The sequence below is a fragment of the Squalius cephalus genome (assembly GCF_949319135.1).
Source record: "Squalius cephalus genome assembly, chromosome: 8".
NCBI classification, from domain to species: Eukaryota; Metazoa; Chordata; class Actinopteri; order Cypriniformes; family Leuciscidae; genus Squalius; species Squalius cephalus.
The window spans coordinates 5760297-5882192 of NC_137129.1; the positions used below are offsets into that span (position 1 = coordinate 5760297).

The following is a 121896-nucleotide window of genomic DNA, read 5'->3' on the forward strand; positions in this document are numbered from 1 at the left end:
TTATATTTTCTATCCTGTTCTTTAACAACCCATAAAGCACAAATTAATATTTGTATTTTCCACACATCCCACAATAAGCTGATTTTTATAATGCTGATTATTCTGAAAAAATATTACATGACAATTTTTTTTATTATTATTTTTTAAGAATTTTCTGTTTCCTCAAGAAAATGATTCTTGGGAATTTATACCTTTAGTTATCTGTAAACAGATCTTTCAGACAAGTCATTAAATAATCTACAAGTATATTGTCTCTATTATTAATTCAGGTAAACCGGATTACATTACTGTCAAAATTGACAATTACTTTTTTATGGAATAATGCAGTTTATTATAAACATATTATCTGTGCACAGCCTTATTTCTTTAAAATTCATGTGCCCTTGTAAACTTTAATCAAAATAACTTCTCCCTCTTGCAGCGTCATCTCTTCTCTTCTCTGATGATGTGTTTACTGGCGTGAGGGCGGGGCAACCTGTCACTCACATGAGATTGACCAATAGCAAACCACAACCATCCAATCAATTCCCCATGGACAAAATCAAACCCCGCCCTACATTTTTACCTGTTCGAGAAGCCGTTTCACTTAGATATAAGTCACAATAGAGAAGAAAAGACTGTCTTAACTTCCTTTTAATGTCGATTTAATGTCACAACGAGAGCAGAACATCCGGTCTGGTGTATGTAAAGAGTTTACTCAATTTATGCTGTGACAGATATGTTGAGTAAATGTCCTAAAAGCAAGGGATGCTTTCTCTTTAGTATTTGTGTAGTTTGCTAGGTTTACTAATAATATGTGCAGCACAAAATAGTTTACAATTCCACAACTGTCACTTTTTCATCTGTAAGACAAACAATATGTCCTATGGATAAAAAATAATCCTCACATAATAGTGTCTTATAGCTGTGTAATGCGAATGGCCAAAGAAGAGCCGTACATTGTTCTGTGAATGTTTACCAGACTTAGGCAGCGAAATAACGGATTAGAGATTGTGATGGTGAATACTAATGAGACAGCTTCTGTTTAGCTGTGACTCATAGCTGAGATTATATAGCTGGAATTATGTCAGGATGATTGTCAGGAATTAAATAGATTCCAAACTCAGTGTATGTTGTCAGCTTTTGAGCTGTCTGTCACATTCCACAGAGACGACAAGAGTGATATCAGCAATTTGAGCTTTTAAGTGTCACATATTTTTGAAATCATCTCTAAATGACAAGAATGCATGGTGAATGAAAGAATGATGATAATGAAAGGAAATTAAAGGGATTTGGGGTTTCAGAATACAAGAAGACACTGTAGATTCATTGATTCTTTGACATGCACAAGTTTGTGCTTCAAGTATCCGAGAGTACATTTCAGAGAGAGATATTTTTTATAATCTTTTTTTAGTCTTTTTTTAGTGTGTGTGTACAAAAAGTCAACTATAATCTTGATTCTATTTTGTGCTATTTCAAACAATATATTCAAACAATTTGGTATTTTTATTATGAACGTCTGAATCAAAACATGAACTTTGGCATTTACAGACATGGATTATTGTGATAATCAGGAACACTGAAAGTGCTCTTTGAGGGGTTCTTTCTGAAGCTTGCTTTGTCGAGTGCTTTGTGAAATTGCAGGGTGATGCACATGAAAAACAGTGGACGGACACAGTGATGTGCTGTGGGTTCAGGACAAGCCAGACCTTATAATGGCACTTAAGTTGGTGGCTATTTCAGTCATGACAAATCTTGGAGTGTTTGGCATGGTAAGGGACATGACAAAGTTGATATGTTTGGTCTTGGTGGAATAAATCTGCTACACCGCCCCTGCTGCTGATGCAGAGAAAGAACGGGACTTGCTACTGCCAATATCATGAGCATTTACACTAAAAGCAATCCGGTCTAATGTGTTTGAAAGTGATTTGAAAGTGATTGAAAGTGAACAAGCTCAAAACATTTTAGACCCTGTTTACACCTGTATTTAATGCCGTCCACTTGTGATCTGATCGACCAAAACACATCTAAAAGCAGCTTAGTCCTCTAGAAGTAAAAAAAAACAAAAAAAAAAACAACTGCTTGCATTTTTGCAGAAGAACATTGTTTTGGCTGTGCCTCGACTCGGATGATTATGTCCCTTCACAATAGAAAATGATTTACAATGAACTCTGTTAGAGAGCTACATATGGTCATTTATCTGTTTAATAAAATACCTTACCGTAGTAAAAACGCCATAATTTCTTGTGCATAGCCGTATTCAGAGTGAATCACAAAATGGTCTCCCACAATTTGCCAAAGAACAATTTTCATTACTGGTTTTTGAGTAAATTGGTACGAATTTTTAAAGAAATGGAGGAAATTAGCCATTCTACACCTAAAAAAAATGCTTTTCAAGTTCTAACTCAAAGCAGAAAAAGCTAATGTCCATATTATCTATCAACGACCCTCATACACAGTGGATCTCATGTGAGTAACAGGTTGCCCCGCCTTCGCGAGAAGAGATGTCGCTGTTATGTTGATAAAATATTACAAGGGCACATTAATTAAAAAAAAAACATTTATAATAAACACTGCAATATTCCACAAAACATAAGAAGTGTCCATGTTGATTTCAACCTGTCTGCAAACAAAACTCGCTGTATAAACTTCACTACCCACTCACCCTTTCGCGTGTGGCTGGCTTCATCCTTCGCGGCTTCCGTAGGGTGTCGTGGCGCTTGTTGAGTTGGAAGGGGAAAGTACAGCGGCTTTAAATAGCAAGACAAGCTAATATCTGTTACAATACTTTCAAACTGTGTTAATCGTATATCATACCATAAAGATTCCCGGGCTATAATGAGGCGTGCAGGTTTGGGTAAGTCTTTTTCTCTCTGTTGTTATGTTTGAAGCTCATGCTAAGCTAAGTCAATCACAGTTTCCGAGATTAAACACACATTGTATGACAAAATCATGCTAAATATCACAGTTTCCAGATCTGGAGAAGCACTTGCCTAAATAACGGTACCAGACCTGACAATAATTGACTAGTTTTCTCTATATTAGACCAGTTGCTACATAGCTCAGGTTAACAGAGAGATGTTTACATTAGAAAATGAATGAGTGTCTGTTAGTGTTTCTGCGTGTATGACAAAATAAATGACACATCGAAGCTTAACTTTAGATTCCTTCGATATTGATTAAACAGTTTGAAATATAATCTAAAAGTCAGTTCTCAAAGGGGCTCATTTTAACTGATAAATAAAACTGGGCAGCAAGTAAATTAGATTTATGAACAAAACAGATTGTTTCAAAGCAGCTTTACGGTGATAGTAATTATTTTCAAATTATTTAGAATATCTAATTTAGATTTTTGTATCAATATGTCATTCATAACTAGTCCCTCACTTTTAGACGTTCAGTAGTTTCTGATGATTGATGCACATCTATTTGATTTTGCAGTCAGCATGTCAAGGAACTGGAAGTTTTTCCCAGCCAGCCTCAGTAAAATGATTGGCCCTGCCCATCTTAGACTTTGAAGTCAAATAAATTCATACATGTTAATTAATACGTGGCAAATAGTTTGCTGTGATTGGATGTTGAATTTTAAAGTACTGAGAAACACTAGTGTCATCTAATGAATTGTTACTTGTTCTTTAGGTGAGGGAGGCCCTCAAGGGAATTATGTAGCGAGTGGATACAGCGTGTATGAGGAGGAGAACGAACATCTACAGGAGGGGCTGAAAGCTAAAGTAAATGCACTTAAACATGTGAGTGGGCTTATTTCATTTTATATTTGGGGCTTATATATATTTTTAGTTTTCACTCATTACAATATATCTAATGAAAAAAATTATTTACTTATCTTTTTCAGCTATCGATTGACATTGGAAATGAAGTCAAGTACCAGAATAAAATGTTGGGAGAAATGGTAAGCGATGGGAAATGATTAATGAAAATCTAGTTTATACATCAAAACACTGATCTGAATGACTTTAACATCTCGCGTTTGTTTCTCCGCAAGGACTCGGACTTCGACTCGACTGGAGGTCTGTTGGGATCCACCATGGGTAGACTGAAGCATCTCGCCAGGGGGAGCCAGTCCAAGGTGTTCTGCTACATGCTGCTGTTCGCCCTGTTTGTCTTCATTGTCCTGTACTGGGTGATCAAACTGAGGTGATCGCAGGACCGATGAGATCCAGGACATTTCTTATGTGCCATGCTCACACGGGGGACAGGATCAGAATCCTCACAGTGACGACGAGGAGTGTTTGACTGCTTGCTTTCCATTGGACAGGAAACTGAACCATTGAGTGACAATGTGCAATCTGAAAAATCTGTATAAATATAAAATATATCTGTCCCAACCCACCAAAATTAATGTCGTCTCAGTGCAGGGATAATGCTACTCGTTTAATACTGGTCATGAAAAAAGATGAACATGCATCTGTCTGTCTTTTATTCAATAATAATGACCTTTGCTTGATGATATTGTTCTTTTAGGAGAACTTTAGTGCTATAAATGTGTGCTAACCTCTATATGGATACTGATGAAATCCTTTTAAGAGAGTTCGACATCACAGTAATCCTTTTAATTGTATCAACGTCTTTCAACGTCTTTTGAAAGTGTTGCCACAGAAATTTTGCTTATTGAATATAGTGTTTAAAGGGCTGATCTTGAGACTGTGAAAACCATACTGAGATATGTGAAGTTATGTGAAATTCAGTTTTGTATAATAATCATATATCAGAAACCACCCCAGAATTCTGTGTACTTCAGAAATGTCTTGCATTAATTTTTTGAGGTTCTTGCTCAAACCCTTCTGCTCTCTATGGTTAACATAATGCATGGTTAATTTTAGTTTTTCAGAGACTAATATGTAAATAAATGTCATTTTTGAGAGAATTATTACATAAACATTTCCTTTATGTTGTCAAAAGCTTGAGTCCCGTTTTCATGTATTCCGTTTGTGGTTCTCAAGAATCTTAAGAGCTTCTTAAGAATTGTGAAAACTTTATTTCTTCTCATGCATATTAAAAAACTAAGTCATATACAACTATAATCAGAATTTACATATGTTACATACAATTTTGTCAGGTTTTCATCAGCCAAGTCTTCATTAAGGCAACAATATCTGACTGCAAGTCATCTTAAAGTTGATGTAACTGCTACTATAACTTAATTGACTAATCCATATTCATTTAGAGTTAGATTCTCCAGTTCATTGTAAGTGCACTATTTTTCACTTTGAATACATATCAGTGATGTCACTTCCTGGGCAGCGTGTCCATGTACTTGCATATGATTGACAGCATCACCTCATCAGCTCCTGCACCAATAGACATTAATCTGGAGTCCCTGTTAAGACAAAAAAAAAAAAAAAAAAAGACAACCCAGATTTGATTTATTTGTGACCTGACATGATGACTAGGCTTACCAATATTTTACACTTTTAACAATCAGTTGGGCGTTCGATTCACTGCATTGACAGCTCTTTCCACACACTCAAAAGCACATTATGCATTCACATGTATCAATTGCTTCATTGGAACCACAAGTGCCCTTATTCAAGAGTGAATAACATGCAATCCAAAGCTGTTGCTCTTAAATGTCACTAGATGTCACTGCAGCTCTGGGAGCACATGCACGTTCTCCTCAGTTCAGATGAGAGAAACTGACCTGTAGAACCGGCTGACCAGGACATCACTGGTAAAGCCCATGCCACCCCAGTACTGGAGGCAGCTGTCGCCGACCTCTCGGGCCAGTCGTCCCGCCTTCAGCTTGGCCATCGACGCCAACTTTGTCACGTCGTTCCCCTTTATGTACAGAGCTAATGACAGTGCACAGAAAACATCATATAAATTCTAAACTATGCTGAGATTCAGCTCCATTTTTTTAATTTCACAACACGAGGGAGAAGAAACATGTCAAATGATTGGCGATTTTTTGATTAAAATAGAGATCACGATTATCCTACGATCTGAATAGACATCGAAACAAAAACATGATTTACTAGAGGTTCTGACATAATGTTAACAGTTGGAGTCTTTAAAAAAAATATTTAATCAATTTGAATGAAAAAATTTTGTTATCGTTTTGAATGAATGATTCAATGACTCACTCAAAGACTTCACTTGTTTCATTACTGGATGAATCAGCGTTTTTGAACGAATCTCTTGAATGTATGTATTCAACGACATACATTTTTTAGCAGTCACTTGTCGCCACCTACTGGTGTAACAATGTAATCGATACAATTTTTATTTGAAGCATTAATGGCGCTTTTCCACTACACAGTACCAGCTCGCCTCGACTCGGCTTTGTTTGGTTTTCAACTGTGTAAAAGTTGTACCTGTACCTGCTTCCAGGTACTTTTTTTCGTACCACCTCCGGCGAGGTTCTAAGCGAGAAAATGTGACGTGAAAACACGGCAGACTGCTGTCTGGTCAGAGAGAATCGTCACTATTCACTGCGTCATCATTGCACGCGTCAGACAGAATATCCTGAATAAAAAACAAAAACAAAAATATCCAAAAACAGCATACACTCGATTTCCTCCATTGTCCTGTGTGTGTGGGTAGCGGGTGTGTCTCGTGCATAGACAGTAAAATAAAGGTCTCGCGTAGAAGATTAAGTCACGGCAGTTTCCTGCGGCGTCGTTATGACGACCAGGTACTATTGTGGAGGTAAGTTACTATCTGCAATGGAAAATGGAGCGAAAAGCGAGCCGAGCCGAGACGAGGCGAGTCGAGTTGAGCTGGTACTGGTAATGGAAAAGCGCCATAAGTTACTTTCAAAAGGTGATTTGTGACCCTGGATCACAAAACCAGTCATATGTCGCACGGGTATATTTGTGGCAATAGCCAATAACACATTGTATGGGTCAAAATGTTCAACTTTTCTTTTATGCCAAAAATCATTAGGATATTAAGTAAAGATCATGTTCCATGACGATATTTTGTATATAAAACATTTATTTTTGTGAGTGAATGCAGCACAAGCACGAACATAAATGGAAAACTTTAAAGGAGATTTTCTCAATGTTTCGATTTTTTGCACCCTCAGATTCCAGATGTTCATATAGTTGTATCTCGGCCAAATATTGTCCTATCACAACAAACCATTCATCAATGCAAAGCTTATTTATTCAGCTTTCAGTTGATGTTTAAATCTCAATTTCAGGAAATTGACCCATGTGACTGGTTTTGTGGTCCAGGGTCACATTTACTCTATTTTGATTGCTACCGTAGACAGTAGCTATCAGTTTATATCCGAACTATACATTTTTATCCCTGTGCTTATGTGATAATTTTAATTACTGTAATTATATCAAGTATAATGATACGGTGTATTAGAAAAGATGTTTGTGGAGCCATTTCATACTTCTACATGACAACTGCTCTCTCTGGGGCAGCGCCAACACAGATTTAAATGTTCGCTGTGATCGTACTTGTCAAAGGATTTTAACGTGCAGCTCTAGTGCACAGCATTTCATTCCATTATTAATTTGGAAATGGTGGCCCTGTAGACCTACCAGACACAAACCCATGAAATTGCAAAGCTGCCTCGGCCAATCATTCTAAAATAATTTCAGAAACAGTCTGGACTCGCCTGTGGCGCGATGCAAAAGGGAGCGCAACAGCTCGATTTCTGTCTGCAGCTCAGCCAGCCTGAAGTGAACGACCTGGTGAGACAGAACCGGCTGGTTGAAGATCTTCCTCTGTCTGGTGTAATTAATGGTCTCTTGGACAACTTTCTCCATCGTCGTCAGGACTTGAAAAACAAGAAGTACGACACAATCGGGTCATGTCTCCGGACTAACATACCAAAGGGAAAAAATTCCAATGTGTTTTTCAACAAATTATATGATAGAGGGAATAGTTGTAGACAATATCTCGACAGGAAGTAGGCAGCTGATGATTTAAAACAAAGTTTGACTCATCTGTAAACACGTTTGGGCCTGAGAGGAGAGTGTTCTGGATTTATTGCCACTGTCATTAACACACGGACGTCATTGCCCGTGCCAATCCCAACAGTGAAGAGAAATGTTTGACGTGCAGCGGGATGTGTGGGAGTCGAAAAGGATTACTTACTATTGGCCACTCCCCAGAGTCGCTCCTCCTGGAATTGTAGCATCTGGTAAGTGAAGCCCATTCCCTCCTGCCCTATGACATTTTTGCAGGGCACGCGCACGTCATCGAAAAACACCTCCGCTGTGTCCGATGACCACATGCCTATTTTACCGATCTTGCGTGCGATTTGAACGCCTGCGGACGTACGGTAAAACATTAGCATGTTTACTCTGGCAGACAAACGACTCTTTTCCATAAATTTTGTGCTTTTGCCTCCAGTCTCACCAGGCAGATTCATGGGTAAGCAGATTAGGGATTTGTTCTTGTGAGAAGGGTCATCGCTGGTGTTGGCCAGAAGGCACATCCAGTCTGCTTGAGTGCCATTAGTGGTCCACATCTTTCCACCGTTAATGACAAACTCGTCTCCTTTGCGCACAGCTTTAGTCTTGATGCCTGGAGGAGATAGTATTTATAGACTCTTTAGATAAGTGGTTCTCAACCAGGAGGCCGGGGCCCACTAGGGGGCCTCATTAAACTTCCAAGGGGGCCAAAGGGTGACTTAAAATGATTTAAATGAATAATAATAATATTTACCAATTTCTATTCATATTAATCTAACATTGTTATTAATATATTAAACACTCTAACTTGATTAAACATCATAAAGTTTTTGAGACAGTGCTATTTTAATATTATTTATATACGGTTATACTATTTTTAGTATTTTGAATTTGCTCTTATTTTTTATTTTTTTGTTTTAATTTTAATTTTAGTTTAAGTTTTAGTAATATTTTGATAGATTTTTTATATTTTTATATTGCTTTGATTCAGTTTTAGTCATTTTAGTACTTCAACTTGTTTATTTTAGTTAGTTGCGAAGGCAACATTTATCTTGAGTTTAAGTTTTTTATATCTAACATTTATATTCAATCTTATTTCACTTTTATTTCAATGACCGAAAACAAGTTCTTGAACAGTTATTTTAGTATTATTTATATACAATTGTAAAAAAAAAAAAGAAAGTATTTTGAATTAGCTTTTATTTTTATGTTTTCAGTTTTCATTTTAATTTCAGTTTGTTTTAGTAATATTGTATTAGTTTAAATTTTTTTATTTTTTAAAAATGTAACATTTATTTTAGTTTTAGTCATTTTAATATTTAACTTATTTTAGTTAGTTACATTTATCTTAAGTTTAAGTTTTACATCTAATATTTATATACAAATTAATTTCATTTTCTTTTCAATTCCCGAAAACTATTTTTTAATTGCTTTAGTTCTAGTTAACTATAACAACACTGGAATCACAAAATGAATGAATTGAACTGTATCACCACTCCCAGTTTCTGTAAATAAATAAGTTGAAATCAAGCAGCTTTGTCATAATTACAGTAGAAATATCATATAGCAAAAATTTTAGCTGTTGAATTTTATGTTGGACAATAAAGGTCCTTTGAGTCAAACACCTGCTTTAGATCATACTTGGCTTAAATTGTGAAATAAAGTATTGCAGCACTCTTATTTCACCATAAAACAAGTTCAGATTTCTTTGCAACTCATTAATAATTTGTGACTAGTGCCGGCTTTACTTCAAATACAAAATTGAATACATTTATGAAAAATAGCTCAGCATACCCCTGTGTGGTATTCCCATGTAGGCTAGTCTTTTAATCTCCCTGGCCTGAAATGCTTTGATATCTTCATTTGATAAAGTAATTAATTTTAGATTTGCGTCTGGTGTGTGTTTACATCTTGTTTAAAACACCCCCTTGGCAATATAAAGAACATGTCTTTCTTGTTTGGTACATTATCTCCAGCAAAATACTTACTTGCTACATCAGAGCCGGCCCCTGTTTCGCTCACCCCGAGGCAGGCCACTATGTCTCCCATTATGCTGGGCAGCAAAAACTCTCTCTTGAGCTCTGCAGAACCAAACCTACAACGGCACAGAAGTCACAGTCACATCCTCACAGGTATCAGTGTCATAGCAGCTGTGATTTACTGTAAAGCTTGTGAGGTTACACAAGAGATTTACATTTTACTAGCAGCAAATGCAATTTCAGAAGCTGTTCCCTATGGCAGAATCACAAAGGACACTAATCAAAATCCCCGATTTTCTGAAACCAAATAGCCAAAGTGGATGTGCACAGAAAAACAAGTTTCCAGAGAGTGAGCACAGTGCAGTAATATCCCCTCAGTGACAGTGTACAACCGACTGCAGTCAGAATATGGCAATTACTAATAGGAGGAAAGGAACCATTGTTGTGAATTTGGCCCTTTTCTTTAATTTTACTTCTTTTTTTCCCCACATATATATATATATATATATATATATATATATATATATATATATATATATACTACATATCCCACAATTCCAAGCAAACTACACTACTAAATCTAGTACACTACATTACCCATACACTCCCTGGTTAAGGTCTATAAGTAGGCCTCACTTCCTTCCTTCCTTTGTTTCTTTTGTATTGGTGAGGTGTGGGTGTTTGAATGGACACCCAACCATGTCCGTTGAGTCCTTTCCTTAGGATGCGTTAAGTTTGTTTTGCTAATTGTATTGTTTGAATTTGTTTATTTGAATAGTTTGGATTGAGTATACACAGTGAGGAAAATAAGTATTTGAACACCCTGCTATTTTGCAAGTTCTCCCACTTAGAAATCATGGAGGGGTCTGAAATTGTCATCGTAGGTGCATGTCCACTGTGAGAGACATAATCTAAAAACAATATCCAGAAATCACAATATATGATTTTTCAACTATTTATTTGTATGATACAGCTGCAAATAAGTATTTGAACACCTGTCTATCAGCTAGAATTCTGACCCTCAAAGACCTGTTAGTCTGCCTTTAAAATGTCCACCTCCACTCCATTTATTATCCTAAATTAGATGCACCTGTTTGAGGTCGTTAACTGCATAAAGACACCTGTCCACCCCATACAATCAGTAAGAATCCAACTACTAACATGGCCAAGACCAAAGAGCTGTCCAAAGACACTAGAGACAAAATTGTACACCTCCACAAGGCTGGAAAGGGCTACGGGGAAATTGCCAAGCAGCTTGGTGAAAAAAGGTCCACTGTTGGAGCAATCATTAGAAAATGGAAGAAGCTAAACATGACTGTCAATCTCCCTCGGACTGGGGCTCCATGCAAGATCTCACCTCGTGGGGTCTCAATGATCCTAAGAAAGGTGAGAAATCAGCCCAGAACTACACGGGAGGAGCTGGTCAATGACCTGAAAAGAGCTGGGACCACCGTTTCCAAGGTTACTGTTGGTAATACACTAAGACGTCATGGTTTGAAATCATGCATGGCACGGAAGGTTCCCCTGCTTAAACCAGCACATGTCAAGGCCCGTCTTAAGTTTGCCAATGACCATTTGGATGATCCAGAGGAGTCATGGGAGAAAGTCATGTGGTCAGATGAGACCAAAATAGAACTTTTTGGTCATAATTCCACTAAACGTGTTTGGAGGAAGAAGAATGATGAGTACCATCCCAAGAACACCATCCCTACTGTGAAGCATGGGGGTGGTAGCATCATGCTTTGGGGGTGTTTTTCTGCACATGGGACAGGGCGACTGCACTGTATTAAGGAGAGGATGACCAGGGCCATGTATTGCGAGATTTTGGGGAACAACCTCCTTCCCTCAGTTAGAGCATTGAAGATGGGTCGAGGCTGGGTCTTCCAACATGACAATTACCCGAAGCACACAGCCAGGATAACCAAGGAGTGGCTCTGTAAGAAGCATATCAAGGTTCTGGCGTGGCCTAGCCAGTCTCCAGACCTAAACCCAATAGAGAATCTTTGGAGGGAGCTCAAACTCCGTGTTTCTCAGCGACAGCCCAGAAACCTGACTGATCTAGAGAAGATCTGTGTGGAGGAGTGGGCCAAAATCCCTCCTGCAGTGTGTGCAAACCTGGTGAAAAACTACAGGAAACGTTTGACCTCTGTAACTGCAAACAAAGGCTACTGTACCAAATATTAACATTGATTTTCTCAGGTGTTCAAATACTTATTTGCAGCTGTATCATACAAATAAATAGTTAAAAAATCATACATTGTGATTTCTGGATTTTTTTTTTAGATTATGTCTCTCACAGTGGACATGCACCTACGATGACAATTTCAGACCCCTCCATGATTTCTAAGTGGGAGAGCTTGCAAAATAGCAGGGTGTTCAAATACTTATTTTCCTCACTGTATATGTTATGTTTATTGATGAATTATATGAGTCTGATTTACTTTACTGTATTGTTTGTAGTGACTTAAGACCATCTTGTACATCCTGTTCATCCATTAACTCCTGTCCATTTACATCGTGTGAATCTGCTCCATGTGAATCCATGAACTTCAAGTCATGTGAATTACCCAAGATTTTAATCACCCTGAACTTAAAATAAAAGAGAGCAAAGGACTGGTATTTTTCATGCGTTTTAATCAGACACGCCATCATGTTTCTGCAACTCCAATGAACTTGGGATTTAATTAACAGCTGATATCAAACAACCATCCTGATGACTACAGTATTTATTTATAATAAATGATACTGTAGGTGGTTTAAACTGTTATAAGTCTGTTATAAACTGTTATAAACTGTTATTTGTCTTTTTTCACAGTAAAAAACATCAAAACTTAAAACAAGATCAATTTACTTGAGAAGCAAAACTGCATAATATAATTTGTTATCATAGAACATAGTAAATAAATAAAGTTAATACACTATTTTTTCACAAACCTAAAGTAGATATGAAACTTAAGTTGCAATAATCTTTTCTTCCATAGTGTGATGCATATCTGAGTGAAGAGGCTTCTCGAAAAAGATACAGTTATTTAGTCTATGGAGAATTGATTGGATGGTTGTGGTTTGCTATTGGTGGATCTCATGTGAGTGACAGGTCGCCCCGCCCTCATGCCAGTAAACACGACATCAGAGAAAATATGACCAATGCAATATATTAAAAAACACAATTCTGATTATAATATGTACAAAACGTAGAAAATTAACTGAACAGCGCTCATCACTGTCGCTTTTTAACCAGCCGTCCAATCACAGTGGAGGAGGGGCGGGACAAACACCACACCGACCAACCATCCCATTCTACTTGTACAACCATAACAAATGACAACAGACACTTTGTATCTGCCAAAATGCAAACCTTCCTCCTGGTCAGCATCGATTTAAACAGGATGCTCGCCTGTGCGTAATTAAACGTATCAAGGGCATTTCTCATTAGATTGTGTGTCTTTGCCTCAGACAGACAACTTCTCGTGGCAGTTTTAGGCTGTGTCCGAAATTGCCCCCTATACCCTCATTCACTACTACCTACATTAGTCCACTAATATAGGGAGTGAATGAAAACGAGTGAGTGAATTCGGACTCTGTGTGCGCTGGAAGGGCTGCCGCTTTTGCATAGTTTGTGCTTACTGTTTAATAATCATTTGAAACTTAGCAAACTGGCAGCTCCAGTAGTAATGAAAAGATTTATCTTGAACTCTGTCATGAAAACTAGCAAAATTAAACAATTGAATTATCAATTAAAAAGGAATTTACACCTGAATGATATTACGCTGTAGCCACATTGGACCAGCGGTTTGGAAAAAGGATGGATGGATGATTCAGGTACGGCGCCATCTTCTGGTCAGACGAGGGAATTCCTTCAGCACGCAACTCTCACAGTGCATTATGGGTATTTTCTAGCTGTTGAGTGTACATCGGTTGTACAATTGTTATTGCGCTGCAATATTAAATGAGTGCACTCGATCACATCCACTATGGTTTCGGACACTAGTACTAATTGGTGTCCCCTCAAATAGTGCCCTATTTAAGGCGATTTCGAACACAGCCATAATGGGCTTTATGCACAGCTGCACTACTTCCTGAACTTCAGGCAGGTCCTTTGTTTCCTGTCTGCCATTATTGGACAAACTGATTAATCCAGGTATGCCTGACCACCTGGATTAATCAGTTTGTCCAATAATGTCAGACAGGAAACAAAGGACCTGCCTGAAGTTCAGGAAGTAGTGCAGCTGTGCATAAAGTCCATTTAGTTCTGGAGACTGAACCTGCGCTCTACAGCCACACTGAGCGCACTCGCCACCAACTGGACAGGGGTGGGAATTACAGTTCCAAGCTATAATAGATCACCCTCAGTGTAATCCGTCAAAATGATGGACAGCCTTCATATTTTTCTGTCACAGCTAAAAAAAAAAAGGTCATTGACAGAAAATATTTGTTTAACACAACCTCTGATTCTGTGTAGTATTCCATTCTGAGTACAGGACCTGTTTGATGTGTACTTACTCAAAGGATAACAATATTTCAGTTTTAGAAATCACCTCGCCAGTGCAGGTGTAGCCATGTCACTCTGAACGCCAATGGCCATGGGAATCCCTCCACAGTTGATGTTCCCCAGTTCTTCAGCCACAGCCACACTGTAGCTGAAGTCCAATCCCAGACCGCCATACTCTGCAAACAATGAAAACAAACAATATTTGCCCAATTTCCTGAACATTTTGATCACAAAGCAAATGAAATTTAGAGTGTTTCTATCCGGTCTCTTTGTTCTTGGGCCTAAATAAGCTAAACTTGCTTACTTTAGTATTGAAGACAAATATGCATCATGCAAAAGTCATCTACATATTTGTACCATGCAGTAATCTAAAACTTGACATGCCCTTTTCACACCCCTACGGTCCATTTCATCATAACATACTACGATGTCTTGGGCAAATGGCGTACAGGCAATTACATGTGATTGTAATAACAGCATTACTGTTTCCCACGATACTTTCCTTGTCATGCATTTATTCATGTCATTTCATGTTCCATTTCATTTAGCATTTTCCTTCAGGAAACAAATATTACGACATTAAGGAAATGATTGTAATCTGTGCAGGCAATAAGGGCAACAATAATGTTGAAAAGCAAATCCTTTGTGGTGTGAATGTGGTGAACTCTACAATCATTTCCCCCAGTACTACAGGACGCTGTATTCTGTCATCATCAGGTCCCGTGATGGTTGTGGACAACATTTGGCGTGGCAAAATAAGGAAAAGTGAAGCCAGAGAGCAAAGGAAACAGATACAGCTGCACAGGAACAGTCACAGTCAAATAATTCAGTATCCAAACAGACTATCTGTTAGTGTTCAGTACCGAGTGAGATGCATCTGAAAGGAAGGTTTGTTTATCCTGACCACAAACTAGTTTAACAAACCTAAAAGGGGACCTATTATTCCCTTTTGTTTTTGAGGTCTACTAGAATAGACCTGAATGTTCAAAAAACACATTATTTTTCACATATTTTACAATGTTGCAGCTCCTCTTTTCCCAGTCTGTCAGTAACGCTCTGTTTAGTTCTTGTCTCTATGAAGCCCCTCCTTCTGAAAAGCACAATGTGCTCTGATTGGTTGGCTAGATCAGTGTGTTGTGATTCGAGCGTGTTTTGTAAATGACACACCCTTTACCATAGCAGCGAGTTTTAATGAACTACTAACTAGCTAACTCAACCAGGCCTCGACCCTTTATTTTACACTGTAATTTTGATGTAATAGCTTGTAAAAAACAAGAAGTAAACAGTCAGCAATAAAAAAAAACTATTTGCAAATGATAGCACAAATAAATACTATAGAATAAAGTGACAAAATAAATAAAAATGTTTTTTTCAGGTGGGTCTAACAGTAGTATTCAGGTAAGAAACACTACAGAAATTAATCAAATGTAAGAAATGAAACAGATTAATGCTTAAAATTAAAGTTACAAAAGTTATTTAGTCAAGAGCAGTGAGTAATTTTCTCTTTGTCTTTTGCTCTTTGATTAACATGACAGAAAGCAGCAGGTTTATTAGGCTACTGTCACTTTAAGAGATTATGCACAGATCCAATATACTTTCACACAACATGTGATTTATTTTTCAGCTATTTACGTTCCAAAACGGACTGTATTTACCTGAATATTTGGCAAATCTGGCATTTTGACATCATTTTGAAATCATTTTATTACTCGCAAGCTGTTTGAGAGGCATCTTTATGAGAGCGCTTTTGGTGTGAGCGCGATACGTGCGGGAATGACTAAAATTATGCGCAATACAAGCACAATTCAATTGTAGCGAATGAGACGAGTGAGTGAGAGGAGGCGGGTGTGTTTTCATGTTGGAGAGAAGTGAGAATATGCAGTTTGGTATCGACGATTCAGAAAACGAGTATTGGAAACGTTTCAGATATTTCAGCATCGATACATATCGATATTTTTGACAACACTAATATAGAAAATAACTCTTTTTGCAGTGACTTTGTGCTTCTTAACTTTGCAGAGTTTTTTTATTCTCAAACAGCAATATTACACACTAAAGAAAGTTGGAAATGTTAAAAAAAGCAAATATTGTATAATAGTCTGATATGGGTTTGTATAGTATGAAATAACAGGATATAAAGTTGGAACAAAAATGGAAAAATGAAGTCATATGCCATCAAGCAGGTCTAATCTTTACGAAGGTCAGATATTGGAAGCTGGTCAACACTTCTGTTATTGCGTACATGTAAAAACAGTGGAGAGTGATTCTCCTGTTTGGTGGGGTAACCTCGCACAGTACATTTAATCACTGCATAGATGTGAAATGAGAAGTATTTCAAGAGACACAAGAGGCCTTGCACCCCCACATATTTTGGGTCTTGAGTAAACGTCAGAAGACTGGATGGTTCGGATAAGAAAGTTTTAGTGCCTTATCTGAGGCTGCCAGGGTTGGAAAAACAGACAATCTGGATTTACGCCAGTGTTTTGTAAGATGGAGTTGTTTTAGCCAGGTTGTGAAAGCTGTGATTTCATGAGGAAGATGGTGTTATGGGAACCAGCAAAACTCTAAAACGAGGACTCAAAATACCTTCCATCATGCGAAATAATCAAAATTGCTAGCCTGTAAGATCATGTAGCATTGTGCACAGGCATTAGTATAGAGGGCTCATGATGGTTATACATATGGGAGACCAGGGCTAGTATTTTAACAAAGGCCATTTCTTAGTAACTGTAAGGTTGAGTCAGAAGTTCATGACACAAATGTGCTTTATACAAACATATACACTTAATACAAAAATATTTTTATATTCTTATGACCTCCAAAATAAAATAGCAATACCATCATATTTTTGCTGTCGCTGTTAAGTAGATAAGTGAACACAATAAAACCACACTGAAATATTTATAATACCGTAAATATATACAGTATATATACTTACTCAGTATTTTTGTCGGTTTATGTATCTTAAATCAAGATACATTTGAGTAGCAAAATGCCTAAATCTTCTTTACTGAAAAAATGAACAATATTATGCAAGTTTAAAACAAGAAAAATATCTGTCAGTGAGGTAAAAAAAAAAATCTTGTTTTCCCTTTTAATTTAGTTCATTTTTCTGACCCCACTGACAGGTATTTTGTACACTTAATTTTGATGATTTTCTTTTCAGAAAACAAGACTTAAGTCATTTTGCTTCTCAAGTAAATGTCTTAAAGGGGTGGTATAATGCCTTTTTCACAAGTTGTAAAATAAGTCTCTGATGTCCTCAGAGTGTGTGTGTGAAGTTTCAGCTCAAAATACCCCACAGATATTTTTATATAGCATGTTAAAATTGTCACTTTTTGAGGGTGTCTGTCCCTTTAAATGCAAAATCCCGGCACAGTGGGCGGAGCTTCAACAGCTTGCACTCACACAGACATGCACTGAAAATTTCAAAAGCTTTTAGCCTTTTACGTTCAAACCGGACTCAGACAATGATGGAGAGACTCAAGAAGAAGTGACAACATGTAGACAACATTTCTGAATGGTTAGTTGGTGAATTTATGTAGCTTATGTGTAGTTATCTTCTAGTCATTAATTAGCATATTCTGTCATGATAATCTATAAATTGTGTTCCCGGGGGCGGGGTTTATGTAAATTTTAGGGTTAGTGATGTCACTAACCCGAGAGGAATGTGGTGTAGTCCCTACCAGCCGTTTGTTGTAGTCCTTAAAAAGCAATTTCTTTAAAAGCAAATATCTCCCTTTGCTTTGAACTTTGAGCGTTGTAACTTTACAGATGTTGTTTATGCTCAAACAGCAACATTACACACTAACTAAAGTTAGAAAAGTGAAATCATAATCAACCACCCCTTTAATTTAAGAATTTTTAGATATTTGTAATGGAAAACGAGACAAAAGTATTGATTAAGAATTTTGGTTTTTGCAGTGCAATATAATGGTTGATATTTTAAATGGTTTGACGCATTTTTGCTGTTTCATGATTGTTTTACTGTTTAAATTTGCTGCAAAATTGATAACAGGCAGATTAAAGGCAGGTTACATTGTGTAAAATTACCTCAAATAATGTGACGACAAGCCCTGCTGCTGAGTAATGTGTGTTCATTGAACTATATCCTTTTTCCTGTGCAATGAAAATGTTTTTGTAGGCAAGATTTTCAAATACGTGTCTGTACAGAAACTGACTTTTAGAAAAGAAAGCTAGCCTGAGAAATATTCATCCAGTTTCCCTTACATCTTGATTGATAATTTCAGAAAATTATAACCTATCACTAAAAATGTTCTGCTTTCTATAAACGTGAAAATGCTAAATTTGTAGTCACTGACGATGGTGGATTCTGCTTATAAAAATAGCCACAAAACCCACCCAAATCTCAACAGGGAGTGCGCAGAAAAGAGATGAAAAATAGAGCGTATAGCCTACAGCAGTCAAGTCACAATTCACCTGAACAGATTCTACGTTATTGTTCAGAGATTTGCTGGTGTATCTGCGCTGCACATATCAAAATGAGGTGAGGCAACGCTATGAGTACTAATCCTCTGTCTAAGAAGATGCTGTAAATCCAGCCGGCTAATGCAGAAGTGTCACAGTGTCAGCACTTCTTAATGCAAGTGCTGTTCTCCTCTTACCTACAGATTTATGAAGCCAGATTTAAGTTTCTCCCGAGCCTCCAGCCATCTAGTAATTATACTGCATTATATTCTTGGTTTCTAAAACTTTAAATATATCATATGAATTTTTTTTTTTTTTAAATGATGTGGATATTATACGCATGTTATTTAAGAATGAGACTCAACAGTCATTGATTGTTTGAATAATTTCAGTATAATAACAGATAATCTGTTGTACATGAACTGTATGACTTTTGGTTCTCCTATGATTCTTCTCATGTTTTGGGAATCTTTAGCAACACCTTTGAACTGCATGGCAAAAACTTGTGCACTGACATATTGATACCTGAGATAATACCACAAATTGGTTTTGTGTTTTCCACTGTTCTCGTAATTGCTTCTTGCAGCAATGTTGATATTTTCTCATGAATCCATCTGCACTCACATAAAAAAACCTAAGACTGTTTAAGGGCACTCTACAAACTTCTTTGTCCTCTACGTTTCTCAAAAAGGATCCTTAGAACTGTAATTCTGCCATTACCAAAGACAAAATGATCTAGTTTGTATTTAAAATGCATATTTTCATTTTTACAAATGTCTTTTTCAACCAGCTGCTTTCAAGGTGATACTTCAAGAAGAATCAAATTGTCTTGTGCAATAGAAAAGCTATGAAAACATACTGCAAAAACTGCTTGTTCTGAAATGTTTGATGTAAAAAAAAAAGGAAAATGGTTATGACCCCATGGAGGAAAAAATAATAAAAACCAAAGATCCCTTTCTGAGGGTCACTTGTGTGCTTGATTAAGGTACATCTGAAGTAGCAAACGTCTGCTTACCCACAGGTTTGTTGACTCCCAGAAATCCTGCACTTCCCAGAATTTTGAAGATCTTATGAGCAGGAAACTGCCCTTCTTCCTCCCATTTGTCTACATAAGGGTTGATCTCTTGATCAATGATCTGTAACACATTCAAACAAAGATCTATACTTAAACTGAGTCCTGTAACTAAATTTGAACTTGACCAGACCTGAATATGATCTGATTTATAGTTCACAAGGCAATCGTGTATTACAGAAACATTTTGTATGCAATTAAACACGTTATTATTCCAGTGATGCAGGATATCACTCACTTCTTCTCATCACTTCCAGCCCTCTATATAAAAGTGGCAAAAGACCAAAAATTAAAAATAGTTTTCAAGTTCCTTCAAACTTTATAGAGTATAATAGTCAGAAAATAGGTTTCTTCCTTGAAAGCGGGAATATGCTATCTTACTTCTGAGTCACTTCAAGACGTCTGGTTTTGTAACAACATAACCGTTGTGAAATATAGTGAGCATTTGCAGCAGTACTCCATGTAGATTTGACCAATACAAGCGCTGCCAAAACAAGCATTCCTGACAGAAGAGTGACATTCATAATCACTATGAAGTTTAGCCCTGTCAACATCTGGATTTCTAGTTCAAGTAAACTAGATTTTTAGTTTCTAAACTGAACATGCTTTTAAAAAAAGACACCATATAACCAAATCTACGGAAGCATATTGCATTCACTTGAGGAAAAAAAATCTACTCTGTTTTTCTGAATTAATGACTTAATTATCTCAGAATTACGAGATAATTTTCATGAAAAATTTTTTTTTGCTCTGTTTTTCTGAATTAATGACTTAATTATCTCAGAATTCTGAGATAATTTTTTCTTGAAATAAAAATATTTGCTCTGTTTTTCTGAATTAATGACTTAATTATCTCAGAATTATGAGAACATTTTTCATAAAAAAATATTTTGTTCTGATTTTCTGAATTAACGACTTAATTATCTCAGAATTATGAGATAATTTTTCATTTAAAAAAATTGCTCTGTTTTTCTGAATTAATGACTTAATTATCTCAGAATTCTGAGAAAATTAAGTCATTAATTCAGAAAAACAGAGCAAATATTATTATTTCAAGAAAAAATTATCTCAGAATTCTGAGATAATTAAGTCATTAATTCAGAAAAACAGAGCAAAAACTTTTTATTCATGAAAAATTATCTCGTAATTCTGAGATAATTAAGTCATTAATTCAGAAAAACAGAGTAGATTTTTTTTCCTCAAGTGAATGCAATACGCTTCCGTACAAATCTGATCACCACATTCATTTGCATTTTTACCACATGTGCTATTTTTTATTTTTTACAATACCTACAGTTTGGGGTAAGTAAAAGTTTTTTTTATTATTAATATTTTATTCAGGAAGTATGCATTCAATTGATCCAAAATGACAGTAAAGATATGTATAATGTTATAAAAAAATGCATGTTGTTACTCTGAACTTTGAAAAATAAAAAATAAATGAAATAAAAAAATCCTGAAAAAATGCGCAATAAAGAGCAAGGCAATTAATTAAAATCTACTTAATTCATGCAGAAAAGGAACTGAATTATTTTCCCAATAATGCATTATGTGAACAATAGCTTTTTTTCAACATTAATAATAATAAGAAATGTTTCTTGAGCAAATCAGCATATTAGGATAATTTCTGAAGGATCACGTGCCATTGAAGACAGGAGAAATGATGCTGAAAATTCAGCTTTTTTTTTTTTTGAAATAATGTGTAAATATTAGCGTTTTGCTGTCTTTTCGATGAAATAAATGCAGCCTTGGTGAGCATAAGAGACTTCTTTCAGAAACATAAAAAAAATGTACTGAACCCGAACTTTTGAACTGCAGTGTATATTTCATAAATCATGCACAATTTTGTTGGCAATATCTTTGCATTGTTCTGGCCATAACTTTTTGCTTATATTCTTTTCGAGTTTTGAGTATTTTTTTGTAACTGTTAAGTTATAAAGCAGAAGTCTTTAAAATAAATGCAATTAAAAGTCAACAGACCTTGTAATGCTCATTGTCTGAACTGTTTTAGTGTCTGATCACAAGAACACTAAATGTTGTAATGGGGGAGTCAAAGGAAAGCAAGGCAATTCATTAAAATCTACTTACACAAATGAAGCAGAAAAGGAACTGAATTCATTTTCCAATAATGCATTATGTGTACAACAAAACAAAGTTGATTCAAGCATGATGAACCAGTTATGTTAATTCAATTAAGGCTGTAAAGTTTTTTCAGCTGTGGTAATGACTCCTCTTCAGCTAATATGTCATGCTTATATGTTTAATGGGTACAGACTGAGCTTTCAGTATGAGCTGTGAAAAGTTAAAGAAAATATAAATACTGCAGAGGGATGAGCACCACATTTCCCCCAAAACACGCGGACATGCTGCTTCACCGGCCAACAAAAACGTCCTGCCTCAAAAGCAGTGTGAACAGAACAAACAGCATTTAATAACGAAAGGAAGCCAGGGGTCAAGAACACGATAAAGTCAGAATGAACTAGTTTCTGACTTTCTTCAGCAGAAAGAATTTGTGGGGAACAACTGGCATAGAATATATAATGGAAGTGTCTTATTTAGTATTAGATTCACTCAAAACCCAGAGGACTGTGACTGGATAATACAGTCAGAAAGGAAGGGTGGTCCACCCTGTCCGAACCTACAGTACAAGGTTCCTTGTTCTTAATAAAGGTTCGTGATACATTCCACAATACTTTTGTCGGTTAGAGCTGTGAATTGTTTGGTGGGGTCCAAAACTCTGACTTATGGTTTGTCAACACTTTATGCACCCAGAAGACCATTGAACTGAACTGAATAACACAATAGGTGATGTTTCCTGGAAGTACTAACCCTAATAGGTGCATTAAACATTTTGATTTAAAAAAAAAAAGAAAAGAAATTATATTTCAATCTGAACATAGCCTAACTGACATGCCTTACGCATTACGTAAGATACTGTGAAAAATGTCATCTTGAGTCATGAGATGACCTTGAGAAGGAATGCATTTTATTGTAAAATACATGAGTAAAGGCTGAAAAAAAGAACTGAGCTTGCAAATATTAAGCCCTATTGAATCTTTCCTTCCATTTAGATGCATATAACTATTACATGCTTCTAAGGCAAGGACTTTTCTAATTTGTTTTCAGTGTTTCACTGTCCCTGGTGAGTTCTTTTAATAAACGCCGTCCCTGAGCTTCACGCTATACAGCATTGTTCTCATTATCCGCTGCTTTTTCTGTTTTCCACTAATATCCTTTCTCATAGCAGTCTATTCCGATACACTTAAAGCCACTGGGAACTGGATAAAGCAACTTCCTTCCCAAGCCCTGTAACCAGTTCAGTCTAGCCAGTTGATATTAAAGTATAATTACAGTGACTTTCACTCAATTAAATTTTATTCATTCGAATTCAGTTTCAAGTTAAAATATTTACCGCATGCCTTGGAGATGGTAATGACGTAATGGCAATGACTTTTTTTTCACTTTTTGGAGAAGAGCCTTGAACTTTCTAACACAAAAGATTAGCTATTAGTAAAATGCAAATGACTGCAGAACAGGTTGTATAAATTACAATTAATAAGTCAATGTTTTTTCTTATATAAAATGGAATGTAAATAATCTGTTTTTTAAAAGTGTATATATTTGGTATAGGGGGGAAGTTTATTTTTAATAAAAAAAACTTGTAGCCTATTCCGGACTTGACAGCTGGCTGTACAATAGACTTTCGCGTCACGTGACAATCCTGGAAGCATCAAAACAAAACGTCGAATCTTGACATTTCATCTGTTAATCTAGAAAATTCTTCTTTATATCAAACAAATCCTTCCTAAAAATCCTTTAATTGTCTCTGGCATAAAGAACAAATCCCCAAGTTATTCATATAACCCGAAACAGATACAACTAGCTGTCCAAGCTATCTACAAAGTGACCTCTTACCTACATTCACTTGCTGAAAAATATTCGACCTGTACATTCACATGTGTGATATTCAGGTAGCAAGAAACTTAATCAAAATTCATCTCGACAGAGAATTATACATTTGTTATGGATACAAAATAGCACGCTGTCATATCTACCTTTCTCAAAGATGACTTTAATGCAAAATGTTCCTCTGTGTAGAGAACATGATCGATATTTTCGGTAGAAACCGATGCTTTCGGATTGGAGGACGATTTGTCTGAGAAGTGCCGATTGTTGCAGACAACAGTTTTGGGCAAATTACGATTTACAGCTAAACTGAATCTCAAAACCTTAGCACGCAGTGCCATTCTTACAAACTACACACAAAAGTGTTGACCTGCGCATGCGCATTAGGCCTCACGTAGAACTCGGAAGTCGAATGTACAGTATTTCAGCTTACTGGTCTGCTGTCAGCGCTTTACCAAGATAACTACCTATAGATATAGTTAACTAGGCTAGGCTATAGTAATATAGTTATAGTTATAGTTATATAGTAAAACGGTGATAAATGGGTATTAGCCAAAAATTAGAATAATTCTGAAACAATGTTTGCAGAAGATCCATATTTACTAAATGGTAGCCTATTAGCTAAGCTATACCATTATATAATACCGTTTATTATTATGGTATTTTGTCAGTTACATCTATGGTTACCATAGCATTTTATTTCGATAGTCCACATTACATTAGACATTCTACTAACTATAGGGGTGAATTCAGGTTGATTTGGACATTTCCCAATCATTTCAATGGCAAAAGTGTCTCAATCAACCTAAATCCACTCCAAGTAACTTTGCCTATATGTCAACTAAATCTCATTAGAGTATTAATAGACTGTTAGGTTAGGGTTAGGGCTAGTAGAATAGCCTTACTGTAGTTAGAAAGTTACTTACAGTCAGAATGTCTGTCGGGGAGCCTCAAAATAAAGTGTTAGCAAATATTAAGCACACAGTCTACTAATACTCTGATGACTGCTAGTTGCAAAGTTACTTATAGTTAGTAGAATGTCTAAAGTTGACTATCGAAATTACCACATTTTGTAATTAACAAGTGTAGCCTTTATTATTATGGCAAAGACTTGATGTAAAGTTTTCTGTAAAATACTGTTTGCTTTACAATACTGTACACTTTAAACCAAACTCATAATGGCTCTTGGGGATGTTCAGGTGACACAAATTTCAGTCAGAAACTGTAGTGGCCTTTTGCCATGTAACTTTGGTTTTATTGAATAGCTAAATTATTCTACCGATTAAGCCTTGATTTATCATGTTAATTACAAGCTCAAAAATTCACTTTCACCCAGTTTTACACAGATGTTCCCCTCTGGCTGGCTGCCTTAGAAAGAAATACACGTATTAGCCCATCAAGCAAGTCTCTGGTGAGCAGTGCACAATGGTAGTCAGATTTATTACACCACTTCAAAGATGAATACACAACATATGAGGGTCCAGATCCTGAGGACTCATTTACAAGGGAGAAAGAGCCATTTAGAGTTATTCGAACATCTATCCGTGTTTGTGATTGTCCTTTTTCGGGGAGCAGAGTGGATTCCAGCTATGATTACATTTTAGCAGGTGTCCATGGGCTGCATTGAACACTAAACTGCGGGGCTTCTCTGTCCACATTAGCAAATGACACATCCACCTTTCTCCTTGAATGGGTTCTTCTCCTCTGGAATGCCTTTGACCAAAGGATCCTCCTCTGCTCCGCTCTGAATGTACTCCGTAATCTCTTCACAGCATTTGGAGGTCTGACAGAAAAAAGTGATTGAAGTGACAATCAAACAAAAAAGAGCATACCAACAATGCCTATACACGCTTTAGAAAGCCATCCAGGCCATCCAACTTTGATGTTGTCCATTTTGTGTATAATCTGGCCATGAGTAGATTTTAACGCTTACCTTCTCCCTTTCCAGCGTCACCTCTTTTTTGAGCTGGTCTACTTCCATTTTAGCCTTATCCAGGTCTGTAAGTTCATCTATATTTATGACCGGCATTGTCTGTGAGAAATCAAATCATACAATTACATCACAAGTGGTAGGGTATTTATGAGATGATAAAGATTTGCAATTATTCAAAAAAAATTCAGATGACCAAACTTACTGCCGCTTACGATGAGGTCTCCTCCACCCTTGAAAATGGAAAGAGATTCCTCACCTCTCCCTCAATCCGGTTTATAAAGTAATCTGCATAAACATTGTAATCTCTTAATCTCATTAAAACAAGCATACTATATTTTATCTTTCCATAGTCTTCTTCTCCAAATTTGTGGTCAGGTGTCCTTGTGGATTACCATACACACAGAAGTAATACATATTTACTTAACAAATGAATTACATCCCAAACATAGTGAAATTTATATAAAGGGTTTCTAATGACCTTCAGATTGCAATATAGGTCAAGGGGACATAGAAAGTATTACAGGCTACTGTGATAAACATGCTAATCCATGTTTACCCCTAACCTGTCACATTAGATAATTCATTATCATCAAAGATATGACAAATGCATTCTCTTAAAATATTTCCTATGTGTTTTTCCCTGGTCACACATGAATAAAAAGGGGTTTTCATTATTATATTGTTAATAATAATATAAATGTGATTGTTCCAATTTTTATTTATTATTATTCTATAGTAGGCTAATTATAATGATTATACATTATATTTTTATTATATTTTTACTATATTATATATATGTTAATATTACTATAGAATAGTTAGTAGTAGGCTAGTTAGTAAATTTGGCTTTGTTATAATTCTATGGTCATTTGTTATAATTCATATAATTCAACACGTCATTATTTATTTCCTACTTCGGGAATAGACGTAATTCGCTCTAATACTGTGTGGATACTGTGGAATTGTCATGGAAATGACTAAGTTTAGCCCGCCCTTCCAATTCCCCCCTGACAAATTTCTCCATTTATAAGGCAACGATTGGGATGAGTCAAGTTAGTAACATATCAGGCGAGTAACATAGCAGTTAGTATATCAGACTACACGCGACCTTAGAATCCATAATCTCTCACAATGGTGTGTGATTTGCTTGGAGGACTTTTGCTTATTGTTGTTCTGCTGCAAAGCGCCGTCGGACAACAACCCAAAGGTAAATGTAACATTGTGCTCTTTTAATGGTTAGTAAAATGGCGAAACAGAGGCATTATGTTGTTGAAACGTGACACTTAAAAGTTGCAAGTGAATTTGAGCTTGAGGTTTATTAACATTTTACCGCGTTATTTATTCCCTCACAGAAGTTTGTCTGTTGCAAGTTGAAGAAGGAACGTGCAATGACGACATCCAGCGCTATTACTACAATACAATCACCCAACAGTGTGAGGAGTTCAGCTATAGCGGTTGTGGAGGAAACGCAAACAACTTCAAGTCATTTATGGAATGTCAGAAAACTTGCTTCAGGATTCCAAGTACGTTTTATTATAAATAAATGCTCTGTAAACAATACACATGGCATCCCTTACGAAAAAGAAGTTTATTCAAGTGTGCTATTTAGGCTACTTCTTTTAAACTAAACATAAGAAGGTATACTTTGTCTACTTTTTATGTCCTTTTCAAGAATATACTTTATGTACTTCTCAGAATTATACTTAAAATTGCACTTAAGTAGGCTATAGTTTGACTTATACTGACAGAAAAGTCTAAGTAGCCTGTTTGGCCTATAGCCTACTTGTACAAATCTTTTGATCGAGATATACTTAAAAGTATAATTAAGTATTCTATGTATACTTGGTTTGTTGTTGTGTTTACTCTTTTGATTGAGTATAGTGGCCTATTAACTCTTTCACTGCCAGCGTTTAAAAAAAAAAAGTTGCCAGCCACCACCAGTGTTTTTGATCATTTTCACAAAAGTTTCATGGCGCCCAGAATATTTGGTTCTATGCAAATCTGAACATGCAGTATATCAAAAGAAAGAACAGAGCCTCTGCTTTAAAAAAAGTTTTATTCTAGCCTCATTTATTCTAGCTATTACGCATCTTCTGAGAGACTTCAGAATCTCCAGATCAAAATTAACAGATGAAGAAGAAGCAGAAACAAGTGATAGAAGATAAACAGCATGAAGATCAAAACTGCCTAACATTACTGAATGAAATGTCGACTCAGGAAGTGTTAACGACTGTGAAGCTTTGTAGGTGTGTTGATGGACACGATCTACTCCATCTATGTTTTGATCATCGCTCTGAATCCGATCCAGACGTAGTCTTTAAAAAGAAAAGCGATTTTCTCAGCTTTTTGCGCAAAAAGTTGCTTTTTTTTTTTTTTTAATAAAACGTACCCAGATTCAAGTGTTGATAAAAAAGGTTGCATGTTGCTTTAAATGTTTTTACAACAAAGTCAAAGTACAGTTAAAAGGTATTTGTCAAGTATAAAACTGGAACGTAGTATAGGCTTTTGGAAAATAGTTTGAAACTTTTTAATTAAAATGCAAAAATAATATATAAATTGTAAACAAAAGTATGATGTGTTCACTTCAAGAACACTTACAAGCATACTTGCAGTATAAACTACTAAACTAGTAGAGAGTACACTTCAAAGTGTACTTTTATAAACTAAAAAGTGTGCTACAATTATTTGACTAGTAAACTATCAGTATACCTTTAAGTTCACTTGTAGTATAGTTGCAGTATGAACGAAAAAACAGTTGTAAACTAGTTGTGTACTCAAAGTTTACTACTGTTACACTTAAAGTATACTTATAGGTATACTTTTATATGCTGAAAGTGGGCCAATTTAGTCTCAAGTAGTATTAAAAACAGTACACTTACAAGTATACATCTAGTACATTGATATTAGTATACTTATACATGAAGTATACTTCAAAATATACTTGAACTTAAAGCTGCAGTCTGTAACTTTTGGCGCTCTAGCGGTTAATAAGCAGAACTGCATGTGTCTTGTGGAAGAACATTGTAGCCGGAGCTACTTATCTCTGTTTATGTCTATGACGAGTCACGCATGCATACTCCACAGCGTTGCCGACACAAACCAGTCTAAAATAGTCTGATTATAAACACTTAAGATGGGTGAACCGTAGTGATTCAGGATAAGACAAAAAAATGGTTCGGAAAATGTATTCATGATGTACTCGCTTATTATATAAATTTTGTCAATTTTGAACACAAAAAAAGTTACAGACTGCAGCTTTAAGTACACTTATTTTTCGTAAGGGATCTTAAATGAAATTTTTTAATGAGAGTTCTGAGGGCAGTTATGGTTTAAAACGATCATAAGCTCACTTCTGATGTGAAATGCTCACTTAAACGTGTTTTGTTTCGCACACCACAGAAATCCCCCAGATCTGTCGTTTTCCAAAGAAAGAGGGGCCCTGCCGAGGCATCTTCAAGCGTTATTTCTTCAATATGACCTCCATGCAGTGTGAACCCTTCTCTTATGGTGGTTGCCAAGGCAATGAAAACAAGTTTGAAAACTTTCAGGGATGTCTGGAATATTGCAAACCTCCTAAAAGTAAGTAGATCAAATCAAATAATTAAAATGCAGAATAAAAAATGTATTTAAAGGCAAAAAGGGTGGGAAAGTGCTTTGCCATCTTCAAAATAAAAGCAGCAATAAAGCATTGGACCTTGATAATGATTTGGTGAGGAAATGTCAATGACATTAATAAAACTGATGAGCGGAACATAGAACAGAACATTAAGGGGCCGGTGTACTTGTTGGGACCCTTCGTTGGAACACATTAAGACATTTTTGTTCTCGTCTTTTCAAATCATCAGCACAACAAGCTTGTTTAATGGCCTTCATGTCTAAATGGTTTCCAGTCTCTTGCCTGGCTTATTTATTAATGTACTCCGGCTCCACCTAGAACACTTTTTGAGGTCCCTAGAAAATGCAAAGATCTAAAGTTTTTTTTTTTTTTTTTTTTTTTTTTTTTTTTTTTTTTTTTTTTTTTTTTTTTTTTTTTTTAAATTTTGCCCAGCCACCACCCCCCCGTCTTCGGAGGTCAACTTTATTTTTATTCATATAACACAATAAGAAAATAATAAAGAGTGACAAGCCGTAACAGGGAGACAGGGAGGTACACAGACAGACGGTCAGACAGACAGACACACGGCCAGACAGACAGACAGACAGACAGGCAGACAGACAGATAGATAGACAGATAGACAGACAAGCAGAGTTATAAGTGTGAGATTGGTATGTCTGTAAGTGTGTGACTGTTAGGTGTTGTTAAAGCAGATATATTGGTGGCGGTGGTAAAGATGATTGGAGTGGAGGGGAGGGGTGGGGATGGGGTGAGTGGGAAAGCACGTGGTTTACATTAGCTGTTGAATTTTTAGAAAGGTTATGAGAGGATTCCAGGTTTCTTTAAAGGCAGATATATTGTTCTTTTTATGAGCTATAATTTCTTCTGTCAAAATGAATTCTGTAATTAGGTTAGTCCAATGGGTGAAATTACAGGATGATTTTGATTTCCAGTTTTGAAAGATTATCTTTTTAGCGATTGCTAGAGAGACAAGAAGTGGGGTTTTGTATTTGGAGGGGATGGAGGTTTCTGAAGTATCTCCTAGGAGACAGAGTGCAGGAGACAGTGGAACTCTGCAGTCCAGGATTGAAGATAGTGTGTTGGTTAATGTGATCCAAAGGGAGTGAACAGGCTGGCAGAGCCAGGTTGCGTGGAGATAGGTATCTGTGCTCCCAGAGGTGCACTGTGAACAGGTGTCTGTGTCAGATAATTTCATTTTAAATAGTTTACTCTGAGTGATGTGGATTCTGTGGATGGTTTTATATTGTATGAGTTGTAAATTGGTATTGGTGGTCATAGTAAAAGTGTTCCTGCAGATCTGTGTCCAGAAATCCGGGTCGGAAGATAGCATGAGGTCACTTTCCCACTTCCCCTTGGGCAGGGTTATTGTGGGGTTAGATGAAGCGATGATGGTGTAGAGTTTAGATATAAGTTTTCTTGGGTGGTTGCCTATCTCTAATAACTTATAACTTATTTCAGAAGGATGTAGGGTGTTAGTTAAAGTTATTTTGCTTTGAATTAAAAATTTAAGCTGTTGGTAGTGGAGAAATTGGTCTCTCCCGATCCCGAATTTCTGGACAATTGAGGTAAATGACATAAATTTATGATTTTCAAATACGTGGTGAAGGTGGGTGATGCCATTTTGTTGCCATTTGGGGAAGTGGATCGGTTTATTGTGAAGACGGAGGTCAGGGTTGTGCCAGATGGGAGTATACCTACATGGAGCTTGGGGAGATTTGGTGATTTTGTTGGTTTTCCACCAGGCTGACAGAGTTGTTGCTATTGTAATGTTATGATAGAAGTCCAGTTTTTTGATTGACTGTGGTAGAAAGGGAAGATCTGCGATTGAGTTGGGGGAGCACAAGTATTGCTCAAGATCAAGCCATGGGTCGGAATATGTCTGTTGTTGAGTCCATTTATATAGATATTGTAATTGGTTTGCCAGGTAGTAGTGCATGAAATTTGGTGCTTCAAGTCCACCTAAGTGTTTTGTATTTTGGAGTGTTGTAAGTGCTATCCTTGGTTTTTTATTTTTCCAGTAGAAGTGAGTGGTGAGGGAATCTAATTTTTTGAACCAATAGTCTGTCGGAGTAATTGGAATCATTGAAAATAGGTAATTGATCTGGGGGAGTATCTTCATTTTGATTGTTGCTATACGGCCTGTGAGTGTGAGTGGGAGCTTGTTCCATCGTTTATAATCATCTTCTATTTTCTTGAGAAGTGAGGCATAGTTGAGGTTGTATAGCTCTGACAGCCTGGGGGAAATTGATATACCTAAGTACTTGATGTTACCCGTGTTGAGGGGAAGGGAGGGGTCATGAGCTGCAGAGTCCACATCGTCTCCTAATAGCGGAAGTATAGTTGATTTATTCCAATTGATTGTATAGTGAGAGACTTTTGAGAATTTGTTGATGACATTGAATGCTTCATTAAGTGATTGTGATGGAGTTTGTAAGTATAATAGTAAATCATCTGCATATAGACTAATTTTGTGTTGAGAGTTGTTGACTTGGATTCCTTTAATTTTATTGTTTTGGCGTATTGCTGCTGCGAGTGGTTCGATGAATATGGCAAAGAGGGATGGAGAGAGTGGGCATCCCTGTCTGGTTCCTTGGTGCAGAATGAAACTTGGTGAAGTGATCCCATTTGTGATGACTGCGGCCCTTGGAGAAGTGTATAGTGTTGTTATCCATTGGATGAACGACTCTCCAAAACCAAATTTACGGAGGGTGGTGAATAAAAATGTCCAGTTGACCTTGTCAAATTCTTTTTCTGCGTCTAGTGATGCAACTATAGTTTTTTGTGACTGTCCTTGTGCAATGCTGATGAGATTGAAAAGTCTGCGGATATTGTCTTTTGCATTTCTGTTTTTGATGAAGCCTGTCTGGTCTGGGTGAATTAGTGAATGCATAACTGTTTCAATCCTGGTAGCTAGAGTCTTTGTGATAATTTTCAGATCAGTGTTGATTAATGAAAGTGGGCGGTAACTAGAGGGATGTGTTGGGTCCTTATTGGGTTTCAGAAATACATTAATGAGCGCTGTGTTCATATGTGTTGGAATGGTACATGTGGTTTGGATTTCTGTGAGTAATTTGTTAAAAGTTGGTGATAAGATGTCCCAAAAGTGTTTGTAGAATTCTGCCGGTAGTCCATCGGGTCCAGGTGATTTATTGTTTTGCATGCTTTGTAAGGCTTTGATAAGTTCTTCAGGGGTGATGGGTTGTTCTAAAAAGTTTGCTTGTTCTGTGGTTAATGAGGGAAGGTCCAGATTGTTAAAAAAGGAGTCAATTTCAGATTGTAGAGGTTGGGTGCCGTTAGTGTACAAAGAGCTGTAGAAATGGCGAAAAGAGTTATTAATTTCTTGAGGGTCCTGCGTAGTTTTGCCTGAAGTGTCCAGAATAGATGGGATGAGTGATTTATCTTTTTTGTATTGTAACAAGTTTGCCAGATACTTACCTGCTTTATTGCTAAGGTGAAACTGATCATATTTAAGTTGCTGTATACAGAACTGTGTTTTTTTTGTTTATGATACTATCCAATTGAGCCTTAAGTTGCTTGAGTTCAGTTTGTACTTCTTCAGATGGGGCGGTAAACTGTGGATTACTAAGCAGTTTTATTTTCTGTTCAAGAGTGTTTTCCAATTGTTGTTGCTGTTTTTTTTTGTGGGATGAATATGATATAATTATGCCTCTCATGACTGCTTTGCCAGATTCCCAAAGTGTTGATGGTGAGATTTCTGGAGAGTCGTTCATCTCCAGAAAGGATGCCCACTCTGTTTTTATAAGTGTGGTAAAATTGGGGTCTTCTAGGAGAGAATTATTGAAGCGCCATCTTGTAGAGGTTTTCTTTTGTGCTGGGATGTTTAATGTTAAAGATACAGGGGCATGGTCACTGATAATAATTGAATGGATAGTATTTTCTAATATCTGTTGCATTAAGGAGTTGCTAACCAAAAAAAAATCTATTCTAGAGGAAGAACGGTGGGCTGAAGAGGCATATGAATATTCTCTTAGCAGTGGGTTCCTTGCTCTCCAGCTATCGCCAAGGCCATAATCCGTCATGTATTGTTTAATTACTTCTGATGCGTGACAAGTTCGTCTGTTACTGTGATTATGTGTACGGTCAAATGATGGATTGAGAACAGTATTGAAATCTCCGGCTACTATGAGATTTGTGGAATTGTACAGCAGAGAGAAGAGATTATGAAAGAAAAGTGGGTCATCATTGTTTGGAGCGTAAATGTTTGCTAGTGTAAAAGTTAAGTGATTGATTGATATATTGATGATAATAAATCTTCCTTCTGGATCTGAAATTGAGGAATTAAGAGTGAATCTGATGTTTTTATTTATCAAGATAGAAACACCTCTTTGCTTGCTATTAAATGTAGATGAGAATATTTTGTCGAATTGTTTGAAATGGAGATGTTGTAGTTCTGTATCCGTTAAGTGTGTTTCTTGTAAGAAGCAAATATCTGCCCTTAATTTAATGAGGTGGTTGATTACTTTAATTTTTTTAGGGGTGGAATGAAAGCCACGTACATTCCATGTTATCAGTTTAAGTGTTTGCATGGTAAAATATAAATACTAATAGTATGTAAGATGTGCTATTTGTACCTAAGATAGGTACCCATGATATGTATTGGGAGGGGGGAGGGGGGAGGGGGGTTTCCAGGCTGGCTGGCTCATTTAAACAGACACAAAACATAGATGGACAGAACACAAATATAAACACTGCTCTGCACATAAATAGACAGGACACATATTCAAAAAACCAACATACACTATGTGGGAGACAGAGAGAATGGCGAGTAACAAGAAAAAGGAGAAAAAAAAATACTGGGAGATAATAACACAATGCATGTGTTACTAGAAGCAGACATGGCATTGTGGGAATAGAAGAGAATAAAGAGGAGAGGAAAAAAAAAAAAAAGGATAAAATAAAAGAAAAAAATAACAAAATAAGAGAGACATCAGGGTCTATAATCAAAGTTCATTAATAACTATTGGCTTGATGAATGAAATATGTAACAGGTTATGGCAGTATGGCTATAAAGAATGCATTTTGGAACAGTCAGTGTTAGAATGGAAAATGAAAGTTTAGTTAGGATATAGCCACGTAGTGATGTTTGGATCGCGGTAGAGTGTTCCATCCACGTAAAGTTTGTCTACCGATAATGTAGCTCGCTTTCCTTCTTCACGGAAACGCCTCATCATCGGGACTAGTTTTCGTCTGCGATCTTGAATTTGTTTGGGGAACTGATCGTACATCCCATACGTGGTGTTCTTCAGCTGATTTCCTCTGCTTTTAACAAGTTCTTTGTGCTTGTATTTTTCAAATTTAACAATTATTGGAGGTGGCTTTTTGGGGTCTTTGGATGGAAGACGGTGAGCTCGGTGGAAAGTTATCTCCTCAACTGTCGCTGCAGGCAGCTTGAGCGAGTCGTGCATGAACTCTCTTATTGCCTTCTCTGGATCGTCGGGTGTGTTTTGTGGAGGTATGTTTATTCCAGAAAATATGAGATTATCGCGCATGCTGCGACACTGGATGTCCAATATGGTTTCTTGCATAATTTGATTTTCTTTGGTAAGTTTTGTTACTTGGGTGGAGAGGTGTGATGCGTTTTTTTTTAGTTCGATGTTATCTTGCATTAGAATTTCGATTTGGGATTGGGAAAATTCGAGACTAGCTTTCAGATCACGGATGTCTATATGGAGAAGTTCGAGTATGGCAAGTTTGGAGTTTATGGATGCGAGTACACTGACCTCGACTGTAGTTTCCTCGTCTGTTTCAGTGGATGAATCCCGTTTGCGTATTTTCCTGTTTGGTTCTGACATAATGTCCAGATTGTAGAAATAGCTGTCGATGAAGTTGAACAGGTTATCCGGATCTTCATAAGATTGGTTATCCAGTATAGTGAAGGTTGTTTTGATAAGTGAGTGAAGTTGATAGTAATCCGGTGTTTGCGTTTGCGTTCAGAGCGCTGCCATGTTGGTTCTCACCCACAGTCTCGCGATAGTCTCAGTCTCGACACATCACCGACACAGCAAAGATCTAAAGTTAAACATTTCTGTGTGTTTAATTTTTTTCAGCGATCCCTGTGATTTGCCATGATATTTTGGATAAAGGAAAGTGCTTAGCTTCCATGGAAAGGTATTACTACAACTCTGCTACAAAAACATGCGAGGAGTTCATATATACGGGATGCGGAGGAAGCAACAATAACTTCATCTCCAAAAAAAGCTGCATGGATGTTTGTGTTAAAAATGGTATGTTTGATCGCTTTGTGTTTGAGAAAGTCATTATCAAGACAATAGGACAGCATTATTTTCAATGTCTGGTCTAACCATGTGTTTTGTTGTTCTCAGGGAGCAAAGGTTGGAGAACCTCAAAGAAGTCAATAAGAGTTTCTAAACAGTACCTAAGACGAGTTAGGGCTCAGCCAACAAGGGTGACGTCGGCCAAATAATTGTTCATTAAGTCATTCTCACTGTTTTACTGACAAAGATGATTGCACTGATTTTACAGTATTAGATGCACAGCTCACTCTGTGTACATATGATGTTGATTGTTTTTAAAATGAAGGTTTGTTTAATATTCTCATGTATTTTTTATGCCTGTGTATATTTTTATATTCAATAAAATAAGAATTCAACATTTTTTTTAATTATTTGTTAAATACAATAATAAGTCTAACACTGTTTAAGTGATAAAACTGGCAATGATTACTTAGAAACATTATTTAATATGCTGAAGTTTTATCAAGGATCATCTAAGTCTAACATGACAGTCATTTCAGTAAGCTAAAAATAGCAGGTTGTTTTTTGTGCAAAATTTTAAGAAATTACACATTTTTTTAAATTACGCGTGTGACCGGGGTGTTTTATATTAATTTTTATATAATGTTAACCTACATTTTATACTAAATTGAATTCAAATCATGTTGTGTCTCATGCCTTTGAAACGGTATCAATCCCGTATATTGTATCAATCCCGAATAAAGTCTTTCATCTGCATCAATAATTTCTCTAATCATTGAAGTATTAAAGAGAACTCTCAATTCATGTTGTTGTTTGATCTGTCACATGAAGAATATTACCGTAAATAGCCTAACACATAATCACTCACATAATCATAATCACCTGTAGCCTATCCATTTTAATTTCCAAAATCCCCAAATTTACATTATTGTTAAAGAACTGGTTACTTGGTTACCAACATTTAAAAGAATATATTTTCTTTTGTGTTCAACACAAGAAAGAACCTCATACAGGTTTGGAACAACACTCCCGTTTTTCCCGGGAATCTCCTGTGTTTCACACTCATCTCCCGCCCCACTCCCTTTTTGTTATTTCTCTGAGGAAACTCCCGTAGCAATTTGTATGGCCCATCAATATATTGTGATAAGGTGATAGCTGTAACCACTGTAGTATTTACGGTAGTCCTGTGTGGTAGGGTGAATACGGTAGTTTCCGGTCTGATGTCCCCTTTATGAATGAAGCAGCGTTAGTTCAGTGGTCATGGCGGCGCGCACGCTGAATAGACAACGCCAGATAGGCTGCTGAGATTTCATTGAGGTAAATCAAACTTTCATTGATCATGTTTGATATATTTGTGTTTTTAATGCGATATTTTGTACAATAATGAGTATTCAAATATGTTGTGCAGACTGTGAGTATGTGCCTAAATTGCAAAACAGTTGTTGTAAGCTGTAACTGTTGCAAGAGACAACGCCAGATAGGCGGCATTGATTTTCATTCTTGGAGGTAAATTAAACTCTCATCATGCTTGATGTAATTGTTTTTAAATGCATGGCAATCATGTGTATTTAAATATTGTGCAGGTTGTAATGATGATGGTTTGTTCCTGGTTTGGAAAACAGTTGTTGTAAGCTGTACCCAGGTACGTGATGTATGGTTGAAGTGTATGGTTGTTTTAAGTAATGTGCGTTTTTTTGTGAGGAATGTTGTTTTTTTAAATGCTTTGTTTGTGAATGTTATTGCACAAATAATAATGGTGTTTTTCTGGCTCTGTTCCAGGAGCTAGTCTTTGTCACTGTTTTGAATTACTGAAATCAAGTCTATTGATCGTCTGCACTTATTTACTTGTGTATGAACCCTTTTTAACTTATCAACTTGCTACCATTTAAGCCTATTTATGTGATAGTTGTCAATAAAATGAATTGAAATGAAAACTGGTTTGGACATCTTGAAGTGCATTATTGATAGGCTTTACAGTTTGGCGTCCACGGACAGGATTTTTATTTTTTTTTGGTAGTGAGTTGATATAAGGTGCATTTAGGATTCAAAACAGTGACATTGGCTAAGGAGTTGAGGTCATTGGAGCAAAAGACAAGGAACATCAGCAGAACTGCCCGGGACCTAAGAAAAAGTGTTGCTGCTGTATGACTGACATCCAAACGATGGAGCAAGAACTTGCTGCATTGCGGGAAAGGTTGGTCAGGGAGAAAGCTGCAATGGATGAACTTAAACAACAGAATGAAGTACTGACTGCTCAGTTGCAACGAACTGTTACACCAGATACTTTGGAAACGCCACATTCCCCTCCAGATGTGGGCCTGGCTGATTCGGCTGCCTCCCCGACCTCCACAAGTAGAGTTAGAACATCTGTTGAAGTGATTTATGTGCCTAAAGATAAAAAGATGTTAATGTTTTCTGGTGACCCAGGTACTATTTCATATTACGATTGGGCTGATGAAGTGCGGAACTCTATGAATTATCGGCAATACAGAGAAAGAGAACAAGCAGCTTTTCTTTATGATCATTTGGAGGGGGGAGCTAAACAAGAGATAAGATATAATACATCTGAGGTACGCAGGAGCCCTGCATTGATTCTAGAAGTTTTGAAAGAGGCGTATGGCCATCCTTATTCCCTGACAGCTGCTCAAAAGCGTTTTTTCGACCGAAAACAGAAGGCAGGTGAGGGGTTGCGGGAATTTTCTCATTCACTGCTATCTCTGGCAGAAGACATCAATCGTTGTAATGGAGGAGTGGAGTTGTGTGGGGAAGAGACAATAAGAAGTCAGTTTGCAGAGAATGTAAGAGATCCTTCACTTCGTAGAGAATTAAAACGATTAATTAGACAAGATTCAAATATAAAATTCTCAACGTTACGCAGAGAAGCAATGCTGTTTTGGGAAGAGGATCATGTGCCTGATAGAGCCCCCTACAGTTTAGTTACAGAAGGTGCAGCAGTTGAATGTTCTGGTATTACTACAACAAATACCCCTGTTAATACTGATTCTCTTCTTCTTGAACTTAAAGAGGCAATGAGGAAGCAGGAGGACAAGTTAGAGGGCCTTGCAAAGCAGGTAGCAAGAATGCAAGTTTCCGAGGGCAGACGGGGACGTAGGCCAAGACAGGAGCCCAGGTATGATTCAACAGGAAGACCTATCTGTTTTAGATGTCAGGGAGTAGGACATATTGCAAGATTTTGTTCAGATATGAATACGGCTAGTGACAATGTCCGTCAAATAACATCATCTGAGTCGGCTAGGGGGACAGCTGTTTCTGTTAATATGCAACAGGGAAACGAATTCCCCCTGTAGTTCAGAGCCAGACTACGGGAGTGGAACAGTTGGGCTCAGACGATTCTATCATTTCATGGGAAAAAGTGTATAATGCACTTACAGGGCCAACTCCTGTGATGGACGTGTATATGGGAGGAGTATGTGTCCCATCTATGATAGATACAGGTTCTATGGTCACTATTATAACAGAGAGTTTTTTTAGGGAACATTTTGAGTGTAAAGGGGAGGGTGCTCTAAAAGAATGTGGATGGCTGACTTTAAAGGCTGCGAATGGCCTTTCTATACCATACTTGGGTTATTTAGAACTCGATGTTAAAATTATGGATAAGGTCTTTCTACAGCGTGGTGTTCTAGTGGTGAAGGATCCAACAGATCCTGTAACAAAATTGAAGAGAAAAACTGTTCCAGGGTTGGTGGGCATGAACATAATAAAAGATTGCAATGAAATTTTTCCTGGTTCTTTCAATGTAATGCCACCAGGACGGTGTGTTCAAGTGTATCAGGGTTTTGCAAAAGTGATGGCCCCCTTACCTGTATTAGTACCAGCAGGTTCAATGTGTTTTGTCCCTGCTACAGGGTTTCAGAACACTTATGATCCTGATTATATTGCTTTGGTAGAGGGGTTAGAGGTGGACGAAGGGGTTTTACCTGGGGCCCTTATTGTGTCTCCAGGTTTAGTAAGGGTTCAGGGTGGCCAGCTAGCTGTTCCTATTGTAAATGCAGGTGCTTTAGATATCAGTTTGGCCCCCCATACACGGCTAGCACGCCTGCATGTAGCTGAGGTAGTCGCAGGAGGTTCAAAGTCCATTTCTTTTCAAAGCGTATGCCCAGGGGAGGTTCAGATTTCATTATGTTCAGAAGAGGCTGTAGTTTTTAGCCATGAGGTTGCATCTACTTTTTCATCTGATTTTAATTTTGAATGTCCCTTTTTGGGAAGTGAACAGATAGTTCAGGTTAAAGCATTGCTGAATGATTATGCTGATGTGTTTGCTTCCAGTGATAGTGATTTAGGGTGTACTGCAATTATACAACATGAGATACCAGTTACTGATGATGTTCCAGTTCGTCAGCGTTATCGCCGTCTCCCTCCAAGCCAATATGAAGAAGTCAAGGACCATATTAGACAGCTTTTGGAGCAGGGTATTATAAGTGAGAGTTGTAGTCCCTATTCATCACCTTTGGTTATTGTCAAGAAAAAAGATGGCAATATGCGTATGTGTGTTGACTATAGGCAGTTAAATCTGAAGACAAGAAAAGATGCTTATCCTCTCCCTAGGATAGAGGAATCGCTTGATGCCCTTAGCGGGGCCCAGTGGTTTTCAACCTTGGACCTCGCTAGTGGTTATAATCAAGTAGAGGTTGCTGAGAAAGACAGACAGAAGACTGCTTTTTGTACTCCATTTGGTCTGTACCAGTTTAATCGTATGCCGTTCGGGCTTTGCAACGCCCCCGGAACTTTTCAGCGACTAATGGAAAGGATTTTAGGTGATCAACATTTTCAGTCCTTGCTTTTGTATCTAGATGATGTGGTTGTGTTTTCGTCATCTTTTGAACAACATCTAAGTCGTCTTAGGTTAGTGCTCTCACGTTTCCGGGAGTGTGGCTTAAAGGTAAAATGGAGTAAATGTTCACTGTTTCAACGGCAAGTGTCTTATCTTGGACATGTAATATCTGCTGAGGGGGTTGCAACAGACCCTGAGAAGACCCGGGCAGTGGCCTGTTGGCCTCGACCAAGTACAGTAATGGAACTTAGATCCTTTTTGGGTTTTGCAGGATACTATAGGCGGTTTGTGAGAAACTTTTCTCAACTGGCAGCACCCCTGCATGCCCTAGCAGCATTGGCTACACCAAAGGCAGGTAGAGCAAAAACCACTAGAGTGCCCCTTCTTGAACTGTGGGGTTCTGAGTGTGAGTCTGCTTTCCAGGTTTTAAAAGAGAAGTTAGTTTCTGCTCCAGTACTTGGGTATGCAAACTTTACAAAGCCCTTTTATTTAGAGATTGATGCTAGTCATCAAGGTTTGGGAGCAATTTTGTCCCAAGAGGGTGAGGGTGGAAGAAGACCGATTGCGTATGCAAGTCGTGGGTTGAGGCCATCTGAGCGGAACATGGAGAATTATAGTGCTATGAAGTTAGAGCTGTTAGCACTAAAATGGGCAGTCACCGATAAGTTTCGTGACTATTTGGTAGGTCACAAATTTGTGGTATTTACAGATAATAATCCGTTAAGTCATCTGCAGACTGCCAAATTTGGAGCTATAGAGCAGAGATGGGTTTCTGAGCTGGCTAGATTCGACTTTGAAATTCATTATAGACCAGGGCGCCAAAATGCTGGTGCAGATGCATTGTCACGGCAGACCCAGTTGGTCGCTGAACCTGTGTTGGGAGGCGGCATATTCAATCAGCTTCAAGATAATGATCATACATTGATTGTTAATGAGCAAGCAACTACATATAGTTTCCCTGTGTTTTCACCTGAGGTGTGGGCAGCTCAACAGCAGGCCGATCCCTTTATTGCAAGTTTTCTGGTGTATTGGAGGCAGCAAGTTAAACCTGGCAGATTGGCAAAGGCTAAAGAAGATGGTCAGACCTTGGAACTGCTGCGGCAATGGGAGAAGTTGGTAGAGGAGGAAGGGGTTTTGTATCGACAATTTGTTGATACTAGGCAAGGCCAAATTAAACAGGTGCTACTACCTCAGAGTATGAAGGAGGAAGTCCTTCGTGGATTACATGACCAACACGGTCATCAGGGCATTGAGCGCACGTTTAAACTGGTCAGGGCTAGATGTTATTGGCCAGGGATGTTTCAAGACATTGAAACTTACTGTAGGCAATGTGAGAGATGTATTGTAGCAAAAGCTCCAGTCCCAAAGTTAGTAACAGAAATGGGCAATTTGTTGGCTAGAAGACCATTTGAGATAGTAGCCATGGATTTTACAGTTCTAGAGCCTTCCAGTGATGGTAAGGAGAATGTCTTGATTCTCACTGACGTGTTCTCAAAATTTGTGGTTGCAGTACCTACCAGGGACCAAAAAGCAGTGACTGTGACAAAATCACTTGTTAGAGAGTGGATTCATAAGTATGGAGTTCCCCAACGAATTCATTCGGATCAGGGGAGATGTTTTGAGGCAGAGGTGGTTCGAAATTTATGTAAGATGTATGGGATTGGGCGGAGTCGAACTACCCCTTATCACCCACAGGGCAATGGCCAGTGCGAGAGGTTCAATCGAACCCTGCATAATTTGTTAAGGACTCTCTCACCATCCAAGAAAAGGAGATGGGTAGAATATTTACCAGAAGTTGTTTTTGCTTATAATACAACCGAACATGCAAGCACTGGCTATTGCCCATATTATTTGGTTTTTGGGCAGTCGCCGAAGTTACCGGTTGACATTTTGTTTGGGGTAGGTCCGACAGATGCTATAGAGACAGTTGATGAGTGGGTGGTGGGGCATCAGGAGCGTTTAAAAGAGGCTTATCAAAAAGCAAGGGGGCAGATGGAGCATGCTGCCGAAGTTAGGAAGAGACAGATTGGTCCCCCTTCATTACAAAGTTCTTTACAGGTGGGCCAACTGGTTTATCGTAAAAATCATAATTTTGCAGGAAGACATAAGATTCAGGATTTGTGGATGCCCACACCTTTTAAGGTGCTTGCTCAGCCAGATGACTCTAAAGCAGTGTATACAATTGTTCCTTTGGATGGATCGTGCCCACCTAAAAATGTGCATCGAACAGAGTTGAGGCCATGTGGTCCAGGGATGGTAGCGTCATTCAATCAGGGTGCCCAGAGCCATAATGATTTAGTCTCTGATAGTGAATCAGAGGAAGCATGGGTTGTTAGGGGGGAAACCTCAATTGAATCATTGCCAGGGATGGGAAGTAGATCTGAATCTGTGTTATCCAGTGAATCCGATGAAGAATTTGTGGAACGAAAGGATTTGGAAGATTCTCAAATATTAGAAATGGTTCAATCACCTCCAGCTAATTTGCGGCGCTCTAGTCGGAAAACAGCGGGGAGCCATTCTAACCCATTTAATTTACCTAGATCGGTTGTGTTGAATGAAGACGCTGGGCTCATAGAGTAGATAATTTCTCATAAAAGGACATTGTGTGATTTATTTTTATTTTTTTATTTTTTTCTCGTAGGCCTACAGGTGGTTAATAAAATTAATCGAAAGATCATTGGGACAATGATCCGTGGTAGGGGGGGTGAATGTGATAAGGTGATAGCTGTAACCACTGTAGTATTTACGGTAGTCCTGTGTGGTAGGGTGAATACGGTAGTTTCCGGTCTGATGTCCCCTTTATGAATGAAGCAGCGTTAGTTCAGTGGTCATGGCGGCGCGCACGCTGAATAGACAACGCCAGATAGGCTGCTGAGATTTCATTGAGGTAAATCAAACTTTCATTGATCATGTTTGATATATTTGTGTTTTTAATGCGATATTTTGTACAATAATGAGTATTCAAATATGTTGTGCAGACTGTGAGTATGTGCCTAAATTGCAAAACAGTTGTTGTAAGCTGTAACTGTTGCAAGAGACAACGCCAGATAGGCGGCATTGATTTTCATTCTTGGAGGTAAATTAAACTCTCATCATGCTTGATGTAATTGTTTTTAAATGCATGGCAATCATGTGTATTTAAATATTGTGCAGGTTGTAATGATGATGGTTTGTTCCTGGTTTGGAAAACAGTTGTTGTAAGCTGTACCCAGGTACGTGATGTATGGTTGAAGTGTATGGTTGTTTTAAGTAATGTGCGTTTTTTTGTGAGGAATGTTGTTTTTTTAAATGCTTTGTTTGTGAATGTTATTGCACAAATAATAATGGTGTTTTTCTGGCTCTGTTCCAGGAGCTAGTCTTTGTCACTGTTTTGAATTACTGAAATCAAGTCTATTGATCGTCTGCACTTATTTACTTGTGTATGAACCCTTTTTAACTTATCAACTTGCTACCATTTAAGCCTATTTATGTGATAGTTGTCAATAAAATGAATTGAAATGAAAACTGGTTTGGACATCTTGAAGTGCATTATTGATAGGCTTTACAATATGATCAATATATAACATCAATTTATTATTCCAAGGTTGTCCAGTTGCCAGATCTTGTATGAAACGCATCCTACTCACATCGACACATACAAATTTCAACCCATTTGTGACCTCAACCTGGACAACCCAGTTGCGCGGTTGATATCTACGCAGGAAGACGCGAGAAATTGAAATGGGAGACTCAGGTGGTGCTCTGGCAAAAAACAAAATATGCAGGTAAATTTAACAACAGCTGGACGGAAGAATTTAATTTCATATCTCGAAGCCATATCACGGTGGGGAAAATGGCGTTACTCAGCACATTATATCACGATCACGCAGCAGAGGCACATAAGAGAATACCGGCCATTTCGACCTTCATCACTAGGTGACAAATATACACATTTAAAAATAATAATAATAATATTAATAATAATAATAATAAAGAGAATATTTACATGACTTAGGCTAGGTGTTTCTTTTTATCTTTATTAATAATTAGCCTATGTAATTATTGTAATGTATAACCATGAACAACATGAAGGTGAGTAAATTATGACAGAATTTTCATTTTTGGGTGAACTAACCCTTTAATGGTTACCACCACGTGAAGTTTTGTTTGAAAGTATAGCGCCCCCTAGTTTATCTATCACGTAATTAACTTGTAAGGCCGTGAATGGTCGACATAATGTGGCCTGAAGCATCTGTCACACAGAAAATGTCATTTCAATGCAAGATCAATAAAGCAAAGCTGAATTTATCATGAACAAATTTGGTAGCTTAATGTTTCACAGACTAGTCAGTCTCAGTCAATATCTTCAGATTAATGTTGCATGTCTAAAACAGCCACAAGGTGGAGTTCTGTATTCATGCAGTATAATGCTCTGCTACTGGAACTCTCGGAGAAATTATTTTGCTGTGACACTTCATAAAAAGACCATGAATGCACATTTTTTTTACATTGTTGAATCACACATGATTATATTTTTAAAAGCATTTCTGCAGCTCAATATTTTAAGTTGGCATGAAAAGGGTGGTATTTCATTGTTCTTTTCCACTGCATTAAGAAAGTGTTGTTTTTCCCAACCTGAATAAGACATTGTAGTTATAAATTATCTAAATATGTACCTGATGGAGAGATGTCTCAATATAGTACAATATTGAGTCTCAATAGTAACATCCTCCCTTGAGGTTGAGACTCTACTTAAAACTACAATGATAAATGCATTATGATATATCTGGAATACATTTTGATAAGCTGCAGCTTTTCCTCCAATAACAAGAAATACAGAAATTATTATTCCAGAAATACAGACTCATTGTGAATTCATGTCACTCATGTATGGGAGTTGGATTACAATCTTACATCTTTTGCAGAGTCTGCATGTCCTGTGGTGAAGTCTGCAAAGGTTAATAGTTTTATACTAAAAAGAGATTTGTTAGCTCTCAGCAGGTTTAGCAGGTTGCACAGCAGCACAACTGAATTTGGGGCTTAATAAAGTCATATATTTTAGGTTTGCTGAAAGGTGGCAGGATACTGCCATGAAATAAATACACAAATCAGTCAATCAGCAAAGGTGTGCTTTATGTAAATCACAAGTCTGGAACTTTCATTTCTCGGCAGTGATACATTTAAATTAAAAGTGACAGTTTTTCAACAGAGACTGCAAAACCCATTTACAAATGTTTAATAATGCAGAACACCTCATAAGTTACTGGTTTGTTGAAACTTCAAATTCTCTGTAGGTGAGGCCCAAAAATATAATTTTTATTAAGCAACAACATATTTCTTTTTGTCTTAGTAAGAACTTATGCCCTTAGATATGTATATCCTGAAATATTAAGGCTTTCTTATACTGCTAAAAATAAAGATGAGAGTAATAACGTGTCATATTATGTGCTGTTAATTTGCTGCTGTAGCTGTTATTGCTGCTGCTGCTATTGCTGCTGTTATTTTTACAGCTGCTGTTATTGCTGCTGCTGTTGATTATTGCTGCTACTGTTATTGCTACAGCTGTTGATTATTGCAATCACAGCAGCAGCAGCAATAACAGCAGAAGCAGCAATAACAGCAGAAGCAGCAATAACAGCAGAAGCAGCAGCAATAACAGCAGAAGCAGCAATAACAGCAGCAATAACAGCAGCAGCAGCAACAGCAATAACAGCAGCACTAACAGCAGCAATAACAGCAGAAGCAGCAGCAATAACAGCAGAAGCAGCAATAACAGCAGCAGCAATAACAGCAGCAGAAGCAGCAGCCATAACAGCAGCAGCAGAATCAGCAGCAGCAGCAGCAGCAGCAATAACAGCAGAAGCAGCAGCAATAACAGCAGCAGCAGAAGCAGCAGCAGCAATAACAGCAGAAGCAGCAGTAATAACAGCAGCAGCAATAACAGCAGAATCAGCAGCAATAACAGCAGAAGCAGCAGCAGCAATAACAGCAGAAGCAGCAATAACAGCAGCAGCAATAACAGCAGCAGAAGCAGCAGCCATAACAGCAGCAGCAGAATCAGCAGCAGCAGCAGCAGCAGCAGCAATAACAGCAGAAGCAGCAGCAATAACAGCAGCAGCAGAAGCAGCAGCAGCAATAACAGCAGAAGCAGCAGTAATAACAGCAGCAGCAATAACAGCAGAATCAGCAGCAATAACAGCAGAAGCAGCAGCAGCAATAACAGCAGCAGCAATAACAGCAGAAGCAGCAGTAATAACAGCAGAATCAGCAGCAATAACAGCAGCAGCAATAACAGCAGCAGCAATAACAGCAGAAGCAGAAGCAGCAATAACAGCAGCAGCAATAACAGCAGAAGCAGCAGCAATAACAGCAGCAGCAGCAATAACAGCAGCAGCAGAAGCAGCAGCAGCAATAACAGCAGCAGCAGAAGCATCAGCATCAGCAGCAGCAATAACAGCAGAATCAGCAGCAATAACTGCAGCAACAACAACAGCAGAAGCAGCAGTAATAACAGCAGAATCAGCAGCAATAACAGCAGCAGCAATAACAGCAGCAGCAGCAGCAGCAATAACAGCAGCAGAAGCAGCAGCAATAACAGCAGAAGCAGCAGTAATAACAGCAGAATCAGCAGCAGCAATAACAGCAGAAGCAGAAATAACAGCAGCGGCAATAACAGCAGAAGCAGCAGCAATAACAGCAGCAGCAATAATCAACAGCAGCAACAGCGTAGCAGATCTATTTAGCCAAGACCAAACATATTTAATAGTCATGTACATTACCACGCCAAATATTTAGGAAGTTGTCATGACACAACTAATGTTAACAAATGAAACCCTATTGTAAAGGGTTCTTTAAAAAATATTTATTCGGTTAAAAACACATTTCAGATTTTCAATGCTCAGAAGGTGAAGAGGAACTGAAATATGACAATGCTATTACTTCACACCATTGATAACATAAAAGATAATGACTATCTTTATCTATAATTTCCCATACATGATGAGCAGTTCATGGAGTGAAGAGAGATAATCGTTGTAAGGGTTCTTCAAACACAACACAGCCTGTACCTTATTTGCTCATTGCCTCAGGGAGTGAAGGTGGCATCGTGACAAATTGCAACGTACATGCCAAGTTTGCCTGAGCGTGCATTAGACGTGATGACGAGCAATCGGCCTAATTCTCACAAATGGTTTGTTATGGAGACTACACTCTGATTTCTCTTTTTTAAGGCTCCAGAAAGGAATGATATCATGGGTGGAGTGTATGACAGCACATCCAAATGGATTAGAATCAGATGAAATAATAGACATCAACGATCATCACATTATCTTCCTCTGAAAGGTCCATAATACAATGATTGGTAATATACTGCCACCTCACTCAGTGATACAGTACATCAACTCGGGCCACTATGTTTTTGTGCTGCAGAGAGATATTAAATCCTAATCCGAATTATTGTATAGTGGGGACCATAGTTGCGTATAAGAACAAGTGTGTGATCTCATGATAACTCACTGGACGCTGGCCTGCTTTCATCCTCCTGTGAGAGACATGTATGGCCCTCAGTTCCTCTGCCTTTTCTTTCAGGCATGACCAGGCTGGTGTTCTGCTCTGATAACTGCTGTGAGGGAAAAATAAGGACATCTTGTCTTTGTGTTTCCTGCTGAGTTTAACCTTTAACTGAGGTCGGCCTGAACTCTTCTGAAAGCATCTCTTCTGAAAGTGAACAAATGAAGACGATAACAATTTATAACTGGGAAAATTACTGTTATGATTAAAGGGGACCTATTATACCCTTTGTCAAAGGCTAGACTAGATCATGCTTGATTTTTTTTTTTTTTTTAACACTACTTTTCATGTATTTGACATTGTTGGAGCTCTTCTCCTCCCAGTATGTCAGTAAAACTCTGTTTAGTCTCTATGAAGCCCCCCTTCTGAAAAGCACAATGTGCTCTGATTGGTCGGCTGGATCAGTGTGTTGTGATTGGTCAACCGTTTCCAGCATGTTTATAACTGCACACTGTACTAATGCAACTCTTGCCCCTTTTTTGCGTATGGGAATTATTTTCCCGTTTCAGGGAGTTCAGAAACAGTGACACTGATATAGAGAATAACTCACTTTGGACTGACTTTGTAACTTTGCAGGCCTTTTAAATCCTCAAACAGCAGCATTGCACACTAAAGAAAGTTGGAAATCTAAAAAAAACATAATTTACTTGAAGAGGAATATTCAAAGTAAAAAGTAAAAGCTATTTCAAATTTTGTGTTCACAAAGACATGGAGATAATTCCAAATATGTGGATCGGTACACCTCTCTCAGAGACAAAAAGTATTTAATCTCAAGCTTCTGAATATGGCACGGTTAGTCCTTCTGAGCCATAAAGATATCATCCTTTGAAAGTTTTAATGTGTCATAAATATGCTGCTTCATGCTCATCAAATCTTTTCCTGTGTGAGTGCGAGTGTGTGTGTATGAGTGTGAATTTATGCACAGATGGGAAAGGAGGTGGATCAGAAGGAGAGAGAGTGTTCGGTTCATGTAAGAGTCACGGTGTTGCATTGTTATGGCATAAATGAAATATATAAAATAAAGCCGAGCTTTGAAGACCGGTCAACACAAGACAAAATGTGCAGTGTATATAGCTCAACTAATGTTTTTTCTTTTGTGAATTTATCACTAAAAGGATATACTATTATTAATCCAATCTTAGAGGCGAGACACAGGCAAACACACTGATTTTTATCTGTCAAAGATTTGGGGCTTTTTAGCTTTTCATAAAGTGTTTTTTCAGACTTGTGGAAAGAAAACATCCAAAATACACTGTGTGTATCTTTTATAGCAATTTATCTATTTGCCTCTGTAGATTTCAATTACAGTCCATATCTTTTCGTTTTCTCAAAATGAGTTTTTTCTCCTGCTCAGAAATCTCCACTTCAGCAGCACTTACATACACCAAACAGAGGGGTTTGTTCATATACAATTTGCCTGATTTTATACAACATTTTATTCCTAATTTTTTTTTTTTCTGTCTTTTGACAGTATTTTCGGATAGTGAAAAGAAGAGATATCCAAAATCCCCTCAGTAAAAACCTTTGATTTTAATATATCAAAAAATGGCTTCATCCAATGTTCAGATTTTTTGTTCTAGAAATAGTGCATATATAATAAAATAATGCTTAATTTGCATATTTAAACATAACATTTCAGAAAACAAGTAATACAAATAATGTTTGCAATTATTAATGTAATCAATCAACTAGAGGAGTATGGTGATCTATATTAGTTAATCTTTTTTTTACCCTATTCACCTGGGGTGGATGAAAAGGTTGTGAAAATCAGCATTATAGCTTCAGGAACATCACAGCAGGTTTTGCCCTCAAATTTTCTGCTTATTCCTTTATCATCATTTTGAATCTCGCAGCACATTGAAAGTTTGACATCAATTTTCCAGCTCCTTGAACTAAGGCAGAACCTTTAAACGTTCTCTGTTCACGACTGTGAGAGGTGGTATGAGCAACATGTGAGGCAGAGATGGCAGACAAACCAAAGGGAATTATTATTTCCCTGTAAACATGTAACTAAACCAAGCATCCAAAAGAAATGATCAAAACAATCAAGAAACCGAAAACTGATGATTGCCACTGTATTATGGTCATTATGTTTTTTAATAAGCATCATATTTATGAGATATGTTATTGAGACAGTACTTATCTCCGCCTCTCAGGAAAATGTGTCATGGTTCCAAAGTGTATGCAGAATAAAAAAATATTTTTACTGAACATAAATTCCACTGAACAAAATTATAAACGCAACACTTTTGTTTTTGCCCCATTTTTCATGAACTGAACTCAAAGATCTAAGACTTTTTCTATGTACACAAAAGGCCTGTTTCTCTCAAATATTGTTCACAAATCTGTCTAAATCTGTGTTAGTGAGCACTTCTCCTTTGCCGAGATAATCCATCCACCTCACAGGTGTGGCATATCAAGATGCATGATTATTGCACAGGTGTGCCTTAGGCTGGCCACAATAAAAGGCCACTCTAAAATGTGCAGTTTTATCACACAGCACAATGCCACAGATGTCGCAAGTTTTGAGGGAGCGTGCATTTGACATGCTGACAGCAGGAATGTCCACCAGAGCGGTTGCCCGTGAATTGAATGTTCATTTCTCTACCATAGACACAAAGGCGTTTCAGAGAATTTGGCAGTACATTTGGCAGGTGCTCAGATGGAGCTGTAGTGATGAAATAGCGGAAAGAGTGAAAAGACAGCTTTTTTAATACAGCAGGGTAACTTTTCGGGAAAAACTAAATCATTTTTCAAAATAACCACTTGCTAAATGTGTACTATTTACTGATTATTAAAAAAAATTGTATTTCATAATATCTCAAGTATCTTTACCCAACTTCTGTATCATTCTTCTTTTGGTGAACACGCTGCATCTTGAAGCTTGTGTTAGGAATACTTCACATATGAATCTCCATTGTAATTGGAATAGTCAATATGGGAGCACTTTCTCTGTAACAAATCCATTCTCCCCACTCAAGGAAACAATTAATTGCAGTTCAGACATTCTACATTTCCCTCCTTTGCAAGCTCGGTGTTTTGGGTGTCCCCCAAGACACACAAAAAATATGATTTAATCACCTAATACAAAACTGCAAATCATAAACCTGCATAAACAAGATCATAAACAAGCCTTTTGTCTTAAACCACCTTTATTAAAGTATAATCTCTCATAACCTATGTGCATTTTTCACATTTTTAATGTTTTAAAATGATTAACTTTCAACTTCCCCCTTTTGTTATTGCACATGGCAAGGCACTTTTACTTCTAAAGCACGTTTAAATCAGCCACTGCAGACCAAAGTGCTGTACAATCTAACAAAATTAGACTATAAAATAAATAAACTGACAAGAAAACTAAATTTAATAAGACTACATTGATCCAAATGTCAGAGAAAAAAAATGATTTCAGTGAGGTTTTAAAACTATCAACATCGGAAGACAGAATAATGTGTCCCGGCAAATCATTCCACAGGCATGGAGCAGCGACAGAAAAGGCACGATCACCTTTTAACTTCAAACGAGACCTTGGCACAGTCAACATCAACCTGTTGGGAGACCTTAATGGCCTAGAACATTTCCTGTGGAGAAGATCTGTAATGTAGTGAGGAGCCTGTCTATTTAACCCCTTAGAATACACAATAGAACCTTAAATGTCATGGTATCTGACCGGCAACCAGTGAAGTGAAGCCAGAACAGGCCAAACATGTTCCTTGTTTCTAGTTCCAGTAAGAAGCCCGGCAGCAGCGTTTTGTACCGGACTGTTCAGGAAAGTGTTGTAGTGTTTGTTGTTAATGAGTGCTGTGGGAGAAGAAAAAAAAAATTTGACCTTTAACCTAAAATCTAAAAAATTTTGTCAGCCATATTTATGTGTTTGAAACTTCTAGATTTTGACATAATTAACAAAATTTTTTTTAGATATAATTCAGGCAATGAACAAGATGTAAATATTTATTTCATGTTGGTTACTTGCAATCCACATTGTTATTGTGCTTTCTAATTATCACTTATATGTAATAGCCAACTTGAAGATGGACATCTTTGACTGTTGCGCGGCGTCTCTCTGATTTATTTAGCCAATTGTTGAACCACTGTAGCTAACGGCCAGTAGGACTAATGTCAGTTAGCAGGTTTTAGTAAACCGCTGATGAGATAGGCCTAATTATAACTATTGAATAAAACTCTACAGCAAAATACACTCTACACTCTACATTCGAGTCCCGAAAACTTAGGCAGCTGACTTGTTGCCTTGCTGCATTCTCAGGCAAAGACTTGTAGGTAGTGTTTGCAAGTGAAGGGACCTCATGAGGCAGCGTTCAGATGCCATCTTTATTTATTTTTTTTATTTTTTTTTAGCTCAACTGTCACAGAATGGAAAGCACAGAATTGTGGGATATCAAATGCAGCCAAAGGATATATCTATGCTCATAGATGTATTAACATAGATGCCTCATTGGTGTATGTTCCTATGGGCTGGCCTACATAAGCTGAGAACACAGTAGGCTACGTTGAGCTTCCACCAATGAGGTTTGCTCTCGTGCGTCAAGCAGGTTCGGGTGTGCTTCTATTTATGTTCACTGATCAATGTTAAAATGTGAATAAAAGCCTAAATTAAATCTGTTCATCATATTAAGCGACCGTGTCTCTTCAGAAAATTTGGACTAAACCGCTCAATTCATATGGATTAGTTTTACAATCTCTATGAACTTTTTGAAGCATCACAGTGGTAGTTGCGTATCTGTCAAGCTCTCAGATTTCACCATAAAGATCTTCATTTGTGTTCCGGAGATGGATGAAAGTCTTACGGGTTTGGAACGACATGAGGGTGAGTAATTACTGACAGAATGTTTGGGTGAACTATCCCTTTAAGGGTATTTATTCTTTTACCTAATTATAAGCTATATTTGTTTCAACTAACTACATTTCAGAAACCACAGATGGAACAGAAGTCGCGTTCTAATCAGGAAATGGCCTGACCATAGCAACAGTTCAGCACTCGAGCGTTTTCCATCAGGACCGGTTTAAGACTGCACTGACAAATCACAAGTTCGCAAGCTAGGCTAATATGCATCACGTTATTGTAGTTTTTTTTTTTCTTTAAAAAAAATCTTTCTCAAATATATCAAAAACTTTAGTGCGTTGGTTAGGTAGGTTATGGTTTGGGCAGTAACAGAAAAGCTCCCGAATAATTCTCACACTGTGTGAATATGTCTATTATTACGCTAATATAGCTTCGAAACGAGGTTTCTATAGATAGACAGCACATTCTATGAATGGAAGTTTTTTTTTTTTTTTTTTTTGATGAATAGCCTATGGGTGTCAAAATGCTGTCTATGAAGGCAGCTCACTAGGTTTTGAAACACAGCCTAAATGTGTGTTTGAGCGTGCTGGAGCCCGCTGTCAGTTCTAGGAGGAGCCCACGCGCTCCACATGCTCGGCTCGAGATGAGCGGCGGTTAGATGCACTTGGATTACCAGCTGCTGAACTGAAACAACGTCTCGCTCACAAAAAAAATAAATAAATATGTAAAACAGTGACGTTTCTGATTACACGTCTTTTTAACGAGTGGATATTCTCCTCAGACGGAGATAAAAACACCAGATGCATTAACAGCATCACTTATTTTTAGTCCCAGACGATGGAATTCAGTTTGAGAAGCCCAGTGTGAGAAAGTGAAGTACGCACAGGATTTACATTCTCATCCACATAAAGGTAAGATGTACATTTCATTATGATGGGCACATATTGCCTAATTACCTGCAGATTATATATGTATATATATAAATTCCATTTGTAACCCATTGCATGATATGATGTCTGCTTATAGCCTATGTGGTGCTTTACATTGATCTTTGATTTAATTGTTAAATTTGTTAATGGTTTGAATATTACAAATATGGAGAATAGAAAGAATTTTTTTTTTTTTTTTTTTAAATGTGCACAATATAGCTAGTAAGTGTTGACCTGGCAACATCAGTTTGCCAATATAAATAATTGCAGATCAAAACAAAATGTAGATTCATAATTTCTTACTGTCACTAAAGAAAGACTGTACTGGCTGATCTTAAAGCTGTTTGAAAACATCTGTTACCTTAGAAATTATATAGTTAGAGTGCACATGTCAGCATGGCAAGATCTGTTTTATAAATCTACTTTTAATATGAGGCATCCAGTCTGATAGTGACTGATATCACTCCGGATTCTTCATAAACTGACAGTGTTTTGCAGATCCATGCTGTGTACTGGTCTAGTTAAAGTTCCTTTGGTTATGGATATAACCACACCGTTTCATCATTTGTGTAGAACATTGGCTCATTATATAAACCATATACAGGAAGCAGAGCTTCTAGGTTTCTGCATGTCTCCTTTATGGTAGGAGGATTCAATTGGATTCGCCACTGTATATTCCACTGATAGGATTAAGAGATGCTACTGGGAAAGCCCAAAAAAAAAATGATGAAACAAACCATTGCAGATGTTGTTTTTACAGTTTCATTAGGGATCTTTTAAAGAAAGTGTGCGTTGTGATGCATATGATCTTTTTACTAACAATGCATGCTAAAGTTAAACGTCAGGAAAAGCACAGAAAGACACAAAGCAGCAATGATTTTTCTTTGCAGAGATAAGGCTTTGACCTGTAATCAAATAGTACAAAGTGCATTATTTGAGTCAGGCTGAGAGCAGAGACGTAAAGCTAGATATGGACAGTGATTTTTAGATACCGACTGCCTTTAAAGTATGCTTGTGGGTTTCCTTTCAGATCAGCCTGACAACAAGTTCATCTCACACAAGAAAACAAGGAAACCAAACACGACAGTGAATCACCATAGAGAGCGAAAACAAGCATGTTAATGTAGAACTAGTCTCAGTTCATGGGGTCATGAACATTCACTTGTTGAGCTATGCTCCTAATCAATGGCTCATGCATTATTCATTAGTGTGTTTGGGACGGTCATATAGGCCATGTCTACAAACCTGCAGTGCTTCAAATATTATGAGAAGTTAATCTACCATAAACACGATACTTGACACAGAATGGACTATGGTCTACTTGACTATGACATCCATTGTTGTATAATTGAAGGCTTTTTTACAGTTGATATACTGACCATGGCTAAGCATAAGCAAATGTTTGAACTTGTTAAGACAGATTATGGATTTTATAGTACTATGCAAGAGATGAAACTGAATATAATTTAGCTTCTTCCCTTTGAAAGCGGAGTATATTTTATAATAACATAAAGTGCAGAGCTTGAAAATTAAACCCATTATCTAATTACGTTTTCTGTTTATTTTGCTTTCAGTTACGAGCATCAATTGAGAATTATTGTTATACAAAACATGCATTTTAATGCACTCTTCTTGTAGGATGTATAATATTCGTCTTATTAAGTAGTCAGTTGATGATTTAGCTCAAGAGTAAATATATTCATTAATATGATTACAGATTTCTGTTGAATAATCTCCTTAAAGGCATATAGTTCTCCCAATTTTTTTGTCATCGCTTACTCACCCTCAAGTTGTTCCCAATCTGTATGAATTTCTTACTTCTGCTGAACACAAAAGAAGATATTTTGAAGAATGCTGTAACCAGACAGTTGACGGCACCCATTGATTTCTATAGTAGAAAAAAAAATACTATGGAAGTCAATGGTTATCATCAACTCTCTGGTTGCCAACATTCCTCAAAATATCTTCTTTTGTGTTCAACAGAAATTTATACAGGTTTGGAACAACATGAGGGTGAGTGAATGATGACAAAATGAAAATTTGTTGGGGGTGAACTATCCCTTTAAAAGGTTTAATGCTGCTCTCAGGTAGACTTTGTCAGGCAGGCTTATGTTCATCAATGCTTGTTCTGGCCAGTCTACACATGAGATGCGATGTACTGTATCAGTAGGTGGAGCTAAAGTACAATCATGTGCCATACAGCAATAGAGCTGCCCACTACAGAGAGGCATTTAGACTGATAGGGATGTTTTTAGGCCATTTTAAATGCGAAACATTTGAAATAATTATGCAAATTAATGCACTAAAGTTTGAGGTCAGTATTTTTTTTTTTTCAGCAAAAAAATGAATACTTTAATTCAGGAGAGAAGCATTAAATTGATTAAAAGTGACAGTAAAGTCATGTATACGTCACACAAGATTTCTATTATTAAATAAAAAATGTATAAAGAAATCTTTATAATGATATAAATATATATATGTATATAATAGAAACTTTAAAATTCCTGAAAACAATGTATCACAATTTCCACAAAATATTAAGCATATATTTTTTTTAACATTGATAATAAGATTAATACATTTAATAAATCCATGAATAAATTACATTTTATTTTACATTGTAAAAATCTTACCAACCTGAAACTTTTGAACTGTAGTATACATTTGAAGTAAGGATCTACGCTGATCAGTGTCTCTTGTGTTTGTCTTTCTCACAATACATTATAAATATTCATGAGTAATGTCACATGCCCTATTTATCATGATTAAGTTCATTTAATGGAAGGCATTGTTTTTTCTCGCTCAGATATTAATTGTCATGCTTGTTTAAACTGAATTGATTTTAGTATTTTTAAATGAAGCATATCACATGAACTGTATCGCACTCGTTTTCATAAGCACTTGGGTGTGAATGAGGAACGTTCTTTTCTTTTGAGCGTGAGAATTTAAGTATCTCAGAAACAAATCCTCACAGATTAATCACAGGAAGAGAAATCAAAATGGTACAAAATGGTTTCTAAATTAAGCCTCACAATAAGCTATTCCTTTTATGTCTAAACTATGTCCACATGTTAACACGATTTTATTTTGCTGCCATTTATTTACCCATTTTTGTTCACTCTCATCTTCACCAATGTTATGTGCTAAATTCGCTTAACGCAGTCTTGCTTCATTTTCGTTCTGGTGGTCTTCACTGCCTGTTCTCATTTGCAGCCTATTTGGTTTTCTCTATTTTCCTGAGTGTCTCTCTGTTCACGGGAGGCTGGCCAACAGGCAAGCAGAGGTTGACAGCAGGCAATGCATGGTTGGTTTGGAGCTCTCTCTCTTTCTTTCTCCTTTTCTCTGTGTAATGGAAGTGTTTGGCATCACATGGTTCTGTCTGCTCAATTCACTGCCTTTCCGTCAGTGGCGTTTCGTGATTGCTTTGCTAAAGTTATAGAATACGCATAACAATCTTAATTGCTTTCCTGAGAAGGTGAGGTTGTTTGTCACAGGTTTGTAAGATTCACTGTCACCGTTGCTGAGGTTTAGACATCATGCAGTATCAGCATGTCAAGTTCTTGGTGTATATTAAACTATATATTTTTGATTTTATTCAAATAGATTTGGTATGGCACTAATGCAACATGCCTCTTAAAGGGATAGTTCACCCCAAAAAATGACATTTACTTACCCTCCAAACCGGTATGACTTTCTTTATTCTGTGGAAGAAAAAAGAAGATAATGTTGAAAAATGTTTTTTGCCCATACATTAAAAGTCAATGTGGTGTTTTGAAAGCCACTGACTTTCTTGTATGGACAAAAACAGTTCAAACGTTCAACAAAAATATCTTCTTTTGTGCTCTGCATATCTATAGTCATAGGATTGACATGAGAGCAAGTAGCTAAATTTCATTCTTGGGTGAAATATCTTTTTTATTCTATATGGTTTCAAGTAATCTTCATCATGTTGGACACTAATGGAACAAGAAAAAATGTTATGGTGCTTGACTGCAGTCAAATACTTTAGTAATGTTTTCTCATATGGTCATGCTTAGATGGGACCGAATATGGGACAGGCATACTGAACCGGCTGCGGTCTCAGCGGAGGCACTGTCAGGCTGCCATATGTGTTGTGTAATGGACTCTATAAAGCTTTTATGTAAGGTTGAATTGGTTTGCAATGATTGACAGTCATGGCAGGCAAAGGAATGCGCTTGTTTGAGAAAATGAGCAACCACTGATCATATGATCATATGTTTGTAATTCTCATTAATGGTTATAAATAACCAACATACAAAAAAACATTTGGTTAATTAATAAAAATGCAGCCGAAATCAAAACACTTATTAGAAGTTGTGTAGGTGAAAAGCTCTTTACTTGTAAATCCAAAAGATTTTCTTGATACATAAAAATGTTATGTGTGTAGGAACATGCTTTTCCAATACATTCCTCCCTCTCTATCACATATTTACTTGTTTTAAGCTAACTTGTTTTAAGTTATTTATGCTTGAAATGTTAGAACCTACACATATGTAGGACTATAAAAGCAGCCTTTTTCTATGGATGCTTGTTTCCATCACTGAATAAAAAAAAGATAACTGCGACTTTTTATTTCACAATTCTGACTTTTTTTCCTCAGATGTAAACTCGTAATTGCAGAAAATTTCAGAATTGTGAGCTGACTTTTTCTCACAATTGTAACTGTATTTCTCAGAAGAAAAGTAAACTGGGAAAAGTCAGAAATGTAAGATAAAAAGTCGCAATTACCTTTTGTATTTTTTTTTATTCTGTGACCGAAATAAACTTCCATCCATATTTATATTGAGTTACATTTGTGTCAGCCCAGCGGTGTCTTATTTGTACCTCTCCCAAGTAAATATTTCTTTGTTTATTCGTCATTATCTCTTCCAAATAGTACTGAACTATATTTCCACAATTCTATTTATATATATTGCAACATATATTCATTCCAGGATTGTGTTTAGTGAGGCTGACAGCACCAGATGCTTTTCACTGCATACGCAAGTATTTTAAAACTGTGAATCAAACATTTCCAAGTGTTATTTTCAATGCCAAGTCACCGACTCAAGACAGAGGAAGTCTTTTCATATGGTGATCAAAACTTTTCCTGGCTTCTCAATTCTCAGTGTGGAAAAAGAGAGTATAGTGTATTTATAGTGTCTGAACAGGAATTTTAGTCTTTACATAATATACACAGACTATTATCAGAATATCATAAAATTGACTGATGAAGACATATTTAATAATTTTAAAGGGATGGTTGATAATGATTTCACTTTTCTAACTTTAGTTAGTGTGTAATGCTGCTGTTTGAGCATAAACAACATCTGCAAAGTTACAACGCTCAAAGTTCAAAGCAAAGGGAGATATTTGCTTCTAAAGAAATTGCTTTTTAAGGACTACAACAAACGGCTGGTAGGGACTACACAACATTCCTCCCGGGTTAGTGACATCACTAACTCTAAAATTAGCATAAACCCCGCCCCCAGGAACGCGATTTATAGATTATCAAGACAGAATATGCTAATCAATGACTAGAAGATAACTACACAAAAACTATTTCAAATCATCATCAACTAACCATTCAGAAATGTCCTGTTGGATTCTACATATTGTCACTTCTTCTTGAGTCTCTCCATCATTGTTTGACTCCGGTTTGAACATAAAAAGCTAAAAGTTTTTGAATTTTTCAGTGCATGTCTGTGTGAGTACAAGCTCTTGAAGCTCCGCCCCCTGTGCTGGGAGCAGCAGCTCATTTGCATTTAAAGGGACAGACACAAAAACAGTGCGTTTTTGCTCACCCTCAAACAGTGACAATTTTATAACATGTTATATAAAAATATCTGTGTGGTATTTTGAGCTAAAACTTCACATACACACTCTGGGGACATCAAAGACTTATGGTAGGCAATTTTACATCTTTTGAAAAGGGCATTATACCACCCCTTTAAACAAAACAGGACACAATTAGTCATAAGTCTATTCTTTGCATTTGAGATTGACAGGAATTAGCTCAAAATACCTACAGATGTTTGAGCAAAAATGTATCCCCCCCCCCCCTATTCACACAGTAATTTATTAAAAATGGGGCAATTCATAATTTTTTGTTATTGGTTTAAAACTCTTCCTCCGTTGCTTTGTGACTCTCTGGAGGACCAGCAGCACATTTTCTCAGCAGGCAAAGACAGACACAGCTGTGCAGGCTTTATTTTTAACCTCATAGTTGGCTGTTGATAAAAACAAAAAATGATTTATATAATTCATGTGGTAAAAACAATGTATGCTTATATGTTGTATGTTAAAAATGCACATTAACCAGATTGACTGAATTAAGACATAACATACTTACACAATTTATATACAGCATGTAATTATATTCCATTCAATTTATATGTTCTTGAATTAGAGTGAAAAGTTAATTAAATCAAGGAGTGCATGAATTAATTAATTAATATATATATATATATATATATATATATATATATATATATATATATATATATATATATATATATATACACACATATAAATATATGTGTGTGTATATATATATATATATATATATATATATATATATATATATATATATATATACATACATATACATATGTACATACATATGTACATGTACATATATATATATATATATACACGCACACACATATATACACACACACACATATATACACACACACACACACACATATTATATATATATATATATATATATATATATATATATATATATATATATATATATATATATATAGCCATAAGGGTCATCTCTCAGCAAAAAAATACAAATAAAATAATTAATACCAACAGTAAACATTTTTTTTTCTAGAAACAAAACTTTGTACTGTATGTGACTGTGAGAAATGAGAAACATTTCATTTTAGGACCAAATCCATGAAATAAGCTAACATAAATGAGACTTTTTTGGGTTGATCATGTCATTGATAGAAGATGTTAGCACTGTCAAGCAAAACCCTGATATGTCAGCTGTCACCCCCCTTTTGGAGCATAGATCTAAACTTAAATGGTTGTAATTCATAAAAGTTTTCCAATTCGATACACTCAAACCACCTTCAGAGGTAGTCAAAAAAGCATGTGATCCCATCATAATGCGAGTATAAACGATTATCTGTCCGAGTCACCTGTCAATCAACCACTGCGCTGAAACGTGCTTTAAGTGTGTACCTTTAAACTGAACAATTGAAAGGCTTGTAGAGAAACATGCACAACACTTATTCACATGATGAATTGTAGTCCATTCAAAAAGTGCACCTGTCTCGCCTGACCACTTGTGATAATCTCACGGAAGACTGACGTTAATAACTGGTATTAACAGGGTCAATGTTGCATACTACTGCTAAATGAGGGATGATGTGTTTTATCGCTTAACCAGAAGTACATTAGGGTCTTTTTGGGTGTGCACATTTCAAATACACCTGGCCACATAAATGTGTCTCTGCAAATCGATACAATTCCCCTATGATTTATCTTTGATTCCCCTAATATATGCAAAAGTATTGTTGACTGCAGTGATGATTCTCATGCCGGACAGCAACATTTTCTGTTTAATGCTCTTTTGGGCCCAATTGGCAACCCATTTTTTGGCTTCCCCTTCCATCTATCTCATCCATTTGTGAGGAGTAAGGTTCACGTACTCCATGTGGACGAACACCATGCATTCGTTTTATCTGATCAGTAAAACCACAGTGACTAAGTATAAATAAATACCCCCTATGATGGAAAAATCCCAATTTGCATTGGAGGCTTTGATTGAATGTCTGATAAAAAAAATAAAAGCTTTGCTTGTAAACTGATTTACACGAGCCAGCAAAGCAGTGGAATAATGAACATTCAGTTTCCTATAGATTCCTGCCAACCGTCCTATTTTTTCCCATTCATATCTGATAGACAAACCCCTAGAAATTAGCATATGAAGTGGCGTTTTGTAGCTACAGTATGTGTGCTTTTTCTCCATGACATTTAATGGAAAGTCACAAACAAGATTAGAGCTGCGTTAGACTTAATTTGTGTGGTGATTGTACATTGCATAGATTTTAAACCCACAGGAGGTGTACAGTATGGAGTATGGCTTCTAAATACTATGTGAAGCTATTATTGTTCATATCACTGCATGGAACGATTTTCCACGCTTGGAAAATAAGGAGAAAAGCAGAGCAAATTTGGAGTCATTAAGCATTACTTTGTGTTTGATTTATCTGCCTCCATTGACTGCCTGTGATGTGCCTTGTCTGTCTGCTCCCAGAAAGCTATTTTGCTGGTCGTGCCCTATTATCTGATTTATGGAGTTAATGTTTGTTCCATTAACCAAACCGTATCCATTGCCAATTTAACTTTTTCAATGCCTCTGTACAGATTTAGTGTTGGGATTACTATGGGTTTTTCATACCTGTGTTCACAAAGAGGGTCTTTATTCAGTCATTTCTTTCCCAACAGTGTTTGTAAAGCCCCACCGTGTCGAACCAATTTACATTGCCATTACTGTTGAGCACATCCGTATTACTTATATATTCCATATTTCTATATATCTTGCAGTCAGTTTAATCACCTGGAGCAAGCAGAGTCCCCGCTGTTTCCAAAGCTATTAAAGAAAACGTGTTTGACCTTCTCAGTAATAAAGTTATAGCTTGTCTTTCCTCCACGTTTTTTTCTAATTTTGATGTAAAATCAGGAAAAATGTGTTAAAAACTACTCAAGGCGTCACTCAAAATCCTGAAAATCCAGTTATTTCACAGTCTACTTCTGGAAAACAAAAAGACAGTTCATTTTTCTTGACAGCTGAAATGTAAAAATTCTAGCAACCTGAATGAAAATGATTGAATGAATACTCAGAAAAAGACGACGTGCCAGATAAAGCGGCATCTGTCTTTCCTCCTGCTGTTAAAACCATCTTGTGCATATCTGTGAAATAGAAGTCATTTTTATCAGATGGAAGAAGCCAGTTAAGGTCAGTGAAAATGTCAAAACTGTCAGAGATGTGAGACTGCTTCACACAGATAATCAAAGTTTAATTCCCATTTGTTTGCATTGCTCTCGCCCACAGTGAACGACAGCCTTAGAGAGAGAAATGTTACTTAATATTTGATAGTCTGCCAGATTGAAATATAAATGGGTCAACTTCATTTTCAAAGAGACTCAAATATTCCTGATTACAATTATCAAATGTGAACTCAAGTCAGCAATAAATGAGTGCAGGTGAACCATTGTCCTGGTTCAGACATGACAACAGGTTCAGAAAAATGAGCTCATCATTGCAAAATTTTTCCAATCTCACATCCCTTAATTAAAATGTATAATATTCCCATTGGTTGGGCGTATTTCGGTTCATTAGTTCACGCGAATCATTAATCATTCATTTACACAAATACTTTTCACTTTAAAGAAATTCAACACAAATGTATAATTTGTAATAAATATATATATATATATATTTATATATATTATATAATATAAATATATCATTACATTTTGCTAATTAAGCTTATTTTACTAATGTGTGTTATATGTGTATAATAAAAAATGTTCCCAACTGATTGGAGACACTGCAAAAAAATTTCAGTGCAAATATCTAAATATTCGTAAAAATCAGGAAGTAAATAATAGGCTACTGTCTTTGTGGCATTTCCTTTTTTTATTTTATTTTTTACTCTCAGTGTCACTTTTATTCAAAATAAAAATATCATTCATAGCCTAAAAAAAAGGTTTAATAAACATTTTAATGTACCTATGTGTATCAACAATGGTCTTGGATCAGGGTTCCTCAAACTCGGTCCTGGAGGGCCGCTGTCCTGTAGAGTTTAGCTCCAACACTGATCAAACACACCTGAGCAAGCTAATCAATGTCTTCAGGATCACTAGAAACTCACAGCTAGGTGTGTTTGATCAGGGTTGGAGCTAAACTGTGCAGGACAGCGGCCCTCCAGGACCGAGTTTGAGGAACCCTGATCTTGATGTAGGGAGCGATCATATTAAGCTCCTCATCAACAGCGATCATAATTCACCGAAATTGATAACATGTGCTTAACTCTTTCCCCACCATTGACGGAAATTTCCGTCCTTTATGAGACAACGCTTCCCTGCCATTGATGGAAATTTCCGGCTTTCCTAGTTTTCACTGTTATACGGTAGGGGGCGCTATTACACATCTTCTGAACGAATACTGAATCTCCTGATCAAAACACATGTGAAGAAGATGCAGAAACAATCGATATCATATGTAATTATATGCATACAGTATGTAAAATAAAGCGATCATCAACATTAAACAGCATATAAATTAAAACTGCCTAATGTTACTGAATGAAATATCGACCCAGGATGAGCTACAGGACTGTGAATCTTTGGGGGTGTTGATGGACTCTATCTACTCCATCTATGTTTTGATCATTGTTCTGCATCTGATCTTGATGTAGTCTTTGACAAAACGTTTGTCTCAGTTTTTTGCTCAAAATGTTGCTTTTTTTAGGAAACTTACCCACATTCATGTGTTGAGCTTGAATACAACAGCAGAGGGCCTGTTCTTTCTTTTGATATATTGCATGTTCAGATATTCGTACAACAAAATATTCTGGGGGCCATTTTGTGAAAATGGTCAAAAACGCTGGCGGTGGCGGGCAACTTGTTTTTAAAACCGCTGGTGGGAAATCCCCCCCCCCCCCACACACACTCCTGAAGCCACCACTGTACTGTCTACAACAGTTAAAGGCGCTCTAAGCGATGTTGGGTGACGTCACTTCTTGTTGACGTTCAAAGTATTGTCAAACAAAACGGAGGCTAGCTCGACCCTCCCCCCTCCTCATCCCGTCCCCTCCCTTCCGTGCTTTTCCGATGTAAATTCGGGACTTTGCGCGTTCCTTCTCCATTTTCCATCTACTTTGCTATTTGTTCATCGGAACGTCGTCTCTTTGGTCGTGTGTTGGCCATATCAAAATTAAAGAGAATATAATTCTAACGTTAGTCGTTGTCTAGGACATCTCTCCTCTAGCTAACTTCCCTCTTCATGCTTCTCTCTCCTCCACCCCCCACACCCCCCTTCATGTGCACGTGCACTAACCCCCCAACCCCCACCCCCAAATCATTCTTGTCGGTTATTGGCTGGAACACTGTTTGTTATGTTTCGTGGTCCAGGCTGGGCCAGTTTGTTTTTGTTGCCATTTGTGGAGCCTGGGCTGTCTACAGACCGCGTTTTTTTTACAGTGTGTTCAGGGGACAGGCAGCTAGCGGATGGTGAGGAGATGTTTGCTGTATGTGACAAAATATTTTCAGCCTAAAAAACATGTGACATCGCTTTGAGCACCTTTAATGCAGATTGTAGATGATTGTAGAATGTAGTTATGTACATGTTTCAATAATAATAAATCTTAATAAATACTGTGAAATGAGTCATTTCATCCCATAAGGATGTGAATATAGTGTAATTATGATTACAGAGTATAACATTCTCAATTTCTAATAACAAAAACTTTTATGTGACCTTTACGGTGTTCTCCACTTCTACAGTGAATTAGAAGCGCATTATGGTGAAGTTCATCATGGGGATGATGTGAGGTAATCACATTCAAAATCACACTGCAAACGCAGGACTAATTGCCCTTATTTAAACTGTGACTGCTTCTTCTTGCTTTGCTTCGTTTTTAAGCTATGAGATTGGAAATGTTCTTCTGAGAAAGTCTGCTTCTGCAGGAAACACTGTCCTAAGAAACTTAAGTCGTACTTTATGTTCCCCCAGAGTTTAAAGGCGTTTATGGTACCAGAGGCAAGCCCAGTCCCATGTTTTCTAAGGGAGAGGAAAATGCATGAGCTCACAGTATGCCATCTCAGATAAAAGTGCCTTGAAATTTAGCCTGACTCTGCAAAATTGCTCTGTGCCTGCTCTTATTTTCTCCTCTTGACAGCCTGGCATTTGTGTGGCCTAGTAACAGCTCCATAGCCGAATCTGTTCTGTGTGCCGATGCTGTGAACAGAGGGGTCAGAGCGACTGAGATAAAAATCAAGGGCTCTCTGAGAAGGTCAGATGGCATGAATTGAAGAGGAGGATGTTGCACCTTTCCATTTTGTTAGAGATAAAGTGTAGTAAGTGTGTAGCACTTACTGTAAGTGTGCTGGCGTGTCACTGGTTTATTGACTGAACAAACTATACACTCTCTAGAAACATCGGTCATACTGCAAGGTTACCACTTAATTTGGTCCAGCCAATTGACTTTAACCTGATATCAGTGCATAGAGGAGGTCAAGATGATCTGTTTGGGGTATATTGTGTCTGGCCTGGGCCTGTGGGGGCCCTTTTTATATTGAATTAGGTGTATTTAATTATTAATAATCATAATTTATTGAATTATTAATAAGATTAATGATTGCATTCATGATTATTTATTTGTATTATTAATAACATAATTATTCAACCTTTAATCATCTTTAATCATTTTTAATTTACGATTGTTCATACACTTAAATTACTCTAATTATTTGCCTGATTGCCTTTGTAGTGAAGAATCAAGTTTAATATGCAGGTATGCAGGTAAGGAATGCTTTGAATTTTTTTCTTTTAAATAAGCTCATCATCTAAGTATTTGAAGTTCACTTTTTAATTTTGGAATTGTCAGTGTCACTTTTTAAAATGGCATAGAATAGTGCATGCAGTAAGTACGCAAATTGGAAAGCACCTAAATACTTGTATCTTCCCTGAATAAATCAGTTTTGTGAAACGAATTGGAGTAAATGATTTAATGAGTCACTCATAAAGATAGTCAATTGTTTAATTCCTGATTGAATCATTGTGAACGAATCGGTTAAGTGAATGATTCGCTGACTCCCTTGTAAATTTAGTCACTTGTTGTCTCCTACTGGTAGCCTGGGAAAACCCAGACAAACTAACTTCCGGCAAATTTAGATTTGCTCTGCAAGTAGTCTGGCAAAGAGCCCATTCAAGCCGATTTCTAATCCGTCCAAATCGAAGCACCAATCATAAACGTTGAGGCGGGCTTTACACGATGAGGATCGCTCTGATTGGTTTTAGGTCTATCCAATTGTGCCCAGAGGCATTTGAGCGACGTCCGTTGGTGAAGCGCACCAACTTTTAAATGCATTATTATATTCAAATTGCAAACACATGAGGACAGTCTCCATGAAAGACCCACTGGCAGATGAACGTGCTACTACATTTCTCTCCAAAATGGTAGGAAATTAAATTAGATTTAATAGAGGATTTTAACCGTGACAAGATGATTGACAGGGCAGTTTAAGTGACAGGATGCACGCGACAGATCCGTCTGATAAAGATGACGAAGTAGTATGTCCCAAAGCTTGCCTACTTTTTTGCTACACATTCAAAAGTAAATACCTTTTCTTCACAAAAAGAGTACGTAGTGTAACTTAGGCGAATTGGGACGCAGCATATGGCTTTACATGATGACGATCGCTCTGATTGGTTTTAGGTCTATCCAATTGCGCCCAGAGGCATTTGAGCGACGTCCGTTGGTGACGCCCCTTTGGAAATGAGTTATTAATGAAGCTTTGCCAGACCATAACTCAGTTACTACTGAGAATGGTCTGGTTTTAACCAGGCTATCCTACTGGCACAATGATGCTACTTTAGATGTGTAAATGTACCTGTATTGACTGTTAGAGAACTCATTTATAGATTTAAATGAATATAGTATATCTTTCTCATTCTTGATCCAATACACAGTTAGTTTCCGACAGGCAGACCTTTTATGTGAAAAACTGAAGGCAGTGTTATAATTGAATCCTGTATCACATTCTTTACACTTTTTGCTGTGAAAAACAATGTACAAATCCAATTTGCAGTTGTGAATGATGGAGAGACGTGTGGCCCAGATAGATGGAGGCTACAGAGACTCAGTTTAAAACTCCTCTTTAAACTCTATCTGACTCTCCGAAGGCCATAAAGATTAGAGATCCATCATCAGCGTAGTGGCAGTGCTTTGTTCCGTATGTCCCTCATAAAGCAGACGGGACACTGGGACTATAAAAAAGGGGCCATTTTGCATTCAAGAGCTGACAAGCCATGCGGTCTCCCTCCCCTATCCATTTCCTTTTATTCTCCTTTAGCTTTGCTGCCAGCCGTCTTCTCGCACCTGGCCGGTGTCTGTGAACGCCTGCTGTTGGGTTTGTGTCAAGAACAGCTGGAGCACATGTGGCTCTTGGCTGGCTCCAATCTCGATGGCCAAGATGGATTAAGTGCTAACGCACCTCGTCACAACAGAGGGCTCGATTTGGAGAAGATAAATATATATATATATATAGCCATGAATCAGGAGGTGCTAGCTGAGCCTGGGAAGAGGTGCATGGCTTCCATTCAGTGAAATCACACAGCTGCAGTTTTTAAGGTTAAATTGTGTGAAGAACGGACATGGCAGAGTCTGTCTGATGATGGAGTTTGCAGCAGAATAATCACAAATCAATATACACATATAACTGAAGGCGTCAGTCTTGCCTGGTAAAGAGGTATATTGTGCAGCACGCGGATGGAATATAAAGGTCCATTGCGGCATTTTCTTAATGGTCTTTTATCCTGAGGGGAAGCTGAGGAAAAGGTCTTAAGAGACCTTCCCGTCTCATATGATGTTTATTTGTGTGTTATCACATGCCATGGAGTTGTATCTCTTTGACAGGGTGTGAATTGCCTGCAAATGCTTGGTAGAGAGTGACGACAGTAGTTTTATTCTCAAATGACTGTTTGGAATATGACTGTTTAGAGTATGGAATTCAATAAATAAAATAAATAGGTAAATGCAATACGTATTCCACATAGTTCCATAAAGAACCTTAATTCTTTCCCTGCCAGCGTTTTTTTCGTCACCAGCAACCGCCAGAGTTTTTGACCATTTTCACAAAAAATTCATGGCCCCCAGAATATTTTGTTGTATGAATATCTGAACATGCAATATATCAAAAGAAAGAACAGAGCCTCTGCTTTTAAAAAACAAACTCCAAAAAAACTTTGTATTCTAGATTCATGCATTCTTTTTTATTTATCAACACTTGAATGTGGGTAAGTTTCATAAAAAAAAAGTTTGAGCAAAAAAGCTGAGAAAATCATGTTTTTGTCAAAGACTACATTCAGATGGGGTTCAGAACAATGATCAAAACATGGATGGAGTAGATGTCCTATAGCTCGTCCTGGGACGACATTTCATTCATTAACATTGCATAGCAGTTTTGATTTATATACTGTTTAATGTTGATGATCACGTTATTTTGTGTATGATTACATATTACATCTCAGATTAACAAATGATATCATATGATGAAATGTTTTTGTTGTTCATGCAGGAATTAATTTTTGCATTCAAAAAAGCAACTCGAAATGTGTTAACACAGGGGCTTAAACTGTGACACTCATGGTGCAAGGTGCTAAAAAAGCACCATCCTTTTGCATGGGTACATAAACCAACAATTCAAAATGACTGTCATGGAATACAATTGACAGTTGTAGAATTATTACAATTGGAATTTCATTTCATTTTCATAGTGGAGCGCGGACAGATTTCACCATTTGTATTTTCTTAGTGTTGCAGCCAGTCGCTGACGCGCTCAAACATAACTCCTCAAGTCCGTTCCGTTTATGTTTTTTATTGAATGTTGTGTGAATAATTGTACCTGAATTTCCATTGGTTTTATAGTCCTACCGTACAACAGGGAGGGTGATGGAGCTTTTAGTGAATAATCCCAAGCTGGTAAATGAGCGGTCAAAGAAAATATACGGCTGCACCTTGCTAGCCACTTTCAAAACAAACTCTAAACTCTGTGTTAGATTGAACCCATAAAACAGGTGCTGCAGTCACCTGATTGCTGGTGGGCGGGTTCAGTAACGCACACCTCCATGTTGCACTCATAGAAAAGCAAAACCAAAGCAATATTAAAGCAAAACAAAAGTCTGAATATAAACAAATACAACATAACCACACCAAACTATTATTAACAAAACACATTATCATAATTCGACTCAAACCATAATAAAGAAAGCAAGTCTGGCTCCAACATACCGGCCCCTAATTGTTCTGTGAAAAAACAGTACAATTACAAACATACTATAGGAGACAGATAATATTTACAGAAATGTACATACAGCTTACCAACATACTCCTTTTTTTGTTAGATTTTTTTTTTTTTTAGTAGATGCTACGCATCAGTTCATAAAAAATCAGTTCATCATGAAGAAAGAAGGTTCGTCAATCTCAATCAGTGGCTTCCAGAAGTAAGGCAAGTTTTGAGATCGGCCGTATCAAGGTGCTGGCCTTGGTTTGCACCTCTACCTGTCTCACAAACCCCCTTCTATCTGGCAAAGTTCGGGTTACGCGGCCCATGAGCCACGAGTTCCTTGGAGCAGAGTCATCCACTATCAATATAATGTCTCCAACAGCAAGATTTCTCTGTTTTGTTGTCCACTTCTGTCTCTCTTGTAACTCTGGCAAATATTCTTTGGTCCACCTCTTCCAGAAAAGATTTGCCATATACTGCACTTGGCGCCATCTCCTCTTGCCACTGCAGTCATTTGAGCTGAATACACCAGGTGGTAGGGAAGGCTTTCCTCTAAGAAGTAAGAGGTGGTTTGGTGTGAGAGGCTCCAAGTCTAGAGGGTCGTCAGAAGCTTTGCAAATGGGTCTGTCATTGATTATGGCTTCAACTTCACACAGTAAAGTAGCCAATCCTTCCTCATCCAGAGCCTGTTCTTGCAACAGGGCTCTAAGAATGCGTCTGACAGTTCTTATTGGTCTTTCCCAAATTCCACCATGATGGGATCCAGTGGGTGGGTTGAAAGTCCAGGATATGCCCTTTTTGAGCAATGCGGCATGGATCTTTGAATTGTCCAGATCTTGAATGGACTCTCGCAAGTCTCGTTCTGCTCTTACGAGGTTCGTCCCATTGTCTGATCTGATGGTCTTGACCATACCTCGTCTGGCAATAAATCGCCGTATAGCATTAATGCACGAGTCAGCGTTCAATGTATGGGCGACTTCCAAGTGTACGGCTCTGATGTTTAAGCATGTAAAGATCACACCATACCGTTTCAACGTAGTCCGTCCTCTTTTGATTTCAAAAGGTCCAAAGTAGTCGATGCCTACATTGGTAAATGGTGGTTCATCCGGTGATAGTCTTTCTTGAGGCAAGTCCGACATATATTGTTTAACTCTGACACAGCTTTCTCTTCTGCAGTGGACGCATTTGCTGATCACATTCCTAACTGCAGAGTTGGCCTTTGGTATCCAATACTTCTGTCTTAAACGTGAAAGTGTAAGGTTTCGACCACTGTGTCCGACAGTTTCATGAGCATGCCTAATAATGAGTGTCGTCACATGATGGTGTCTTGGCAGAATGGCTGGATGCTTAGCTTCAGATGGCATTGCGGACCTTACCAACCTTCCACCGACTCTTATTACACCGTCTTGAAGAGTAGGGGTAAGCTTTTGTATGTGACTGTTCTTTTTCACAGTCATTCCCTTTGTCAGACATTCCAGTTCATGTTTGTACTCCATAGATTGACAGAATTGCACTATAGCTTTTTCAGCATCCTGCAATGTTTCCACACACAGTAAACCTTTACTGCATCCTTTCACTTCAAGTGGCTCTTTACTTTCCTTTTTCTTTTTGCAAATCCTTTTCAGTTCTTCCTTTATCATCAACATCCAGGCAACAGCTTTGCGTAGACGATGCCAGTCTGAGTAGTGAGTGATGAATTTTGTGATTGTTTTTGCAGATTCGTCCAAGGTGGAAATACTGATAGTGAACACTTTCACTTCTGGATCGTGTTGTGTCAATGTGATCTCTGGGAACTGTGGCCACTCTACCTCCGGTTGCTGCAAGAATGCAGGGCCTTGTATCCATTTAGATTGTAAGAATTGTGTTGCAGACAAGCCTCTTGATGCACTATCAGCAGGGTTTATAGTGCCTTTAACATACCTCCACTGTGTTACTTCCGATGCTGCGCGGATGATGGCAACTCTGTTGGCAACGGAAGTACGAAATCTAGATGTTTCATTTCGTATGTATTTAAGTACAGAGGTACTGTCTGTCCAGAAAACAGAAGGCTCCAGAGGGAGTTCAAGCTCTTCTTGCAGCACTTTGTCCATTCGTATTGCCATTGCAGCGGCTGTGAGCTCAAGCCTTGGGATGGTAATAGGTTTCAATGGCACCACTCTGGCCTTGCCCATGATAAAGGCACAACAAATCTCATGCTCATGATTTACAAGCCGTAGGTAAGATACAGTGCCAAAACCACTCTCACTCGCGTCTGCGAAATGATGAAGCTGTACAGATATGAGGCCTCCAAACTGCTCAGGTGTGAAGCATCTCCTAACTTGGAGATTCTCTAATAGAGACAGGTTGGATACCCATGTCATCCATCTTTTTTCCAGATGTTCAGGTATTTGGTCGTCCCATCCTAGCTTCAAGCCACACAGTTCTTGCAGTACCTGTTTTGCAACGAGGATGACAGGTGCCAACATACCTAGAGGATCATATATAGAGCTTATCATAGACAACAAGCCCCTTCTTGTCAATGGAACGTCTTTGAGTTGGATTTTGAAAACAAACGAGTCAGACTGCACACACCATTGAACTCCAAGAGCTCTTTCAATAGGCAATGCATCCTTGTCCAAGTCTAAGTCTTTCAACTCCTGGGTTAAGCTTTGCTCTGGAAGGGATGCAAGCAATGTTCGGCTATTACTAACCCATTTGTTCAGCGTGAAACCACCTGAGGCACACAGTTGGGTGAGCTGTCCTGCAAATTGTACTGCCTCTTGCTCGGTATTCACAGACTTTAAGCAGTCGTCCACGTAAAAATTCCTGAGCACAGTATGTGTAATATCTGGGTCAAATTTGCCAATATTGTCTCTGGCACATTGCTGCAATGCAAAAGTCGCACAGCTTGGAGAAGATGTAGCCCCAAAGATGTGCACGACCATTTTGTATTCTTCAAGAGCCATGTCCAAGTCCCCATCAGGCCACCACAAGAATCTCAAGAGATCCGAGTCTTCCTCGGATACATGCACCTGATGAAACATGGCTTCAACATCAGTAATGAAGGCAACAGGATTTTGGCGAAATCTAGTGAGGACCCCAATGAGATTGTTGGTGAGATCCGGGCCTTGTAGAAGTCGCGAATTTAGAGACACACCTTGGTAGGTAGCTCCACAATCAAATACTACCCTCAGTTTGAGTTTTTTAGGGTGGTACACCCCGTGGTGAGGAATATACCACTTTCGTCCTTCATTTGTCCTCTTTTGCTCCTCCTCTGATGGTATTTGGACTGCAAAGCCTTTTCTCAGAGTTTCAGCCATGAATTTTTTATAGTCCTCATAGAATTTGTTGTTTCTCAACATCTTCCTCTTTAGACTTATAGCTCGTTGCTCAGCAAGGCAGCGGTTATTGGGAAATGCCACATCTGCATCCTTCAAGGGCAGTCCAATGCTATAATGTCCTTCATGCAGTTTCACAGAGTTAGAGACCAACTGCATGAACATTTTATCCTCTTGAGACATCTCCAAATGCTCCACCTGCTGGCGCTCTGGGAAATCTACTTTCATTTGTTGCTGCAGCAATTCCTCAATTTTCACTACAGAAATTCTGTTTGCAGTAACATCCTTCCACGTGCTTTTCATGAACGGTCCATTAACTGTCCATCCCAGAGTTGTTTTTATTGCATAGGGACCATTTCCCTGGCTGTTAATTATCCGCCATGGTTCCAATGCCTTAGGAACATTGTTTCCGATGAGTAGACCAATTTCTGCATTTATCTGTGGAATGTTCACATCGTGGAGATATTCCCATTGAGCAATATCTTCCTGATTGGGGATGTTTTCAGCCTTTACAGGAATGTCAGGGTGCGAATATATCTCTGGCAAGTCAAAGAAGTCATCATTGTCCAGTCCACTAATTTCCATGTCTGCCACCACAGATGTATCAACAACTTTTTCCTTGTTCATTGTTCTTAACAAGATTTTTGTCCTTTTTCCAGTTGTCTGCAGTTGCCTCAGAAGGGATTCGGTGCAGAAGCTTGCAGAGCTCCCAGGGTCCATAAAGGCATGTGTGCAAATTACTTTGTCACTTTTCTTTAGTTTGACTTTAACCGGCACTATGGCAAGCTTGCATGCCGTGTCTCCGGCCCCAGTTTCTCTCCACATGTCTGCTTGACTTGTGTAGGTCTGAACATTGGCTATAGCCCCGTCATTCTTCTGCACACTGGTCTTGTTGATGTGCAAGATAGTAGGATGCTTAAGAGAGCATACATGACAGGTAAGCCTACTTTGGCAATGCTTGCTCATGTGACCTACATCAAAACATCCAAAACATACTCCTTTTTTCCGAAGGAATTCCAATTTCTGTTCATGATTTTTGCTTTTCAGCTGTTGGCAAGAGCTTAGATGATGATCTGCACGGCAAAACAAACACTCTTTCACCATTTTCTTTTGTATTACAGGACTGCTGCTACTCACCGGCTCCGCACTGGTTGCAAACCCAGTAAATCCATGTCTGGGCCTTCTTTCTTTGAGCATTGTTGTCTGTGCAGGTTCAGGTTTTCTCGCTTGTGTGGCATTCAGACTTCCAAACAACGGATGTGACAAAATCCTAGATTGTTGGGTTATGAAGTCTGTCAAGTCTGAAAACGTTGCTCTACGGCCATTACGTTCCTGTAATTCATAAGCCTTTACTCGCCATCGTTCTTGGATTTTGTATGGCAGCTTACTGAGAATGGCCTTCAAATTAGTTGGATGATCCAATTCTTCCAAGTACTGAACAGAAGACATAGCACTCAGACAACCATTGAGAAACACAGAATAAGTTTGTAATGCATCTGCATCCTCAGATCTGATCAATGGCCATTTGAGCACTTTATTCAAATATGAAGTGGCAATATTGTGTTCATCACCAAAGTGTCGTTTGAGAAGTTCCTTGGCTTTGGCATAACCTCGTTCCGGATCCATGAATTGGCAACTGCGCACAAGTTCTCTGGGTTGGCCAGCTGTAAATTGCTCCAGAAAATACAGCCTATCCTGATTGTTTTTAGTTTTCTTTTCAATTCCATAATCAAAAGCTCTTATGAAGAATTGGTAGTCCAAAGGATCACCTTTGAAAACGGGAATTACAACTGATGGTAAGGAGTGTTGACCTTGTTGTGTAATGAAAGTTTCTGTCATTTTGTTTTGTTTTTCCATTAGAGTCATGACATCGTCAAATTCATTCCTTTTGATTGGGTTTTGCAACACTGGAGGTTGTTGGTATTGTTTATCTTGTGGAAGTTTTAAATGGTCAGCAGCTTTACGTGCATCTGCACCACGTGCTGCATATGCATGTTGAATATTTGGTAGAGCTTGAGAAGTAGAAGGCTTTGGATTCTGATGAGATGCAACATTTCTCTGTTCTCTACTGCCACCTGCTGGAGGTAGGCTGGCAGGTGCAATGTAACTAGGATCCAAAGGTGCATAATGAGTCTGAAAAGGGGGGATTTTTGAACGAACAGATACATCCTTTGCTGGTATGGCAGGTTTCCTTTGAGTGGATGTAGCTGTTTGAAAGTTGTATGGTACGTTCCTTTCCAGAATTAATGGCAGTTGTGTGAACACAGGTGTTAATTGTTCTGCGTCCTCATCAAAAGTATGATGGTCAGAGTTGACTGTTCCAGCTGCCTGTTGAGACACTCCAGTTTCTATATTCTCATTTTGATTCATTCTTTCAGGGACAACATGTTGCATTTCGTATCCTTTCACAAGGTTCAACTTTGCTGTATTTACAGCCATCTTAGTTTTTAACTCAAGCTCCTCCTTTTCAGCTTTGAGTGCAGCTTCCCTTCTCTCAAGAGCTTGCTTCTGTTGAAGAGCTTCTGCTTTAACAACCAGTTCCACTTGTTCACCTTCAAGTTGCATTTTAAGAGAAGCAATAGACGACTTGGATGAGTTAGAAGACCTTGATGACCGTGAGGAATGTTTAGATGACCGTGATGACCATGAGTGCTTTGATTTCACTTGGGAAATACTGTCTTTGGGACCAATATCATCCAGACCAGCAGCAATATCAGCAGTAACAGGAGCATCGACCATAACAGGAGCGTCACCAGTGTTTGCAATTTCATTTTCTGCCCCCTCAGCCACATCATCAGTCATTTTTGTTTGAGAAAACCATTTTTCAGCATAATTTTTAAATTCATTTATGAGAGTCATTTTTGGCAAAAACCATTCATTTTGATCAATTTCAGCATTGTTTGGTGACAACAGCATTTTAAATGACTCATTTACTAAGTGCAAGTCATTATAAGCTTTATCAAACTCAGTTCCCATTTTTAACTGGACTGTTTCCACGTTTTGTACATCATTCATTAATGTCATGATTTCGTTTTTCTTTCTCGTCAACACGCCCATTTTTGCACGTCGAGACGCTTTCAGTTTTGCCAGTCTCTCGTTTTGATCAGCGTTATCATGACTCTCTTCCTCCATGTTCAATTAATCTCGTTTTACAACTCAAATATTTTCTCATTGCAATCCCAAATCTCAAACAGAAACGTCAGGGACTTCATATTCACAACGTGCGGGTTTGTTCGTGTAGGCTTGTTAATTCATTCAACTGAGATCGCTACAAACTTTATCAATGAAATGACGTCGGATGCGTAAAAACGCGCGTCCATTGAAAATAGCGACTTTCAGTTCATTCAAACAGAGTAGCAGGCCCAAGATATGTTAAGATTTGCAAGCAGATGATCGGGTACAACATAATTCAAGCAAACAATTCCTTCTTCCAAATGTTCAAAGTTCTTTCTAAGGTTAGCAGGCAACACAAGCCAATTTTCTTTGACTTTGTAATTTCTTAGTGTTGCAGCCAGTCGCTGACGCGCTCAAACATAACTCCTCAAGTCCGTTCCGTTTATGTTTTTTATTGAATGTTGTGTGAATAATTGTACCTGAATTTCCATTGGTTTTATAGTCCTACCGTACAACAGGGAGGGTGATGGAGCTTTTAGTGAATAATCCCAAGCTGGTAAATGAGCGGTCAAAGAAAATATACGGCTGCACCTTGCTAGCCACTTTCAAAACAAACTCTAAACTCCGTGTTAGATTGAACCCATAAAACAGGTGCTGCAGTCACCTGATTGCTGGTGGGCGGGTTCAGTAACGCACACCTCCATGTTGCACTCATAGAAAAGCAAAACCAAAGCAATATTAAAGCAAAACAAAAGTCTGAATATAAACAAATACAACATAACCACACCAAACTATTATTAACAAAACACATTATCATAATTCGACTCAAACCATAATAAAGAAAGCAAGTCTGGCTCCAACACCATTGTATACAATATATTGTACACAAACTCATTGCACATCAAGACATAAAATTACTACAGATCTCTGAACAATGCAAATCTGGATTTTCAATAAACACCAAACAACGTCCTTTTCCTCAAAGGGTAATATGTGTAATTGAGCTGGATTGAAGAGGGAAACTACCCTGGAAATCCAGAGTTCTCGCGAGAGCACAAGTTGAATTTGCTCAGCGAGTTACTCTGGTGTCGAGTAATGATGCTCATTAAATATGCCCCTCGATCTGAGCTGCACCAATCACATCGGGTTATCTGATATAGGCGGGCCAGAGGCGAGATGACGACAGCGCTGTGACGTCGAAGTCATTAGTAAACATTGCAAAATGGCTATGGATGAACACCAGTTGTTTGAAACGGCTTTGGCCTCTACAATGAACGAGTTAGACTTGGCTTTTTATCTAAAACAGGAACAGAAGACGCCGCTCAAATCGTTCCTTTGCAAGAAGGACGTTTTTGCTGTTTTGCCGACCGGATACAGCAAGAGTCTAATCTACCAGTTAGCTCCGCTGGTAGCGTATGGGGTTTATTGTTGTGATTGGTCGTAGTGTTATCCAATTGCGTGCAAAGATATTTTCAAATCCATGCTTGGTGCCGCCCCTCGAGCTGGCCGATTTTCATTAGTCGACGCCAGACCATTAATCTTTTAGATTTAGGTCTGGATTTCCAGGCTAAAGGGAAACCACAACTCCATAAAATAAAGGTTCCAAAAGGATTTTCAAAGTGATGGCATTGAAGAACCATTTTTGGTTTCCCAAAGAACCTTTCAGTGAACTATGGAAGCTTGTTTCTGCCGCCACTGAATAAAAAATAAAAACGGTAATTGTGATTTTCTTGCAATTGCGAGTTTACATCTTACATCTGACTTTTTTCTCAGATTTGCGTGATATAAACGTGCAACTCTGAGTTTCTCGCAATTCTGACTTTTTGCCCATCACAATATCATAAACTCACAATTCTAGAAAAAAGTCAGAATTTTGAGTTTATATCTCGCAATTCTGACAACTCGCAACAGTGACATTAGATCACACAATTCTAAAAAAAAAAAAAGGGTCAGAATTAAGAGATAAAAAATTGCAATTACCTTTTTTTATTTTTTATTCTGTGGCAGAAACAAGCTTCCATAGTGAACAGTTCTAAAAAGAACCTTTTTTTTCTTAGTGTGAAGATTTTAACAAATCTAAAGAACCTTTTTTTTAACTACAAAGAACCTTTTGTGGTGTTCTACATGGATCAGGTCCTCTTCATTCTTCAAGGTTCTTCATGGAACCATCGATGCCAAAGAAACTTTATTTTTAGGAGATACCTGTATGTGCCTACACTTGATTCACATTACTGTTCGCTGTACACGCAGCACTGAGAGCCTAATCTGGGAAGAGCAGAGAACACGCCAGTGCCACAGCATTTTAAGTGCTCTCTGAATTATGGATATCCCTCTGAGTGCATTTTCCTGTCCTCTTGTTTGATATCACTCCTGTCCATTTTGCTGCTATATACATATGACACCTATTAAAGCCAGCTAATGGCTTATTGCTGTTCAGGGGGATCTCGCTCAGTGACAGAATTAGCCGGGTTAATGATTCAGAATGTTGTGCTTCTCATATACCAAAACACCCTAGATGCCCTCACCCGCTTGTGCCTCAGCTGTACTTCAGATGGTTAGATATTTTTCAGTTTTTTGATGTGATGCATAGTACAAGGTCAGATTTTGAGAGTACAAATGATGCTCTCAGGAAAGCTCAATATTACAGTGAGTAAAATGGCTGGTCTAATGGCAGATGGAAGAAACAGTCCTCCGTTTGCATGCCCTGGCGTCATGACAGCATTTCACAATAGCACTACACGTTCATACCCATGTGCTTTGGCGATACTGAGGTGCTCTGTCACAGTTGACTGTAATGGCTCACAATTCATTTATGCCTTATTTTGTAAATGGGAGAGGATATTGATGTGGACCACACTTGTCTTCCCCCCCAAATCTATATAGTTTATAGTGAGGGACATCTTTTTGTTGGAACAATCCCATGGGACGGCATAGAGAAGTTGAAAGAGGCTTTGTTCTGATGGGAGTTTTCCTTTGTTTTTTTGGACGATTTTTGTCATTCCACATTTAGGATGAGAAACTCTGAGCACAGAGCAGTACAATGAAAGAGAAAAGTAAAGTCAGATGAAGTGGTGTGGTTTAGTTATCCTGGTATATACAGTGCATCATTTGTATATATGCAGTCAGCTGCCAAATACAATTTAATAAAGAAGATTTAATAATTAAGATTTAATAAAACACACAATGGGCCCCCTGAAACCTCCACAGCTTACAAGAATTAAGTTAAATACATGAAAATTGAACACTGCAATTTTGTGCGAGTTACAATCTCGATCAACTTGGTGGTCTCAAGGTATCCTTAAATGATACTTTCCCTAAAGACATTTTTACAAACAATACATTCATCCTGTTAAAAGTAGAATCAATTATTTATGCCCTTAACCCAATTTAACCAGTCCATAACAGACAAACACTACTCACATTTCCTTAAGAAAGTGTAAAAAATGTATTTCAATTTAAATTAAAATAATTAATTTAAACCATTTGAATTATTTTAACCATTTAAACCATTAAAATCATTTAAAATGCTATTTTAAAGGTTCCAAGTTTTGTTTTGGAAGTCTCCTATAAAAGGTTCACGTGCATCCAAGGTCAAAAAACACTTTAATTTTCTTATAAAATACATTGCAGCTTTACCTCATTTCTCAAAGTGCCTCAAATAGGTCAATAAAGGATTCAGTCTCTCTAAACCCCTCCTTTCTGAGAGCCTACTCTGCTCTGATTGGTCAGATGGCCCAGTCTGTTGTGATTGGTCTACTGCTTAAAGTGCATGTCTGAAGAGAAATGCTCATTAGCATATCTGAAGTTCAGCTCTGGAGGCTTCCTCAGCACTTGTACACAGTGATATGAACAGTAACGATGGCGTCGGTTTTACTGTATCAGTCTTATCCTTTGAAAGTGCATATAAATGGATTTGCATTCGCAGCGCAGAAAACAGCATCATCTTGAGATTTCGACAACACAAACCAAACTCTTCCAGGCCTCAGCTACAACTACAGTGTTTGAGGGCGGGTCAAAGTAGATGTCGTTCACTGTCAGCGCCATTATGCAAAAGTTACAAGTCTATGTAGGTTTGTGACCAGGAATTACAGGCAGTTCAGAATCAGTTCTTTCTTTTGGGAGACAATAACTCCATTTATCGTGCACTTTGATCTTTAAAACTCTGCCGACCTTTTACATTCACAACCAGTGAACTTCATGAAAGGTAATATACAAAAAAGGCATAATAGGGGCACTTATTTTGATATAGTGTGATATATTGTTTGAAATGAATAATTTTGGTTCAGTTTTAGTATTTGGCAATATCTCTTCTCAAGCAACCTTGAACTTGAGAAAGGCACTTTATAAATAAAACATTATTTTTGTTGAAAAAAGAAATTGCATGAGCATCATGGGACCTGAAACAGTTTAGTGGTCATTAAAGAGATTTCAAAGCTAAAAGCTTCAATAAGAATGAAGTATTTCAGAGATTATGTTAAATAATTGGTTATTATATATATCAGTCCTCACTAAGCCATTTTATGGAGCTTTAAGGAAGTTGTCACAGAGGATTTGCGATCACTAAAGGATTAAAAGTAATTTTCCCAAACAAACCTTATTAATATTTCTCAAAGCTGTTTAGGGAAGAAAGCAGTGTCATCACGCATCCTTCATTCTAAAAAAAGCTTTCCTAAAAAATGTTCGTTAATAATTCAACATCTTTTTTTTTTTTTTTTTTAAATTCCAGATCTTACTTCCAAAATAATGTTTTAGTCAGTCTTCAGTCTTGCTTACTTAGGGAATACTCAGCCTATTGGGTAACATCATGAAGAAAAGCTTTAATTCATCCTCACAGAGAAACATTAATTATCTTGGCTAATGACCAGAACTTATATGGAGTTGATCCATTCTCCTTTTTCTCCATTCTCTATTTCTATCTTGGCTAAGTTTCATCCCGATACACGCAGTCGTAGATGTTTGAAAAACCAGACCTCCTGCTATCTGGGAAACAATGATTAGAGAGCGAAGCAAGCCAGATTTATCCCTTTTTTCCTGTGCCACTGACCACAGCCCGAACATGGCCGTGTGCTCACATCTAAAAATGGCTAGATGGCTATTCAATGTTCATAATGAATTTTCAAGGTGTTTTGTCACATCAGAATAAAATTAAATAATGTGCAATTATTGGGTTTGGATGACACTCGAAGCAGAATACATCTTCATATCTGTAAATTGACACCGGAAGGAAACATATATATGCAACAGTGACTTTACTTGCCTCACTCATTTAAAAATATATAACTGCATCAAATGCATACATTTTTTGTGTAGAATTTACTTTTAATTTTTTTTAACTAAGAATTCAATTTCTCATATAATTACAATAAAACGGCAAGTAACACATTGAGTTAAACATTGAGACATTTTAATGTTTACAAAACTGAAATAGTATTTTCTTGTAATTTGCTCCAGTAATCTGTTTTATTTACTTTAATTACCTTAGAAAAATTGCATGGGTGCATAGGAAATAGCTTCAATGATAACTGAATTTCATCATACGAAGAGAACACAAATGACTTTTGTTAAACGTTCCGTCTGGGTTTGGAATATAAATAAATGATCTGTAAACAATGTCTTACCCCATTTACTGAGAAATGCATGGTCCGCTAGGGACTTGTGGGCTGTGTGTGTGTGCGACCAAATGCCCCCACGAGGACGGTAAAACCATAAATTGCCAACATGGATGTTAGGGTTAGTGTTAGTGCCTACACACACGCTAGTAATGTCTGAATAAAAATGCAGAAAAGTCATTAGATCAGTATAAAAACCACAGAACACAATAAAAAGTCCCAAGCGAGACAGAAAAACAATGTGTGTGTCAGAACATGATGCTAACAACAGTTCAAATTTGCTCTTTTTTTTTTTAAATCACACAGAACAAAATGAAACCATTTAAATGTTAATGCATTAAATAACAATGAGCAATACATTTGTTGCAGTATTTATTAATGTTAGATAATACAAATGCAACTGTTATTTTTTAGTTCATGTTAGCTTAGGTTCATTAAATAACATTAACAGTCATTTAGATTTTTTTATAATTTATTAGAAAATGTTGAAATTAGCATTAACTAAGATTAATAAATGCTTTAGAAAGATTTTTCATTGTGAGTAACTAATTTGAACTTATTGAACCTTAAAATGATCCCTGTTAAACATTTAAAAGGATAATTTCAGCCAAAAATGAAAATTCTGTCATCACTTACTCCCCCTAAAGTTGTTCCAAACCTGCATGAACAACTCGAGGGTGGGTAAATGATGGATTTTCAACAGTAGTTTAATATGTTCATGTGTTCAATTAACTGCATGCTGCTTTGTAAAGGCTAAATATGGCAACTTTTCTTCCACCTGAAGGGATGCGTGACTGCATTTTAAAGGCATTGGACTGCATGCCCAACAGTCGGTTGCATAAGGAGTTGAATTGATTCAGGCTGTTCTTATTTGTTCTTAAAATAATGGTCTGTTTTAGTTTGGAATCCTCCAGCTCGGAAAGAAAACCAGAGTAATATTTCAGCCAAATATCTTCTCTGAACGTGATATGTGTCATGACAGAACATAGTAAGAGGCCTGAGGCGGTACATACACACTCCACATCCTAATAAATCAGCACTCAAACCCCATAGTCTGTGGAAAACTGGCTGCGGATAATCTGAGGTAATGTCAACACTGTTGAGTGGATCCAGAGGTTCAGTTGCTATTCCTGGTATCTTTCTGTCTGTCTATCAGAGAAATACCCCCACTGTGATCTAAAGAGAGGTGTTGAGAGCAAACATTCTGAACCCCGGTTACACAGGAGACTAACTGGCTCTCAGCAGCTCTTTCTCACCCCTCTCTGCTTTACTGCCATTGCGTTTTCTGTTGATAAAGTGCTGATGGAGTAGAGAACACAGTAGCTGAACCGTTAGCATGTTGTTGCTGGTACGTTGGCAGAGATGGTTTGACCTACTACATATAAAAATGTTACATGGCACTGAGGGCTAATGAAAGCAGATTTGACATGCCAGTGCTGTAGGTTAACAGCCAGAGTCTTGATATATCATACTCGGGGACCAAAATTTACACTTGCCTAGAGCCAAATGAGACAATAAATTGACTTTGGCAAGTAAATAAAATTGAATTACTCAGCAATGGCTGGTAATGTTACAAGGAACTGCAACATAATATATAAATTATAGTTTACCCTGAGTAATGTATGTGACACGAGTGATTCAAATCAAGGATATAGGAAGTGTCTACTAAATCAATCATATAGGATCTGTCTACTAAAGTGGAAAATTTACCATTAGAAGTTCATCGAGAATGCCTATGTGACGTCTACTGCATGTGACGTCTAATATTCCCAGCATTGGATCACCCAAATGAGGAACAAATGGAATTATTTGTGATGTTTTTTCTTCCTTTTCCCTAGTCAAATCATAGATGTATGCATGTATGTATGTATATATGTATATATGGATGTATGGATATACACTCACCTAAAGGATTATTAGGAACACCATACTAATACTGTGTTTGACCCCCTTTCGCCTTCAGAACTGCCTTAATTCTACGTGGCATTGATTCAACAAGGTGCTGAAAGCATTCTTTAGAAATGTTGGCCCATATTGATAGGATAGCATCTTGTAGTTGATGGAGATTTGTGGGATGCATATCCAGGGCACGAAGCTCCCGTTCCACCACATCCCAAAGATGCTCTATTGGGTTGAGATCTGGTGACTGTGGGGGCCATTTTAGTACAGTGAACTCATTGTCATGTTCAAGAAACCAATTTGAAATGATTCGAGCTTTGTGACATGGTGCATTATCCTGCTGGAAGTAGCCATCAGAGGATGGGTACATGGTGGTCATAAAGGGATGGACATGGTCAGAAACAATGCTTAGGTAGGCCGTGGCATTTAAACGATGCCCAATTGGCACTAAGGGGCCTAAAGTGTGCCAAGAAAACATCTCCCACACCATTACACCACCACCACCAGCCTGCACAGTGGTAACAAGGCATGATGGATCCATGTTCTCATTCTGTTTACGCCAAATTCTGACTCTACCATCTGAATGTCTCAACAGAAATCGAGACTTATCAGACCAGGCAACATTTTTCCATTCTTCAACTGTCCAATTTTGGTGAGCTTGTGCAAATTGTAGCCTCTTTTTCCTATTTGTAGTGGAGATGAGTGGTACCCGGTGGGGTCTTCTGCTGTTGTAGCCCATCCGCCTCAAGGTTGTGCGTGTTGTGGCTTCACAAATGCTTTGCTGCATACCTCGGTTGTAACGAGTGGTTATTTCAGTCAAAGTTGCTCTTCTATCAGCTTGAATCAGTCGGCCCATTCTCCTCTGACCTCTAGCATCAACAAGGCATTTTCGCCCACAGGACTGCCGCATACTGGATGTTTTTCCCTTTTCACACCATTCTTTGTAAACCCTAGAAATGGTTGTGCGTGAAAATCCCAGTAACTGAGCAGATTGTGAAATACTCAGACCGGCCCGTCTGGCACCAACAACCATGCCAAGCTCAAAATTGCTTAAATCACGTTTCTTTCCCATTCTGACATTCAGTTTGGAGTTCAGGAGATTGTCTTGACCAGGACCACACCCCTAAATGCATTGAAGAAACTGCCATGTGATTGGTTGATTAGATAATTGCATTAATGAGAAATTGAACAGGTGTTCCTAATAATCCTTTAGGTGAGTGTATGTATATATGGATGTATGGATATATATGGATGTATGGATGTATATGGATGTATTGATGTATAGATAGATAGATTTGTAGAATGTTTTAGTCAACTTTGAGTTCTCAGTGTGTTGCATTCTCAGTTGCATTCTCTTATGTTTTTGTGTTTGCAGATAAAGCCAGGATTTGAGAACATGGGTTGGCAAGAGACCCTATGGCTTTTGACATCATTTATCTTGGTGAGTGGACCAGAACATCGCATTCATTGTTTGTTCAATGTAATGCATTTTTACTATATACACTCATAGTGAAATTAGCCTAAAATACATTCTTGTATTTAGAATTCATTTAGACATTTTACCCATTTGAACTTGCAATTGCTAAAACGTGCAACTTTTCCTGGCCACTAAATTGTAGTTTTTTTTTTTTGTAAACTGTGATTGGATGATTCTTTCCTGATTACCCAACCCCCACTATCCACTAGGAAAAAAAAAACATTACTCACTAATTGCTCCAGTTTGGTAATTACTAGCGGAGGTGACCTGAAAACCCGCAGAACTCTTGAGGCATGAAATGGTGGCTCCACCAATGCTGGTATCAACTCTGTGTCAGAATGATGAAATAGGAGCGTATGAGGCCTTCTGCATGTAGTACATCAGCACTATAGTATCACCGCAACTCACAAACAAGCCAATAGCCTACTTTGCTAATTGTATGTGCTTATTAATATAATCATAAGTCCTCTCTGTTTATTTTTGACCTTGAAGTAGCTTTCTCATGACTGTGAATAAATCTAACTTAGTGAAAAAGTAATGAGCTTGCAGAATAGCATGTAACATAATGCAAGTATAATGGGAAATGACATTTAATTAAAGCTAGACTGAACAGCAAAAACTGAGAGCAAGAGTGTGGATTGGTATTAATAAGTGTAAAAAATGGGTCTAAAAACACTATACTTTTTTCCCTGTAGGACTTACAAGATAAAATTGTAGTTTTTGAAACATGATCTTATTCGTTCTTGACATCCACTTTCCATTGAAGGACAAATGGTTTTCCTGACTGACTTGGGTGGTGGCCTGGTGGTCGTATGTATGACGTCATTTACTTCAAAGTTTGGAGTGACATCATATGTACGGCTGCTAAACTGCTACATGGGACATCAGCAAAGCTCACAGATGAATTTGGTGTTGTAAATGCGTTATTGCGTGCAGGTAAGACAGACGCACAGCACTTAAAGAAGCTGCCAAAGACTTTTCTCAGTTTGTTTAATGGCAGTAATGAGAAGGTGGGTTTGAGAGGTTCTGCCAAAGTAAAGATCTCTGCGCAAAAACATCAAAGTTTCAGTCGTAAATGAATGTAGAATTCATTACTGTGAGGTGTCTAAAAGGTGAAAAAAGGTAAAGTACTTTTGAATTGTCTCTTTGACTTCCCATTGAATATAAGATGACTCATACTGGTGACACAATGGTTAGAGATGCGCTTTGAATTTTGATATCAAGCCTGTCTTTGTGGGTAAAGCTTTATCCCTATAACTCTTCTAGAAAGGCATCCATTTCTGTGAAGGATTTCTTATCTTTTTACAATACTGATATGAGCAGAGGAATGTTTCTGTCGGTTCTTTTGTGTAAAATCATACCTTTTCAAATGTCAAGTGCCTATGTGATGTCCTCAGAACTGAGTAGGTGTGCATTTGAGGTCGCAGGGGGGAAAATAGAGGTGTTTCTGCTGTGGAAGGTTGTGTGCCATTCAGAAATGAATACAGAATGACTTTTAAATCCGTCTAATTCCTGACTTTGAATTGAGGCAGAAAACAGTGCAGAATTGTAAGGAAGAAGAAAACGGAATAACATTTAAAGAAACGCATATAACTGGATAGATTCACAGTAGTGGCCAAAACAAGTGCCGTCTGGAGGGTATATTTGTTTTTTATGACCCTACAAGTTTGATTAATCCATGAAAATACGAGGAAAAATATTATTTTAATAAAATAAATAATAAATAAATATTATTATATTATAATATATTAAAATTATTATTTATATTATAAATATTTTTTTTTTTTAATATATATATATATATATATATATATATATATATATAATTTTTTATATATTTTAAATATCAGGGAAGAACGTTTAGTGATTTATCTGACAAAATTATTTGCCAAAAAAAGGCAGACTACAGCTACTTATTATGCAATAAAAAAAATCCATAAAAAAAAAAAAAAAAAAACTCACAGGAAAAAGCATACATTGACTACAACATAATCATTTATTAATATTTTGTTGGTTCTCTTTTGTTTTTGCATGTGTTCATCATTTCTTTGTATGACGGCCTAGCCAAAAATTATTTGGCATGTTTCATTGAGTTATCACAAATAAAACAATTGACTCCAAAGACAACTATGCAAAATCTTTATCAAATTTTTAATAATATTTTGAATAAAGGGTGAAAATGTCAATTTTCCTAGTCCGGACATCACTTTTGGCCACTATTGTATATTATACATTTTAGTATAAATTACCCATGAACATATTAGATAATAGTCAGTGTTGGAAATGTTAGTTATAGCAGTTTGTATTTAATTTATATATAAATCCTTAACATTTTATGAATTAACTTATTTTATGCACCAGTGTTGAAGAACACGTAATTTCCCAAGATACCTCAAATTATGTTGTAAATATTTATTTCATAAAGCTATTTGAAATGTGTTTTTGCTGTAATTTAATTTGATTTGATTTTTTATCAAATTGTTTTCTGCAAATCAGGGAATAAATGGGCAAAATGTATCTATATTTAGTGAAAAAATGTAGTTATGTAATTATTCATGTTTTGTTCCAAACCTTACGTGTGACTGTGTGAATATATTTGAATTGCAATTCAGTAACGTCCACTTCATGTCATTTTCATTTCAATTCCAATTTAACATCCCCAATTCGATTTAAATTCCAACTCGTGAATTAAACGAGAGCCAGTTCTTTAAATACTGAATTTTCATCCTTGCTGCTGTGGTCAAGTTCATCTCTCTTTGCAGAATGTAACAAAGGCTGGAACAACAGAGACAAAAACAGAGCCCAGCGCTGACTTATCCCTTACTCCTGTCGTGATGGCAGTGGAGGGAGAGAGACTGATCATGACCCAGTCTCAGTACAAATGTCTGGAGCTTCTGAGCCGAGATGGATCCCATAATAAAACGGGTAGGTTTCTTTTCAGATCATTTTCATTTGAATAACAGACAATGGTGCTCTTAATCTTTTCATAGCCTTGTTAAATTCCAAGACTGTTAATGGAGCACTTTATGGCTGAAAGCTATCACAAAGTGATCAGGGAAACAATAAAGGTTCTTCTCGAAAAGGTGATGTGTGATAAAATACTTTCTCCTATCCCAGTTTAAAGATGACCTATTATGCTTTTTTTTTTTTTTTTTTTTACATTTTCTTTAATGCAGTTTGAGCATAAAAAAATATCTGTAAAGCACAAAAGTCACTCCTAATGGAGTTATTCTCTATATCAGTGTCACTGTTTCTGAACTCCCTGAAACACCTCCATTGTTGTCTTGAGTTTTCTTCAAGGAACAAACATGTCACAGTATTCCTCGTTTAAATAATTCCTGCCCAAGGCATACGCAAAAAAAGGTGGCCTGGTTGAGTTAGTTAGTATTGTGTTGTTGCCACACCCCGGATCGAACGCTGTCATGGTAAGGGGCGGGACATTTCCGAAACACGCTCGAAGCGGTTGACCAATCACATTACACTGCTCCAGCTGACCAATCAGAGCACACTGAGCTTTTCGGGAGCATCATAAAAACAGGAACTAAACGGAGCGTTACTGACAGACTGGGAAGAGAGGAGCTGCAACAATGTGAAAATAATGTGTTTTTTGAACATTCAAGCATTTTGGTAACCGTTTGGTAACACTTTACAATGAGGTTTCATTTGTTAACATTAGTTAATGTATTAACTAACCATGAGCAATACATTTAATCTTTGGTAACGTTAGATAATAAAAATTCAGCATTTCACTGTTTTTTCATGTTAGTTCACAGTGCATTAACTAATGTTAACAAAAACAAAACAAGTGTTACCCTAGTTATCCTTCAAAATGATATGCAGAGCGGCAGGTGCTACACACATCCAGAAACAGCACAAGGTTTGGCCATTTCATCAGCTTAGTTTTAATAAATGTTTTGTTTCCTTTTACTGAGGACATTGAGTTCAGAAAGTTACTGTATGTTTTTATTGTACAATAAACTCTTGGATCTCAAAAGATCAAGGAACATTTGAGTCCTCATGAAACGACCCCTTTAAAATGTCTAACTAAATGTCTAATTTAACTTTTATAGGGTCGTTTTGCAGCAGATTCTGGGATGGCTTGCTCTGTTGGGATGAAACCCCAGCTGGAACCTTTGCCTCACAGAACTGCCCAGATTACCCCAGCTTTGACCCCTTGGGTAAGACTCCCGATCAATCCAGACCGAAACGCTCCAGAAACTGCAAATCAGCGAGATTCGGCTGCACGCATGACATCTGTTACATGTCTCTGGTCTGACTATTATGAAACACAAGATGTTGCTCCAAAGAAATAATTCCAAAGCACGAGCGCAGGCTACTGGGATGATAAGTGAAGCCCTATAATGAAAAGGTCTCAGACTGTCTGGAAACATTCATATGAGCTTTTATTAGAAGTGCAAAAATAATTTATTAGCTGATGGGTAGTGTTGTTCTAAAGGGGACAAAGATTTTAGCTACAGGACAAAAGAAGCTTTTCCATATCTGTGAGAAGCTCTTAAATATCAGTGAAATGAAGGTGCTGAGGTAAGGGTATAACAGCAGACAATCTCTGTTCACTGACAGACATCTCTCTGCCTGAGAATCAGCTCACTGTGTTTGTTATAAGACACTGATTGATTGATTCCCGAGGCCGAGGGCTGGAGTCAATCACTGGAACAGCTTAGTGCGTACTCACACTAGGCACGGTTTCCTTGTACCGATCGTGATTGCCCCCCCCCCCCCCACTCCCTCTCTGGCCTGCACTCACATTGCACTTAAAGTGAAAGTTCACCCAAAAATGAAAATTCTGTCAGTAATCACTCACCCTCATGTCGTTCCAAACCCGTAAGACCTTCTTTCATCTCCGGAACACAAATAAAGATATTTTTGATGAAAGAGATTTCTGTTCCTCCATTCACAGCTACGCAACTATCAATTTGACGCTTCAAAAAGTTCATAAAGAGATTGTAAAACTAATCCATATGGAGAGACTCGATCGCTTTATATGATGAACAAATTGAATTTAGGCTTTTATTCACATATAAACATTGATCAGCGAACATAAACAGAAGCTCAACCGAACCTGCGTGATGTGAGAGAACAAACTTCATTGGTTCTTGCTGAAGCTTAGCACACGAGAATGAACCTCATTGGTTCTCGCACATCAAGTGAACATGCTAGAGCTTCCGTTTACCACAACTGATGCGTGAGCTACAATTCATGTTCACCAATAATGGCAGAACCAGGCCTGTTATAAACCTAATTATACTCAAATTCATTAAAAAGTGTACCATCCAAGAAGCAATAGAAGATGTTTCGGCGCAGTTGGCGATCACACCATGCATACCGTGCCCGAGCCCAATCAATCCATGCCCGAGCCGACCTCTTCAAGCGGGCCCGAGCACGAAATGGAGCGAACACACAAGTCAAGCGAACCAGATTTTGTGGGTCAAAGGCACGGTTCAGATCGTGTAATGTGAGTACATCTTTAAGCTTAAGTCATTACACTAAACTTTCCTTTTCCCTGCAGAAAAAGTAACCAAATACTGTGATGAATCTGGCAACTGGGTACACAGTTCATCCCTCAATAAGACCTGGTCCCACTGTCTCACATTCTCAAAGGAAAAAATTAAGGTAAAATATTGCCCACTATTATAGCACACTAAAAATTGGTTTAAATGCCATAAGCAGATTTAAACAAAAGACTGCACAATTGCTTAAAACCTTTGATCAATAAGTGTCACCAAATTCAGGGCATTGCATCAATTATTTTAAGAATCATGTCAGTACACCGAAGAGTTGCTGAGATAGTCTTGGATATGCCTATTAGTGCTTTTCATTTTGAATTTGTTTTAAAAAACATTTAATAACTTGTGACATGCATAGTCCTTGATTATGATAGACTTAGGGAACACCTGACGAATATTTTAGGCACATGCAATATGTCCATCTCTGGAAAGAGTGGTATCATTGCATTCTGTAAGACCAAAACAATCTAAATACAGTAAAGTCAAGGCCAAATTTATTACAATTTATTATCAAATTAATCAATTATTATGATATGATTTTGACCTCTAGATGGTGCTGTCCCGAGGTAATTGTTTCTATAGGCCAAAATGTTACGAAGACAGAACTTCCCTTCCTGTTTGGCATGTTTGCAGTCAAATTTGTTAATGTGTCACACACAAAAAATCAACAACAAAAAAAGTATAGATTTATCAAAAAGCTTTAACACCTTTTGACAAAAATGATCTGAAAATGATTTAAGACAAATTTAGTGAAGATATGATATTGAGGAGAAAAATTCAATACCTTTATTCAGTAAAGACATGTTGTTTGTTAAAACTTTCTATTCATCAAAGAAACATTCAAAAATATATTAAATAATTAAAAAATATAAAAATATTAAGCGGCACAACTGTTTTCAACATTGATAATATTCAGAAATGCTTCTTGAGCAGCAAATCAGCATAAGAAGGATTTCTGAAAGATCATGTGACACTGAAGACTGGAGTAATTATGTTGACATCACAGGAATAAATTACATTTTAAAATATAGTAATAAAAAAACATTTATTTTAATTTATGATATTTCACAATATTATGTTTTTTTTTTTTTTTATCAAATGAATGCAGCCTTGGTAAGCATAAGAGACTTCTATCAAAAACGTTAAGAAAAAATCCCGCCGACCCCAAACCTTTGACTGGTAGTGTATGTTTTCAATAGAGATGTAAATATCTTTTTGAGCAGAAATCAAAACCATTGGGCACATTGAACGTTTGATCAAAAGTTATAAGCAAAAAGAAAGCAGTGCAACTTTGAATTGTTGGTGAGGTTTTGAATTGATTTTTGCCATGAATGATCAGACTCTCCCCAACTAGAGAGCTAAATTTCACAACTTCTTTATATATATCTATATAGACTCCCAGCATGAAGAAAGAGAACGGACACTTACTTCAGTGCTTGGCCCCTAATCATCCAATAGGTCTAAAATCAGATACTTCTTTTATCTGTAATCTCAAAACGAATGCTTTCTTCTTCAGACGTTACCAGTTCATGGCTTTTTAGAGACAGAGACGGAGATGGATCCTACAGCTGAGAGTCAGGTCAGCCCTGTAGTGACTCAGAAAGCGGAGGAGAGGAAGAAGATCATCGATGGTCAATATAAATGCTTTGAGAAAATGAACAGAGACCAGCCATATAACAAATCAGGTGTGAAAACAGAGAGCCTCAGAAGAGGTTTTAGATTGAATCATCAGAAACTCTTTGCGCAAAGTGCAAAGAGCAATTGCACGGAGGAATTGGCCCTGATTGTTTGTGTGCTTGTCTTCAGGTCCATACTGTAGCCGCACATGGGATGGATGGTTGTGCTGGGACGACACTCCCGCAGGAACGTACACTTCTCAGTACTGCCCCAATTACTTCCCTGACTTTGACTCCACTGGTACAAGTCTTTCACTTTTTATTTATCTATTTTATAACCAGGGATTGACATTATTTAAACACTGGTGTGTAACACAGTCACTTAGGCGGGTTGAATTTTATATGTAATATAATATAGACATTATATAATTTATATTTACAATATAATACACTTTTCAATTTGAAGGGTTAGTTCACCCAAAAATGAAAATTCTGTCAGTAATTACTCACCCTAATGTTGTTCCAACCCCGGCCGGCCGTAAGACTTTCGTTCATCTTCAGAACACAAATTAAGATATTTTTTGATTAAATCTGAGAGCTGTCTCACTCCTCCGTAGGCTTCTCTGTTATTGAAATTTGCCGGCCCAGGAAGTTAGTAAAGACAATGTTTAAAATAGTCCAAGTGACTACAGTGGCTCAACCTTAAGTTTATCAAGCGACGAGAATACTTTTTGTGTGAAAAACAAACAAAAATAACGACGTTATTCAACTATTCATTTTCTTCTGTGTGTGCCTCTGAGTGAGTTCATGTAGTGTAAAAGCGCAGCGCTTCTGGGTTGTACGTCAGAACGTAGGCTCACTATTGGCCGACGCTGGTCATGTGTGTGATGCATGTGATTCTGGCTGTGCTTTTACACTACATGAACTCACTCAGAGGCACACACAGAAGAAAATGAATAGTTGAATAAAGTCGTAATTTTTGTTTGTTTTTCACACAAAAAGTATTCTCGTCGCTTGATAAACTTAAGGTTGAGCCACTGTAGTCACTTGGACTATTTTAAACATTGTCTTTACTAACTTTCTGGGCCGGCAAGTTTCAATAACAAAGAAGCCTATGAAGGAGTGAGACAGCTCTCAGATTTAATCAAACATATCTTAATTTGTGTTCTGAAGATGAACGAAAGTCTTACGGGGTTGGAACAACATGAGGGTGAGTAATTACTGACAGAATTTTCATTTTTGGGTGAACTAACCCTTTAAGTCTTTTAAAAAGGCATCTGAAATGTAGTGTTGTCAAAATTATAGATTTTTTTTAATGCATATCGATACTGAAATAACTGAAACACTAATTTCCCACAGAATAGATACACAATACCAGCTGCGCTTTCTCGCTCTCTCATTTCTCTGACAGCAAGTTGACACACAAACCCTCCTCCCCTCACTTACCCGTTTCATTTTTACTAAATTGAGTTATTTTTTCATGCTTATTGTGCTTAAACAGTCAAATACACACAAAATAATATCAAAATCCCCGTCTTTGCATTCACATAAACACAGTCAGTTATGTTTTAAGTGAACGTAAACAGTTGAGAAAGAAAACACATGTGTAACAGTATAATGGATCTGTGCGTCAGGTCTTAAAGTGACAGCAGCCTAATATACCTGGTGCCAAATTATGAGATAATATTAAAAATATCTATATGGCAGTTTTCCCCTTGGTATCAATGTCAAAATTTGTGGCCAGTGAAAATGCTGCGTGACTAGTAACTTTGGAAAACCACTAGTGGCTGGTGAGCAAAAAAGTTAATGTCAAGTCCTGCAGAGAAGCATTCTAGGTCATCATCCTGAAACAAAACCAGTTTAGAGGCTGTGCAAGTCTACACCAGCCCAATTCTTGAAGCATTTCGAAAGCTTTGAGCCTTTCTGTCACCAGGGTTACTTTAAAAGCTAAAATATAATGGCTTTTGTCATGCACTTATCTCACGTCTTTTTCCCTGTTCATTTAGAAAAAGTCACCAAATATTGTGATGAGACTGGAAACTGGTTCAGACACCCTGAAACAAACAGGACTTGGTCCAACTACACCCTTTGCATTGCTCATACCAAGGAAAAGCTCAAGGTAGGAGGATGGGACATCCTTAAATTCTGCACTTGTCTTGAAGGAAAATGTTATTGTTATGAATATTTCTGAATTAAAGGGTCAGATGTTATGAAAGAAACTCTAACAAAAAATTAGTTATGAAAAAGTTATTAAAACGTTATTTCGGATTGATCTCAGAATGTTCAAAACTTTCACATTTTAAAATGTTTTTTTTTTCTTAGTTACATGAATGTTAAGGGAACATTCCATTTGATCATTTTGCAAAAGTACATTCAAAAGTAACATTCCCATAATGTTTGGAAAATTTCAGTGTCACATAACCAAGAATATATATATTTTTTTTTAAATACATAAAAAACTGAACATTCATCATTTTAAACATTCAGAAATAATGTTTTCATAACTTAACGGGAACATTAAAACGTTCTTAGAACATATTTGTGTTAACTGGGATGTTAGATTGCAAGATTTCAATGTAAAAACTTTATTTCTTGTGATTTTAGCCCATGTGTTTAAACATGCAGGGTTGATCTACAAATATCCAGAATATCCATATAGCATATAGTTTACTAGCTTCTGGTTTTCTAAAATGTGTATATAAATATTGCAAAAGAAAAGAAAACAAGACAAATAAGAAATATGCCAGAAATAGGTTAGAAATATGATAGATACAGCTCTGATACAGTTTCATACTATTTAAAAGCTGTTACTGAAGGCCATGTTGGATTTGCGTGTTTCTTTCAGACTCAGTGGCAGTGAAGCGTAATGTCGATACAAGGCAGTTTCAGTTTAACTTAACAGCTTTTCTGGGGGACAGCGGCTCTGAAAATTATTCATAACATAATGGTTTCAGAGCCATACAACTGCTGCTTTACAAAGTGAGGGATAGAGAGAAAATGTCAGCTCAGGCAAACTCAAATAAAGTCTGTGCACTTCACTCCATCACACCAGATGGAGTTCATAAAAAAGGCATAGAAAATTGGGATATGCACTTTCAATGCTACTTTTATGCTTTCTTACTACTTTGAGATTTTATCCTTGTTGCATGAAACTTACTGCTAAATAACACATATGAAAAATATGCTTATATGATCTTTTTTTATTACTATGTTATGTTTAATACTTCAAAATATACTTATTATTGAAGTTTCAGGTTGATACTTTGTTGTAATCCTATGAGAACTGATTATTAACAGAATATCAATGTGATAACACATTTTAAATACCGTCCATAAATAATTTTAAATTGCATACAGTTTGTCCTTTCAGAGACTGAAATCTTATATGATATATATATTTTTTTAATAGATGCAATCTGTTAAATCTGTTAAATACAATCTGTCTCCACTTTTCTTAATAATAATATTAAAACTACTTTATTGAATAATAAATTGCAATAATACATTTGAATATAAAAGGTGAATTTACATTAGGGTCTCTTGAACCCCAAAAAAATGAAGGCAGTAAAGTGAATCTCATGAGAACGTGGTTTGACCATGACATTATTTGTCTCATTTCAGATGGCGTTTATTTTGTATTACATGGCGATTGTGGGTCATGCTCTTTCTATAGTGTCCCTTCTCATCTCACTGGCCATATTCTTTTATTTCAGGTGAGTTTCCATCTCCTCTTGACTGTCTCCACCCTTACGAGTTGAAGAAGGCCAGAAATATCTGCTGCGTAGCTGCAGTTACTTCAATAAACCTCTCGATGATGGGTCGCTCAGTTGTTCACTTGTTTTTGGCAGGGCTGTGTGTTGTCTACTCTCGAACATTACTCAGAGCTGTTGACGGTGACGGTGTGGAGGTAGAGTGCTGCGGTGGCGTCTGAGATTTATTTAATTGACAGAGTCCGCGTTTAAGCTTTTCAAAGAGAGATTTACCAAGAGGCTCTCGCTTACCCCATTTATCACAGTGGTCAATTCAAACTGAATAGAAAAGATGGATAGCCGTTCCCGTCAGCATGGCCACGCGGAAATGCAGTCTGAACCCTGAAGTTAAATGCATTAACCCTTGAATTATATTCAACTGTGGATCAGGCTTTTACTTCCACAAAGTCAGGAAAATTGGCCTTTTCTCTGAGCTTATTGGCTGAATTACCATATACAGTGCTTTGTGAATACATCAAAATCTAAACCAACCACCTTATTTGACTGAATTGCAAATCATACACTGAAATGCAATTTTCGTTTGTATACAAACTGAAATCCAAAAGGAATTATGTCAATATGATATTGTTTTGGTGAAGAAAAACAAAAAAAAACAAATACAAAACTGGAATCATATAATTTTATACCGATGAAAAACAGATATACTAACAAGTCTGGAATAATTGATGACTCCCGTTTGAAAAATAATGCATTATTTTTCAATAATTCAACGGCCCAGAGATAATTATTCCGTTTATACTAGTTACCACACCCCAAAACATTGTTCAGATGATGTATTTCAAGACATCTTTCAGGTTTTTGTCCTTGAAGCGCTCTTGTGTGTGGGACTCATTTCTAACGCATCTAATCCCAAGCTTCCGTTGCTAATTCCAAAACGTCATTTTAGAGCTAGTAATGGAGACTTGAGCCACTGATAGCAGACTAATAGCACACCTTAGAACTTTTGTCAACCAATCAGATTCAAGCAGTCAACTTCCCCGTAGTATACCAGGACCGGTGCGTTTCTGCAGGTTGTACACTGATAAGCGCTCCTTTTAAACGCCCTCGTTCGTGTTTGTTTGAGCGCTCTCTGAGCTAAAAAGGTTTCTATTTACAGTGTGTTTTTACAAGCTTTGAGCATTGTAGCCAATCACAATCATATCTGTTGAGTGCGTGAACGCAATGGCCAATCAGAGGTGCTAGTCAGTAAGATAATCAGAATTCACTTAAAGGAGGACTCCGGTCAATTTTAACATTGAGCTCATTTTTTTGTACATTTGGAGTGCTGTCAGTACAGAGAACAACGACAAAAATCGGTGTTGCCTACACCGTGTTATCCTCTTTTTAAAATTTGCACCCTGTTGACTTCAATGGGGCAAGTACTAAACCTGCTTTTAGCCTCTTAACATCCTTGATGTGTCATTACAAGTGCACAGGTCATGTGAGTGATTCCTTCAGAGTGAACACGAGTGAATCTGACTGCAGTAGATGTGAAAGATATGGATAAAAATGATGTTATTTAAGCCAGCGCAAATACCTGTTTACATCCTGTTTTTCGGTTGAAGTCCAAAGTAGTCGATTGCCGAGTTCACACGCATAGGTTTAGTACCTATGATCACGCGCGTGAACTCGGCAATCGATTACTGTGGGCTTCGACCGAAAACAGGATGTAAACACAGGTATTTGCGCTGGCTTAAATAACATCATTTTTATTCATATCTTTCACATCTACTGCAGTCAGATTCACTCATGTTCACTCTGAAGGAATCACTCACATGACCTGTGCACTTGTAATGACACATCAAGGATGTTAAGAGGCTAATTTTAAAAATAGAATAACTCGGTGTAGGCAACACCGATTTTTGTCGTTGTTCTCTGTATTGACAGCACTCCAAATGTACAAAAAAATGAGCTCAATGTTAAAATTGACCGGAGTTCTCCTTTAACACCGCTGAAAACGCACAAGTTTTGTTTTGTTTGCTCGTGATAATCCTTTTATTTTAACATACTAAGTGTAAACACAATGTAAATAAGAGCAATGTACAATTAATAATTGTACATTAAGACAATTAAGAAAGTCGTTTTTAAAGCATTAAACCATTTTGCCATAATCTGGTATCGGTTTTGTAATATCGGATGAGATATTGAGAATGGGACAATAAATATTGTCTTTCTTGAAGGGGAAGTTAAACCAGACCACCCAATCACTGTCTAGAAAAGGTGGTCCCTAAAAACCTAACGCATAAACAAAGAAAGAAAAATCAGTAGAACTTGGACCTTCTGTTAAAATGAAAAGAAAATTCAGCTGGAGAACCTGCTTTAATTGCCTGAAAGTTTATCTGAATGAACCCAACTACAGTTTCTTTACAAACAATTTTAATGGTTGAGTTGGACTGGATTGTGAAAGAAAAGCAGCCAACAGTTGTTCAGCATAAATGACAACTCCTATAATACAGTTTAAAAAGCAAGCATACGTCTTATAAAGTTGCTTGAGAGAATGTCCAGAGTCGGAATCTAAACAGAGCGGGACAACGAAAAGATAATGTCCAAAAAAAAGCAGAACTATCTTTGTATTTTATTTCCTATATGTTCATTTGTTTTGTGTGTCAAAACTATTTAAAGGTACAGTTGAGTATACTTTCGTCAGTCACGAATCGCAGTTATTAAGATTATTAATTTGGTGCTTGAAATAAAAACATCACAGAACATTGTAACATTTGTGAGTCAGCTCAATGAGCGTGCATGTTTTTATGGACGTTTAAATGATTTAGTGACCCTTCTGTCATTAACATTAACAAATGAACTTTTAATAGGACCCGACTGTTTGCACTCTACTTACAGGCTGAAAGAGAAAGGTCATTTGGCTCTGGCATCGCAAAAAACGATAGTTTCTCATCATTGTGTTTTATTGAGTGCAAATCCTTGGTGTCCATTTATCTGGCAGAGCTGCACTAAGCTCTGAGCCAAATGATGAGTATTTGTCAGGTTTTGTGTGTCATTTCATGCTGACTTGGTTTCCTCCGTATGTCTGTGTCCCCTAGGGTAAACTTAATTTCATGGGTAATTAAATGTAGGAGCCAGAGAGTCATATATACATTAAACGCCACATAAACTTTTGGGTTGTATGTCACATAGTTGTATCCAGCAAGTAAGCTTACAATCTCATAGTTTATTTTATTATCATTTTTTCAGTACACCGACTCTCTCTTTCTCTCAATCTTTCCATGATTGCTTAATGTACTCTTTAGATTGATTATTATTTAGAGGATTAAAAGCATGTTTCTATTAAGACCTAATTTCAACATTAGCACTCAATAAATTCTTTTTTTGTTTGTGTTTTTAAAGAAATTACAGTCTGTTGTTAGGACATTTCATTTTTGATTATGGCATTATTATCGCATGTTTCATATCCCTGCAAATGTAGCCTAAAATTACTGGGGAAAAAGGAAAGCATTATTTAAAGAACATTTGGATGTCTTTGGCTTCGTTCTGTTTGTGCCTAAGCGATCTGATCAACAATCCTTTCAACTTTTTTGAAATATCACTGGGCCAGTTCATTTATTCGCAGTTGTTAATATTTTTATTGTGTCAGTTGTGATGTTCAGCTGGTTTGGTACACTATCTGGAAGTGTAACGTAGCAACGCTTGTTTTTAGGGTGCGATGGTGATATTTACAGTCCGATCTTCTGAGATGTCAAAGTCTTAATGTCGTCTTATTGAGTCCAGATGTGGTGCTCAAAGAGGTACGTGTCAGCATACAGCTGCACTAAGCTTTAATTTATGCCCCACTGAATAATGCCAGAAATTTTTGGTTAGGAATATGGGAAATAGCTTTGGAAAATGAGCTCAGCTTTCACTCCCATCCCATTGCACTCAGCTGATCTCTGCTGGCAATTTTAGGTTAAACTGAGTAAAATCATGTGAGTAGCATTACTTTCTTAATTCAGAGATTGTGATGACATTTGCTGATGCAGGTGTGAACTTGTTTTACGTCCCAAATTTGGCATATTTAACTCCTGACCAACAACAAAACAACATTTACTCAAAAATACCCTTTTTCCTCCTCTAGATTTCTGTCTTCTAAGATTTCTATTTAAAATAAATGATGTTCATTTGAACTTTCCATTCATCAAAAATTCCTGCAAAAAAGAATCACGGTTTCCATAAAAATATTAAGCAGCACAACTGTTTTTAACATTGATAGTAAGAATTTTTAATTGAGCAGCAAATCAGCATACTGGAATTATTTCTGAAGGATCATGTGACACTGAAGACTGGAGTAATGATGCTGAAAATTCAGCTTTCCATCACACAAATGTTGTACATTTTTAAATATATTAAAATAGAAAACAGGTTTTTGAAATTTAAATTAAATAAAAATTTCACAATATTAATGTTTTTACTGTATATTAGATCAAATAAATGCAGCCTTGGTGAGCAGAAGAGACTTCTTACTGATCCGAATATTTTGAAAGGTATTGTAGTGTATGTATTTCTGAAGATCACTGTTCCTTAACCTTCTAGGGGCTTCGTGAATAATCCCAACCAATTTCAACCAATAAGCAATGTTAAAAACAGGCAAGCATCTCACAATCACAGGCCTCAGGTGGCACAAACTTGATGTTCTGTTTATGTCGTTAAATGGGTCGTATCATGAGGAATCCAATTTCCCTTTATCTTTCGAGATATAAAGAGTTCACTGTTCTACTAAAACATACTGTAACATTCAGTACTTCACCAGCCCAAAAAACATCCATTTATTGAAACTGGGCTAAAAAAAAAACATTCTAAATATGAAATCCTCGAGTTCCTGATATTACCATATGACCACCTACATTTGCACATCAGTGATGCCTGCCAACTCACATCGTGAGATCATATAGAGGAAACTGGGAAATCATTCACTGTTTCTGGCTGCGTGTAGCATCTTCTTTTCTGCATATCTGACAGTCAAAGTGTAATGCAGGCTTTGTAAGGAGGAGGCAGGCAGAAACTATATTAAACCTGCTGTGAAGAGGTGCATGGAAATGGCATGAATGAATGGTCTGATTTATGAATTATTTATTCACCTGCGATGTGTTGTCCAAAAAAGCTCAGTGCTTGAGATTAGTAAAAATTGTAATCTGTCAGAAGCAGATTGAGTTTTTATTTTAATGTATCTTAATTATCTCCAAAAAAATGTTTTTGTTTCCATCCTGAAATGAACTGTCAAACTGAATTACTCTGCAAAAAGTCACACAACTGCCTCTGTCACGAATGATCCGTGATTTAATATTTCTTTATCTCCCATCCAGGAGTCTGAGCTGTCAGAGAATCACTCTACACAAGAACTTATTCTTCTCGTATGTGCTCAACTCAGCCTGCACCATCGTCAACCTCGTAACTGTGGTCAGCAACCCCAAAGTGGTGCAGAGGAATCCGGTGCGTGACTCCACAATGCTCACATCATCAATAGGGCTTTTCACACTGCGTTCTAAACCCCGCTTTCAACCCCGTAAAAGGATCATTTCACACTTGTAAATTAGAAGCGGGGGTAGCACAGCTTTTTACCCGGGGTTATGAAACATGGCTCAGAAGCACGATTAGCACTGGTTTTACGCTGTTAACCCTGGATTGCGGTGCTAAACGTGTACAGTTGGAACGATGCCGTGTTAGAACGTTTAGCAACAGACAACCGATCGTATGCCTCATATTCACGTGGTGTGTGTAGTCACAGAAACGCAGCGTAATGCTAGCTGTACACCCTAAAAAATGCTGGGTTGTTTCAACCCATGTTTGGGTCAAATATGGACAAACCCAACCGTTGGGTTTAAAAATTACGTTTTCCATAATTGACCCCAAAACGGGTTGAAACAACCCAGCATTTTTTAGTGTATGAACACAGTTGGTTTGAGGGGGAAAATGTCAAATGGTCACAGAAAACTGGAGCGAAGAAGAGACTGTTTCAGTATAAACTTAATTGTACAGTCGGCAATATATATTCCATTTACCCGGGGTTTAGAATGACCCAGGGTTAACTATTTCAAGTGTGAAAACCCCTATTGTTACTATTACCTTATTGTACTGCTTTCTGTTTCTAAAAAAGGAGGAAAAAAGGCTGATCCAAATATTAGATCAGAAGTGTTGTCAAATTGTTGTTTCATTTAGACCTTCAAAGTACATATTTCACGATAGATAGATATTCCACTATATTTGTGATGTGTAAGATTTTACACTTAAGAAGAAACACATATTTAGTACACCATAAAAGGTTATATTGTTTTATTCACATTGTATTTTCATTGCATGAGACCTTTTCATGGAATATGATCTTTTCAGGTTTTGCTCTCTATGGAGGAATGCATAAATCTGCCACATTGGAATGTACTGCGTGATCTAAGAGGTGTGGTGAGGAGATGCGTTTCAAGAAAAATATTCACTTTCAGCTACTGTACCTAATGTGATCGAGGAGAATTGCCTATTTTTTTTCTGATATACCAATATTATGAGAAAAAACAGAGGTAAAAAGTGAGACTAAAATGAGTTTGCACCCTGCTGAAATGGATTGGATGAGTGGATTTTGAAGTTCTGAAAGGACTGGAGTGCAGCGGAGGTGTAGTTTTGGAGTTTCAGAAAGATCATAATCATTTTTTCTTACTCACATGAAAAAATTGGCTTGTCTGAGAGATGCATTATTGCATTCACCAGGCTCCTTCATTTAAAAAACAAACCTTCCTTACTTATGCTTTCTCAAAATGATGTCTGTTTTTTTGGGGCCAGTGTAATGCAGTGTGATGTCTTAAAATGTGCATTCTTTCAGGGGTGTGGGTGCATTCTTTGTGTTTAATTTACGGTATCCTTGTTCAGCCTGAAGAACAAGCTCCTTCTGTTTTTCCTTCCAACTCCAGAGAGTCGAGCCGCGGTCAGTGCAGAATGCATTTCCAGCCTCAAGGAGAAGAGGTTACAGATAGGTTTAGTTTAGACTTAAACCCTGTGTTTCTGACATAAGCTGTGCTTAGTCTGACTAGAATGCCATTACATGTCAAGGACATCTGAATTTAAAGTAAAAGAGCCTTGACTTCTAAAGGAAAGTTGTGTGTGGGGAATAACATGTGTGAGGACTTGCTGCCAGTTGCGTGGGTGTAGCAGGCAGAAGAGCGATGCCATGGACATATGGTAAAAAGTTAATCTGGATGACTGACGTGTTGTTGGGAGGTGTGTGTGATCCAGCTCAGCGGATTGAGAATAGACACTTTGCCAGCATTTTCTAATTAAAACTGCACACATGTTCTTACAAAGCAGCCAGGCAACTCAAAAATTCAGAGGAAGGGATCATCCAGGCCATGTTAAAGATCAAAAATTGGTATTCTAAAGGTTTTTTTAAACACTTCATCCCAGTTTAATTTGCAAGATCAACTATAAGTAGTTAATTTCCAAGTAAAACACAGTAAAAACTGGCTCAACCAATAGCGTGAGCTTGAGGCGGGACTATCTGCTTTGCAGACCAATAACAGATTCTGAAACATGTTTGAAAACTCTGTTTTTTGCTAATTTAATTTAAAGGTGCACTTTATTTTTAGACATTATACTATATAACTTTGCAACTACATGTCACCTAGTCTCGTGTAGCCAGATCTTCAGACCGATGGCAGAAGGTCTGGACTTCGTAGGTCTGCTTTCATTGGCAGTCTGACTGACATGTAAAGCAACCAATCACAGTTAGTTTTGTTCAGTGTCATTTGTAGGGGTGTGAAAATGTAAAGTCTGTGTCCCTACAATAACAGACCGCCTTGTAAAACGCTTAGAGGTTAAAGAGTGTATGCAATGAACTTCACATCCTTTTGAAAATCCAGTGTTCAATTGATCCTGATAAGGGCTCATTGTAACAGTTGTAAACACGAAGGCTTTCTTTTTCCATGAGGGGGTTTGGCACCACAATAGCTTGTTTTTCTAGCCAGACCGTTAAAGAACGCAACACACACATCTCAACTAATAACCAGAATTCAACCAATAATACAACTCAACTCAATATATAATCATGCATAGTTAGGATAGCAAAATAAATGGACTTTTAAAAGAAAGGAGAAAATGCTTCCCATAGTTTTTAGTTGTGCATACAAACAAACTTTTCTAATTTGGCTAATACGAAAACAATATTTGGATCAGTGTTTGTTTAATATGTTAGGCTGTTAAATCACATTTCTGCTGTTGGTTATGCTTTTATTAAATTATGAGTTGTCCTAATCAGCCTATACCCTGTAAATAATTTTGCGTTTTGCAGTGCCTATGCAATTCATGAAATTGATTTTATTAAAAATAAATATTACCAACCACCTGAGCCACTGCAGTAGACAACGGCAAAGCATTAATTCTTAACTAGCTAGACCAGAACCAAACCAGTATAAATTGGCTTGGACATAGTCATTATGCTGGTATAGTCTGGTCTTTTCAGCAGGGCTGTCCTGTTAGATTTTGCCTGAATTGTGAAACTTAAAGCACCCGTCTACTTCATTCTCTCACTTTTCTCCCTCTGCAGATTGGCTGCAAGGTGCTGCACTTCTTCCACATGTACATGCTGGGCTGTAACTATTTCTGGATGCTCTGCGAGGGGATTTACCTGCACACGCTGATTGTGGTGGCCGTATTTGCAGAGGAGCAGCATCTGCACTGGTATTATCTTCTGGGCTGGGGTGAGTCTGTCTCCGCCAGCTCTGCTCCCCATGTCTGAACGCAGCTCCCAGTTTTGCTTTCCCATCTGTCAGCCAACTCTAAATTGTAAATATGAACGCCCTTTCTATTGCTAAGCACAGAGTTTATCGTGACCTGTTTTCAAAGGCAGCTGTTTCATCGGTCTTTGCTCCATTATTTATTGGATACATTTGCTCGTGGTCATGTCCTCTTGCTCCATAAACAGAAAACACTGTCGCCGACACAAACACAGACGAAAGACAGGCGAATCAGCCAATCCACAGTTAGGACACAATGTGCTGGATAGTTGTGGATGTTTGGGGTCGTAGTTTATTTCACATTCGGATGTACTTTACTGTTCCCACTGACAGTTTTATTAGGAGGGTTTATTGAAGATCAGGGCTTAACTATCTTGTTTCGCCTGTTCTCTGTGTTAGCAATGACATGGGTTAGGAAGTAGCTAACATATGGACAAAATTGTGGAGCATTATTAAATGGGGGGTGAAATGCTATTTCATGCATACTGAGTTTTTTACACTGTTAAAGAGTTGGATTCCCATGCTAAACATGGACAAAGTTAAAAAAATTAAGTTGTACGTTTGATAGAGTTTGTCACAAGTTTCGGAAAGTTTTTTTCGAGTATGGGCATGTGTGACGTCAGATGGGGCGGAATTTCCTTATACGGGTCCTAAGGGCACTTCTCGCGGAAGGGCGCGTGCGCACCCGTACAGACCAGAGCGAGAGAGCGAAAGCAGTACGCCCATCAAAGTGCTGTGCTAGGCTTTAGGGAAGTTCAGTTCGACGCCGGATTTGCAGATCGTCTAATGTTTAAGGATGGAGCAGTCCCAACGGTTCACGGTCGTGCGTTGGAACCGCAGGCGGTGAGTAAAACTGCTTCAAATGTCTGTGTGTTGTTAGCTATCGGCGCGTAAGCACTGCCCACACGGCACGCCTCCAGCCGCTCGTTTTTTTCCGGAAAGACTCGGTACAGCCTATCTTTCTTTTATAAATATAATAAAACTAAAGACTTTTTGGAGATATGAAGGATGCAATACTACTCTATAACTACTCAAGATTAACATGAGATTGACTGAAACTGAGTGTTTCACCCCCCCTTTAAACTGCATTGTGAATTGTGGAGCATTATTAGTGATAACCCTGTGTCGGATCATCCATTTCCAAAGGGAGAAAAGACCAATATTAACCAACTGCAGAACCGCAGAACCATACGTCATAGCAGTGTGAGGATGACAGCGCCAGCCTTGAACAGTCTGATGCCGGAAGTGGGCGGGGTAAAAGCATCTAAGGGGTGGAGATGGGTAGGTTTAGGGGTGGGTTTAGGGGTCAGGGGGTGGAGATGGGTAGGTTTAGGTATGGTATATGTAAGGTGGATGTGTATGGTGTGCAGTTCCGGCATCAGACTGTTAGGCTGGCGCTGTCGTCCTCACACTGCTATGACGTATGGTTCTGCGGTTCTGCAGTCAGACCTATCTCGAAAAGACAGCCCTCGACCATCTGTAGAGAATCTATCTTGTGGCTTTTCAAGCTGTCCTGAGGATATTCAAAGTCGCTGTTAAAATTATTATCAATACAGGAATATGTCACCCAAAAATATGTAATTATTTCCTCATCCTCTTGTTGTTTTACCCTATATGACTTACGTTTGACTGTGAATTTCCAAGCCATACCTTCCCAATAAATGTAACATAGTTCATATGATCTGTGCATTATTATTTTATAACTTTGGGTGAGAAACAGGCTGAAATGTAAGTCATTATTTACTGATAATCGACCCCTCATCATGCATCAAAGACTACTGTTTATTTAGCCTATAAATGCTGAGCCTGTAAAGCGCTATGATTTCAAATACTTCAATAAATCAAGTTACGCATTTCACGTGATCATGGCTCACCGTCTAATAACAGTTACAGCGTTATCATTCATTTTGCATTAGAGGGATAATATTTTGTGACTTATGTCTCAATTCTCCTTTCAACAGGATTCCCCTTGGTGCCTGCATCCATCCATGCTGTGGCGAGAAAGAAATACTTTGATGACAAGTGAGTAATGTTCAGTGCTTTTCAGCAGTAAATACAGAAGACAGGCCAGATTCAGTGGACAGTGGGTCTGATATGAGATTTATTATTTTTTTCCACTAGCTGCTGGATGAGTGTGGAGACCCATCTGCTCTACGTGGTTCACGGCCCCATTATGGCAGCTTTATTAGTGAGTCCGTTTATTTATTATCTATTATATTGAGCTTTGCACATATTCACACGGTATTTACCACAAATCTATCTCTGAGTAATCCATTTTAATTATGAAAAAAACTTGAGAATGCTTAATTTTAAGGAAAATTTGGAATGCAATATTATGTTCTTAGTGCCGCAAATGACAAATATTGTGTATAACATCTCATTAGATCGTATTCCTGTTAAAATTGGATTATTGAGTCAATGACTTCACTGTGTTCATTCACAGCTTAATTGTGGTAACTCTGTGTGAAATTAAAATCTAAATAGAGCATGTTAGTTAAAGACTGTTTGGGGTTCATTTTTATGTATATCTTTTTATGTTGTAGGTCAATTTATTCTTTCTGCTGAACATAGTACGGGTCTTAGTGACCAAACTGAGAGATACACACCGAGCTGAGTCTAACATGTATATGAAGGCGGTGAGAGCCACCCTGATTCTGGTGCCCTTATTGGGCATTCAGTTCGTCATCTTCCCTTGGCGGCCAGAAAACCGCTTGGCAGGAGAGATATATGATTACATCATGCACATATTATTGCATTACCAGGTAACTCAGACTGAACTCTTTTTACTTGTGGAAGACACCTAAAAATGATTGTTAATGCTTCTATATTTTCTGTTTTGCAAGGGATTGCTGGTGGCAACCATATTCTGTTTTTTCAATGGAGAGGTAAGCAGACTGAGCAGATTAATATCATTATAAAGAGGTATTTCACCCCATAATGCTAATTCTGGCATTGTTTACTCACCCTCATGTAGTTAGGTTTTAATTTTTGAGGAATATTATTTTTATATTTTCCATGCAACATCATAAAACCCCCATAAAAGTGGTCCATACAACTTTTTGGTAATGGATAATTCACATTTCAAACCAAAAAATAGAGCGCCAAAGCCATTGGTTTACTGCATTAGATTAAACTGGGAAGGGTCATAGCACTTGCATATTGTTGTCCTATTGTTAGTTTAACTGCTTCTATTGTTCTCATTTGTAAGTCGCTTTGGATAAAAGCATCTGCTAAATGAATAAATGTAATGTAATGTAAATGTTTACACATGTTTTGCAACAAAACACGAATTTGCCAATGTGAATGGAGAATGACATTTCAATTGGCTCAGAATCTGGATGATGAAGATGAGAGAGTGCGTCTGCTTTACAATTCTTGCTTCCAGGTCGGTAGGTGACTAAAGTCGAATCTCGTGAAAAATAGAGCCCATCTGGCTTGACAAGAGTTGAGTCGTTTAGCTTCTCTTAAATACTCATGATTTCTGTGGTCCGTTATGACTTCAAATTGGTGAGTTGCTCCCTCCAGCCAGAGAGGAACGGCTTCTTCTAGAGCTAGCTTTATGGCGAGGAGCTCACGATTCCCAATGTCGTAATTCTGCTCCGCCGGGGACAGCTTCTTAGTGTAGAAGGCACATGGATGGAGGCGTAGGGGATCACCCTGCCGCTGCGACAGCACTGCTCCGACTCCAGTGGTGGATGCATCGACCTCGACAACAAACGGTGGTTCGGATGGCGGAGGACTGGAGCGGAGACAAATGCTGTCTTAAGGTTTTCAAAGGAGATGAGGGCAAGAGGTGTCCAGGACAGAGACTTGGGCCGGTTTTTCAGAAGAGAGTTGAGAGGTGAACTGATTAAGCTGTAATTATTGATGAAACGATGGTAAAAATTGGCAAAGCCCAGGAAACTTTGCAGCTCTTTAATGGTGGTGGGTTGTGGCCAGTTCTGGATGGATTCCACCTTCCTCTGGTCCATTTGGATGCCATGTTGGTCGATGATGTACCCCAGGAAGTGAACGGAGGTGTGGAACTCGCATTTCTCTAATTTGAGGTAGAGTTGGTGATCCTGAAGACGCTGGAGAACTCGTTTTACATGTTGATGATGTTTCGACAGGGTTTTGGAGTAAATCAGAATATCGTCTATGTAGACGATGACAAACTGGTTGAGGAAGTCTCTAAATACCTCGTTCATGTAGTTTTGGAAGACGGCAGGTGAGTTGGACAGCCCATATGGCATGACCTTATAATCATAGTACCCTGAGGGGGTCACGAAGGCGATCTTTTACTCAGGTAGCAGGTCGATGGCGCAGTCCCATGGCCGTTGTTGTGGTAGTTGGGTTGCCAATCCCTTGCTGAACACATCCTGGAACGCCCGGTATTCAGGGGATCTCCACTTTGTGTTCCGTCTCTCGGCTTTCGATGGAGGTTGAACATTGTGAGATGAGAAGGTTCGGATTGGAACTAGGTTGAAGAGGGACAGAACAGGTTTTGACGATTGCAGACTGGAGGATCTCCCTTGAATTCCAGTCCACACGTGGCTCATGTTGTTGCATCCACGGGAGTCCCAGGATGATGTCAGCGGTAGATCATTCCAGCACCATAAAAGAGATTTCCTCCGTGTGCAGACATCCTATGCGGAGCGTCTGGCTGGGGGAGAAATGACAGATGCGACCACGGCCCAGCGGTTTCCCCAGGATGGAATGAATCTCTAGGTTTTGACTACTGCTTTTTCCTCTTAACATTGAGCCTTTAGAGGAGGTTGAGAGATATGAAGTTCCCCGCTGAGCCGGAGTCAATGAGGGCTTGTGCTGAAACAGCAAACGGATCCGTGCTCGTGCTTGTGCTCGGGCTCTCGGTGCTCTGCATGGTGGGTCTGGTCTTCTGTCACGACACAGAAGGGAACAGATGGTGGATGTGCAGGCTTGATATGGTGAGGCTGATGAGGGTGAACAGGTGCAGGTGATTAAAATTCCGGTGATGATGAACGAGTGGGCGGATCTGGTGCTGATGGCTGAGTGGATGGTGTGGGTGACTCCGCGACGATGACACGGCTGTTAATTGTGATTGTGAAAATCAGGTTTTTAAAAAGATTAAGTTAAATTAACTCAAAGAGATTATGTAAACAACATCAATCAGCACTCTCTCTCTCTATATATAATTGCCTAAATTTAAGATTTATTTATTTGAATGGCATATAATATTTTTACATATAATAGTTTTAACATAAAGAAACTAATAAACTTTTGCATATTTTCAGTAATACATTAGGTAAGAAGCAGGCAAGATTTCTGTAATAGTACTAATAAACTGAATGTGTTTAAAACACAATTACCATATTTATATATTATCATCAATAAATACACTTTCTTTCCTTCTCATACATTTTAATTAAATGAATATAGCTTCCTCACAGATAGCCATATTTTAAATGTTCATACTTTAATACATTTAATTGATTACACAAAGAACAGATTTATGCTGATTCTAAGCTATTTAAATAAATGCATTTTGAACTATGATTGATTAAAAAACAAATAGATGCAAAGAGTTAATAATAAACTAACCTTGCCTGTTTCATTTACGTATGACTGACAAATATGCATCACATTAGGTTTAGTTTGTTTATATTAAAACTGTGCAATCCAAATGGATGGATTTTATGTGCAATTCAAATACATAAATGTTAAAGTCGGCATAAAACAGAAGTTGCGATAGTCTTTTCTTCCCTATTGTGACGTATATTTGTTTGAAACGGCTTCTCGAACAAGAAAAAATGTAGGACGGGACTTGATTTAGTCTATTGGGAATTGATTGGATGGTTGTGGTGTGAGTGACAGGTTGCCCCGCCCTCACGTCAGTAAACACATCATCAGAGAAGAGAAGAGATGACGCTGCAAGAGTTATTTTGATATAAGATTATGAGGGCACGAGAAATAACAATGTGCCTGGATAAATCATTTATTATAAATACTGCAATATTCCATAAATAAAATAAGAATTGTGCATTTTGATTTCATGGCTACTTTAAATTTAGGCCTAAATATTTTTGGATTAAGACTTTTGCTGTTGCATTATACTGCTACTGATGTAACTTTCTCAAGGGTCGGTCGTAGTCACAAAGGATGGAGGCGTTTCTCGTGTCATGCGTTTACACATTCACTGAACATCTATTTGAAAGCCAGACGTGTTCTTGAAGCGTCTCTTAAAGTGAGGGGGTACATGAAAAGGGTATTAATTGGCAGTAAATACCAACAGCCACGTCAAAACGCATTTACCAGACTTGAGGAAAACAGACTTAAAGCACTTATGCATGACAAAACCAAAACAATGAAGACACAGTTTCATTAGAATACTCAGCATGAGGTTCCTGGCACGAACTTGAATGGAATGAATTAGCGCCTTTCATCCGCCTATGTGTAAGTCATGTTTTAAACATGCTGAATTATTTCTGGGCCTGGAAAATGGGTCAATTATTAGCTTATGCATGAGCAGCCATCTCGCATCAGCATCAACGCGTCTACAAACAATTTGGATGTGTCCTAAGCACAGATCCTGTTTCAGGACAATAAAAGGAGCACTGACACAGAATAACATTTTCTTTGTGGTGGTGTTTGTTTACCTCAGCGTAATGATTCGTTCTAGTCTAATGTCCTTCCCCTGTGCCCCCGTCTCCTCATGATTTGTGCCTGATCCAATATCCCTCTTTGTTATGTGTTAAAAGTACAGAGCGGTAATTGGCGCATCAAAATAAGTTATGCTAATAATACAGTAATATAATTCCCACATGCTGATGGAGGTTAAAACAAAAACTTAATTAATACTTAAGTTATGGTCAAAGCATATTTATGTCAAATTAACATTTTTCATTAAAGTGGACCTATTATGCCCTTTTACAAAGTCTTGATTTTGTTTTTGGGCTCCACTAGAATAGGTTTTCATGCTTGAATGTTCAAAAAAACAACTTATTTTTCACATATTCTCCATTGTTGCAGCTCCTCTCTTCCCAGTCTGTCAGTAATGCTCTGTTTAGTTCCTGTCTCTATGAAGCCCCTCCTTCTGAAAAGCGCAGTGTGCTCTGATTGGTCGGCTGGACCAGTGTGTTCTGATTGGTCAACCGTTTGAAGAGTGTTGCGGAAATGTCACGCCCTTACCATAACCGCGGCCTCTCTCCATTTTTTTTTTCTTTTTTTTTGCCTTGGGTGGGAATTATTTAAATGAGGAATATTGTGACGTGTTTGTTCCCGGAAGAAAACTCAAGACTACAATGGAGGCGTTTCAGGGAGTTCAGAAACAGTGACACTGATATAGAGAATATCTCACTTAGAAGTGACTTTTTGCTTTGTAACTTTGCAGACCTTTTTCATGCTCAAACAGCAAAATTACACACTAAAGAAAGTTGGAAGTGGAAAAAACAACAAAGAAAAGAATAAAAGTACAGTTTAAAATAACTTTGATGCACAAACAGTGCAATGCTGCTTGTCAAATCACAATTTGTCCTGACAAGGCTCTGGGACACCAGATGTTCCCAGATAAAAACAGATGTTAAACTGAAACCTGCTACCTGAAATTGATAAACATTAAATTCAACAGCTATTTGTATAGGTGTTTAATAATTTAATATAGTTGTTTAAAGACTGATCACAGACTGTGTTTGACTCATGTTCATCTTTAAAGATGGTTGTAATAAAACTACAAAGCTCAAAGAATGTTCTGATTGATGAGGCGTCTCAGCGCAAGAAAAATGACTCCAGCTTTGTCCAATTACATTCCACTTTAAAAAAATAAAAATAAAAATAAAAAAATCACTGGCTAATTCTGTAGAATAGCCAAAAACATTTGTACATTCTAACATTATACTGTGTCAGTAAGATTATAAGGTAACCCTTTATTTTACAGTGTCCTTGTTACATATGTTACATGTACTTACCATAGTAATAACCAGTGGTGGTTCTACATTGAATTACACCCTGGGCGAGACCCCCTTCGAGCGCCCCCCCGCTTATAATAAGATGATTATTATTTTTTGCAGTGTAATAACTGAACTTGTAACAGTTTTGTTGCAAAGCACAATATTATGGTGAAATTAGATCTTGTGTTTGAGTTAAAACCGAATTATTGTTAAGCATAGCAAGAATCATAGCAAAAAGGCTAACAAATAAGAGTTATAGCCTACCCACCAATTAATATTGCCCCTTCATTCATGACATGGATACCGTAATCATACAGAGAAAACATAGTTGCATACCTTTATCTTTCGCTCGTTTCTAAATTGGACACCTGATGGCTTTGACCTTTCTTGTCCATCTCTTATTTGGCACTCGACATCGACAATCAACAGATTTCCCCTGATCCCCCCCATACCAACTGTCACTCACGAGTCATGACCAGAAGTCAAGACTAAACCAATTCACCTTGGTGGTGGTGACCAAGTAATCGTTTTGTATTACCTATTTTTATTAGCCATTCAGACCATTCAGAAAAACAAAAATGTGCAGGAAATATAGAGGCCTGTATTTATAATATTATGAATGAAATGTGCGTTATTTGGAAGAAAGTCGAGGTGTGACTGACTTAGATAACTATATGGATCCCCCCCCCTTGTCCGTTCCATTTGGGAGAGACCCAGAGGTGAACTGTCATCCGCGCCCGCGCCCCCTCCCCTTTCCCCTTCTCAAACAAACAGCTTCTGTGCACTGCATCTTCTCAGCAAGCAGGGGCACCTGCAGCTGCAGGGGGCACAAATTTGCCAATTCCCCACACAGTGAAATGATAGATAATAGAAAACCGCTTCGCGGCGCAGATTTTTATTTTAATTTTATTTTTTTTTGCTCGTGCCGGCGGCGCCGCCCCCCCAAAAATGCCGCCCCGGACGATTGCCCGGTTCGCCCGTGCCAAAAAACGCTACTGGTAATAACAGTAAATTATGCATAATTACATGCAACTAACCCTCAACCAAATCCTACGCTAACCCTATAGTAAGTACATGTAGTTGCTTAATATTACTCAGTATTTAACACTATAACAATGAAACCTTAAAATAAACTGTAACCGATTTTTTTTTTCAGCAAGAATGCATTAATCAAAATAATGCATTAATGAAAAGAGTATTTTGCTTGTCTGATTCTGACATGTTTCACTGCAGGTCCAGGGCGCTCTGAAACGGCAGTGGATGCAATACAAAGCCCAGTGGGGCCAGCGTCGACGCGAGCACTGCTCCATGGGATCCACCTCCTACACCGCCACCTCCATCACCGAGGTGCCCGCTTTCATGTTCCATCACGACTGCAACAGTGAACACTTGAACGGCAGACAAACAGAAGACTCGGAGCTGGTGGCCCTCAAGACGGGCGAGACGTACGCATGAACGTTCGGAGAAAAAGACAATGCTGGAAAAGAAGTGATTCAGTCAAACTGGAGACTGGAGACTCCTTTACAGCAAAGCGACATCTCAGACAGCACTTAAGAGTCGACAACAGAGCTTTCGAAGCCTGTGTGTTGGCACCGTTGAAACTCTACTGCTCTGCTTCTGCGAGTTGAAACGCAAAGGAAGCGAAGAAATACAGACACGGGCCACATTTCTTAAAATATGTCATATTAAAGCTGCTAGATTCAGGCTCCCTTCACATCCGTGGCCACAAACAAAAAAGGTTCTTCGCAAGAAAGGATGTGTCCATTTGTGGGACAGTCTAAAGCTACTGGGAAACGATCCTCTAGAGGACAGGCTACACTCATCCGTCTCTGAACAAAGGAAAGTTCCTCTGTGCCTGAATCCTGTCACTGAAACGTCAAAAGAGGTTACAAGGATCTGTCCGACGGTCACTTCGCATTTGAAAATAGCTTTTTATCTGTCTTGCGAGAGTCCTGACTGCTTTGTTTTTGCAGCTGGGCTTTTCTGCCTCATCTTTGTTGCGAAAGGAAATTTTAGGACTGCTTGAAAGTCAATTCATAAACCTGTGCATTGATATGCATAGACATGGAAACAAAAACAAAACAAAAAAGAGACAAAAATATATATATATTTAATAAGCTCCCGTGCTTCAGAGTGTAGATTGTCTGATTTTGAGGCATCTTTTCAGTGTTTTGGAGTGCTACTTTGCCAGTAAGTGCATTTCCTCTCTGCAACCAAAATCCACTGCTCATGAATGCACCAAATTCACGTCACGTTTTCAACTAGTGATCAATAATACACCTTTCTTCGCTTGCCTTTAGTGGACCACAAATTACTTGTGGGACTGACTGAATTAGGCTGAAAATAAGAAACCGCAAAATAAGAAATCAGCACATTAGATATATACTGATTAAAATAAATCGAGCTATATATATATTTTAAACTCAATTTTAATGATATATATATCAGCATGGATGCATTTAATTGATCAAAAATGACAGTGAAGCATTTCACATGGTTACAAAAGATTTATATTTCAAATAAATGCTGCTCTGTTAGACTTTCTATTTATCAATGTGAATTTCACATGTTTATCAAATGTGAAATCTGAAGGATCATGTGACACTGAAGAGAGGAGTAATGATGCTGAAAATTCAATTTTGCTATTACAGGAATATATATACTTTTAAAATATACATTCAAATAAAAAACAGTTCTTTTAAATTGTAATCATTTTCCAAAATTGTACAGTTTTTATTGTATTTTTGATCTAGAAAAATGCAGCCTTGTTGACTTTTAAAGAGATTGCTTTCATGAACATTCAAAACTCCAAAAAGTTGAACTGGTAATGATACATAAAGATACATATAGGTGTGAAAACGTTAATAAAATCAAAGCAACACATCTTGTTGTTATGACTGAAGAAAAACACTTTTCTGAAACAAAATGTAGAGCATCAGCCCCACATATGTAAGAGTGTGTAGACTGAACAACAGTGAGGACGAGACGCAGAGAGCATGTGGTGACAGGCAGCTGTCACAGCGTTTGCATCGCCTGTCACGAGAATACAGGAACAACTCACACAGATACTATACGAACATGTGCAACTACAATGAAAATGATCTTTATAAATATATCAATTACTGCTAAATGAGAATCAAATACCTTATCGTTAAAAGATCACATGCAAAAATCCATTCAAAGGTACACTATGTAACTTTTTTGTTCATCAATCGTTCTTACGAAACGTGTTTTTGTCTTACCCTGATTCACTAGCCAATGGTAAGCCTGCTATAAGTGTTATACATGGTTTAGTTGACGGCAGAGGTTATTTGTAACGACGAGCTAGAAAGGTTTACATGAAGCAACTAAATCTCGATCCTCCAAGGAATCGCCCGTTTTAAACAAACGCCGCACGGAGGAGAAGAGCTCGTAATAAAACAAGAACCAACATCGGCTTGGCTTTTCAGAGATTTCTTTTTTGAGAACTTAGGAGTTTGAAATGTTGTAAAAGCAATAAGGAGGTTGTGTTTTCTTTACTCATCAGGTAAGGTATTTTATTGAATAGATAAATTGCCATATATAGCTCTCTAACAGAGTTCATTGTAAAGCATCATCTATTGTAAAAGCTCATTTCATTATAGTTGTTGTAGCGCTGTGTGTGCTGGTTTTTATTGAGTAAAGCTACAGTAATGTCTTCAGCTAGTCAGCTTGAGATCCTTTCCATCTAAACTGGTTATATCTCTTAAGTCTGGTAGTGAATGTTTTATGAGCAGAAGGAAAACCATATTCATCCGCACAGTGCCAAAGCACAACCAAAACAATGTTCTTCTACAAAATGCATGCAGTTTTGTTTTTAACAGCTAGAGGGCCAAACGTTACATAGTGTACCTTTTAAGTATTTACAGCATAGGAATGATTTCCTACTGTGTGAATTTATATATCTGATACAATGACGCTCTGGAAGCAAGCCTTGTCTTCTGTACGACGTTTATTTTGTGTTACTATGGACTACGACACTGTACTTTTATTTAAAAGAGATGTTTAGCTGTACATAGTGTGTTGTGCTTCAATGGGTTCGAGGTGAAATTGTGACAGTTGGGTCATTTCATTGTGAGTTGTGTCAGTATCTCAGATTTGGTATTCACCATGTAATTGTTTTAGTCCAATGTGTAAATTGATTTATCATGGTGCATTTACAGTCAGTCATTAAGCTTGTTTGAGCTACAGTTCTAAGTTTGAAGTTAAAAAGCTACATTTCTTGCTCATGTTTTTGAAGTGTATTGCTTATGTTGGAGATACCATCAGAAGAAAAAAAAATATTTTGTCAAACTCTTTGCAATCGTGTCCATGTGTACAAACTCCACATGCCTCTTTATTGTACATCAAATTAAATATGTTGGATAATATCTGATACTTAGTAAATAATTTGCGTATATTTTGACATACAAATATACAAGTATCCCATTTTCCATTTAGAAAAAAAAAATCATAATAGCCATACCACTCTTTCTCATATCACTGAATCTAAGAAATATATACAGTAGTGGCCAAAGGTGATGTCCGGAGGGGATATTTCTTTATAATGAACCTACAATTTTGATTAAACCATCAATGAATGAGGAAAATATTTAATTTTTTTAAAATATTTTAAATATGAGGGAAGAGCAGAACACTAAACTTGGTTAAAGTATGTATCTGACAGAATTATGTGGCACAAAAAAGCAAACTACAGCTACAGGTTTTATTTTACTATGCAAAAATGTAAAATAAATAACATTGACTACAACATAATCAGTTATTAATATTCAATGAATTCATTGGTTCTCTCTTGTTTCATTGCATCATCACAAATAAAACTATTGACTCCAAGCACAACTACACAATATGCTTACAAAATCTTCAACAAATTCTTAATAATATTTGATTAAATGGTGAAGATGTCAATTTTCCTATGCCAGACGTCACTTTTGGCGGAATGCTGCTTTAAAGAGCAGGCATCTTCATTTGGCATTTCAGTTTAAAGGTTCAACATCATGGCTAATCCCATTCAGTGTAATTGACTTTTGTGGTTTGATCGGCCTCAGGGGTGCAGAAGCACAGACCGCCGCTGAAGATATTTCTGGCATCGGCCGTGTCAAGTCTACTAAACGTCAGCCTCTACAGGTGCAGGACTGACAAATGTCCTTTGTTTGCTCTGAACATGTGCTCTCCTCCCTCTGCCCTTTCAGACATGACCATAAAAACACCTCTGATTTGGATAAACACACTCGGTTTTAATGTCCCCTCATTATAATATGGTAAGAAATCTGCCTAATGAGATTTAAAATAACTGTATAAATGATAATGTGTGACCCATATGGTCTATAAATAAGCTTTCCATTGATGTGTGGTTTGTTAGGATAGGACAATATTTGGCCGAGATACAACTATTTGAAAATCTGAGATATGAGGGTGCATAAAATCGAAACATTGAGAAAATCGCCTTTAAAGTTTTCATTTTTTTTCGCAATTGTGCTGCATTCACTCACAAAAATAAATGTTTTATATATTTACGGTTGGAAATTTACAAAATATTTTCATGGAACATGATCTTTACTTAATATCCTAATGATTTTTGGCATAAAAGAAAAATTGATAACTTTGACCCATACAATGTATTATTGGCTATTGCCACAAATATACCCGTGCGACTTGTGACTGGTTTTGTGATCCAGGGTCACATATGACAACAAAACATATTCATGTAACCCATTACCCTTTTTAAAAGTGCCCCTATTATGCTTTTTCAAATATCACTTTTCGTGCAGCATGTAATATAGCTGTTTATGAATGTAAAAGTTTTAAAGATCAAAGTGCTCCTAAATAGTTTCCTAAAAGAAAGAATTGATTCTGAACTGGTGAAACGAGCCGTCAGTATTTCCAGTCTCACTTCCTGATACATACCTAACAATGTAACAAATTTGCATAATGCCAGCCTATAGTCTTCATCGTCTGCCTGCGAACAACATCTGCTTTGACCCTCAAACACTGCAGCTGTAGCTGAGACTGGAAGAGTTTGGTTCATGGTGAGAAGATGCTGTTTTCAGTGCTGTGAATCCACTTTAATACGGAAAAACCGACACTATCGTTACTGTTCGTATCTCTGAGTATCAAGTGCTGAGGAAGCATTTCGTTTCCACTGTAAGCGGTCGACCAATCACAACAGACTGGCCGACTGACCAATCAGAGCAGAGTAGGCTCTTGGAAAAGAGGGGTTTAATGAGACTGAATCTTTGAACGAACCGTTTTCAGACTCTTTGAGAAATGAGGTGATGTGCAATGTATATAATGAGAAAAATAGTGTTTTTTGGCCTTGAATGCATGTTAACCTGTTGTAGGAGACCTCTAAAACACAATTAGGAACCTTTAAAATAGCATAATAGGGGCACTTTAAATAAACATTTGATAGTTTCATGCCTGATCGACCCTAAATATGACAGATATATCAAATATGGGGCCTTTAGAGGAACATTTATGGGGAATATAATCTATATAATTGAATTTAACCATACAAGATAATGTCTTATAATGTTGAACCTCCCATAGATTAAAATAACATTGTATTTAAATCTTCTCATCAAATTGGTCTATTATCTAATTGACAATTAGGGGCAAAACCTGAAATTCTGATTGTATTTTTCATCTTGGGTCACAACATCAGTTGATTTGATTTGAGTATAAAGGTTTTGCACTGTGGAAATGTCTCACATTTCATTCTGAAAATCATTTTTCAGAGTTTCATTTTCTATTGATCCAGAGACGACATTCTACTGATGTTGTTGTTTTGTTCCTCAATTTCAATCAGATATATACTTATGAAAATGGTGGCTGTGTCTCTCTTTTCTTTTAGTTCAATATTCATTTATTGTTGTTTGAACAAGCACCAATATATAATTTGCATTCAGCACAAATACTGCTGATGTCACATCACGCACCATTGTGAGATTAATATTTAGTCTTGTCTGGGGAAGTGGTACATAAACGCACGCATAACATGACGATCGTGAGCGTTTGATTCTGCGTTTCTCCAGGCGTTTGCATCTCTTTCATCTCTTTGTGCCGAAGACAATGACAGCGGATTCATATTCATCACAAACACAACTGATTGTATCATGACATAATAACTGTGCAGTCTGTGAGCTTTATGGGATATATGAAAGAGAATCACTCAGTGCAGTATATAAAATAGTCTGCTGCTTCAAGACGATTCAAGTATCTTACGGTTTTGCATTGAAATGATAATCTGTTTCTTTCTCATGATAATAAATAATTGTCAGTATGAAACCTGGACACAAATTAGTGTTATTGAGATAATACGATAATGACCCACCCTAATAGAGTTCAGTAGATGTATTTTTATGGATAAAAAACACAATTTCAATATGACTCCAACTAAGTTGTTTTTTAAGCTTAACAAGTTTAACAAGAGTTTAAATAAATATGTAGGTTTATGAACAAAAAAATGATTTTTGTCTCATTTTCCAGTATATCTAAACATATTTAGACATATTTAGTTGAGAAGAAAAACATTTTAATGGGACTGACATTTCTGAAACACGCTCGAAGCAGTTGACCAATCACAACACACTGGTCCAGCCGACCAATCAGAGCACAGTGTGCTTTTCAGAAGGAGGGGCTTCATAGAGACAGGAACTAAACGGAGCGTTACTGACAGACTGGGAAGAGAGGAGCTGGAGAATATGTGGAGAATATGTCAAAAATAGTGTTTTTTTTAACATTCAAGCATGAAAACCTTTTCTAGAAGACCCCAAAAACAAAATCAATAAAAGGGCATAACAGGTCCAGGTCAAAGTAAATGCATCTTGATTTAGGAATGTTTACTTACTGACAAAAATACTGAGGAATAATATGTATATTTTGCAGTGCACTTCTGAATGGCATTTTCTTTTCCCTAAATCTTGCCATTAATAATGATGTTTGTGTCACGGATTAGCTCTAAGGCAAAGCTGGTAATTTGTGTTTATTGAGTCTTTATTTTGAGTCTTTATCTTATTTAGCTTAATGTGGCCTTAACCAGGCTATTTCTCAGTCTGTTCTGTAAATAGGATTTGTAAACGATATCCCAAAGAGTTAGAAAGAGTTGGAAAGAGTTAGTTTTCAGCCTGAGACCAGCACAGCCTGAGGCATGATGGGAAGATCTTCTGCTCGATAAAGCAAGAGTGACAGATTCATTAAAAAAAACAATCAGTTGGGTAGCGCACACACACACACACACACACACACACACACACACACACACTTTCTCTCTCTCTCTCTCTCTCTCTTCTCACACACGAATATATTTGAACAAATGTGTGTTAAATTTCCCTGTTTCTCGATGATGAATCTCTTGACAGCACAGAAAGCCTTCATCTGAGCGCAGGCTGTCAGGTCTCTGCATTCAGACTGCTTAGTAGAGCGTTTTGTGAAGTATCAATTATCACCCACGTCTACTTCTATTAATATACAAGCAAAATGGAAACAATGGCTAAGTCGGAGTTTGAGAAGAAACTAATAGCTCTATTTTTTTTTTTCAAAACATCTTCCTGTGCCATTATCAAGTACAGTGATTTTCTGAAGGCGGACTCCGTTAACAATGACTGCAGGACTTACAGAAACTCATAGAAAGTTCCTCAGGCCTGAAAAGCAGTATTTTATGAGTTTTTTTTTTTTTTTTTTATAAAAGTGCAACAAAGACATGCTGTGGACAATAAAATGCAACTAAATGTTGGTGAATGATTAGTTCTCTAAATCTGGGATCTATTAAACAAAGTTTTGATACAGATAGACTTCACGTTAAGTAGGAGTTGTTCGTGTAAATTAATAAGAACATTAACATAAAGTGAGTGTAATGGTTTGAATTTGGGATTTTAAGGGATGATCAGTGCGCTGTATGTATATTACGGTTTACTGTTTAAAAGTTTGTGTTCACTGTGTAATGTTTTGATCCTTTTATTCGCCTAGGATGCATTAAATTGATCGAAAATGACAGTCAAGCATTTCTAATGTTACTATTTCAAATGAATATGGCATTTTTCAAACACTGTTCGTCCTCTGAAGCATGAACGGTTTATGCATTCTAGCATCATATTCATCTAAAGGCTTTCTGTAGCTCTTACCATTGATGTTACTGGATTGTTGTGCACTTCTCAATGACTTTTTCAATAAATCTGTTCTCACAACAACACAATGCCTCAAACTTAGATTCAATCATCCATAACAAGAGTTTACATTCTCTCTCTCTCTCTCTTGTTGAAACTTCGAAAGGGCTGCTGAAAATTAGGGTTATTATCGTTAACTAAAACTAAAACTGAAATTGTTA

General features: G+C 37.6%; 5 protein-coding genes across 6 annotated transcripts; 3 read left to right on the forward strand and 2 right to left on the reverse strand.

The window, feature by feature from the left end:
* The first annotated feature begins 2660 nt into the window (after positions 1 to 2660).
* On the forward strand, positions 2661 to 4912 carry bet1 (Bet1 golgi vesicular membrane trafficking protein). Its single transcript, XM_079878053.1, has 4 exons — positions 2661 to 2836; positions 3619 to 3728; positions 3833 to 3889; positions 3983 to 4912. Exons 1-4 carry the CDS (start codon positions 2818 to 2820, stop codon positions 4136 to 4138), a joined length of 342 nt encoding a protein of 113 aa, XP_079734179.1. The 5' UTR covers positions 2661 to 2817; the 3' UTR covers positions 4139 to 4912.
* Positions 4913 to 4952: 40 nt separating this feature from the next.
* On the reverse strand, positions 4953 to 24163 carry LOC307162605 (putative acyl-CoA dehydrogenase 6). 2 transcript variants are annotated; one of them, XR_013821944.1, is made up of 9 exons: positions 23895 to 24130; positions 19783 to 19903; positions 14386 to 14515; positions 9860 to 9966; positions 8317 to 8484; positions 8053 to 8226; positions 6751 to 7732; positions 5639 to 6240; positions 4953 to 5317 (listed from the first exon to the last, which is right to left on the reverse strand). XR_013821944.1 is itself a non-coding variant. In XM_079878048.1 (9 exons), the coding sequence occupies exons 1-9, from the start codon at positions 24084 to 24086 to the stop codon at positions 5227 to 5229; spliced, it is 1296 nt and encodes a 431-aa protein (XP_079734174.1). In that variant the 5' UTR covers positions 24087 to 24163; the 3' UTR covers positions 4953 to 5226. The 2 variants fall into 2 exon arrangements, 1 of the variants encoding a protein (XP_079734174.1); XM_079878048.1 differs by having other exon boundaries at positions 5639 to 5789; positions 7571 to 7732; positions 23895 to 24163.
* A 222-nt stretch (positions 24164 to 24385) lies between these two features.
* gngt1 (guanine nucleotide binding protein (G protein), gamma transducing activity polypeptide 1) lies at positions 24386 to 35174 on the reverse strand. The gene is made up of 4 exons (XM_079878054.1): positions 35036 to 35174; positions 25881 to 25963; positions 25679 to 25777; positions 24386 to 25528 (listed from the first exon to the last, which is right to left on the reverse strand). The coding sequence occupies exons 3-4, from the start codon at positions 25772 to 25774 to the stop codon at positions 25403 to 25405; spliced, it is 222 nt and encodes a 73-aa protein (XP_079734180.1). The 5' UTR covers positions 25775 to 25777; positions 25881 to 25963; positions 35036 to 35174; the 3' UTR covers positions 24386 to 25402.
* Positions 26632 to 37460, forward strand: tfpi2 (tissue factor pathway inhibitor 2). Its single transcript, XM_079878049.1, has 5 exons — positions 26632 to 26885; positions 27031 to 27201; positions 29078 to 29257; positions 35363 to 35539; positions 35639 to 37460. Exons 1-5 carry the CDS (start codon positions 26810 to 26812, stop codon positions 35737 to 35739), a joined length of 705 nt encoding a protein of 234 aa, XP_079734175.1. The 5' UTR covers positions 26632 to 26809; the 3' UTR covers positions 35740 to 37460.
* A 15813-nt stretch (positions 37461 to 53273) lies between these two features.
* calcr (calcitonin receptor) lies at positions 53274 to 114621 on the forward strand. The gene is made up of 16 exons (XM_079878229.1): positions 53274 to 53582; positions 84953 to 85018; positions 87817 to 87979; positions 89125 to 89232; positions 90582 to 90685; positions 92096 to 92264; positions 92386 to 92496; positions 94202 to 94314; positions 95817 to 95908; positions 101239 to 101365; positions 104460 to 104613; positions 106611 to 106671; positions 106771 to 106837; positions 107193 to 107411; positions 107493 to 107534; positions 113787 to 114621. The coding sequence occupies exons 2-16, from the start codon at positions 84974 to 84976 to the stop codon at positions 114006 to 114008; spliced, it is 1797 nt and encodes a 598-aa protein (XP_079734355.1). The 5' UTR covers positions 53274 to 53582; positions 84953 to 84973; the 3' UTR covers positions 114009 to 114621.
* Positions 114622 to 121896: the final 7275 nt, after the last annotated feature.

What these genes read in the sequence shown, in the direction of transcription:
- calcr (XM_079878229.1), top strand. Translation starts at nt 84,974, where the DNA reads ATGGGTTGGCAAGAGACCCTATGGCTTTTGACATCATTTATCTTG. An exon ending in CCCCAGCTTTGACCCCTTGG is followed by an intron (nt 89,233 to 90,581) that starts GTAAGACTCCCG and finishes TTTTCCCTGCAG; the next exon opens with AAAAAGTAACCAAATACTGT. An exon ending in ACATATTATTGCATTACCAG is followed by an intron (nt 107,412 to 107,492) that starts GTAACTCAGACT and finishes CTGTTTTGCAAG; the next exon opens with GGATTGCTGGTGGCAACCAT.
- bet1 (XM_079878053.1), top strand. An exon ending in AAGTAAATGCACTTAAACAT is followed by an intron (nt 3,729 to 3,832) that starts GTGAGTGGGCTT and finishes TATCTTTTTCAG; the next exon opens with CTATCGATTGACATTGGAAA. An exon ending in ATAAAATGTTGGGAGAAATG is followed by an intron (nt 3,890 to 3,982) that starts GTAAGCGATGGG and finishes TTTCTCCGCAAG; the next exon opens with GACTCGGACTTCGACTCGAC.
- gngt1 (XM_079878054.1), bottom strand. Translation starts at nt 25,774, where the DNA reads ATGCCGGTCATAAATATAGATGAACTTACAGACCTGGATAAGGCTAAA. An exon ending in TGACGCTGGAAAGGGAGAAG is followed by an intron (nt 25,529 to 25,678) that starts GTAAGCGTTAAA and finishes TTTTTCTGTCAG; the next exon opens with ACCTCCAAATGCTGTGAAGA.
- tfpi2 (XM_079878049.1), top strand. Translation starts at nt 26,810, where the DNA reads ATGGTGTGTGATTTGCTTGGAGGACTTTTGCTTATTGTTGTTCTGCTG. An exon ending in CGTCGGACAACAACCCAAAG is followed by an intron (nt 26,886 to 27,030) that starts GTAAATGTAACA and finishes ATTCCCTCACAG; the next exon opens with AAGTTTGTCTGTTGCAAGTT. An exon ending in ATATTGCAAACCTCCTAAAA is followed by an intron (nt 29,258 to 35,362) that starts GTAAGTAGATCA and finishes AATTTTTTTCAG; the next exon opens with CGATCCCTGTGATTTGCCAT.
- LOC307162605 (XM_079878048.1), bottom strand. Translation starts at nt 24,086, where the DNA reads ATGGCACTGCGTGCTAAGGTTTTGAGATTCAGTTTAGCTGTAAATCGT. An exon ending in GGCCGGCTCTGATGTAGCAA is followed by an intron (nt 8,485 to 9,859) that starts GTAAGTATTTTG and finishes TATCTCCTCCAG; the next exon opens with GCATCAAGACTAAAGCTGTG. An exon ending in CCTTTTGCATCGCGCCACAG is followed by an intron (nt 5,790 to 7,570) that starts GCGAGTCCAGAC and finishes CACTGTCATTAG; the next exon opens with CTCTGTACATAAAGGGGAAC.